The sequence below is a fragment of the Onychomys torridus genome, chromosome 3 (assembly GCF_903995425.1).
Source record: "Onychomys torridus chromosome 3, mOncTor1.1, whole genome shotgun sequence".
Classification (NCBI taxonomy): Eukaryota; Metazoa; Chordata; class Mammalia; order Rodentia; family Cricetidae; genus Onychomys; species Onychomys torridus.
Window position 1 is genome coordinate 45,898,690 of NC_050445.1, and position 144,179 is coordinate 46,042,868.

The following is a 144,179-nucleotide window of genomic DNA, read 5'->3' on the forward strand; positions in this document are numbered from 1 at the left end:
AAGGTAGCTCATTGATCCCTGCTGCTTGTGGAACAAAGTCCAGATTTCTTAAGCTGTAATTCATGACCCATCATCATTTACATGCCACTGGCTTTGCCAGTCTCTTGCCTTCCCATCATCCATAAAGATACTGTAATTCAGACACCCCAGACAACACGCAAGACTCTACCTGCTTATATTTTAATGCTATAAACCCTTCACTGGGTTACCCTTAAGTCTTTCCTCATTGCCTAATAGGTGACCACGCTTTTATGTCTTGGCTCATGCCTGACCTTTCTTCTCTATTTTTGCCTTGTCAGAGTTATGCAAATTTTCTTCTGCGTTCTCACAATATGCCTTGCAACTCTTTTTAATGTCTGTCATATTGCTGAAAGCATATGTTAATACCTCACCCACCAGGTTGCAAGTCTCTCAAAGGTAAGAAATGTATTCTCTTCCTCCTTGTACCCCCACTCCTGGTAAAGTTCTAGTTATCTGAAAAAGACATGGTAAATGAGTGGGTTACATACTCCTTTTAATCCACCTTCAAGTTTCTCAATTCACTTCCTACCTCCTTGAGCAGAAGCTTCCTTAAGTAGTCATAAAACTCCCAAGGACTCTCTGTCCTTGGTTGCAAGTCCCTTCTTCCAAATATTCCCTTGAAACACCAGCTCTGCTAAAAAGTTGTCCCCTTCACTTTGAGCAATTCTATTCTCTATTTCTATACTCTGGGACATTTGATTTTTCCATCATTCGTGTTCAAACTGTGTCCTACCCCAAAGCTCATTAGTTTCTTTTCATATTGCTGTGACAAGATACATAAAAAAAAAAATGACTTAAGGAAGAAAGGATTAGTTCCGGCACACAGTTCTAAAGAAAGTCAGTCATGGTGGGGAAGTCCTGGCGGCAGGAGTGAGCAGCTGCTGGCCACAACCGGGAATCAGAGGGCTGCCAGCTCATGCCCAGCTAGCTTTCTGCTTTTTATGTAGTCCAGGATGTCAGCCTCTGGAACAGTGCTGCCTACATTGGGGGTGGGTCTTCTTGCCCAAAGGAATTCAATCTAAATATTCCTCACAGACATGTGCAGAGGCCGAGGTAGTTCTGGCTCTTATCAGGCTATCTGTGTCAACCATCACAGAGGTGGCAATCAAATTCTAAAACAGTTTCTTGATCTTTTTTCACACATTCTATATTTTTTAAACTGTTCTATGAAGTTTTTTAGGGTAGCATGCTTTGTAATCATCATATCTCAGGCACTGTTGAAATAGCTAATAAAACTTCCAAAAGGTTTTTAGCTTAAAGCTGTTGTAATATTTAAATGATGTTGACGTCATATTTTAGTGAAAGCAATATTTTAGACTTTCTTCTTTATGTCTTCCATTTCTTTCTATCTCTTTTTCCTTTGTCCTAATTGCTATTTTACTTAAAACAAATATTTCCAAATAAAATAGCATTTAAAATTTAGTTTTTTTAAAGGAGATGAATAGATAGACAGATAAGTAGATGATAGACAAAAATGAAACACTACTTAAAAAAAATACAAGAAAGGCTATAAGTTGGTACAGCCATATTGAGAATAATGTGTTTCCTAAAAAAATTAAAAATAGAATTATCACATGATATAGCAACCCTATTACTTATGGTATACTAATCCATTTTCTGTTACTGTAATGAAATGTCTGAGGCAACCTAACTTTATATGCATTAGAGGTTTACTTAGTTCATAATTCTGGTTGGTTCTCTGATTGGATGAGCCTCAAAGGTTTTGTCTCTGACAAATATGTATGGAAACAAGAGCTTTTAGAGCAAAACAAGGAGTCAGAAAGTGGCTCAGGCTTGCTCTTATGGAACTTTTTGTGTGAGAATTTCAGAATTCTAATCTCTACTAAGGGAATGCTTCCAGCAACCAAAAGCTCTCTGACTGGACTTCACCTCTTAGAGTTTCCACTGTGTCCTGGATCACTACTAGGGACTAAGCTTTTAACATGTGAACTCTTAAGGGAGGCACTTAAAGGATTTCTAAGTCATGACATGGAATTATAAGCAAAAGAAATGAAATCAGTGTCTTGAAAATACTTTTGGTCATTTCTGCCTTGTGACAGAGCCCAGACAAAGCGGCAATGTAAACTCTGCCAATGGATAAATGGACACGGTTGTGAGTGCATAACACATTGCCATTCATCCTGGGTGAAAGGCTATCTGTCACTGTGAGAGCAGCAAGGTATTATGTTATGAGCCCAGAGGGTATTATGTTAAAATGAATAGTTGAGACACAGTAAGATAACTGCTTCATTTCTCACTTAAATGTGAAACCTTAAATAGTAAAACTCACAGAAGCAGGGATTGGAAAGGTGGCTGCCACATGCTGGAGAAGAGAAATGGAAGAACGTTGGTCGAGCAGTTTAACTTTTATTTATGTAGGATGAGTTTTGCAGACTTAATAAACAGAATTTTGACAGCAACTTACAATATTGTATTAAATCAAAATTTGATTCAGAGGATAGAAATGATGTGTCATTACCACAAAAGAATAAGGCAAAAAAGGAAAATAATAGCTGTCTTAATAGCAGTGTTATTTAGCTTGAGTCTGATGACCCTTTGGATACGAGTAATAAAATTTCAAGAAATACATAATGTCAGTTATATATTTCAGATATATATTATATAAAATATTATTGATGTATAGTATATGTAATGCTACATAATACATTATATATATATATATGTTAGAAATATATGTGCCAGTTGTAACTCACAGTTAAGTAGAATGAAAAATACACCCTCCTTGCCAATTTTGGAAAATAAAGTTTCTTGAAATATCTGCTTTATTTTAGCAGGTAATAGGGTTATTGCTGTTTTGTTTTAAATAAATATGAAACATTTATTTAAATATATTTCTTATTTAATATATTTGTTAATTTAAATATATATTATTTAAATATGTTAAATAAAAATATATTATCCATTTACTTTTATTTGTCTTATTGTTGAGATAGTTTTGATGTGTGGTAGGTAAATCATATATCTAATTTGCTGATATTTTCTCTTTGTGTGGGTCGCCCTTTTACTTCTCTGAGTGTGTCTTTGACTTACTTAGCTTAACATTTGTAGGCAGTGTAAGGAAGGGGTTCATTTTTTAACATGTAAATGTTCAGTTGTCCTCGTAGGATTTTAAAAGTCTATTATTTTTCTCAGTGAAATAAAACATCTGCCCTAATTTTCTTTGCTTCTAGTCTCTATTAGCTATACTTACTTATAGCTTAAATCCAAAGTGCACATGCTCAGAGCAAGCAGATAATGTGTGACATGAAGTCAACTCTGGGGATAGGTTAACTCAGTGCCTATGAAAATATGCAGTAGGCTACATAATTACAGCAAAGCACCAGTGCTGACATAAAAAAACAAAAAAAAACAAACAAACAAAAAAAAAACAACTCCATGTGAAACTCACCTTAGAGTTTCCCTTACCTCATGTAGACTGGGCTTCCCAAATCCCAAATCTTGGTATTTGTTGGGATTGACTTTGGGAAGTCTTCTTCTTCTCCTCCTCCTCCTCTTTCTCCTCCTCCTCCTCCTCCTCCTCCTCCTCCTCCTCCTCCTCTTCCTCCTCCTCCTCCTTCTCCTCCTTCTCCTCCTTCTTCTTCAACTTTATTGATTTTTTGTGGATTTCACATCATGCATTCCAATACCACTTATTTCCCCACCCCTTTGCTTCTGTTCTCTGTAATATCCTTTCCTAAACAAAAGCAAATTTAGAAGAAAAAACAAACAAAACAAAGAAACAAAACATGGGAGGGGGCAATCTTTTTGTGGAAGCTGTAGTGTGACCCACAAGGTCACACAGTTTACTCTTTAGTTTGTTCATCTTCACTGGCATGTGTTCATTGCCATGAGTCATTGGTTTGGCTCAAGGCCTCTGGTTTCTGCTATGCCATTGATAATGGGCTTTAGTTGGGGCTCCTCTTTGATATCTGTTGTTTTCTTCTGTCATGGAGATCCTGCTGTTTTGGATCTGTAGGTTTGTCTCCTTCACCTGTTCCAACTGCTTCAACTGCTCCACAGTACATAGATGAGGTGGATATTGAGATAAGTGAACTCATAGCCATAGTTCTGGGCCTGGGTGGTAGCTGGGTTGATTAGCTCTCCTGCTTTCCCTCATCATCACTATCTGGGCAAGTTCTCCAGCACTGCCCTGGCTAGCTCACCCAATGCAGCCTGCAGCAAGGAGTAGGGCTAGTTCTCCTGCTCTTGGGTCTTCAAATTCAGGTCACCCACACTCACAATACCAGAGCCAGCTCTACTGTTTTGCTCAGGTGAGGTGGAGGGCCCTTTCTCCAGATTGCTATAGGGGGCATCCAAAGGGAAGGGCATGATCAGCTCTCCTACTCTCATGCCCTCCAGGCTGGCTCATCTGCACACTTGACAACAGTAGCAGCTCTAGTGTGCTACCCAGGTGGGGTGCAGTGCCTGCTCTCCTGTGTGCTGCAGCTGGTAAGGGATGGGCTAGTTCTCTCATTTTTGTGACTGTGGGGCCAGCTCTCTTGCCTGTGGCAGGTAGCAAGGGATAGCGGGGGGGGGCATCTTTCCCTTACCTATGCCACTGCATGACAGACTAGGGTAGAAAGTCAGCTCTCAGCTCTGTTGCTCTCACACCCCCAGGGCTGGCTCCCTTGGGTCCTTGACCACTGGGTCAGCTATAGTGTGCTGTCCAGATGGCAGAGCCCGCTCTCTTGTGTGCTGCAGCCAATGAGGATCAAAGCCATCTTTCTCTTGTTAACCCCAGGGACTAGCTCTCTCACCTGCTGCAGGTCGCAATGGATGAAGGGGTGAGAGCATCTTTCTCTCTCCCATGCCACCACCACATGGCAAATGAGGGGGAACAGGGTCAGCTTTCCTGTTCTCCCACCCTTAGGATTGGTTCACCTGTGCCTGTGTCTCTGATCACAGAGTCAACTCTAGTGTGCTGTCTAGGTGAGGTGCAAGCCTGTAGTGAGGAGTAGGGCCATCTTTCCCAAATGCTGGGCCAGTTATCCCCTGAGGGGCGGGGCCTATTCCCCTGCTGCAGAATCCAGTGGGGATTAGGAGAGTAGTTATCTCAGGGCCAGTGAAGGGCAAGGCTGGCTCATCACAGTAAGATTCCAATAACTCCCTGTGATAACTCAGGCCATGGACATCATCACAGACTCCAGCTGCAATAGGGCCATGGACCCCAGACATGGCCCTTGGCAGTGTCTCAGGCTGGACATCTCCATGGCTCTGTGGCAGCACAGTCCTTCTGGATCAGTATGGCCCTGGTGGCAGCATAGTCTTTGGGCACCAACATGGTCTCAGGTAGCTCACCATACCTCAGTCATCTGCATGGCCATTGGTGGTACTGGGTCTAAGGACATCAACTCATACTCTGACTGCTGAAGGGCTATAGACCTAGACATGACTCACAGCAGCAGCCCTGGCTGGAAGGACATCATGGCCTTTCGGATACCCTGTGTGGTCTTTGGTGGCAACATGGGCCACAGATATCAATACAGATCACAGCTGTGATAGGACCACGGACCCAATCATGGTACTAGGCAGCAGCCTGGGCAAGATGTCACCATGGTTGTGAAGCTTTCTTAACATTTTAATACTTTATTTTTCGTTTTCAGAGGAAACAACATCAAAGTTGAGAAATTATCTCTAGAGCTTTTGATAATTACTAATTTATTTCACAGGGAGAACAATGCTGTATTTACTAAAGAGAGTTTTTTTTTTAATCAACTCTAAACATACACAGTAGATCACTAAGTGAGATATATTTCATCATATAAATATTTGATTTTTAAAGGAGACATAAAGATGTCTACAAAATAGTTGTCTATCTGGAAGATGCCAACATAAAAGAAGCCACACAATGAACAAATAAAATAAAGACATGTTAGCTTTGTATTGTTGCAACAATTTTAATTCGTCAAGTTTACCTGGCTCAGTTGTGGAAGTCCCTGCTCACGACTGGGTGGTTCATGAGCCTCAGTGGGAAGAGCCAACCCAGAGAGCAAGGGCAGGAAGTATGTGGAGGATACAAAACACTTACCTTTTCTCTAAGAAGAAAAAGAGGATGAGATCAGAGTCTAATGATCCCCTTAATGCTACATCCCAACCAATATTAGTGCCCTTCTAATAGGTCTCATCCCTAAAGGTCTACAGTATTTCAAATATCAACTATCTGGGGAACAAGCCTTAGATATGTTGGTCGTTGGTCAACACCTATCTGAATCATAGAAAGATGCTATCTCTAAGAGCCTCAAAACATTAGAAGAAATGAAGGGATTTTTCAAACTAATAGTAACTGTTAGAGAAACCAGCTTCTTAGTAAACAGTTGGAAATTTTCTCTAAACGTGAAAAAACTGATGTATTAACTGTCACAATACATACATTAGCTAAGCTAATGTAACCAAGCAGTGTGGTTACCATAGAAAGAAATACCTGAGGTCTGTCAGACCAAGTATGCTTCGTGAGAGGATTTTAAAACTAGGCAGCAGAGCATAGAGAGATAGGTCATCTGTGGAAGACACTGAATTCTAAAGAACAGAAGTAAGCTTCCAGGAAGCCTGTAACTTCTGCTTTCTTTTGCTCTGGAAAAAACAAAATTAAAAATTTTGTGTGGAAGTGTGAATGTGGAGGGAAAAGTAGACTAATGATATATGTCTGAGATGTGAAGAGACTCTTTAAGTTGAAATGAATAAATTTAAACATAAAACAACATTTCAAATACTTAACTAGAATTTGCAGAAAGACCTGTAAAGAAGACCAAGTATATTTTTTCCTTAGGGAGAACTTAAGTTTGCCAACCTGACTAACGTGTTTTGAACTGCCTGGGATGGTAAGACCCTTGGTGTTGCACGTGTTTATTCTGCTTCTGCATGTGTGAATGTAACAAAGTCCCTCTAATTTCAGCCCAGTTGCTTGATCTACCCGTGGCTTGATGCAGACGAATGCAAATTAGGATAGGCGGCACAAGACTGTGCCTAGCAGCCACACTGACACACAAAGACACAGCAAAAGAGAGCTAGAAAGTGTTTTGACATACATTGCGTTTCATCGTGGTTGTAGCCACCGTTGACAGTATTATTAGGTGATGGATATGAGTCTTTCAGTAAACCACAAGAGTCCTGGAGTTAGTAGACACACTTACCTATTTTGGAAATTTTTAAGTAGTTACTTTGAATCATAACTTTTTTCTCAGTCCTTACAAGTGTCATAGGACAAAATTGAGTGAGATTGCCAATAAAGTACTTTTATAATTAATTTTTCCCTCACTAAGGCTCTGTAATCTTTCCACCATTGACAGAAGCAAAAAAAAAAAATGTCTATTACGATATTTGTATATGTCAAAACTGGTAACAAAAGCACATATCATTCCAAGGTTAACCTTCAAGGGACTGAGACCCAGAGCAAGCATCTATATGAGAAGGTATCTTGCCAAAATTTTAAACTTTATGGCAAATATTATGGCATACTGGCTTTAGAGAAAAGGAAATGATATTAAGATGGACAGTCTCAACAGCACCCGAATGGACACTAACGTCTGTTTCCATATAGCTGGTTTTAAAGTTATTATTCTAAATAACTTATGTTTACTCTCTGTTAAAAAACAAAATAAAACAAAACTGTGAGGCAAGTCTGTGCCTATCTCTTTGGAAAGAATGGAAACTGGAGTAGAGAGAGGTTAGACCCCTTGAACTTGTTATATGGATTGACAGTGGGATTCAGACACTGCCTTCTGGATTTAGACCTTGACCTTCTTCACAGAAAATCATTAACATATCTCCAAATTACTTAGAAATGGCAATTTCATTTAAAAAAGACAAGATATGACTGTCTAGGAAAATAGCTCTGAGATTCAATGGCTTAAATTTTTTAATATAAAAAAGATTGTTACACTTGGTTTGAGAAGTCACCTCTATTACCATACTCCTGATTTTAATCTTGTAGCCCATTTAAAACACATGCTGTTTGGCTAGGGATGTAGCCAGAGGTGGAATGTTTATCTAGCGTGTGTGAAGACCTCAGATTAAATTTCCAGTATTAGACAGATAGATAGATAGATAGATAGATAGATAGATAGATAGATAGCATTCTATTAGACTAATGGGTTTGTTAGCATCTAGGGTCTTGATTGGATTGGGGTTTCTCTGATAATTAAAGAATTAAAAGGCAGAAAGACTCTTAGACACAGCAGACAGCAGTAAGTAGCAAATTTTATTGAAAGAGGAGCACAGAAAAGGAAGAAAGGACTGGTGATCTTAGCAGATGTGCTTACTTGCCATGGGTATCCCTCCCCTAGTTTTGGGTTGGTCAACTTAAACAAAGAAAGGGGAGCTGATAGGGCCACAGATTTACATGATCAGGATCAGCCTTGAGCATTTGATGCATGAAAACAATATTAGCCATCAGTACCTTGAATTTTCTTTTCTTGGATCTTCCTTAATCTGATGAAGGCCCGTTATTGTAAGAGTACCAGAGGTGAGTTCACTGCATAATAAGTTGTCTTTCAGCAGTGCCTTCTCTTCATCAGTGGTGGAGAGACCCCTGAGTGCTTTTCACAGAGTTTTCACATATTGTTACATGAGAAATTAAAAGACTGTCAGGGAGCACATGTTACTTACACATGTGACATCATGTATATTTTGTATTGATTTTAATTCCTTTTTAGCACACACAAACATTTCTAATTGTCTAATATTTTAGGCTAATCCTTTTTTGGGAGAATTCTTAATAGGGCAAATGTATATTTCATAGTATGATTGATTTCTTTATGTCCTGCAGTCAAAATGCGTGTTTCCTCAACAACAGGGTCACACCATATAATAATGGTGAGTAGCCAGAGCAACGGCAATTGAAGGTATTGTTTTAGAGACCTTGGTGATCTCCCTGACCAGTAACTTGTTGGGAAGTTATTGGAACTGCCTGGCCCTGCAGTTCTCATTTAATAGCTCATGTCTTCTGGAAGCAGCATTGTCCACGCATACAGGGCACCTTAGTTCAAATGCTTTTAAAATTCTATTTTGAAATTCACGTTCTATCTAGTGGATTTCATAAAGCTTTTCATATATCTTTAGTTTTGCTTAACCCTCTTGTAGCAGGAATCTTAAAAAGTTCTTATTAATAAATTCAAACCTGAGGCCAGTTATTAGGATGAATGCTGGATGATCAGAGAAGCAGAACAAGCCACAGCTACCTCACCTCACCAGTTCCTCTGTAGATTATGTTTCCTCTGACTGGAAGCTTCAGAGTCCTCATCCAGAATGAATCTCAGCTGAACTGTGCTGCTCAAAGCCTAAAAGCTTAACCAGCCAAATGCTTCTAGTTTCTGGTCTTCACGCCTTATATAATCTTTCTCTTTCTGTCGGGACTCCCTGGGATTAAAGGCGTGTGTCACCAAGCCTGGCTGTTTCCAATGTGGCCTTGAACTCACAGAGATCCTCCTGGCTCTGCCTCCCAAGTGCTGGGATTAAAGGTGTGTGCCACCACCGCCCAGCAATTGCTATGGCTTACTCTGACCCATTTTCTAGCCACCACTTTTGGCTCTGTATCTAGTGGCTGTCTGTTCTCTGACCCCAGGTAAATTTACGAGGGTGTACAATATTTTGGGGAACACAATACCACCACACCCTCTCCCTAACTTGTCTTCCTTCCACCATCATCCTTGATTAAACCTTTGATCTCCACCATCCTCTCACTTATTCTCATAAGACACACTTTCTACTATTCCTCCCAAATAAATGCCTAATTGGATTGTGAAATAGTAGTTTTAATATGCATTTTGTACCCCTGCCTTTAGGTTAATTCTCTACCACGTCACATAATTCTCCCTAGCCTCTCTTGTTACAGAGAAAATCTCAAGAATAATTAAGACTATAGGTGAACCTACGGGAAGAAAATTTTTGGCTCACTGCCAATGAAGAAATAAAATGAACAGAGAGGAGAGGAGATGTTTAAATCTGATAGGAGAAATGAGCCACCTGTCATTAGAGGAATTCAACAATATTCTGGGAAGGAACAAGTTTTGACATGCATATTTCTTAGGACTTAGAACAATTTTCCAAACTAAAAGTACTATGATTCTAAAAATGTCCTGTAAACCATTTTAGGATGAGATATTTGTGTAAGAATTTATAATGAATTATTGTAGAAGAATTATTATGCATGGTAACAAGCCATAATTAATTGCCTTCCAATAGTACTTGTCCTGTCTCAACCAAACCAGAGGATTTCTTGCCATGTCCAGATGGCCTTTCACGTTGGAAGGGATAGTATCCTGTGGATAAGACAAGGCACTTACTAGAAAGACTTTATTTGGATCTATTTTAATAGCCTCTAAGGTAGTCTGGGTTCTTTTGCTTTAATGAGATATCTGAGGCTGGTGACTCAAGAAGCTGCTGTAGGACATGTCTTTGGAGATGCAAAAGTTCAAGAACTGAACACTGTTTTTGCTTGGCTTCTGATGAGGTCCATGTGACGGAAGTGAAGTTGACATGTGTAGGAGACAAGTCACATGACCACAGAGAGGTAAGAGATGCTGGTGTGCTTGATATCAAATCAGCCCCACAGTCAGTAATCCAGTCGTAGGAGATTTTATTACAGCAGGTTCCCATCCTGTCCTGAGAATACTAACCTCGTCTTTTGAAAAGGACTTTAGTACATTTATGAGAGTAGTTCTCATAACTTAATCGACTCTTATTGATTTCTACCTGTTAAACATTTTGTCACCACCTCTCAATATTGTTGAACTGGGGACTAAACTTTTGAACTTCGGGGGAACACACTAATCCCAAGCCACAGATTCCTAGTTCCTTTTCAAATGTCCCAGGGCTCACTATTGTTTCCATATTCAGTTCAAAAGCATATACTCAACTGGATCCTCAGGGCTTTTCACCTAATATGGTATAACCATACAATGATATAACTCAAGAAGAAAAAGTTCTGAAATTTTATCTCTGTAAGTCTTTGATTTAGAAAAAAAAAAGAGGAATTTGCCACCAAACCAAATAATAAAAGAATCCAAGTGGTGAAGAACAGAGAATGCTGTAACTATGCCAACAGAAAATTACTGCAGAAGGGCAGTCTGGCCAGCTTCCATCTTCATGTTAATAGCATATTGTCAAATATTCTACACTTAGGTAAAAAATAATTTTTGAAAGAGATGGGTCAGCTTGACTGCAAGCTGAACTGTGTCAAGGCCATTTACTACACTTAAAATAAAATCACCATTAGGAATCTTAACATTTTGTTTTTATCATCAGGGACAGGAAATGTTTCAAAGGGACAATACTTTTGGTAGTCAAATAGGGGATTTTTTCCCTCTATCTTAAGAAAGATAAACAAACACATTTGGCTGAGAGCAATAACGATGTGTAGCAGACCTGAGTAGGAGGGTAGAGGGGGTAGAGAGTGGGGGACAGAATGATGGGGGGTGGAGGGCATGTTGCTCTCATTCATTTCCTTCAACTAGTCTGCATAGTTTCCCTCAAGAATTGGTTCCAAGTGACTCAATATATCTGCAGACAGAAATCTGATGTCCCAGGAAGTATGATAGCTTGGATAAGGTCATGTTGTGTGGTGGGTCTAAGTAACCAATTGCTGAGAGTCTTTAGTTTCCCTTGCTGAGAGAAAATGTATCAGTGTTCTAAGACTTCACAAACTCTACTTACTTCCATAGCAATGTGTAAATGTAATAAATCCTGCCTTCAGGAGTCCTGGGTTTTCTTCTGAATACCATGGCAGCTCCCATTAGAACTGAGGTACTGACCATTGAGACTGCTGGAATGTGAATGTTGCATCAGGTAAGAAAGTAAAACACTAGCAGGGATGCTGTCCTTGCACTTCTTAGGATAGGTTTATTCACTTTCCCTTTTTATTCTTTTAGTTATATTTCTAAACAGTTTGGATGATATTTTATTCATTATCTGCTCATTCCTATATCAGATAATTATAAATGTCTACTCTATGAAGAAAGACCACTGAAAAATGTTCATAAAGAACCTGTACTCTACTCTTCCTTTACTATTTGTGCTCTTCCTCACAAATAGTAAATCAAACTATGAAAAAAAAAAGTTCAGCATTAAAAAGTCAAGCTAACTACTTGGGTCTGCAAAGTCATGAATCTTTTTTTTTTTTATTTAAAAAATTTTTCATTTTCTATACCAACCACAGTTCCTATCCCTCCTCCCATTTCCCCCTCCTGCCTCCCCCAGATCCCCCCCCATCCACTCCTCCAAAAGGTTAAGACCTCCCCTGCAGAGTCAACAAAGCCTGGTACATTCAGTTGAGGCAGGACCAAGCCCCTCCCCTACTGCATCAAGGCTGAGCAAGGCTTCCTGCTCTAGGGAATGGGCACCAAAGAGCCAGCTCATGCACCAGGAATAGATCTTGATTCCAGTGCCAGGGGCCTCTCTAATGGACCAGGCTACACAACTGTCTCCCACATGCAGAGGCCCTAGTTTGGTCCAATGTAGGCTCCACAGCTGTCAGTCTAGATAGAGCTCATGAGTTCCCAGGAGCTTGGTTCTGTATATTTCCCCATCATGAAAGAGATGTCTTAATAAAGGGAGGAGCCATTAAGGGGTTAGGGAGAAATTTGGTGCTAGGGAAATTCCCAGGAATCTACAAGGATGACCCCCAACTAAGACTACTTGCAATAGTGGAGATGGTGCCTGAATAGGCCTTCACCTGTAATCAGATTGGTGACTATCTTAACTGTCATCATAGAGTCTTCTTCCAGTGTCTGATGGAAACAGATACAGAGATCACAGCCAAGCACCAGACTGAGCTCTGGGAGTCTAGTCAAAGAGGGAGAGGAGAGATTATTGGGGGGGGGGGGCGGTTAAGATCATGAATCTTAGAAGAGAACCAATTACAACCACTTTACTAGACAAGCATAATTCTTATGTACATTCTAAAATTTCTCCTTATACTCACAGTGTAGCTCTCACCCCTCATCAAAGAAAATTCTCCACAAAGCAAGGGGAGAGCATTCCAGAAAGCTACAATGGGTCACAATGCATCAATAAATGTGGAGCCAAGTTCCAATGGATACAACACAAGTCCTGTGCTGAAGGCACAGAAGACATCGTGGAAGAAGGGGGTCAAAAGATTCTAAGAGCCAGAGGACCAGGATGTGAGATTGTGCCTACTAGAAATGACAAGGAAGTGATATTACAACCATATGGCTCCCTAGACAAGACCAAACAATGACACCATCGACAGACAAGCTGATGTGAAAGGAGGGAATCTCACCAAGCCCCACTTCCTAGACAAAAAACCTACAGGTAGTGACTACTGAGAGAGGGAGAATTAGACTTTCCTAAAGATGAGCCTCCTAACTGATTATCCAGTACACAGTGGGCAGCCCTAAATTACACACACAGGCCACACTGAACAGACTCAACAGGTTGTATTTATGTATTTGTGTATGTATATGTCACATTAATAATAAAAAAGAGGGTGTCAAAAAAAAAAAGCCAGGCAGTGGTGGCACACGCCATTAATCCCAGCACTTGGGAGGCAGAGCCATGAGGATCTCTGTGAGTTTGAGGCCAGCCTGGGCTACCAAGTGAGTTCCAGGAAAGGCGCAAAGCTACACAGAGAAACCCTGTCTCGAAATAAACAAAACAAAACAAAACAAAAACAACAACAAAAAATAAAAAGAGGGGGTCAATTTGAGAAGGAATGAAGGAGAGGTCACATGATGGGTTGGAAGAAAAGGGAAAGGAGGAAGTGATGTTTCTTCATTTTAATTAATTTTTTGATAAAAGAAAAAGGTTAATTGAAGAAACAATAGGCAGGTTTAATGTAAAATGTCTGTCTGTAATAAATAGAAGTAAAAACACTAAACCATAAACAGTAATTATTTTCTCAGCTATTTTATAAAAGGACTCTCTCTCTCTCTCTCTCTCTCTCTATATATATATATATATATATATATATATATATATATATTCTTACTTTAGAAAATGTGACCTATTACAAAACATTCAGATTAGCAAGTTAATAACATCTTCTGCATTGTGTGATTTTAGTTCTATCAATGACATTATTAGCTAGTAGCACTGTGGGCTTATTATGCAAGTAATAATTAATTACATTTGTTTACAAATCATAATGCCAACAACTCTAGGGAGAAATATAACACTCTATAAAGAACACATTAATTTAATTTTATTTAGTATTCAAATCTCTGGGCTTACAAACTAACATGCACTGTCTATTACTCCTTTGGAATGAGTATTGATGTTCCAGAATGTTCCTTCTCTTTCTTCCCTTCTTCCCTAGTCCTTACCTCCATTTTATCATCTCTGAGTTTCTCAGTTTTATCTTTCAGTGGTCCCAAAATAAAAATGAGGTAGGAGTTGGTCCAGAAGAAGCATTTTCTCAAGCAGAGGGCATGGCCAATCTTGTGTTCACAGTGTTCGCTTGAGTAGTCCCTCCTCTTTGGAATTTGCTTCTCTTCTCGGTTCACAGAAGCCCAGGTCCCTGCCTCTCAGGGCACAGTTCAATCTTTATCTACTTTGTCAGTTATTTACTTCATGATTATTGAGGCTATGGTTAATGAATGATGCCAACTTAAGCACTTGGGGGACTTGTGTTTGAATCTACAGTCTACATGGTAGATAACAGACAAATATTTTATCCTTCATTTTAAGATATAGGATGTGGGCCTAGAAATTTGCCAACATATTTTTTATTTAGTTTTGAAGCAACATTTCATTCTATTGCCTGGGTTGCCTAGACTGACATGGAACTCATAATTCTCCTGTTTCAGCCTTCCCAGTAGTTGGAACAAGTAATTATTAGTCATATAATATCACTGTCTATGTTTTGGTTTCATCAAGAGATTTTGGTTCATCTTAAGGCTTTATGAACCTGAATAAAACATGGCAAGGTAAATGCCAGGACCATTAGATGGTAGTGAGGGGGAAATGTCTTGTGTTAATAGCTTGTAAAATGTTTGGAGATCAACTCACATACAACATTTCCTTTCCCCCATGTGATGGCTAGAAGCTTTGTAATTTATTAAGATGTTTGGAATATATAAGTAGAAATCTCAGCTGGTGAGACATTTTGGCAGGTAAAGGCACCTGGTACTTACTGAGCACAGTAAGTTCAGTTTTCAGCACCCACATGGCCAAAGGAGAGAACTGTGCCTGCACATTTATCCCTGATCTCTATACATGTGCCATAATGTGTATGTGTTTGCCCAGTCATAATACACAAAATAAATAAAATTTAAAAATAACTAAATTAAAAATCATCAGGAATGACACTCTGTTTTTGGGCTGGTGGAGGCTTAGGAACAAATGAACACCAGGAAAAACCCTGGCTTTCGATTCCCTGACCCAAAGTCTCTATTTGAAATTGACTAAGATTGATAGGGATTTTGTGCTCTAAAAGTTCAAAGAGTAAAAACAGCAGTGTGACTGAAGCAGCTGCTGATTCACTAAGAGTGAAAGCGTTTTGACTATCGGTGTGTTTTCCCTGCCTTGGCAAGTGCACATTAGTACACTGCTTTTTTTTTTTTTTTAACTTAGAAACCTTTGAAATGCTATGTATCTTTTGAAACCTGAACACTCTACTGGTCAACACTATACCACATAAGCAATGTGTCTATTTGGCTTCATTTGATTACAATCACAGATAAGCAGAGAAGACCCACTGAGTATGTACTTATACCCAGAACTTTGCTGGAGACATGAGAGGTAAATGAATGCGGCCCCACACCCACTCAATTGATTAACAGTCTTACTGAGGTTTAAGAATCATTTGCATTAGTAAAATTACATATAAAGCTAACTAAATGTGGATAGTCTTAAGACTTCTTTTGGTCCAGTACTATAGTCATTTTCATTTATTTCAAGCACTCCAGGATACATGGATGATTTAGCCTAAGAGGCTTCCTCAGATGGACTTGTAAAGTAATGGATTGGGGACTCAGGCACAGATTGAAGTTATCATTATAGAGAAGCAGATTGGACACGAATCACCAAGATCAAATTTCAAGATGGGTGGGATTGAAGGAGAGAAGAAAATAATATGTATGTATGTATGTATGTATGTATGTATGTATGTATGTATATATATATTTGAGACAGGATTTCTCTGTGGTGTTCTGGTGCCTGTCCTGGAACTCACTCTGTAGACCAGGCTGGCCTCAAACTCACAGAGATCTGCCTGCCTCTGCCTCCTGAATGCTGGGATTAAAGGCGTGTGCCACCAGGAAAGGCTTGAAGAAAAGCACAGATTTGACAACGAACATGTCATGAAGAAAAGACCACCAGAAAACAGGTATGAGGGAAACTTACTTCTACTCTGTTGCCACTATTGTCTACACAAATATGATGGGCAATTGAACTGCCTTAAAATAGAAGGGGGGGGATCTTCCATCTGTGCTCAAACCTTTCATATCACTTATGCTATCCATAAAGCCCAAGAGTAAATGGCAAAGATATGATCCTTAAGCTTATCAATCCACATGCAAAGTCTATATTTGCTAATGAGTTGAATAAATAGTCAATATTGTAGATATATGATATAGTTAAAAAAGATAAAGCATTGCCTTAGGAGTCAGAAAGAGTTGGATTCAAGTTATTATTATGTCACTTAATTCCTGGCACATCTTATCTGACCACTTTAATTCTGAGTTTCCACAAAATACAAGTGGTAATAGTAACTGCAAATAGCAATGCAAATGTCATGACTTGTATTTGTGTTTGTTCCCATTACTAGAGAGGGAACCTGGAGTCTCACGCTTTCTAAGTAAGGGATCTACCACTGAATTATTATACCACCCCACTCCCCTTTTTGCTTTTAAATACTGAGACAGGGTCTCACTAAATTATCTTAAGCTTACTTTGTAGCTCAGAAGGTCCCTGAACTTCCAATCTTCCTCCCTAAGTCTCGTGAGCAGCTATATTTATAAGCCTGCATCACCTGCCTGCATTATATTGCATTTTGAAAATGAAATGGAGTCGAAATTGCAAAATCCCTGGTGCATAGAAGATGGTGTACAAGGCAACAGTATTATTAATTTTTATATTTGAACAGGATGTGTTTTTAAATTAACTAATGTTCACCTGTTATTACAACTCAATTCATATACAACACAACTGTTGTATGTTAAAATAACATAAATATAGTAAGTCACAGAAGTTTCAGTGTGTTTAATGGGAATTACTTTGCCAGCTCTTTTCTGTCTGTGGCAGCAATAGAACGCAGCTGAGATTAGGCGAATGGCTGTGTGGGAGAGGTAAGGCAGAGCGTGGACACTTTGTAACTATGGACTGAAACTCTTTGTGTGGACGCCCACAGCAGACCGGTGGAGCTGTAGCTTCAGACCACAGAATGAGTCTCCTGAAAACCTTCCTCCGGGCAGAAACTGTCCCCAGAGGAAAGCAGTGGTACAGACAAGCATCAAGAGATCTCCTCAGCCTCTGTGTCTCTGAAGTACTGTCCCTCTAAACACTGCATAGGTCCTTAAATGGCACACGAATGCCTTTTCATTTTTTTGATATCATTTCACAAAGTAATATCCTCTAAGATGAGAAAGTGAAGTTCAAATGGTTGAACCAGGTGGCCTAAGAAAATCAGAACAAAAGTGGTCTTCAAAAAAATTGAAAAAAAAAAAAAGGAAAAAAAAACCCATATGATGAACTAGTCAGGGCCTTAGTGGGAAAGGTAAGTATAATTCTGAGCAACTCAGCGCCTTTAATCTGTTCGTAATGTTCTTTGTTATCGCTACTTTGTGGACAGTCACTGTTATATGACTGTCATTATTCAGATGGCAATCACCCTCTCTTTCATTGGGAAATTTTTTATATAATGCGCCATTCTTACCCACAATCTTTTTTTTTCTCTTTACTCATCTAGTTTTCCTGAATCACTGTGTAATTTGCCTGGAAATGTATTGTTTTAGAGGGGAAAAATTCTTATTTACATCAATACAGGGACTATTACTGAAAAAAATTTTTTTTTTCCTTGACAGAAAAGTAAAGCAGAGTCAACACTAATATGGAATTAGAAGTCTGGTCTAAATGACAACCATGAGTCATAAAGGAGTGAAATCTGTATCAAGAGAAATTCACTGTAAATTTACATGAGGCCTGGGAAGCACTTTCTTAATATCTAGGGCTGAGTGCACAGGCGCTTAGTTGAGCCTTAGTGTATAATAAATTTACAATTCAAAACACACTAGACAAACCCTAGTCTTTCCCTCGATTCCATGTTGTAACACGTTTCATCATTACACACACACACACACACACACACACACACACACACACACACACACATACACACACACCTTGAATGGCCCCAGTGAATGATCTCTGGACAGCTCCCTTGATAATTATGCAGCTAGTGTTAGGGCAATAATATCAACAATAATATCAATTCAAACCCATGAGGATCTTTTTTTTTTTTTTTCTCTGTAGCTTTGGAGCCTGTCCTGGACTAGCTCTGTAGACCAGGCTGGCCTCAAACTCACAGAGATCTGCCTGCCTCTGCCTCCCGAGTGCTGGGATTACAGGCATGTGCCACCACCAATCGGCCCCATGAGGATCTTAAAGGTGAGGGGTTTATATAAGGTTTATTTTTGTTTCTTAACAAAAAGAGGTATTAAGATCTCCAAGAGGCACAGAGCACTTTGCTTTCAAAGTAAAAGGAAAAATTGCTATCATTTTTTCCTAATGCTGACTCAGTACAGGACCTGAGAAGCCCCAGGACAACTCACCAGCACCAAACACCCTTTCTTTTACCCCCACCCCCACCCCGCACTGAAATCCCTGCTGTTGGTGTTGCTATTTCAACTTAGTCTGTTGAGAAATACTGAAGGTGTCACTGCAATGGTGACATCTCCTGCTAGGACAAGCTAGGCATCATCCAAAGGGGCAGCGGGGATAAAATGTGGAAAAACTCAGTTAAATTCATGATCTTACCTTCTCCTGGTTGCTCCAGGCTACAGTCCAGTCTCTGTGCACCCAGAAAGAGAGGAAAGGAACCAGTATTTTTTTTTTTTCTACAAACCACACAAGCAAATGGTCTTTGAGTACTCAAGCACTCTTGGGCTTATCTCTCTGTTTTAATTATGATAGTAAAACAATAAAAATGAGATTTAATTTTAACTAACATTGGTGTGTCTGAGGCAGTCAGTAAAGGTGATAGGGTAGAAAAATATTAATCCAGGCTGGTTATTTAACATCGGCCTGAGTGTGAGGAGGACACTGCTGAAGTCCCTGCTCAGGACAATGAAACTCCTCGGTTATGCTTTGGTCTACCGCCGCTTTCTCATCGTGGTACTCAGTGTTCTCTTTTTATTACCACTACCTCTCATCATCCGCACCAAGGTAAGTCAGCCTGGAGCACAGACTGGCACATTTCTTGAGCTATGTAGGTTGTCCTTCGCTGTTGATAATGCTCTGTTTCAAAACTGAATGACCGTAACAGTTGATGCTTCGCTATCTATTGTATTTGGTCTGTTTTCTTTGTTTTCTGTGGTCAGTCTTATTTGCTTCTCAGCATTACTAACTGGAATAATTAAACACACTAATCAATGAGAATTGTTCCCCACCTGTCAACTAGATGAAAGGGACAACAAAAGAGACAGAGCCCTTTAGATCTGATCTTTCAAGTTATCAACCTGTAAGGAGCATCATGGATAACAATCCCTTCCCTTGAAAGTAGGCAATAATAAATTTCTGTATAAAAGACTAACGGGGATGTCTAGTCTTGTGACATTGTGACATGATGCTGTTGTCAGCTACAAATGTGTTGTGCTGTATCCTTAGTTATCCTAGGATGCAGGAGGCCTGTGGGCTGCTAGTTAGACAGCCTGGGCAGAACAAACGGCCGTGTAGGGTCTAGAGTCAGCCACAAAATTTCCCAGAAATTTAATTTCCTCCTGGAATAGGGACAGCAAAAATGTGAAGTTGTTTTCCAGGTTAATCAGAAAATGTAATAAATCATCGTACCATGCTTTGATCACTTCAGACTTTATCGTACTTACTTCAGTGTGCTTATGACTATCTTTTCAGATTGCTTTTGAAAAGAATCAGTCTTTTAAGTCCAGAATATTCATCTCAATGAATCCCCTGTGTTTTGGTGATGTGATCTGAACTAGCAAACACTCAGCAAGCACCTCCTCTGTGTCAGACACAAGCGTGATTTGGTGGTAAGAGAACAGGTGCTGGAGACAGGCTCTCTGCTTGAGATGCCGGATTTAGCATCGTGCAAGCTGTGTGACCTGAAGAACTTACATAACCTTCCTGTGCTTCTGTTTTCTCATGAGAGCGGAGTCATAGTGGGCTTGTTGTGAGGATGAAATAAACAGTAGGGAGGGGATTCCAAGTCTCCCTTCCTGTGTTGTCTGCCCAGGTAGGGTGATTCTTACCTCCTGTGTTGTGCTCCACTCAATAGTAGAGAACCTACCTGATGCTCTTTTCTCATGAGTACTGTTGGATTAATAAAACAGAATACGCAATTGCAATACACTGGGCACGCCAGCTTCTCTCAGAAGTCTTAGCCACCTATCTGGAAATCTCTGAAGAAAGTTGATATGCAGTAATAGAGTATTTTATATTCAGCCAAGGCCCTCTCTACCTGGGAAGCTAGCAGAGCAACTGTCCCTCCTCCCACAACTGGGGGTGCACCTCTGCCGGGCATGACCTTTCCATTGCAGCTTCTTACACTTGATTTCCACCCACGAGACTAGGCAGCTGTGTGACCCTGGTAGACAGACCAGATAACAGAACTGACTCCTACACAGCTCTAATTCAGCTCCTCCCCATCACATTTACAAGTCTGTTGATCTATCTACTGTGCATAATAATCTCTTTTTAAGCCTCCTGATCTTATGACTTTCCAGATGTGGCAGAATCTTCTCATGGGCACATTTTGATTCACACATTGGTGCTTGCCACATTTTAACATTTTGCCTTTAACATTTCTCGACATAGGCCCTTAACTTATTGCAGAGCACACAGGAAATTAAACTAGAGTCAGTCTTGTGCCATGGCTACACATCATCTATGCTGTACTTCTGATGTACAAATGAACCTCACTCCAATTACCATCCATAATTTTAGGGGAAATAAATATAACCTCACTGTGAAAGAAAACAAATACATAAATAAAAAGCAATAATATGAGTTCATGATTCTCTAATTGGAAAGTGTGTTATTACTAAGAAATGTACTCATTGATTTTTCTTTTCCAAACATGCAATGATAAAAGTATATTACATCCATACATTAGCCCAAGTACATTGAATGCAAAGTGAAGAGCCCCGTATCACACTGCCTTTATGAATGTATCCCTCTTTTGTTTCCTTCTAATCAACTCATTTGTTAAAATTCAATTAATGTTAATGAGAAAAAAAATTTCCTAACATTTTTTGGCTATTTTGAACAGATATTTCTATCATTAACCAAATGCTAACTAAACTTAAAAGAAGATTATTTTAACTCTTGAAATGAAAGCAGGAAAAAAGGTATGAAATGCGATAGAGGCCTACATTGACAAGGATGTACATCAACTTGCTGTTAACATTTTGTTACTGAAGTAAGGAAGCCTACACTTGTAGAGACACAACAATAAGTTAACAGAAAAATGCAAGCAAAACCAAGTCCAATTAGTCTTTTAAAAACACAATGCATCTATGTGACATTGAACCAAGAAGCAATGAAACACTGGCTGATATTTTCATTCTTCTACTGGTTACTGGTGCTTTATAGGGACTGGCCTTGTCTCCTATCTCAACTCCGTCTGTAGCCAAGAAAGTGTCGTCAACAGTGGAACCCTCAGAGAATTTTGAAGCAACATTAAAAGGGAAAGAGAAAGGACAACTTTACAGAACACTCCTCTCTTCTAGGCGTTCTGCCAAATGCTTCGGTCAAAGCGTCATATTTAACCTTCTAACAAACATGCCAGCATTCTCATTTTACATTTGAAGAAATCCGTGCTCAGAGACACTGAATGCAACAAAGGCTGAGAAACTTGTTTTGAACTTGGGTTTTGTCAAAATTCAGAATTCAAGTGTTAACAGGTGTTTTGGACTCTTCTCAATTTTGTGTTTTTGAAGGCTTATTCCCTGTGGATTGTTAATCATTTATCAACAACTCAGGCAGTTCTAAATATGATAATGCTCCCAATAAGTCAAAGAGCAAAGGAGGCTATCCTAGCCATTTCCTTAATTAGCGTTATGCTATTTAGAGGCTTCAGGGTAGAAAAATGGCATTGAATCCCAGCACTGGGGAAAGGTCTTTTGAGAAATGAAGCAAAGAGCTAGGGGCGTGCCATTTCCTGATGTCACAGAGTCCTAGCTGAATCACATGGTTATGTCTGCTTGTCAAGTTATGGTGACCCTTTTCCTTCCAGTGCTCACTGAGTCATGGCACTGGACTGGTATCTTCATGCCATTTTATTGAAGAGAACTCAGGCCCATGTGTTTCAATGCTTTCATTGGGGTGGTATTTTATAAGGAAGGAGATTGTGCCTTAATCCTGAAGCTTCTGGGCCAGATTTGATTTTTACCAATTGGTTATTACTATTATTCATTCACTCAAAGTTTTCAGATTAAAAATAGAAAGAAAAACGATTGAAGAGTTTGCCAAAATCTGGTTGCTCATGTATCCAAATACTTGTCAGAGTCCATTGTCTGACCAGCAATGCTAACTACAAGTGAATTTCGGCACCTGTATTGCTTCTATGTTGGTAAGAAGTTCAATTCCAGTGCATTGCTGTAGATGAACGTTCCTTCACTAAATTGTATCTCTTATGAACCTGAAATACCAGAAATACTTCTAAATTCTCTCCTAAACACAAAGGTACTCCCAGGTCTTCCCCTGTTAGTAGTCACTGATCAGTAAACAAACTTCTAACGCAACTGCTATTTATTTGAATTAAATGGTCACAGTAACTTTTTCTCACTTTAAAGGTGGAATTCCCTAAACGTTCCTATGCAGAAGTCTGTTAACACTGACCCAGGTGGTGTGCCACATTTCATTTATATTCCCGATGTAACTTATTCTTTCACGACTATTTCCAGCAGCTTGCTAATTTCAATCTCTTCAGCATGTGCTCAGTTTTATCTCCATTCTTATCTTTCCAGTATTTTGGCTCTTCTCAGTATTACTATTTATAAAACAAACAACAAGCAAAAAGATTAAAAGGAAGATCAGCTAAGAACTTAGCTTAGTCAGTGCAGTTCTTGTTTATCATCCATAAAATCCTGAGTTCAAGGCTCAGCATTGTGTATACTAGGTGTGGTAGTCCATGCCTATAATCCCAGTACTTGCCAAGTAGAGGCAAGAGGACTAGAAGTCAAGGTTAAGGCCAGCCTTGGCTTCACTAGATACTGTCTCTATAAATAAGTAAATAAGCAAGCCCAGATTGTTTGGGGAGCAGCAGGAAAAGCCCAAGCAACCATATAGTATCCTATTAGGTGCATTTCTCCAAAGTATGCCTCACTCCATCCAGCTGATGCACTGGCTGTTATTTTCACAGTAAAGAGACAGGAAAACAATCATATGGGTACTGAGAAACGTACTAGTTGATAGATTGTAAAATGCTGGTCACATTTCAGTTTTAGATACTTCTGGTTTTAAATATTTTACAGCAAGATAGGCTCACAAGGAGAAGACAGTGGGAGAGTCCTGATACAAGAAGGAGCCCCACACCCAGCTGTGTGTCCGCTCAGATGCTTCCCCCTCCATCACTCTTTTGTTGCTGAGGATGCTGTCTTTCCATCTAGACTTTCCTGCATCCACCCATCTTCCTCCCATTCTCCAGTCTTGCTGTACTTTCCTTGAGATGACAACAATCTTCATCTCTACTTTTCATATATCATATTTTCACACCCACTTTCCCAAATATCTCACCGGAGTACTAATTTCAAAATATCTGCTTGATCCAGTTGTGATGTCCGGTCAAGCATCTTTGGTGGAAAACTTCAACTTTGACGTGTGTCCTAATAACCTCCCAGCTCCATCCTTCACAGACACTATTAGCAGTCCCTAGAGTACCAGTGAATATTCCTGCCCCTCTCCCTTTGCACATGCTCTTCCTGGAATGCCCTTCTTTGTCCTGCCCACCTTGAGAAGACAGGCTCAGACTGATGCAAACTAAGCATCATCATGGCCACTCTTGTTTTAATCATAGCTAAGTTGGCCCCATTGTAGTGTGTATTCATGTGGCAGTTATCTTTCCTCTATAGACTGTAAGTGCTCTAAGATAGCCATGCAGATGTGTCGTCTAGCCTCATATATAGGGCTTGTCACACAGATAGTAGATGGCAATGTTGAATGAGCTGATAGATTTTCTTATGTGGCAGAAAGATTTGAGATTTAAGTCACATCTAATAATAAAAATAGGATTCACATTTTTTTCTATGAGCTATAAGGTGAAAGAGGGTGATGAGAGGAGAGGGTTTCTAATACATAGAAAAGAGCAGTAAAGAGATGGAGCAAGAACATGGCTATAACAGGAAGATACCTGGCCCATAAAGCTCAGTTTGGGGTATTGTGTATTTTTAAATTAACATACAATATATTAAACACACTATGGCATTTTCTTCTATTAAAATACACTCTGTTGCCTGGTGGTGGTGGAGCATTCCTTTAATCCCAGCACTCGAGAGGCAGAGCCAGGATCTCTGTGAGTTCAAGGCCAGCCTGGTCTACAGAGCAAGCTCCAGGACAGCCTCCAAAACTACACAGAAAAAGTTTGTCTTGAAAAGCAAAATAACAAAAACCAGAAAATCACCCATGGGGAGTCAGCAAAGCCTGTTACATTCAGTTGAGGCAGGACCAAGCCACTCCTTCCCAGCATCAAGGCTGAGCAAGGTGTCCCACCATAGGTAAAGGGCTCCAGAAATCCAGCTCATGCACCAGGGATAGATCCTGGTCCCACTGCCATGGGCCCCTCAAACAGACCAAGCTACACAAACAACTGTTTCCCACATGCAAGGGCCTAGTCTGGTCCCATGCAGGCTCCACAGCTGTCAGTCCAAACTCTGTGAGCTCCTATGATCCCAAGTTAGTTGTTTTTATGGGTTCCCCTGTGATGACCTGGCCCCCCTGGCTGGTACAATCCTTCCTCCCTCTCTTCAACAGGATTCCTTGAGCTCAGCTCAGTGCTTGGCTGTGGGTCTCTGAATCTGTTTCCATCAGTTACTGGATGAAGCTCTCTGATGACAATTGGGATATTCACCAATCCAATTACAGGAGATGGCCAGTTTAGGCTACCTATCCACTACTGCTGGGAGTCTTAGCTGGGGTCATCCTTGTAGATATACATCCTTTGTGGGAGTTTCCCTTGCACCTGGTTCTACATGACCCTAACTGGATATGCTATGATTTTTGTCACTGTTGGAGGCCTGTATGTGGTGATATTTTATTTGTGCACCCCAATAAAGCTTGTCTGAGGTTCAGAGGAAAAAGCCAGCCACTATTTTAAACATCGAAGTCAGGCAATGGTAGCACACACCTTTAATCCCAGCACTTGAGATTTCATGCCTTTGCTTAGGAAGGACACACACCTTTAATCCCTGGAAGTAATATTACAGGACACAGAAAGGTATGTAAGGTGTGAGGATCAGGAACAGAAACTGAAGAGGAATGGATGGAAGTGGGGAAGGACTGGGAGGAGAGGAGGGAGACGAAACTGCAGTTGGAATGTAAAATAAATGATTAAATTTAATAAAAAAAAATAGTTAACTGCAGGACAAATCAACTTACCAAAATTAAATATATTTCATGAAAAAAACCTTGCCAAGTGTTTCCAGAAGCTACCGCTTAATGTTCAGACGATAGTTAACTGTAAGTAACTGATGGAAACTATGAAAAGAGGAAGTAAATAAAGAGAGCTCATGTGCTACAAAAACAAACAAACAAACAGAAGTACAGGTAAGAACTGAAGGCTGTTTAAAAAAAATCCTAGGTAGATATGTTAAGCATGAAGAAAGGTAGTCATTGAAATTGAAAACAACAAAAATAAAAACTCATAACTGTGTTGGGGGTTTTGAGTTGTAACCAACTTCCCTAGGGGAAACCTCTTTTTTGTTTGAATCCAGTTGTCATTAAGGATGAATCTTACATATCAACTAATGTTTAAGCAACTTACTGTGACATTGTCTCACATAGTAAGATAAATAGCATGACCACGTCAATATCATGGCTCAGGTTCAGTCAGGAGACACACTGATTAGCAAGTTATTTATTGAAAGACTCTCCCTTCCTTATGCTTGAGTAAGGTGGGATACCTTTGGCAGCTGTTTCTTTAATACAGGGAGTTGAAGATATTCTTTTGAGGGTAAGCCTTTTTCTAAATGTGTTTTGTTTGCCTTGTCTCTTGAAAATCCCTTCATCAGTTTACAGCAAGATTGGTAGCTAAATGTCAGGTAATAATAGCTCTACCAGATGTTTGAACTGGCCTCATGTCCACCATTAATTTTAGATGTTCTTAAGGTATACTACATTCTACATCCTGACCTGGAAGGGTCAATACACCAGTCTACCAGCACTTGAAAATGTAGCCCTGCTGTCTGCCAAATATTTAGGAATAGATATTGGAAAGCGAGGAAATCTTGCTCCCAGGGCTCTGAGTGAGAGTTTTAAATGTCCTGGAGGCCATGGGGTAAATCAAGAGAACAAAGCAAGGGACAGAGAAGCTTCTTGAGTTAGGTAGCTTTGGTCCAGGCTTCTTAAGTATCTGGCAAGAATCATGTTCCCATCAAGAGCAGGAGGCAAATTTCAAGAAACAAAAATCTCCAAGAATACCAAAAGATAGCTAAGAACAATAGTACTATCTAAAACTATGACCCACCAACAACCAATGAGAAGGCAAGGAAGAGCTCAAGAGCTTTGTATGTCAATTGCAGCATGTAGGGTATTTCCCTTACCATGGTTATTTTGGCCTCCAAGAATTATCTTTTTCCTGATATAAGAAACATCTACTGTCCCCTAAGATTAGAGTCTCTGTAATAATTACCACAATTGCCCCACCATACTTCTATGAAAGGGAAGTGAAAAAGTAAAAGCCTGCAACATTGGCTACACACATGTAAGGGAATTCAAGAAGAGGCAGGGTGATTCTGGCTTGACTAAATGGGAATTTCTAGAAATAGACCACCCCATGATCATTCAGGACTGTTCAGATGAGAGAATGCTCAGGAAGCCACAGTGGAGGCCCCAGTCTAAATTAGAGTATCCTGTAGGTTAGCGTGTAAGATTCCAATGCTAGCAATAGAGAATGGGTATGATCCACAGAACAATCTGGTGGTACTAAACTACATAACAGTCATGGAGAGGAAAGTAGGTCCATCCAGCTGAGCAGTTGGAGGACATGAGAGTTAAGCTCAGCTGTTGAAGCAAGGCAGGCACCTGTGGTGAAGGAAGATCTGTTAACAGGCAATAAGCAGTTGTTTGGTTTGGGATTTGGATGGAGTATGACTTTCTGGGGGTCATATACTGGAAGGCTGTCCTCAGTATGATGACATTAAGGAGTGATAACACTTTTAAGAGGTGGAGACTAGTAGTTGATAATTACAAGGGTGAAGTCATATGAAAAGACTACTAATAGTTCTGTGGGGCCCTTATTAGTTCCCATGAGAATGAGCTGTCAAAAGAGCAGGTCTGGACCCTCCCTAGTCTCTGGTTTCTTATTTGGTCACATTATCTCCCTTTCCATGTATTCCCCTATTGTGATACCAACCATCACAGGATAACCATGGTCTCCCAAAGTAGACTACCAATCTCGGGGATTTCTACTATAACAATGGAAAACAGAATAACGCACAGGGTGTAGACCAGTGAGAGAAATACAAGAAGGCCTAGCATGAAACAATGATTCTAATTTTTATTTTTCAAGTAAAGCTCAAGCCTATTAAGGCAAGTTTGAGAAAAATAAAGTGCTTTACCACATAGATCAGAACCCTTAACTGAAAAAAACATTTCAGATGGTAAGCTCTGGTTCCTCTAAGAGCCTGTCAAAAAGACAGGGAAGAGAAGTGTTTGAGAAAGACATTCTAATGTGAGCCTTTGACCCCCACACATGCCTGCCTACACAGCAAAGTGTACTCACACACAAATCTGCAGACACTACAAACAAAGAAAAGAAAAAAATAGTTATTAAAATATTAATGGTCTTCCTGAGTACTGGTGCAAGCCTTTCATTCCAGCACTTGGGGGTCAGAGGCATATGGACCTCTGTGAGTTCAAGGCCAGCCTGGTCTACAAAGCCAGGTCCAGGATAGCCAGGATTATAAACAACACAGAAACCCTGTCTTGAAAAACCAAAGAAGATGAAAAGTGACAAGTCACATGATAGAGGCACATCTAGGTGAGGAGTCCAGGGGAAGGGTACAAAGGAGTGACTGACCAGTTTTTCACAGAAACATTCTGTATCTTAAAAAATAAGTAAATGTGGCTGAATGTCCATACTTGTTCAATATGATAAACAATTATATCTGTTATGTAATTTTCTGATTGTTCTAAATATTTTAAAAAACTTGAAGGCTCTTTTAATACAGACTGTGCCAAAGCTTTAGTACCTTGATGTTTTTCATGTAAAGGATCAGTGTCTTACCATAACACTTCCATCACCCTTAGTGGGAGAGAACCTTCCTGCAGTTGGAAAAGGTAGAGGCAGCCAAGAGGGGGCAGGGAGATACACAGGCCAGCATCCTAGGTTATGGGAGAGGGTGTCACTTCCATGTGATCCCTTTGAATGTCTGATGAGCATGAGCATGTTAATAAACAGCTCCCTCCCACTGAATGAGCGTCGTTTCCTCAAACCAAATATATATATATATATATATATATATATATATATATATATTATGGAAAGTGGGGCATCTAGAGACTTTTGAATAGGTGAGCAGCATTTTCAGTCCTGAGGAAGTGCATGAGTGTTTTGTGTCTTCCTTTTCCTTCCCTTCCTTCTTTCATTCCTTCTCTGCCTCCATTTTGCTCACTTCACATGTGACATTTTGAAAAAGGCATCATGGATTTTGAAGGCATTTTGGAACGTCTGTGATAGTCATAATTCCAAATAGGTCTTTTCTTCCTGTATTTTCTGTCATAATGTATAAACAAGATAAAAAGAGCCACTATGCTGGTTTCTGTCTCTCTGTTCAAGAATTTATAATAGTAAAGGACTTTTCTAACTCTGGAAGATAATTTGCATTAAAATGTATTCTTGCTATGGTTGCAGTTTATTATAACAACATCATAAGCATTGCAGACTTCTGCCAGACTGTGGAGGGTGCCTTCAGGTAGGGAGAATAATTCTCTTACTCATCCTGGACAAGAGTGATTCTTTCCCTCCTTGTCCAGACCTTCAGTTTCATTCAGGTATGGAACAAATAGCTAACAAAGACAACAGAAATATGATACAATTATAATCCCATTAATTACTCACATGGAAAAATTGATGTTCAAATGCCATTGTGGGAAACTCCATGAATGAGATACAATTTTGAACTGCACATTGCAGGATAACAAGACTTTCCAAACAGCTTATAAATTCAGAGATTTCACCTGACAGAGAGATATTCCCTACAGGCAGGATTCTGGACCGAGAGGTAAATATGAGAAGAAAAGACTGAGTGATTATATATCTCATAGCTTTTGAAAAAAATAGCATATCTTTACTCAACAACAACAACAACAAATTACTTGGTTACGTTAAAAATGCTGACCTTGCTTCAGTATGTCCAAGAACAAGCCAGCATTCTACATTTCTTGTAAATTCCCAGATAATCTCAATATTGCTGGTCCATGGATTATATGGGGTATATGCAGAGAAAGCCAATGAGCAAATATGAAAACTCAGGGAGAAGGACACAAGTAAGGAAGTCAGAATGAGGAGGGAATGGATTGTTCCCAGACATTGACTCAAATGCTAACTAAGGCCAAGAAGGGAAGCAGAGGAGAAAGCAGTATGGAGGTGCTATGTGGACTAGAAAGCAGTATGGAGGTGCTAGGTGGACTAGAAAGCAGTATGGAGGTGCTAGGTGGACTAGAAAGCAGTACGGAGGTGCTATGTGGACTAGAAAGCAGCTGTCACTTTACAAGACCTAAGTTCTTTTGGAATCTGGAGAATTGTTGCCATGTCACAATATCATGCTAATGTTACTCTGTCTCTCACTTGCTAAAATAATAAATCCACTATATTTTAATATAAAATCTACTGATTTATAAATCTTGAGTCAAACTTTTATATATATAGAAATTTATACATATATACAGAAATACACAAGTATTGTGAGGCAAACAAATTGAATTTGCTTGTTAGACTTTCAACCACTTCAAATCATTCAATAAGGTCGAGAGTCCAGAATTCAAGTGGAAGTGTATAAAAAGAAACATGTAGGAGGTCCTGAGTCTTCCTGGGAGATAGATAACCTGGCTAAATGTTGTGAATTAGAGTTCAATGAAAAGTGAGCCACAGGGATCAGATCCATACATCAAAATGATCTAAAAAGGAGACAATTTTGAAACAGTCTTGCTTTGTAGACCTGGCTAGTTACAATCTCATGGCATCCCTCCTCCCCCCTGCCTCAGTCTCCCTAACGTTAGGACTAAGGGTGTGTGCCACCATGTCAAGAAGCATCTTTGCAAATGAAGGGTTGATGTCAAGAAGTCTGACTGTAAAGTAAAGGTGATTGAATGTAAGTTGAAAATTCTGAATTATAAAAAAAAAAAGCAACTGAAAGGTGCCAACTCAATGAAGTCACAGCTGTGTTAGTTAAAATATGAAAATCTCCCAAGAAAGGTAATTATTCAGCCATTGAGATTTTGCTTGTTGTTCTATTACGGAAGCTGCCCCATCTGAGTAGATTAGGGCTATTGAGGTAAAATTTCAAGCTCATGGCACAGGTTAGATGTGGTGACCAGAACTCGCCAGCCTCTTTTGGTTTTCCTTTTATTTTTCTGATGCAGACTGTTTTTGTTTTTGTTGTTGTTTTGTTTTGAGCTGAGGATCGAACCAAGGGCTTTGTGCTTGCTAAGCAAGCACTCTACCACTGAGCTAAATCCCCAACCCCGCAGACTGTTATATGTGGATGCTTTAGAGTGTTTTCAGAGTGGCTGGGCCTTAATCTAGCTTTATAAAAGACAGTGATCAAGTTGAGTTCTTAGAAGATGGTCTGGAGGCTTACTTCTAATGGACTCGGGCAGAGGGGCGCAGTTGAGGCTTAGTGTAAGAACAGTGAACAGCAAGAGAAGAATTGTTGGTGGGAACTAGGGAGCTTATGATAGTCAAAGTTTGTCTTTGAAACCTATCTTCTTGCAAGTACGGCAGAAAACATAAAGTTGTAAGGAAAAGTTTTGGGGCCATCTAAAACAAAATACACAGTCTTCCCTCTACACTGGCATTTTAAACTAAACTAGTGCCCACAGATACTCTCTAGAGCTGTTTAGAAGGATTCAGTCAAGGCTCTGCTTTATTTTGTTGTTTTTATTATTATTTGTCAGAACTACAGAGGCAGACCCTGTAAGAACTGTCAACATCAAACACCTTTATTCTTTTTCCTTTAAAAATGTAATACAATGAAGATATGGCAGAGTCTGGGCTTATTAAGAATCTCTTATATTCACTGAAACAGCAAAGATGCTGAGGAGCAAATGCCCAGTCCAGAGGATTCAGACTGATGCCAGTGAATCATAGAGAGGAAAGCTGGATATTGTACAGGCTTAAAGAAAAGACCTCATCAAAACCCTAGCCACAGTCTCTCTCAGTAAATGTCCAAATGCAACTCTGAGTTCTCGGACAGCAAATAGCAGGAGAACAAGAAGCAGCAATGTAGTAGATGACATTTATTGATTGTTTAGCACATTTCAGGTGATTTCATACCAAATTATACAGGTTACAGATGGTTATAAATTTAACCACTTCCTTTTAGTGCCCTAAAACAGAAACCTACAGTTTTCAACTGAGCAAAGCAACAGATTTCATTAAGATTAAGATTCCCTTTGAGCCTTCCTGTGCTGTCTGTAGTAACTCAGCTGCTTCCCTCAAAAAGCAAGGTTTTTTTTTTGTTTTTTTTTTTTCCTAAGCACACGAACCTCTGCAGCCCCAGACTCATGTGCTTAGAAACTGTATTCAGGCTCATCTGAGATACACTACAGTCTTTCTTCTAGACTGATTTTCCACTTTTGGTTAGAAAGTATGGATGCAGTTCCTACCCAAACACTCACAGTTAAGAGAGAAAAGCAATACAATTAAAAGAAAGATATATCATGAGGAAATGTCTACAGTCTGCCTTTTTCTGCACCCCAACAATACTCAGAGAATATTTGAGATGCCAAATGAGTGTGAAAACAGACATCTATGTACATTAATTGGAGCACAGAAAATTGACTCTAAGATATTCTGTTTCGAAGGAAATATAAAAGAAAATAGGAAGATGTTTCCAGGTTTGCATCCTTCATATTTATTAACTTTTGCTCCTAAACCTTTAAAAACAACTATCTGGTGGAAACTTAACAACACAGAAAATTTCACAGCTTCCTCTCTCCCAATTCCATCCAGCAAATGTGGTCATGATTTGAAGGGTAATTTCAGAGGCTCATTTTTTTCACCTTATGCCTTGTCTTGATTCTTTGCAGGAAGCAGAATGTGCCTATGTCCTCTTCGTTGTTGCCATCCTTTGGATCACAGAATCCTTACCCCTGTCAATCACAGCTCTACTGCCTGGCTTAATGTTCCCCATGTTTGGGATCATGTCTTCTGCACGTGTAAGTTCCCCTTCAAATGCTGTCAAAACTTGTTTGCTTATTTTATGTGGTGACATGGTTTGAGAAAAGTTGCCTTTAAAAGTAGCCATAATCCTGAGGTAAGGGGTCTTCATAAGTGCCCCAAATTTTCAGGTGCTCCCTCTCTGACATTCTGCATGTTTTCTACCTCCAAAGGACCGACAGGTCAGAACTTCTTGAGTCACATGTATCTATAGAATAGATGTGTGCCCATCTGCTCTTGTTGACATTTCTAGCTGGTGCCTTCCTTCTAACAAAAGGGGCTATTCATTCACATCCTGAATTATCTTGTACTATTCCTCAGAATTTGAACTGACAGCATCAAAGAAAGGAAACACTTTGTGCTTTTAATGAAGAAAAACCTTCCCTGTTTTCTTCTCCTGAAACCTGGTATTTCAGAAGATAAAGCCAAATTAACTTTCATGGGTATTTCTGTTTTGTTCTCACTGAGAGGAGTTTATTCATGCTGAGAGCTGTTTTTACCTAAGAATTCCCATCTAAAGAAAAAAGATTCATTTTTCCCTTAAATTCATGAAACACTCTGAAACCAGAGCTTGTATCTCCATATAGTCTCTAGGCAGCAAACAATTGCCTAGAGTAGCAACATTCATTGGAAGGAGTTCAAGTTCAAGTGGTCAGTTGGTGCCATCTACCTTTTCTCCCATCTTCTGCTTTGGTCCAAGGCTACTGTCTGGTCGTTCACATGTCTTTCATGTGGACAGAGATTTTTCTTTCTTACTAGTCTTGGTCAAGTTCTTCCTAGGAGAGAAGTTGTTCCCATTTCATTTCCACATAGTTCTTCCCCATTTTGTAGCCCAAATCTTTCTGTTTTTTATGACCCTGTTTGTTGCTCTTCCATATCGTGTTTCTACCTTCCTCCTGATTGTTTCTGTTCTTTCTTGTTATGAGTGGTTTGGAGGAGAGTGTGGCAAAGGCTAGCCTTCAATTCTTCTTACCTCCAGGCTGAGGTTCAGCTTTTAAGGAATCTGAGACCCAAGATCTAAGTTTCTTAAATGGTCTAACATGCTGAGGGGTGGGTAAGACCAACCAGAGACAGAAAATATGTTGTAGGAATAAATCTTATTGTACCACTGTGGCTGGCAGTACCTGTCCAGAACTCTTTATTCTCCAAGGTGACATCATCACCAGTCCTAGGGTCTGAGAGGTGGGACAACTCTCAGAGCAGGTACTGAGAGGTAGGTCTGAGTTCTTATGGACAACTCTCACAGAGCAGGTACTCCTCAATTTATTACCTACAAATTACATCACTCCATGTCATTCTGATGGTAGGTCTTCAGTAACTCACAAGAAGGACAATTTTAACTTTTAAGAAATTCAGCTTCATTTAGACCAAGTCTGATGTTCAATTACAATGATCCGTGAAACTTTTACTTCACATCTATTCGGTAAATAAATGCCATCTTTCTTTTGCACATAACGTTTCTTGGATTTTACAATTAATGTAATCCCTACCTCCATCCAGGCTTTATGAGTTCTAGACTATAACTCATCTCTTCATATTCTCTCACCACTATCATCCCATCTTCTTTTCTCATCCCAGAACTAACTCTAGTTTGTCAACAGTACAGAAAATTAAGCCAGGTAATAAATTAACTATGTTTTCTGTTGCTGTGGTAACATATCCTGACATAAGTAAGTTAAGGAAGGAATGGTATACTTTGGCTCACAGTTTGGATCCACAGTTCATCATTCTGCTGAAATATTAGCAGGAGGAATTTCAGGCAGCTGGTAACATTATATCTGCAATCAGGAGGCAGAGAGCAAAGAGTGCTAGTGTTCAGCTCATTTTCTCCTTTGTATTCATTCAGTCTGGGATAGAAGTCCATAGAATGGTGTAGCCCATACTGGGCAAGTCTTCCTGCCTCAGCTAACTCAATCTAGAAAATCCCTCTCAGGTATGTCTAGAGGCTAACCTAACCTAAATAATTCCTTATAGGCACCTCCATGGGCTTTTATAGCAGGTGAATCTAGATCTCATCAAATTGACACTATTAACTATCACAGTTGGTAAATGGAAAATCTGCTACAATAAATGCTAGTTAATGTAGCTAGTAGACTGATTGTAGGTCTTCAGTAACTCACAAGATTTCCATCCAAGTGGAAAGCTCTAAGAAAGCCTTTTTTTTTTGGCAACCATAATTGTAATTTTACTTACACACTTTAAGGCCAATATTGAATATCTACACCTGCTATGCACATGACTGTAACTGAAAACTACCAACAACTATTGAATTTTTTATACTCTTTGAATACCTAAACACCTAAATAGTTGGGTGAAATCAATTTGATCTTCTATAATAGGTACTAGTATTACTATTGTTTAAAATACTTTTTAAAATAAAATACAATCAGTGCATATAAATATTATGTTATATACTTGCTCAGTCATTCAATAAATATTTACATGGTAGGGGCTGCCAGACACTTGGAAAACATTAATAAATAAAACTTGGGGACAATTTGATGAATAAAAATAGAGAAAATTATTCCCTATTTTTAGGAGAATGGAGAGAGTAAATAATATATCTGGTAAATAGGTGAGTTGAATACTTTGCTAGAGAAGTGATTAATGTAACTAAAGAGATGGCCCAGGGTTTTACATCCTTGCTATGCAAACACCAGGATATGAGTTTAGAGCCCAGCACCCACACAGAAAGCCAGGTGTGTCAGCACCAGCCTGTCAACCCCAGGAAGGTAGGAGATAGGAGGTGCATGGTAGGAAGTCAATCTACACAAACAGCTGCTGAGCTAAAAATTCAGTTTCTGTCTCAGAAAACAACAGAGAGAGTGATAAATGTATAGATGTCCACTTCTTGACTGCATATATGCATTCTCAGCCACAGGAACCTGCACACACATATGTACACACATGGATACATCATATACTCTCTCTCTCTCTCTCTCTCTCTCTCTCTCTCTCTCTCTCTCTCTCTCTCACACACACACACACACACACACACACACACACACACACACACACAAGAAATGTAATTGATAATAAGGAAAATTTAAAAAGTTAATAAAGATGAGAAGGAGTAGCAATTTTAGATAGGATTGTCTACTCTAATAGGAGTTAGTTATCAGGGTAGAACAATCTATTTACCTGAACAAGGAGTTATTGGAGATGAGGAGGTTAGCCATTTGAGTATTGGGGAATGCCTACTTCTTAAGGGAGAAACACTAAGTACAAAGGCCTCAAGCCAGGCCAATACCTACAGTATGACTGTAGACAAAGTAATAAATGGGAAATCAACTACAGTGTCAGGGAGACAATGGGATAAGATTTGGGCTGGCCATGATCAAAAAGGTCACAGTAAGCTTTAACCAATTGAGAAAATAGAAACTTAATGGAGAATTTGGAGCAAAAAAGTAACATTAAACTGACTTTGATTTTCACAAAGTAATTTGAAAAATTAAACAGAAAGGAGACAGGTAAGCTACTGCAAGCTAGGTGGAGACTATGATAACTAAGAACATAGCTGTGACACACACACACACACACACACACACACACACACACACACACACATTGACATTGACTATCTTGATAATGAAGTTTGAAAGAAAAAAACAACTGACTTCCTTTACTTGTTAGATACAGCATGTGATTGCAAGAAGAGACTCAAGGATACCTCCCAGGTTTTTGACCTGTCAAGTGGAGAAATGGAATTGCATTTCATGAAATTGCAATCATGGAAGAAGCAGGCTAGCTGTGGAGAAGGGCTAAAGAATGGAGGTTCAGTACTGGATATGTACATTTAAAATGCCTGTTGGATATCTAAGTGAAGAGACTGAGACAGACTGGATATGGATATACCTCAAAAGAAGTTCAGAGTTAATGAGAGATGGGCTCATATGGAGTTATTAATGATCTAAGAGTGATCAGCATATTGATGTTTTTAATATCTATGACATGCGATCATTTAGGGAAGTAAGTGAAAACTGAAAATTGAAACAGAGTCATGGATGCTGCTACCTCCAGGGATTGGTAAAGCTGGGTATGGATGGTACCTTAAGCCTGCAATCCAAGCACTCTGGAGGCAATTTTGAGGCCAGCTTGAGCTACTTTGTGAATCCAAGGGCATTCTAAGATGAATAGGATGAGCCAGTCTCAAACAAAGTGAAAGAGAACAACAAATGGTTAATGAGAAGAGAAGGAACTGGGCAAAGAGACCAGAAGAAAAGGTTATTAAGATAAAAGGGAAACCAGAAAGGTATGCAGTCCTAGGATCCAAGTGAAGTACATGTTTCAAGGATGAAGCAGGGATAGGATGTCAAATTTTCTGGTAAGTCAGTTAATATGAAGACCAGAAATTTTATCATTGCATTTAGCAAAACAGCTTCAATACATACTTTAAAATGAACTATATAATCATACTAATTTTAACCATCAGGACACATTTTTAAAGAAACATCCTTATTTAGCTCACAGATAATGTGAAGAACTACTTCTTAAGAGTTTTTATTGATTTGTGCAAAGGTTGCTCTGCTGATAAATTATATGATTAAGCAGGAACCCAGGTGTTCTGATTGAAAAACTCCCTATTTTTAGATGAAATCCCATTTAGGGGCAGGAACGGAACTATCTTGATCTTGTAAATAGACTTCAAATCTCAGGAATTTCACTTGACATATCCATTTCTTCTTTCCAAATAGTTATATTTATCAGTGTCATTTCTAAATCACCCATTTACTTATTTATTTATTTTACTGACTCATGCATCCAGTGCTGGCCTCAAGCTTAATATGTAGCCAAAGATCACTTGAAACTTTTTCTTATCTCCCTGCTTCCTTCTTCTGAGTGCAAGTCTGAGACTATAGGCATGCACCAGGCTCTGGTTCATTTGGTTCTGATATTAAAACCCAGGACTTTGTGCATTCCCAGGGATCTGTATATGCTAGAAAAGCACTCTACCAGATGAGTCACATCCCTAGTCCCTAAGATCATATTCTGCTATTATCTCCTGGGACAGTTAGCCTGCACACAATGTTCTTCCTCAAGTCTATTTGAAATCCTTATGAAAACTAAAGAGTATAGAATCTACAATAGTAAGCAAAGAATATGGACCTCCTTCTTTAAGTTTAATCTCTAAATTTGTTTACAAAGTAAACCACTCTTTTCTAGTAAAGGATTGGTAACCTATAGACCTGAGGGCAAATCCATCTTGGTACTTAATTCTCAAACTGAAGTTTAATTGCAATACAACATTGCCCATTTATTTATATATTATTTTTGGCTCTAGTGTGCCATTTACAAAATTGAGTAATTGTTATAGGGACCAAATAATTCCAAAAATCTAGAACATTTACTATCTTGTAAGTATATATCATATACTATACTTTTAAAGATTTTTAAAAGTATGACAGTCTTTCAAGAAACTAAATAGGTTACAGGAATATCTTACTGGTCATGGGTGGTGCATACCATTAATCCCAGCACTCCAGAGGCAGAGCCAAGTGGATAACTGAGTTTGAGGCCAGACTGGTCTACACACAGAATGCCAGGACAATCAGTGCTACATAGAGACCCTTCTCAGTGTCACACTTACCCAAAAAAAGAGTATCTAATAGTCCTGAACTTATTCTTGTGCTTAATCACTTAGTAATGCAGTATTTCCCCCACATTTTCAGTGGATATATCCCAAGAAGCCCAGAGATTGCCCTCAAACTGTTGGCAGTACTGAACCCCTTATTTTTCCCATATGATCTTCAGTGCTGTCACATAGTTCCAGAGTTAAACTGCCCTTTTGTATTTTATGCCCTGCTGTTTTCTTTTGCTTGAGATTCACTAGTAATTAAAATAAGAATTACTTAATATAATAAGTGTAAGATTTTACTATAGATCTCTGAGCAGAGTACAATTTTAAATTTATGAATTATTCTTTCATGCTTCTAAATAATAGAACAAAATCCTCTTAAACTTGGAACTTACAAACAATTGAAATTTAATTACTTATGGTTCTGGAGGCTGAAAATTACAAGATCAAAATACCAGCAAAGCAGCTGGAGGGATGGTTCAGCAGCGAAGAGCACTTGTTGTTCCTGTAGAGAATGAGAGTACAGTTCCCAGAACTGGCATTGGATAACTCACAATTGCCCATAAATCCAATTCTAGGAAATCCAACACCCTCTTCCAGTTTCTGTAAACACACACACACACACACACACACACACACACACACACACACACACACTAAAAGTTAAAATATTAATAGAATTGGTGTTTGTTAGGAGTTAACTTTCTGCCCTGTAGATGTTACCTTGATGTTTTACTTATATTGAAAGAAGGAGCTCCTGCTATTCTCTTTTATAAGAAAGTAGACCCAATATTATGTTCATGTTACAATCCAACATACACAGTTTTGGGAACAATAGCATTATGCCACAGCAGCCATTGGGTTATTTCTATAAGCCAAACTCAAAAAGAGGTAAGAGCATCTTTCCAAATTTGAATATCAGGTCTTACAGAATGACTTCCCACATTTCCTAGGGAAAAATGGTCACTTCTTCACTTACTATTTGAAAGTTAATTATGCCTTGAAAAAGTATCTCCCATATACCCACAACACCGTCTTGCCTTCTGTGCTAACTTGCCTCTTTTCATTTCATAACTTTCAAGATTCTTGAACCTAGGGACTTGGTAATTAAATACCTATTAAACAATATGTGCTCTGTGTGTGCTAAGTTTGTAATTACTGGATCAATATAATTCATTCTATCTTCAAAATTATCTGGTCAAATGAAGAGGATATTAAGTGAAAAAGTCAACATAATAGGCACTAATTTTTGTAATAACATGAAGAAATATGATGCAGCCCAACTTAGGGGCCCAGATAAGGAATCTTTGGAGAATTACCATATATTTTAATACATGAAAGGAGATTAAGAGTTTGGAAGAAATGTAAAAAGGCTATTTCAGTTTAAATTGGAAGCAAATACAATTTTTTTTTTGTTTGGGGAAAAGTGGTTGGGTGAGAGGGTAAAAGATTGAACTGGGGAGATGAAATGAACCTAAAGTTTGATGGCTTGTGTATGAAAAATAGAGAATAAAGGATTTGGTCTCAGATACCACAGGATTAACTGAAAGGGCATAAAAAGTCAATAATATGACTAGATTCACACTTTAGAAAAGTAAGTGGTGGTGTGTTAGAAAAAGAAAGGTGGGGTTCTTGATTAAGGTAATCATGTGTGAATAGAGAAGACTCAATGCATTTAAAAATATAGAGAATATAAAAGCAACAGGGTACATATATTGAAAATGAAAAGTGAATCACAGATAACTCTGAAATTTGAGTTAGGCAACAGAATAGATGTAGTTTTATTCTTCATGAAACAGGAAATAAGAGGAAGAAAATGTAGGACATTTGAGTTGAGAAAAATGGGTATCATTTTGAATTACTGTGCTTTTAGATGTTTATGGAAAATAAAAGTGTCTGTTGGGTTCATATTCTGGAACCTGGACTTCTCTGTCAGGATACACAATCCAGTTTCTCTGTGTAATATCCATCTTTATATGGCTTATTTTTTTTATAATTACCTTTACTGTCTTTTTAAAGATTTTATTTTTTAAAACTATTTCTTAATGTAACTATCTATATTCATTTTTTTCTTTCAAGCATAGGTACATTTTTATACGCATTGTAAACAGTTTAATTTTATCTGAATCTGTTTCATTGTGGATCTATAATCTTTCTCTGACCAGGAGAGATTTTAAATTGTTCAATTGCATGGCTAGTACAAAAAGCAGCAGCCTTGGCTGCTGACTCCTCTCCACCCACCTCAGCTTCCCAATATGATAGTGGTATGTTTACAGCCAGCCCTGGATGCCATAGTCTCTGCTGACTCTGGGAAGCAGTGGGTCCATGCCTCCATCTAGCAGTGTGTAGCCCAGAAAACTCATTTTTTTTAGCAAAAGCTAAATCCACCATGCAGCATACTGTGTGGCTTGAAGATGCCTCTGTGTACCACAGCAGGAATCCACCATGCTGTGTTTCAGCCTGGACACCATGAACCCATCATACTGTACCTCAAGTCCACACATCATGGTGTCTCTATACATTGGCATCTCTATATCTTGGCCCACATGAGACATGAAGTAGAAAGCTGATTTTGGCTCTGTTACTGTGTGTTTATATACCCTTTTAAAACTCTTTTAGGCCTTATGGAAATTCAAGAGCCCCACATTGGTATACCAATTATAGCTGGATGTTTTCCTGTGTCCTGCCCAGTCCTGCAGCTGCTCAGACCCAAATAAGCACATGGAGGTTTATATTATTTTCAAAGCATATGGCCTAATGGCTCAGGCTTCTTGATAGCTAACTCTTACTTCTTTAATTAACCCATTTCTATAAATCTATACTTTGCCATATGGCTTGTGGCTTACTGGTACTTACATCTTGCTTTTCTTGGCGACAGCTAGCAGCATCTCCTCAGCTCTGTCTTTCTCCTTCCTCTCTCTCTAGTTGGAATATCTGCCTCACCATTGGCCAGCTTTATCTACCAACCAATCAGAGCAAAATATATTCACAGCATACAGAAAGACATCCCATAGAAGTTTAAAATGATAGCCTTTAGTTAAGGTTTTTTAAAATATATAATAAGTGATTTTGAAGATGAAATCATTCAAATATGAAGGAGGACTACAATGATCAGAAATCAGGTAGTGAAAAAGATGTGTATTTGGTTGGTGAAGATGAAGATTTGGAGGGGTGGGTCACACAGCCATATCTGATGGGAACCACAAAAGTAAAAAAGCCAGCACAGCTGCTTAAGTTCAGCAAAACTGAGCCATGTGATGGCCACCGTGCCACCTTTGTTTTTCATCTCTACCTGCTATATACTTGGGGAGTTTTAATATTTGTGCAATTTGAGGATATTGGATTGATGGAAATTTTCTTACAAATCATTTATGCCTTCTCCCAGGAGTACTGCTTCTAAGCTTCCCCAGGAAAGTCCTAAGCATAGCTGACCTCCTTTGGGAGATATCCTTATTTACTTGAAGGTCTTCCTTATGCCTTGGAGGTTGTGACATACATAAAGAAGCCAGAGGTCTCTTTATGAGGCTCTGAGATGTTCTTGAAACATATGCCCCTATACCTACTCAGGAACAAAATAATCAAAATAAACTAAACTTTAAAAGGTCTAAGAGATGCAGTGGGCTAGAGGAGTTGGGCACAGACCAGATTACAAACCTCTTCCTAGCATACACTATGGAGATTACATGATATATACAATAACAAAGTTAGATTAGCTACAGTTAACTCTACCTTACACAGGGACTTAGATTGATGGACAAAGAATGATACAGAAAGGTAACAAAAAGAATGAAATGTCAGGACCTCCCTTTCTTAGAAAAGTTAGCTTATGCAGGGCCACTGTGGTATCTTATGGCCAAAGAACAATATAGTACTAGAATTAAACATATAAATAAATTCTATAAAGATATGTAATACAAAACATTATATTATTCTAGAATTTGAATAATAACTGAAGCACTTTTGGCCTGGGAATTTTTCTTGGACACTCAGACCATTAAGAGTTAGTAACACACTGCTTGAGAAATGACAATTTTCCACAAGCTGACTTGGAGATTTTGTTTTGGTCTAGCATCCTTGAAGCCACAGAAGCTCAGCCTGAGAACAGGCTCTCATAACGCTTCTAGATTCCTCAATATTGGGCTTTGGGGTTGACGAGTAAAAATGACTGTAAAAGATGACTCTATTCTGTCATGGTTTATTGATGACAACTGAACTTATAACCCCAGACGTACAAGAGGAAAAAGTTACACATATGTTCAGAAATAAAAATGATATGAACTATGTTTTGGAACAACATGAATCTATTCCTGTTTACTGAATTCTGTATAAATCAAGAAGCACTCTGGCTGCTAGTCAGTCAGGCTACAAGATTCTCTCAAACAACATGCCTTACTCTTCCTTATCTTGCCTACTCCTTACCTTCTCTCTGGGACCTGGCAACAACCAGGGCTGGCCCCCAGAAGGTGGAGAGTGATGGTGGAATTTTCTGGCATTTCAATTATTTGCACTCCACTATAGGACATTTTAAAAGTAACATCAGTTTATAGGTGGGGAAATTATAGCACAAGACCACTTGCATGAAGCAACTCTTATTTAAAAATCTAGTGTTCTCTGTGTACATATTTCCCTGTATGCTTTTAAATAGCACTAGTTCTGAATAAAAATATAGTTCATATTTGAATGTGTATGCAAACACGTTTTTGACACAATACAAAATTACATAGTTTAAGGTCAAAGTTAAGAATAGTAGCCCACACTTGTCTTTGTTGTGCATCATTCTCCCAACCAAGATACATAATCATGGGCTTAACTGCGATTCCAGGTGGCCTCTTCCTATTTCAAAGACTTTCACCTGCTACTAATTGGAGTCATCTGTCTAGCAACATCAATAGAAAAATGGAATTTACACAAGAGGATTGCTCTGAGGATGGTGATGATGGTGGGTGTGAATCCAGCCTGGTAAGTACCATGTTCACTTCATCCAGATTATATCCCAAGTAGACCACTTTGTGTAGAGCAAGTAACAATTAAGTAATGCAGAAAATGACTCGGGTAGCAGGGTGACTGAAAATATGAAAGGGATGTGAAGTGTGCTTGAGGGGTAGGAGGAAAAGAAAACAGCTTTCCTTTCACTGCGGGTCAAATTCCAGGGAGATTGGAATAAATGCACATGACTCCCTCACCTTAAATGCACCATTGGAGTCAAAGATGAGAAGAGCCTTGAACCTCAACAAAGGAGATTGATATCTTCAGGGTAGATTTCAATCCCACTTTGTTTATTTGGCTGATTACACTTTCAAAACTCATTCAAGAGCATCCTTCATCAACAGGGAGGATGTTCTGAACCAAAGACAAAGACATTACTGACAGAATACAAATCTGTGCAGAAAAATTTCAAGGTGAACACATGGTTCTTTTCAAATCAAGTGTTGCAAAATGAAACAATCAATTGAAATTTTTCTTCTAGATGTGAAATTACTCATTTGACTGATTTCCCTTCACTGAAATGGTTTTTTTTTATTCCATTAAATTAATTGGCTATTTGGGTTCTACTCCACCTCTTGTTATAAACATGAACATCAGCTAAGGAACATTTCCAGTGTCATAATCATTTGCATAATTTTTTACTTTAAAGCCTTGGGTGGTTTTTCTTCTTCTTATCATTCTTTGGAAAATAAGAAAAAAAAATGACTTCTGTTGTGTAAAAGCAGAAATAAAAGGGCATAGCAGACTCTCTGTTTACCACTGTGGAGTAAATTTCTTTGCTAAAATACTAATACAATGTGTGTGTATTCACACACTTCTCTGTGTATATATGACACATATGAGCCAAATTTGACAAAATATCTTGCTTGGAAAATTTATTATAGAAATATATTTCTTAATAATATATTTATTATATAAATACAGTGGAATAATGTCTCTTCCTCTTGGGTACCATAAAAATCTTTTTCTTGACTATCTGGCCATTGCTCCAGGAGGGAGCTTAGCACACTGTACAGTAAAGCAAGACTCCTGTCTGTTACATCACTATATGGCTCTTTGGTCTGAGACATTTTGACCAGCAGAAATTTTACCTGATGCTAATATTTTTTGATATGGAATAACTACCTATTATATAGATACTATATATTAAAAGTTTTCATTTTTTAAATTAAGAGTTACTTCTTATTCAAACAGATTTCTAAGATGTTTTATGTTGTTTCACACATAGAAAGTATTCACCATATTCAAGTCTGAAACATGGTAAAGAACAGTTTATATAGATCTATTTTTAAAAAGAAGAGTCTATAATTGGCACTTCATAGAAATATCTGCTTCTGAATGATTTGGGGGGTCTCCTATCAGATCAAACTTCCCCCCAATTATTGTTTTGAAAGTTTATAGAAATGGTTGAAGTCCCAAAGTCTCAGATTTGTTATTTTAAGGACAAATTACTCTGTTTATAAGAGAAGACAAGTAATAAATCTAATTCTTGACAACAGGAAGAAATGCTAGGTTCAACAGAGCATAAATAATAGAATCTACAGAAAATTCTGAAACTTCATTTTATCAAGGGATTGTAACAATTTCTTACACCCACTATATATTGAACCAGGAGAATGGATGAATGAATGGAAGATTTATAAATATTAATCCCATTCTTGGTTCTATTTGCTGCACATACTAACAGAGAAATGGCCAAAGGATGAAATAAAAGCAGAGGACTCTCATAAGTTGGCTACACTTTCATCTTACTTGTGTCTAAAGATAAGTAGCCATTCATAAGAGAATACTCAAGTATTAAGGTAACTGAAATCTGTTGTGCTATATACCAACTTGCAGTTAGGTGTAAATTTAATCATTTATCTCATTTTGGAAAGAACGTTCTTCTAGTATCCTTAAAGGGATACATATCTTAATAACACAACTCTTACATGTTTTACTTTGATTCTACCTGTCTATATAACTACACTCAGAGTTCCCCATCTGAGCAGAAACTTTGTCTTCTGTGTTATTAAACACATAGTTCCCAATTTGCAAACAATATCCTTTACAGTTGAATACAGAGAGTATAGAGAGCTACATGAGCTAGACAGCACAGCTCTGCACTAAAGACCCTCTCATTTCAGGCTGACGTTGGGGTTCATGAGCAGTACTGCCTTCTTATCTATGTGGCTTAGCAACACCTCTACTGCTGCCATGGTGATGCCCATCGTGGAGGCTGTGGCGCAGCAGATCATCAGTGCTGAAGCAGAGGCCGAGGCCACTCAGATGACTTATTTCAATGAATCTGCCACCCATGGACTGGAAGTTGATGGTATCATGTATTGATATGGCCACAGTGGGGTCTAGTCATTTGGGCAGTAACCATAAATTCAAGAATGCTGGGTTATATTCTGAATTAAGTATGCATAAATGCATGAGATGCATTTAGCCTCACTATTTTTGAAGTCTCCAGTACCTACAAATGAATTCTACAAATACTTTACTTTAAATTAAGTGCTGGATATATTCTCTGGCATAAAAAGGAAGGATGCCTTTGTACCCTCCAGCTAGTCCAATGGAACACTCTCATGTCCTATCAGTAGACATCCAGGTTACTTTCCTTTTACCTGAATGGCTTTCCTGAATAAATGATAGATCTTTAATCCCTAAGTTCTACTTGGGTATAATACAGCATTAAATTCCAACATTGGTATTTCTTGCTCTGATGAACTGCTCTGATACAATGGAAGACGTTACAGGATATTTGCGCTTATAAAAGAAGAATGTTATATTGGAATAAGGTGAATTTGTTTACTTTTAATTTCAAATAAGCCTCCATCTTCTTTTGCATACATGAACATATGTATACACACGCACACATACATATTCATGCATACACACATGCAGACTCAATGATAACTCTTTATTTAAATGATTTTTCTTTTGTTTAATATTTTACAGAAACTGTTATTGGACAAGAAACAAATGAGAGAAAAGAGAAAACAAAACCAGTTCCAGGGTAAAAAACCTATTGATATTTTAATAAGGATTTTCCAAATTACATTTTAACAAAATTACAAACTTGGTCAATTTATGTTTCAGAAGCAGTAATGACACAGGGAAAGTTTCAAGCAAGATGGAGACAGGAAAGGTATATTACATTTGATTCCTTCTAAGTACTTATACATGAATTATATTAGAACTGCAATTGGGTACATATCTATTATATAAAATTACTGTATATGACTAAGTCCAAGTGTGATCCAATGGTTTGGTAAGCCTTTTAGGATAGACGTTCAGATAAGAATGACTTTAGGCTCTATAAGCCAACATTATTGCTTTTTTCCTTTTATTAGAATATCAGTTGGCAATTATCCAACTGAGTTTAAAGAAACACAGGTCTACTTGCAGAATACTGCCTCGGTTCTTACTAAATGTTGCTGACCTATTATGCTGGTTTTCATTAGCATCACCCATGTTTCTTCAGGTTATGGGTTTAGAAAGCCTTTTTCAATACAATTACAAGTGACTGTGTAATTTTAGTTTTTTTGTTGTCACTAAAAATTCAGTGTGAAATTCATGAGTTGCTTCTGAAAAATACAGGCAAAGGAGTTTTAGTTGAAGAAAGGAAGGAAAACTTAGTGAATGGCACCATATAATTCATTTCCTTAGAATAAATCAATATAAAAACACTATACTACATTACACCAGCAGCAGAATTTCTCAAAACTGCTGAAAATAATCCTACATAGAAATAGTCCTACAGTAACCATGGCATTTAGAGGAGGAGAGCAAGATATATATCCCCTCTTTGGGCTGTATGGTACATTGGCATGCAGCTCAATGGGAAAAAGAACATCATTGTTCATAGAAATTTCAAGGAGAGTGAGTTCTATGGAAAGAGGAAGTAAATGCAAGATAAGGTTTAAACCATTAGCTATGTCTACCTGAAGAGTTTTATGAGAAAAAATTCATATATATTTATGAAAACACTATTATCTTTGAGGATAGAACTACTCCGTATAAAACATTAAAAATTGAGAGTGAGGCCAGTGTGTTATAGAAGCATACACTGGAAAATGAAATTTGCATATGCTCATGAAAACTGGTAATTCTAAACAGAGGAATAAAGAATGTACACATAGCCAGTGACTTGCTTGGAGATACTTTTAGCAATCTACGTTTCTGGCACCATGCCTAAATTTTGAATTCAAATTAATTTGCTATCAATTGTGTCTTATCTTCCAGGGCCTTGTAGGGAGAGATGTTAAAAAACAGACTGCTCTTTATTATAAGCATCACAGAATATAGTGAATGTAAAATCACAGGACACCAAAAAAGCTACAACAAAATTTGCCCAGAGGCCAAGCCTTCCAAAAAAGGCACAATTAGTTTAATATGGGCATGTCATGGAGGAGTAAGAGGTAAAGATGGTCGAGTCTGGGGAGATGGCAGTCTGCATGAGAAGAGTGTGAATTCCTTGTGTTTAAGGATGGGTCTACTTTATTCTAAGTTTGGCCCCAGCATATCTCACAACCTGAAACACAGTAGGTATTAAATACTCCCCAATTCAGAAATAAGCGAATTCAAAGTATGAAAATAGGAAAGACACTCTAATCAGAGAGCATATTCATTAAAAGCTCAATTCAGCAAAACTCACAGTCTTCTGGACACCTCCGCAGGACAGATGCTAGAGATGAGTGAAGTGATAGAGGCAGTAATCTGAGCCTACAGTGGTGTTGCTGGGTTCTCTGTGAGAAGAAGCCATGAAGTTAATAGGCAGCATGGCAAATTCTACTTTGGGATGCATTTTCTGGCAATATTGTTAAAGGCAAGGGGGTGTGGACCCTACTGTTTTCTGATTAATCAGACCCTGGGAATGACAAATTTATTGAAAAATGTCTCCATTGTTCTAAACTAAGTGAGGGTAGACTGGAATACAGAACATTGGGATAGAGAACATAGGGAGAGGAAAACCTTTCCTATGGAGAAAAGTTGGAGGCATATTGTAAACAATGAAGATTGATACCTAAGTTTGGGAGAGAGAAACAAACTTTAAGTGCTGATTTCTAGGGTCTCCTCAGACCCTAATACTTTAAAATTCAACTATAATGGAAATAATTCCTTTCTTCTCTCTCTTTCTTTCTTTCTTTCTTTCTTTCTCCCTCCCTCCCTCCCTCCCTCCCTCCCTCCCTTCCTTCCTTCCTTCCTTCCTTCCTTCCTTCCTTCCTTCCTTCCTTCCTTTCTTTTTTTGCTGTGGAATGGGCTTTGAGAAAAAGAGAACAAATGTTACTTTGTATATATGGAATGTATTTTTATTTATGCTTTGAGATGTTCAGTCTTCTGTTTCTATTTTGTGGAACAATTTGAGGAGTATTGGTATTAACTCTTCTTTGGAAATCTGGTAGAATTCTGTGCTGAAACCATCTGGTCCTGGGCTTTTTTGGTTGGGAGATTTTAAATGACTGTTTCTGTTTCTTTAGGGGTTATAGGTCTATTTAAATTGTTTATCTGGTCTTGATTTAACTTTGGTATGGGGTACCTCTCCATAAAATTGTCCCTTTCTTTCAGATTTTCCAATTTTGTGGAGTACAGGTTTTTGAAGTATGACCTAATGATTCTCTGGATTTCCTCAGTGTATGTTGTTATGTCTCCCTTTTCATTTCTGCTTTTGTTAATTTGGATGCTGTCTCTCTGCCTTTTAGTTAGTTTGGATAAGGGCTTGTCTATCTTGTTGATTTTCTCAAAGAACCTTTGATTCATTCATTTTTTTTTATTGTTTTCTTTGTTTCCATTTTATGGATTTCAGCCTCAATTTGATTATTTCCTGGTGTCTATTCTTCCTGGGAGACTTTCCTTCTTTTTGTTCTAGAGCTTTAATGTGTGCTGTTAAGTCAGTAGTGTAAGATTTCTCCAACTTCTTTATGTGGGCATTTAGCACTATGAACTTTCTTCTTAGCACTGCTTTCATAGTGTCTCTTAAGTTTGGATATGTTGTACATTCACTTTCTTTGAATTCTAGGAAGTCTTTAATTTTTTTCTTTTTACTTCCTTGAGCCAGTGGTAATTCAGTTGTGCATTGTTCAGTTTCCATGAGTTTGTAGGCTTTCTGTAATTTGTGTTGTTGGTGAATTCTAACTTTAAGACATGGTGGTCCAATAAGATACAGGTGGTTATTCCAATTTTTTTGTATCTGTTGAGATTTGCTTTGTGACCGGGTATATAGTCAATTTTAGAGAAGGTTCCATGGAGTGGTGAGAAGAAAGTATATTCTTTTGTTTTTGGGTGAAATGTTCTATAGATATCTGTTAAGTACATTTGAGTCATAACATCTGTTAGCTCCCTTATTTCTCTGTTAAGTTTCTGTTTGGCAGACCTAGCCATTGGTGAGAGTAGGGTGCTGAAGTCTCCCACTCTTAGTTTGTGGGGTTTGATTTGTGATTTAAGCTTTAGTAGTATTTCTTTTACAAACGTGGGTGTCCTTGTATTTGAGGCATAAATGTTTGGAATTGAGGCTTCGTTTTGATGGATTTTTTTTTCCTGTAATGAATATAAAATGTCCTTCTCCATCTCTTTTTAAGTATAGTTTGAAGTCTGTTTTGTTCAATATTAGGATAGCTACACCAGCCTCTTTCTTAGATCCATTTGATTTTAAAATCTTTTCCCAATCCTTTACTCTGAGGTAGTGTCTATCTTTGAAGATGAGGTGTGTTTCTTGTATGCAGCAGGATAGATCGTGTTTTCATACCCATTCTGCTAACCTGTGTCTTTTTAAAGGCTAATTCAGTCTATTGATGTTAAGAGATATTAATGACTAGTGATCATTAATTCCTATAATTTTTTGGTTTTGGTAATGATGGTATGTGTGTGTGTGTGTGTGTGTGTGTGTGTGTGTGTGTGTGTGTGTTTCTCTTCTTTGGGGTTTACTGGTATGAGATTATCTATTGCCTGTATTTCTGTGGGTGGAGCTAACTTCCTTGGATTGGAACTTTTCTTCAAGTTTTTGGTAGGGCTGGTTTTGTGGATAGGTATTGTTTAAATCTGGTTTGTCATGAAATATCTTGTTTTCTCCATTTATGGTGATTTAAAGTCTTGCTTGGCATAGCACTCTTGGCTGACATCCGTGGTCTCTTAGTGTCTACAGAACATCTGTCCAGGACCTTCTGGCTTTTATAGTCTCCATTGAGAGGTTGGGTGTAGTTGTGATAGGTCTGCCTTTATATGTTACTTGGCCTTTTTCCTTTGCATCTCTTAATATTCTTTCTTCATTCCCTGTGTTTAGTGTTTTGATTATTATGTGGTGAGGGGACTTTCTTTTTGGTATAGTCTATTTGGTGTCCTGTAAGCTTCTTGTACCTTCATAGGCACATATTTCTTCAGGTTGGCAAAGTTTTCTTCTATAATTTTGTTGAATATATTTTCTGTGCTTTTGAGCTGGAACTCTCCTTCTTCTATACCTATTACTCTTAGGTTTGGTCTTCTCGTGGTGTCCCAAGTTTTCTGGTTGTTTTGTGTTAAGAATTGGTTGGATTTAACATTTTCTTTGACTGTTTCCTCTATTTCTATTTCCTCTAGCAGATCTTCAATGCCTGAGATTCTGTCTTTCATACATTTATGTAAAGTGTTTTGATCATATTGACTGCCACTTCCCCCTATTCCTCCCAACTCTCAGCCCAATCATGTATTTTAACCATTTTCATACCCCCACCTTTTAAAAATAAATAATTGAATCAAATTAATGCTGCCTATAAGCATGAGTGTAGGACCATCCAGTGGAGCTGGAGCTACACAGAAGAAAATTCTCCCTTTCTAGCAACTCTTTAACTGCCAAGAGTTCCTCAGATGGTGGGTGGTCTCATGAGGCCCTCACCCATCCATTCTGGAACTTTTACTGGCTTGATTTTTTTTCAGATCTTACATAAGCAGCTACAGCTATTGTGAGTCCTACAGTTCTTTGCTCTGTTTCCATCCAGAAAACAGTTGTGCAACAGTTCTCCCTAACCTCTGGCTCTTCCTTGATATTCACTGAGCCTTTGGAAAAGAGGGTGAGATAAAGATGTCACGTTTAGAGATAAGTACTTCACAGTCACTAATGCTCTTGCCCTTTGACCAGTTGTGAGTCTCTGTGTTAACCCACTAGGGGTGGAGGGGATTCTTTAATGAGGGCTGAGAAATGCACTCCTTTGTGGGTTTTTAGAAGGTAGTTTGATACTATGTCTATTTAGCAAAATAATAATAGTAGGTCCTTCCTTACAGACTATAAACTGCCCAGTCAGGCTGGTTTGGAGTACCATACATCAGTTCTGTCTTATGAAGTGAGCTTTAAATTCAACCAGAAAGTGGTTGGCTATCCCCATAATATTCAAATCACTTTTAATCCACTGAGCATACCTTGTCATATTTGGTCATTACTATAGGTCACAGGGTTCACAGCTGGGTAAGACTTTATGAGCCTGAATAGCACCTTTTACCATTATGACAACTAACCAGTAGGGAGGAAGCTTCCAGAACATTAGCAGCTTGGTTTCTTCATGTTCTGTGCCCCAACTGTGTGGTATCTTCAGAAATAGGATCTTACCTTCAAGTTCTGTTGAGTAACCAGGAGCAATGACTATAGAGTGAATTGCTTTGGGGGTCTATGACATGTTTCTGACCAGCAAATCAAAGGGAGCCACACATGGCACTGGGTTCTTTGTTTGATAACCTATTGTATCTTGGAGAGCATTATCTCCCTGTGTAGGAGAACTCTAAAACCTTTTTTAAGATTTATTTTTATTATGTTTTAACTATGTATATGTGTGTTTCATTATTCTGCATATGGATATGCACACATGAGTTCAGGGGCCTGAGGATACCAGGATATTGTGTGAGATTCCCTGGAGTTAGAGTTACAGGCAGATACATACTGCCTGGTGCTGGTGTTAGGGAAGAAATTTGGGTCATCTGCAAGAGCAATGTGTGTTCTTAATTGCTAAGCTCTCTCTCCAGTGCCCATTTACAAACACACACACACACACACACACACACACACACACACACACACACACACAGAGAGAGAGAGAGAGAGAGAGAGAGAGAGAGAGAGAGAGAGAAACTCCTTAATGTTAGTTTTCCCTTTCCTACCCCCTTGCCTGCCTTACCCTCCCATCCCCTCTCCAATTTATCCACACCCTCCCAATTATTCCACTTTCTGCCTTCATACCACATGTGCTCCACTGTTTTTCCCCTTAAAAAACATTTCTGCACCCCCCATTAGTCCTGCCTTGTTTGCTGGTCTCTACGGGCACTAAAAAAGAAAACCTACAAATGTAAATTTATTTTGATATAACAAATATATTTCTCTTTTCAAGAATAAACAAGTCATATGGTTTATGTAGCAATTATAAAGAACTGCAGCTGTTCTTCATCGGGTTTACATGAGGCAATTTAACGCTGATGGATTATATGAAAGAATTTATTCCAAACTTATCTAGTTATGAAACATAAGGCATATTTGAGTTCATAACATTTTGTTTGTCTGCGTTCTTCTTGATTAAAATGAACCTAGTATGGTTTGACGTTGCATTTTATCTACAAGCCATAAAAGATATATTTATTACTGGAGATGGTGATTACAATGAGCTGGAATTAAGGGTGATGGATATTCAGTTGTCCCTTGGGTTTCAGGAGCTGATTTAATAGTGCTCTAATCTAAAGGGCACTTTCCTATGCTGTATACATAAGAAGGGAGAATTTTCTCCTACCAGGTTCTCCTCTCACTAGAAGGCAAGGCCTAAGCTTTAACAGGTGTCCTACTGATGCCTAGAAGGAAAGTGGCCAGCCCATGAATTCCACACTGCTCTCTAAACACACCTGTCATATTTTTAGAGAAAGGAGCTGGAAAAAGAAGTGTCGATCCCAAAGAACACTGGCATATATGGGGGGCGATGTTTCTCAGGTTCCACGTCACAGCTAGAAGACCAAACATCCCTTATAGGCCTTTCAGGAGAAACGAGTTATAGGCTTCAAAAAATGAAATTGTAGTCACCAAGGGAAGAAGCCACTGGTTCTTTTGCCTCTACTGCAAGCATTAGCGATATTCAAAGAGACAGCTCAGGGTTTTATACTCTCTTCACCTCTAAACCTTCAGGCAGCTTTGGATGAACAAAACTGGAAAATCAGTATGTTTTATGAAAAATTTGAGATAATTGTTTTTTCATTCATTCAATATAACTTGTTGTTCCTTAAGAGAACAGTATCATTGAACACAGTGCATCAAGCTTTTAATTTGGTGTATTTGGTCTGGGGGTGAAAATCCTTATGGCTGAAAATTAAATTCTAGAAGGTAACACTTCTTAATACTTGGCAAGAATTCAGAGTCGGTAAGCATAGTAATAAACACAGTTCTTAACATTAGGAAAGAAGCACATTAGTTCTGCAAAGTAAGGCAAGAGCAATTTACAACACCTGGCCCTAGACTAACTATAAAATTGGTACTTTAAGTTAAATTACAGTTGCTGAGTAGTCATAAGCTTCTTCTTCATTATTCTTCCCCATCCCTTGACTGGATGAAATTCAGTAACCAGGTTAATTGCTGTCCTAGTCAAGTTCTCATTTATTCTCACTTGACTCAACTTAGATATCTCCCTTTACTTTGAAAATCTCATGGCCAAGAGACAATACTTACAGAGGAGGTGAGCATGACTCTTTATGAATTGCATCCACCATCTGTGAGCTCACTTTAGATATTTTTAAAATCTCAACCAAATTCGAAGTTCCAGATCCTTTGGAGGCTATACTTCATTGTGTTCAATAAAACATCTTCTTGTTAGATTATCGTTGATTATATATTTCCTAAAACTTTTCATTTTATGAATTGCAAAAATATTATTGAGCAGAGAACATAAGTGCAGCTATATTGAAAGCATTTGCAGGTTAATTTAACTCACAAGAAGTCCTGCAGAGGGAATCATTCACTTTAGAACCGTTCCTTGAGAACAGGAGCAAAGAGAGACTGTACATCTGCCTAAACCAGGCCTAAGGTTACTTCGATCTCAATTTGTTTTCTTTTATTAAATATATTTTGAGTAAAATGTTTCACAACTTATAGATATCTTTTTAAATTAATGGAACCTTTTAAATGTCAATAAAATAAATGACACATATTACATGCCAGATTTAGGAATAGTGATTAAGCATTTTAGAGGTTTCTGTGGATCCTTTATCTGGTTCTGTTTCTTCTTTACACAATAACCCATATGCCTTCACAAAGACAGCTGTAGTCCAAAATTGTATGCTCTCCTGGGTTTTCCCATGTGTACCAGTGGGGGTGGGACTGAACACTATGACAAATATCCAAACTACAAAGGGTCCCACGAAGATTGAAAGTGGCAGCATTGTGGTTCCACCTCTACTCTCTGCTTTCCCTGCACCATCCTCAGCACCGAAGCTTTGAGTCTATTGCAGGCCTCCTGTCTCCCTCTGTTCTGAACTGTTGCTAGCAGGGACAAGAAAGAAGAAGGCGGCAAATGGGTTCATATGATTTCATGTTTATTTATTTATAGTTTACTACAAATAAATGCAAATGTGGAGTTATTCATAATGTCATTTATTTTCTACACTATTTACAAGTGTATCTTTTGTCATTTCTAATACATTTCTCTTGTGCTTTTTAAACCTTAGTTTTTCTTTGAAGTCTATTTTATTGGTCTTACAGTGTTAGCCAAGATTAGAACTAGATTATACTTCAGAAGAGGGTTTTTGGTGTTGAATCTCTACTTTGTTTGTTTAATAGAAAGCTACTTGAAAGATATTTTAGTAATTATTCCCACACTTTAAAATTCTATTGCCTTTTGACAATTCTGTAAGAAGTCAGATAGCTATCAGTCAAATTATCATTACTTTTCAGTTACTTTAGAGGTGTGTGTGTGTGTGTGTGTGTGTGTGTGTGTGTGTGTGTATGAGAGAGAGACAGAGAGAGACACACAGAGAGAGAAAGACAGAGACAGAGAAAGAGAGAATGAATGTGTGTGTCTTTAGACCATCATTTGCTCTTTATGTGAATATATGCTTCTTGCATCTGAGCTGTCTCCCAGAAAAACAATTGACCGTCAGTGTTCCCTGGCCTCACCCTAGTCAGGCCAACCTCCAATTGAACACTCTCAATAACCTTGTTTCCTAATGTTCTCTTTTGTTTTTGTTTTTTTTTTCTTTGTCTGTGGACTTGTGGATTACTTACAAATAATTTAGGTAAATCCCACTACAGTTCATCAATTCTTCTTTAAGCTATTTCTGTTTCATTGATGGACCTATTCACTAAGTTTTAAATATATTTTATAACCTCATTTCCTGTACTAACATTTCAAAGATATTTAAAAAGTCATTAATGATTAATAATCTTACTTATAGCCTTTATTTATAAACTTTAGTTTCTGGTCCCTCTATCGGTCACTTTCTGACCATTTTTGTTTCTGGTCCTTCTCATGCTGCTACCCAATTTTCTCACATGTTTCATGCTTCCAAATGTTGAAATGCTAATTTTCCTTGAAATCTCCACAGGGAAAAACATCTGAGTTCAAGGTTGCAGCTGCCAACGGGAGTTTTCAATTATAGTGCCACATTTTCCTTAACTTACAAGTAATGACAATTTATGCTTTGAAGTACGTACAACAGGAAATTTCAGGATACTTTATAGTTTACTTTAGCTTAACTTAACATTTCCTTCTCTCTCCAGAGGTTATAGGTGTTACAAATGTTTTCCTATACTCATCCCCCCACACAGCTGGCTTTGAGCATTATCTTCCATTCTAAATTCCATTTGTAACAAGATAAATGAAATCTCTTGAGCAAAGTCAGACATGTTGCTCCCTTACACTTTATTTTATAGTTAATACAGATTTATTCTTTCATACAGTTCAGTGATATACTTTTCAAAATGATGTTTAATGTTTTTAATTTAAAACTGTTAAACAAGGAGTTTGATTTGCTATGATAGCAAATAATAATATGCTATTATCTATATATTATTTCAGACATTTTACCACTACAGAAAGAATATCATTTATCTAGTACCACATATATTTTTGTCTTAGCTACAAAATTGCAAAGAAAGCGTCCAAATAATTAGCGTTTAACTTAATACAAGTTTGTAAATACATATTGCATTATGAAAAATCATGTTTTTAAAAGCATTGCTGAAAAGCAGCATCTTTTCACACTGAAGAGCCTCCATGCCTTGAATGCTAAATTTTAAAAACTGTTCTGTGCATCTCCCTATTGCTTTGTAAACTGGTATTCCCAATCACAATGTGAAGCATAGTCCGTTAGTAGCTTCAAAGGATGGAAACCCTATTCCAAGGACTGTTTTTGATAATTTCAATTTTACTGAAACCCTGAGTTCCTCAGGTACCACTGACTAGATCTTCAATAGATCTTCATGAAGTGTCCATTTTGAAGTTGGGGAAAGAATCCCCTTACCTTTCATTCTGCTCACTTGCTTATTAACTACATGCTGTGCTTCTTTCCAGAAACCATTTCCTTACAGAAATTATTTCAAGCTTTATGCACATTATTGAAAGTCTGTAGATGTAACCGTCTTGTTAAATAAGAAACACAGAGCCAATTGCAGGGTTAAAAGCCAAGAGGTCAGAGCAATAGCTGAGAGCTGAAAACCTTACCCTTCACTGCTGCTCTGTCTTTCTTCTCCACCAGAGGCCTACTTCCTGTGTCCTGTCTTTTATATAGACTTTCTGTTCTGCCTTCTCTTTGGTTGTAAACCCAGCCACATGACCTCCTCATCACTGCCTGTCTGTACAGACCTCCAGGTCTTCTATGGTTGGTATTGAGATTAAAGGCGTGTGTCACCGTGCTGGCTGTATCCTTGAACACACAGAGATCAGCCTAGCTCTGCCTCCCAAGTGCTGGGATTAAAGGCATGCAACCACCACCGCCCAGCTTCTGCTATGGCTTGCTCTGACCCCAAGGCAACTTTATTAACATACAAATAAAATCACATTTCAGTACAAATAAAATATCGCTGTGAAAGTCAAGCTTAATTAAAACTAAATAACAGTATCTGATATTCATTGAACAAAATAAGGCCTGATGCTTTCATTCTTCTATGCCTTTGAACTTTCACTCTACTCCTGCTTCATTAGTTACATCATCTGCTGACATATGGAACAGTGAGACACCATTCATTATTAGTAAAGGGTAATTCTTTAAAACAACAGCAACTAAGGGATTGCCCCAAGGTAGTGCATAAAGCAAGCACACACTCTAGCACTGTATCCCCAGCCTCATTTTTTCTCTTATTTCCAGACAAGGTCTCACTAAATTTGCTCAGATTGTTCTTGAACTCATTATGTAATCAAAGACTTGTCTGCCTCGGCCTGCTAGGTAGATAGTTGTCCTTGAATTCACTCTGTATAATAGAGACCTTCCTGCTTCAGCTTTCTAGGTAGATAGCATTACACGCCTCCATTATATTTTTGTTGTTGTTTTAATAGAAATATATGCGTCAGAGCTTCATTGAAATGACATGTTAAACAGTCCAGATTACCTCAACTCTATATGAATCTCCATTAAAATAAGAACAAGTATATTTTTCAGCCATAATCACAATCAAGTTTGTAATTATAAAGGAAAGGGATAACAGCAAAATTATTCCAGAAGCTGGAATACCAGTGAATGCGTCAGAAAGACTTGGCTATCTGTGGGCATAGAATTGAAAATCAGTAGTCAAGAAATCCAGTACATCAATTTAAACAGTACATACTTCAAAGTATTTATGTTGAAAGGGGAGAGGGTTGACAAACTTTGCTTCTGAAGCCAGTAAGTCTCCAAATGTCTTCCTCAAATCCACAAAGATAGCTGCTCCTCCATCAAGGAGAAATGTGGTCATTGGATATGGCAGCACAGAGACTAAAGAGAATCAGAGATGGCTCCATGTCAAGGGAGAGATCACAATGAGACTAAGGCCACCAAGTGAAAGCTCATGCCAAGGCCGCGAAGTAAAAGCTCATGCCCTGGGTCCAGGGAACCTGCAGTTCCAATGCCCTCCAGAAGAGCAGGCAGTTGAGAGCTGCTTTCTACTCTGTTGGAGGCAGCGTCTTACTCTAATATCCTCCAGATGTCAACAGACAGCAGTCCAGAAAGGTCTTCCCTGGGGAATGCCATCAGCACAACAGAATAAACATCAGCATCCTGGCATTAGAATTTTCTGAGAAAAAGCCTGCCAGTGAAGCTCGCAGCCAAGAGCGAGCCCCAAAGCACACATGCCGAGCTTCTGAGCAGTGTTTCACTGCTTTACATATGAGCAGGCAACCCCAAATTCCTAGATGTCTGAAGAAAGCCTGAGGCATGAAGAAGTTCCAAACAAACAAAGAAATCAGCTATGTGCAGGAAACAGTCAGTGCAAGGAGAAGAAAATATGAGAAAGGAAAACATCATTAATATGTTTAGAGAGGCAAAGGAAAAAATTGCATTTATAAGATATAAACAGCATTCTGAAGAAGAGAAAGAAGAGACAAGAATATAAAAATATAGAAATACAGTGCAAATAAGTGTATAAATTATAAATAAAAATGAAGATTTCAGAGCATACTGTAAAGGGAAATTCAGATGATGAAATATTAGGAAACAAGAACAGGAAAGCAATGGGAGACTCAGGAGAAGGGTAGGGAAGGGTAGAGAATAAAGGAATTCAAGAGAACTTCCACACTGGAAGAACGAAACATTTATCATTAAAATCCCACTGATGGTAGCCCAGAAGCAGACCTCACAGGGCAGATCTCATTTGAAATCTGAGAGCTTGGAATACCATGGGTAAGAAGAGGACTCCACAAGCTTCTAGCTTTCAGAAAAGCAGAAGGACTGGGGACTGATTCCTTTTAAAAGACATAAAAATAAATGGATAGCTAAATACTCCTCTCTATTTACACAGACTATTCAGAGACAGTAGAAAACCAAATAGTGCCTTCAAAATCCCAAATAATACTTACTTCCCATCAGTACCAGTGCCCAACAAAAAGAACAATGAAGTAGGAGTATCTAGTTAACTTTGGTAATTCTAAGGGGGGAATAACCAGATGAAAATGTCCTGGCAGATATGATACCTAGACAATGAAAGTGGAGAGTATTTGATGTGTTTAAAGTAGTCTAGCATTTGATTGTAATGGGAGGAAATTTACAAAAGGGAATATTTAGAATTGAGTGGCTTGTCCACAAAATACTGAGCAAGTGAGTTGTATATATCACTATATAAACTCCTTTGTCTACTTCTATCTATCCATGTATCTATTCTTATTCAGCTATTTTAGTATTCACTGAAACACTGAATTCTACTCTAAGACAAATTATGTTGTTATAATGTTAGGACCATGGAAGTGTAGAAAGTCTAGGTGTGTTAGGGAAGGAAGCTATGGGAAAAATGTTAAATGTTGCTTACATGGTGTATAAAAATTGAATTGCAAGCCAAAGTAGTGGCATACTCCTTTAATCCCAGCACTTGGGAGGCAAAGCCAGGTGGATCTCTGGGAGTTTGAGGCCAGCCTGTTGTACAGCGTGAGATCCAGGACAAGCACCAAAACTACATGAAGAAACCCTGTCTCAAAAAACAAAACAAAACAAAAGTTGAATTGCAATGCCTGCATCTGAGAAACTAAGATAGGGCCTGAGTAATGCGGGCATGTCTACTTAGGAGAATGATGCAGGAGAATTTCCAGGTCAAGGGCTGTCTGGGTGGGCTACAGAGTGACTTTAAGGCCAGTCTGAGCAGCTTAGTGTGACCTTGTCTCTAAATTGAGAAGTAAAAAGGCTGCAGGCACGTGGTCAAGGCTCTAGGTTCATTCTAGCACAAAAAGAATTGGCAGTAAGTGAACACTAAGGTGAATCCACATCTACACAGAAAGATCTGCAGGGTTACAAGCTAGCTGTTGGCAAGCTGAAACTGCTTGGCAAGGACTAATAGCCTTCATAATCATCCTTTTATAATGATGACATTTAAACAGAAGCTATAGATGTGTTCACAACATATTCAGTTCATTCCAGTAAACTGACTTATGGGGCCTCTAGAGATGATTGGCTGGCTGTTGGTAATTCATACCTATAATTTCAACATCAGAGTTGGAAATGTGCATCTTGCCTCTGACATCTGCCATCATGGCCACCAGGAGGCGTCACAAAGTGACATCTAGGCCTGAGGTTTCTGTCTGACTTGTATTTGATCATGTCACAGATTTCTGCATTTGGTCATGATCAAATTGAAACTATTTCAGTTACTCAGAAGATCTGGAAAAACACTAGCAAGTTCTTAGATGTCATATTTCAGTGTATATGACACTACTGTATGTCAAGTATTGGAATTGGGTCAAATTTTTAGAAGTAGGTTTAAAACTACACAAATTAACACCCCCCCCAAAAAAAAAACATTGTAAGGGAAGGTAGTAAAAAGGAAATGACCCAGAGGGAACTATGATGAAGGAGCTGTGGCTTCAGATCTGTGGTGAATGATTGTACATTTAAGGCTTATTTTATTGTCTGAAAAAAAATTGATGTTTGTTCCACATCAAATATAAATACTTGTCTGCTCTAGTAGTCTATAACCCTTTTACATGTTAAAAAACACATGCAAATTACTTATAATTACAGAAGATACAAAATATATCAAGAAGGCAGCAGATACTATAATTACATTATCAAGATATACCATTAGTAATATTTTGTCATATCCTTTTAGAATTGTTTATAGTCAGCTCTGCACATGTGGATATACTTATGTGTTTGATGACACACATCAACCTGTCTATGTAATTTCACAGAAGTCTTTACCTTATGACATAAGCACTCTACCATTCACAACACACTCCTGGCATAAGAATCACCTGGCCACCCTGGCACAAGAGTCTTCCTGGCCACTTGTGCCTTGTATTTGTAGATGCTTCACATTTAATTTAAATCCTTCTTTTCTTTGAAATGCTCATATTTGTACTCTCCTCCCCAAATGCCTGACTCAGTATAAAGCAAACATATACTCAACACTTACCAACATCCTCCACTATGAAGCCACAGAGTAATGATTTTCTCATTCCATATTTACAAACATGTGTATCCTTCTGGGCAGGGTCTTACTGCCTATTTCAGGCGATTTAATCCAGCTTCTTCTTGCTCTGGTGTCAAACACTTAATTCTAGATTCAAACTATTGTCTCAACAGGACACCAAAGATTTATTGCTGTGAACCTTTTTTTTTCATAATTTCTGTATTAGCAATCGGCTCTCCTTGCCTCAGCATAACTACTTAACCTCAGCCTCCCACGCTGACCCAAAAAATGACAATAAATCTCAATTATGAGGATCATGGTCACAGGATGGGAAAAATATGAATCTCCCATTCTACACTAAAAATATTCTAAGAAACATTTAATTGGTGTGATCAATTAATGTATAGATCTACTTATAGTGGAATTTGAATTGACCCTAAACTTTTCTGTCTGTCTAAATCCATCATATCTACATGAATATCAGTTTATGTGCTCACACTGGAATTAATGCTGTTTTTACATTCTCCATGTAGAAAAAGACTCCGGCATCTCAGTATGAAGTTATTTTTATTTCAAACCTTCCAGTGCATTTTAATTGTTATGTCTACGTATACAAATATTTGTAGTTCATCTTTCATATAAAATCTATACTTTTTATTTGTTTTTAAATCTGTAAGCTTTAGTGTCAATGGGGAACAATACACAAACTACATTTTCAAAAACCTACATCTACAGTTTAATAATTTCCAACTTATATATCACTTCTTGGGTTGTTGGATATCTTTTTCTGTAGTAAAAATATTTAATGTGTAAGCTATGTTTCAAGTTTCACTTAGGTTCACTCATGAAATTTTTAATGAAAGTTGCCATATTTTAATACCTTTTTAGGTAACTTTTAAATAGAAAAAAAACATGGAAAATACAAATCATTTCCAAGTAGAAAATATAAGGCAAATAGAGTCTTTATAAATTTCTCGCTTTTGGGTGAGGAGTTTCTTTGGAGATACTTATGGGGGCTGGCTGACCTTTAAATTCATTAAAAAGTATAAGGTAAATTATAGTCCATAGTGTCCGACCTTGCCATGCTACATGACATTTCCACATCTATGATGACTTTTAGAGAGAGTTGTTTTTGCTTTATCATGATTTTGTAAAAAGGCCTTTCCTTGCCAATATTGCAGACAGCATGCTTATCTGCATGGAATACTAATGCACCCTGTTGTGCTTGGTGGGTGGGAGTATATGTTGTTGTAGCCATTATATAAAATACTATAAAGGTTATTTACAAAATGAACTGTAGAACTAACCTATGGTCCACCAATACTACTTCTGGGCACGTATCAAAAAGAAATGCGATCCAGGTTACAGATAATGTCTAGTCCCCAATAGTCATTATAGCACTATCATGACATGGATAAATGTATTTTTTAATATGTGTTCTTGGTTACCAAGATAACCAGTGGATATCCTTATAGCAATTCTTGACTAATTACAATGTGTCCTATACACTACAGATTTAAAAATACCCTTATGTTAAAATACATGTGAATACAACATGATAAAAGATATCAAGTGCTAATATAATTCTTAGATTTATTTGAAGAGTGGAGCATATAGAACAAGTGTGAAACCATCAAGTGTTGATCCATATTACTAGATCAATCCAGGCTAGAGATAATATTGACTTAGAACAAGATGACATTATGGCTTTGGATATGGAGGAATCTAAACACATTTGTGGCACTTTAAGTAAAAGGAGATAAATGGAATTAAGTGAGTAGAGGAATAGAATATTTTAAGGAGGACAATTCACAAATTGTTAGGGCTGCAGCTCTGGGCTTTAAAGCACAACACCAATTTCATTCTCCAGGTTTGCCACTTGTAGGCACCAACACTGGATAATTCATTTGATATCTCTGTGTCTTATGTCTTCATCAGTAATTTGGTATAATATTGCCCAGCTCACTGTGATATGAAACTTTTATGGATATAATGTGGTTCAGGGAATCCTGAACAGCGTGTACAGTGTGGAAATGTGATGTTGAGCATAAACAAGTTGGATGTGACTAGCTTCTGCCCTGTGACTTCCCTACCATGCTGGACCATAACCTAGAATTGTGAACTGAGTCAACTCTTTCTCTGCCTCCATTTTTGTCAGGATATTTTCTCACAAAATGAGAAATGAAACTAGGGCATACATTTTGGGCAAAATGAGAGACTGAGCAAGACAGAAAGCACTAAATGGCTACTTCAGAATATCATTGTCAAAAGTAGAGAAAAAAAGACTATCCAATTTACATGATCCAGAGAGAGAGAGAGAGAGAGAGAGAGAGAGAGAGAGAGAGAGAGAGAGAGAAATGCGGTATATTTTGGAAGATATAGTGAACAACAAGGATTCTGATTCCATCTCTTAATACTAAGGATCATGAAGATGAAAACATTTGTTTTCCAGAGAGATGTCTCATGAACATCAACCATCAAAGGACCAAGGAGGGGAAAGGCTCCCAAAGACATTGAGGAACTTGCTGACCATGTGCCATCAGTAACAGCAGGAAGTGATATAAATCTTTGGAAGTTATGATGAGAGAGAAGAGATGAAGGAAGGATTGGCCCAGAGTTAGGAAAGAAGTATTAAAGAATGACTGAAACTGTGTTTGTGAAATATTTCAATGTCTTACTTAAATGTTTATTTTATTGTTACATTTCTGTAGACAAGAAGGTATTATGTTATTAGTTATCCCAGGCTACTATAACAAAATTCTACAATGCTCCATTTGTCACACTTAAATCTAGGATTCAATTCTGGCAGGGTTAGGGGGTCTGGTGAGGGCTGCTTCCTGGACACAAACCTGGCCACCTCCCTGCATTTCCACTTGGTGGAGAGGAATCTTAATGTCTCCTTTTAAAGGGGCTTTGACCTCACTTCATGACTTTAACTCTAATTATCTACCAAAGATTCCATCTTCAAACACCATCATGTTTATGAAACAGGAGAGTTGGAACATGGTCATTATATAAGAAATGTTGTTATGACTGCAAATAGAGCTATTCTCATACTGTATTTTCTTATTAACAGAATTCAGTTACAGGAGCAAAATATCGGTCAAAGAAGGATCACATGATGTGTAAACTCATGTGCCTATCTATTGCTTACTCTTCAACCATTGGTGGGCTGACAACAATCACTGGTACCTCCACCAATCTGATCTTCTCTGAACATTTCAATACGTAAGTAATATGATATTGGTGATTTAACAAGTGGACAGTAAACAAACCATGGAAATTATTCTTACCTGAATCTTCAAATCCAGAGACTTAACTGTTATGCAGGATTTACATATCTTTGCTTCTTATCAGGATGTCTCTAGACCTAGAGACCTTCCTTTGGATTGGGGATGAACTATGCAGGATCTAGTAAATTGACATTTACTTGAAGATTCATTCTTCTGCTAATCTAAGATTAGATCACGGTTTTGTAAAATGACCTTATTCTGCCAATATCACTGACAGCATGCTTATATGCATAGGATGTAGCAGCATTCCTATCTGAGCCTCTTACCAGAGAGGGAAAAATTTTCATTGCAAAGTATTTTACAATGTGATAATGAGTATACATGAAAATACACTGTTGTATGAGACAATTTATGGAGAGTTTGGTACTGAGCATTTGAACTTAAATGTTGAACTGTGAACAGAGGTGGAGGTTGGCAACTCCAAAAAGATCTGAAGAATTTGGTAGCTGCCAGAGATAAAAGCACTAGAATATCCTACTGATGTATGGATAAGTAAAGTTTATAGTTGTGATACCACATTACAAAAATTGAGAAATCTGCAATTTCAACCAAAGCAGTATTTTAGTTAAAACTTCTCCAACTTTACTTACCCACTTAATAAAATTTAACTAAAGAATAATATTTCAAGATGTAATTCTTCCTACATAAAATAGTCACATTTTGAAAAAGTACTATGAGAATTAAATGTGTAAATAATGCTAACATATTTTGTATTATGTAAAACTATTGGAACAATCATTAGAAATAAATGTTTTTCTCTGCGTTCAGAAGCAAGGTCTAGTTCAAGTATTAAAGGTGTATTTTATACTTGCCAGAGTACTAGGAAGATGTATGTCATTTAAGAAGCCCAACAAAAGGAGATAGAATTTTCTCATTAAAAAGTAGAGTTCAGGGCTGGAGAGATGGCTCAGCCGTTAAAGGCTAGGCTCACAACCAAAAATATAAAAAGTAGGGTTCAGAATTAGGGAATTAATTACACTCTAAAAATCAGAACCACAGATTCTTTGGACTGTCTCAAATTATTTATAAAGCATTTTTCATGAAAAGTTTCTCCAATAAATCCGACAATAAGAATGCCATTTCCCATTCTTCAAAGAGAAGCATCTTGTGTACAAAGAACAATGATGTAGAAGTACAGTCTCAATATTGAAGATTTTCATGAGTATTTAATGTTTCTGGGAATACATACCCATCATACATATATTTTTATTTATATATTTTAATGTAAATATATATGTTATTTTTAAAACACTGATTTTGATCATGATTTCCCCTTTCTCAACTCTTTTCAGATCCTTTCCATCTCCCTATTCTTTCTCTCCCTCTTTCTCACCAAAACAAGACAAAAATGAAAATCAAAACAAATAAGCACACAAAAAGATAAATAAAAAGCCTTTAAAAATATGGAGTACATTCTCCATTGGTTAACTATACCTGGGCATGGGACCTGCTCTGAATACCCAGTGCAATCCACTGGAGAAAACTGATTTTCCCTTTCCCCCAGGTATCAATTGCATATAGCTTGTTGGTTAGGCATGTAGCTTTGTGTCCACTTCCCATTTTCAGTGATGCCCCATAGGTTTAAAAAATCACTTAGGAAGAAATGTTTGAGAGGTAATTGATTTATAAACGGAGGACTTCTGAAATTCAGTGTTGAAGGGCCATATTACATGAACAGCCAAACTCAGAAATAGAATTGCACCTGAATCATCATTTCTACAAGCTAGAATTATACCCACAGTTAAGAAAAGAGATTCTGCACCTCAACCATCTCTTCAGAATCCTCTTCCTAATGTTGAGACCCAATTCAAACAGTTTGACTATGGTTAGTGTCAGAGAACTGCTATTATGTATAGAATTGTTAGACCAGTCTAATGAAAGCACTTTATACAGTTGAATCCATGCAGCGTTTGCCCCAGCCTTCATGTGCCTATGTAGTGTATAAAAAAAAAATATTTTTATTTCATCTTTCTTTTGAATATTTGCATGTACTAATCTATTTTTAGTAGCAGGTCAAGAGCATTTTGTCAATTTAAACAAATGTTTCAATAACTTTTCATGAATCTAATGTCTCTAATCATGAAATTTGACTAAAATTTCCTTTTAAATTTAGAAACTATTTAAAATATAGCTGGAGATGCAGTGTTTTTCTTCAAAATGTTGCCTTTGCATTAATAGTATATGGAAATCAGGATTAAAATAAAATCAGTTACACCATTTGATTAAAAATACTGTTGAAAAAGAGAAAAAAACATGTCATTTAAAAAATTTAATTCATATCATTAAATAAAAAATAGACATTTATTAAGCTTTTCCTTAAATGCTTCTTTGCAAGATAAAGTAGTATCATAAAACTATGATGGGGCAATGTTCATTCAATTTAATTGGAAAAATGTCAGAAGCTTAAAGCTCTCCGATATTTATTATTTTATCACGTGCTTAGAGCTAGAGATATATTCTGCTTTATTTAGGAATTCACTTAGACAATACAGTCTTTTCCTCTTGATAAGGCTTGCCATTGTTTTGAGAAATAATGAATTTGCAAGATATTTTTCAATGAAGAAAACTACAAAGGAATTGAATATCAGCAATTTCTGTCATTGATATTTAAAGTAAAAGGCCATCTTCCAAATGAACTATTGAAGGGAAAATATTGTATAACCTATTTTGAACCTGTCTATTTAATCTTCTAATTATTATCATCTATCTACCCATAGATCAATATGTCATTTTTATAGATAGGTTGAGAGATAATGATAGAATATCATCATAATAGAAATACTTCAAAAATTGCCTTCATGAAAAGTCACCTCCCCAGAAACTGAAGGTGTGTTTTAAGGGAGGACTTTGGTTACATACTACAGAAAATTTGCTAGTGAAAATTTGACATAATTCAGAAAAACTTTAAAGGCAAACAGTATGAAAGGTGATTAAATTAGTGTGAATAACTCATAAACTAATGAGCAATGTCTGCAACATCTTTTGTGAGGACTGGAGTAGGATCCATTTTTTTTTTTTTTTACACAGCTTAGCATAGTAATGTGCTCCCAGATTGGCATTCTGGGAGTCTAGGGAAAGGAAACCAATTAGGAGTGCATTACTAATGTGCTGACAAGTGATGAAAGGCAACTTCTGAGATGTTATGATTTAAATCTAAGACACTGTTCAGCCAGAAGGTCATTACAATTATTTATGAGAGTTTCAGGTTAAAGATGGGTTAAAGCAACTCTGGAGATATTGGACTAGAGAGTGGTGCCATTAACTTCTATAAAGGAAAAGGCAGATTCATAGGAAATATTAACACACTTGATATGGACAGACTGACATGTGTAGCTGAAGTTTTCCTGAGTCCTGCCTAGTGTGCAGCTGCTCAGACCCAAGTAAACACAGAGAGGCTTATATTAATTAAAACTGCTTAGCCATTAGTCAGCCCTACTACTGAATAGCTTTTACACTCAAACTCAGCCCATTTCTTTTCATCTGTATGTTGCCACATGGCTTTACCTGTGTGTCATTACATGCTGCTCCCTGGATGGTGGGCTGGCATCTCCTGACTCAGCCTTCATCTTCCAGAATTCTCTTTGTCTGCTTATCCTACCTATACTTCCTGCCTGGCTACTGGCCAATCAGCATTTTATTTACCAATCAGAGCTACACATTTTCACAGCATACAAAATGTCCCATAGCACCTCCCCTTTTCTGTCTAAATGAAAGAAAGGCCTTAATTTCAACAGTAAAATTGCACCTAACAAAACAGTTATAAAGCAAGAATTATAGTTATAATATCTAGTCTATTTATATTTGAATGATATTAAAGATCGTTCTCTGTTAGTAATAGAAGTTAGGATAGAAAGTGAATCAAGTACATTTTGGACTTAATAAAATAAGATAGATAATGGAATATTTTCTCTGAGTTTGTCAAATTCAAATGGACTAGACAATGTTGATGTATTTATTGCTTGTATATATTATATATAGTTTTTTATATTAGTTATAACTTTTTTATTCTTTTTTATTTTTATTAGAAAAAAAGGAAATGTGGTGATATTTTATTTGTGCTAAAATGTAGTAATATTTTATTTGTATGTTAATAAATAAAGTTTGCTTGGAGATAAGGGATCATAGCCAGCCATAAACAAAAGTCAGACAGTGATAGCACATGCCCTTAATCTGATCACATGGCAAGCAGAGTCTCTGTGTGTTCAAGGATACAGCCAAGTGTATCCCTTAATCCATTTACCACACGCCTTTAATCCCAGTACCAACCATAGAGACCTGGAGGTGTGTACAGATAGGCAGTGATGAGGAAGTGATGTGGCTGGGTTAAGAGCCAATGAGAAGGCAGAACAGGAAGGCAATACAGGTGCAGGTTAGATAGGAAGAGGCTTTCTTGGGAAGTTATGGTGATGTGGTAAGCTAAGGTTAATTGGTGGCTATCACTGATTTCTATGGCTTTCACCCTTGTATTTGGCTCTGTGTTTCTTACTTAATAAGACTGTTTAGAAATTTGTTTGTAGACATGGCCTACTGAGAACCTATCCACAAGGAGGTCTGTAGCAGGATTTGTAGTGTATTCTCTGAGGTAATTATAAGTCAAATAGTATATCTCTAAAAGCAGAAATTATATTCTTGAACATGGAAATAGCCACAAACACAGAAAAAATGTTAAAAGAATACAAATAGGACTGTACTTCTGGGAAGTATTGTCAATAGGGAAAGGGAAGGAAGTTACTTCAAGCAGGAGGAGAATCAGAAGCACACAGTGTTCTGAGAGCCAAAAGTGAAGTCCACCTTCAGACAAGGAGGTGAAACAGGGCTCCAGAAGAGGCAAGAAGATGGCTGAGGAGGCCACATTTCCCCTTGATGTGCTAGAAGAGGGTGGGTTCAATTAAGCAGTCAATGGTGGACACAATTCAGACTGATAAAAAGGAGAAAGCCCACACTGGGGTTTGGGGAGGCAGAAACTTGAAATTATTCAAGTTTGAAAAAGACAAGAATAAATTTTGGCCTGACCAAAACTCAGGGGGAATTCTTTTAGAACAAAGGTAAGATGTCAGGCTGGTTTTAGAAACTCTTGGAAAAGGGAGGTTAAGGAGAGAAGTAGGAGGAGAGAGCTGAGACAGACATTCCTTGAAATCAACTGTGTCGAGACATGCATGGAGTCTGTAAAGTACTGGGAGATCTTGAGGCTTATGCTAACAATGAAATAATCTTTATATCAAGATAAACTTGTGAAAGGAAATACACTACTGAGAATAATTGTTGTTTTCCTAGTAGTAGGGAGATTTGATGTATTATTATCACAAAAAATTATGACAGCTATCAGTCAAGAAAGAGCTAAAAAAATAGAAAATGGATTGTTATCCTAAGTAAAATGACATAGCTTGATAATTATAAAAAATATATTATTCGGGTTTTAAGTTTTAGCTGTAAAATTAGGGGCATAGAAAGTAGTTTGGAAGGAAGGTGTATTTTAAGAACATTATAGTCATTCTTACTAATTGTGTATCCAGTCATTACAGCAGTTGCCTTATCTACGTGAGATAGGTTCCAAAAATCTCAATGGACATCTAAACCTATTGATAGTATCCAACCACACATGTAGCATTTGTTACTACACATATATAGTACTGAATTTTAATGTGGTCACTATAAGATATTTACAATATGAATCAAAACTTAAAAGAGCAACATACTGTAATAAAGGTTAGAAAAACATAGCTATTTTCTTTATTGAAAGAGTTGAGGAAAATGTGAGTATTTTTAGATTGTGATTGATTGCTGACATCTGCTCTACAGAAAATGAAGCTGTAGCCAAGGTGTGCAGTGCTATGCATGGGCCAATGTATAGTAAAAGAAATGCATTTGTACTTGCCTTGGCTTCAAAGCCTACCTGGCACCTTACTGTCTTTACTAATCAGAGATGAAGAAAGTAAACTTATTCCCTCCCAATACAGTACTAATTCCCTCCAACAACTACCATGACTCTTGCTTTGGAAATGAGCAGTATAAATCTCTTAGGAACAAATACCCTGACAACTATCAGAGAAGAAATGTGAGGACCAGCAAAATGCCTAACCAGGGAAAGGTGTTTGCCACCAAGCCTGGCACCCTGAATTTAATCCTTGGGACCAAAGTGATAGGTGAAAGGCAACTGCTGTAGGATGTTCTATGACCTCACTATGTGCTCTGTGACATGAATATACACACACATGCACGCACCACACACACACACGCATGCATGCATATACAAACAAACCCCTCACACACAAATACACAATTTTTTATTTAAAAAATGTAGTCATTATAGAATTTGGATCATATGTTGGTTCAGATTTTATTTAACACTGTTTTATATCAGCTTAACTTCTTTGAACACCAAGGTTCTTTTTATCTAAATAGGGGAAATACTATAATTTATTTTCATAAAGATTAAAAGTGTAGCTTTGCATAGAACCTGGGGATGGCAACACTGTCTACTACTCTGATTTGTTGCTTTCTCTCTCTCTCTCTCTCTCTCTCTCTCTCTCTCTCTCTCTCTCTCGATTTTCTTGAGAATTACATATACCTTGTTTTGATTATATTCATATTCTTTCCCCCAATTTCCCCACATCTACATGCCACTTTCTTGCCCACTCAACTTGGTGTCCTTTAAGTTTTTCCTTATCAAGGTCATTTTGTTCTACCCAAATATTCTCAGATGCGTGGTCTTCCACTGAAGCATGGTCGACTTCTTAGGGGCTACACTCCTAGAGAAAATTGACCCTTCCCTCCCAGCGGTTGACAATCGCCAATAGCTTCCCAGCTAGGGCTGGGACTTCATGCTCACCCCCTTCTTCATGCTGAAATTTAGTCTGGCTTGGACTTGCACAGGCCTTCTGTGCATGCTGTCACAACACTGTGTTTTCATATGTGCTACCTTGTTCTTGCTGTTAGAAATCATGCCTGACTTATGACAACAAATAGAAGTCAATACTAGAAGTTTCATGCGAGTTTATGTATGTTTTATGATATACACAGAACACAGAATTTAGCAGGGACCTGTAGTTGAAAACACAGTGGGTTAGTGATGAACAGTTTCGTTTTAAATTAAACTTTTCCTGGGTTTAAAATCCCACTTGACTACACAATCTACGACCTTAAATAATACACTTAGTCCCTGAGACTTTAGCTTTTCCCCTGTGAAACAGAAGTTTAATGCCCCGCTTAGGGGATTTCATTCAAATTGAAAGTTCTTGGTCTACCTGCTCAATCTTGCACATTTTCCAACAAGGCAAGCCTAAGCTTGCACTGAGATTCAGTTTCACATCTAAATCCCCATTCCACCCTTAACTGGTAATCCCTCTCCGGCTCAGAATCTCACCTATGTACTAATTGCTCCCCACTTATGTCTGCACCTCTACCCTCTCCTCTTAACTCTAGCCTCACATATATAGAGGTCTATCCAACATGATGACTCGGAAAACAAAAGGACATGGCAAGTCATTCTGAATCAGCTCCCCTCATGACCTGTTCCTCAGCCAACCTGTCCCTCAGAATTCACCATCTTAATATGTGGCACATTTTCTCTGTATCTGTAGAAAGGCTTCTTATGTTCATGGTTGGTAGAGTTAATATGGTGAAAATTGCCATCCTGCCTAAATCAATGTGTTTATTCAATATAATTCTCTTGAAAGTTCCAATGCAACAATTCACAGAATTTATTTTTTGAAAAAAATCTTAAAATTCATAAGGAGTCACAAGAGACACCAGACACACAAACCAGTCCTGAGCAACAACAACCACCAAACATTGCTGGAGTATCACCACACCTTACCTCAAGCTATACCACAGAGTCCCAGTAATAAAAAACTGCATGGAGGTGGCACAAAACCAGACACATTGGTCAGTGGAACAGTGGCATACAATTGAGGACCCAGACATAAGTCCACCCACTTGCAATCACCTGCTTCTCGACAAAGACACCAAAATTACACATTAGAGAAAAGACAGACCCTTTAATTTGTTAAAATTTAAATATATAATTTTTCCCTTCCCTTTCCTCCCTCCAAACCTTCTCATGTACCCCCTCAAATTTATGGCCCCTATTTATTTAATTATATATATGAAATATATAATAATTATAATCATAATATATAAACACATTCCTAAATATATAAATACAACCTGCTCAGTCAATATAATGTTACTTGTGTACATATTATTTCAGGGCTGACCATGTTTTGGATAACCAATTGGAGGCTCTTCCCTGGGAAAGACTTTTTAGTGGCAAGCATACCTTGGAGGTAACCAATAGCCCTCTACTTGGACTTGAGGCCTACTCAGCAAGAGGGGAATCATGCCTGGTACTGCAAACTTATCCAACCTCTCAGAGCTAGTGAAGCCATGGATCTTGGAGAAGAAGCTACAATGGCCACTTGACTAAGCACACATAATTCCTAACTATATTCTAAATATTTATCCTCATACCTACAGGTGAGACAGCACCTTTCACAAGTACTGCTGGAAAACTGGCTATTGATTCATATTCAGACGGATGAAATTTGATCCTAATCTCTTACCCTGTATACATTTATATAAGAAAATCAATTTATAAGTGGATAAAGCCTCTTGCTTTCTTTTTCTCTTTACCACCACCAACTAAAACTTTAACTTGACACATTAAAATATTCTTTACACTTATGTGATACAAAATTATGCTTCAGCACAGAGTTTCAAGGTTCAAATTAGGATAAACACCTCAAACATTTATTATTCTTTGAAGTGAAACATTCAAAAACATTTCCTTTGTTATTTTTACTTATATTATGATTATTATGGTTATCAATTATTAATAATTATGATTATATTACTTAAAGTCAACCTGTCATACAATGGACCAGAATTTGTTCCTCCTATTCCTCTTCAGTTTTACACCCATAGTCCAGTCTTTGCTTATCTTTCTAACCCTCACTGTCTCCAGCCTCTGAGAACTATTCTGCTTTCCTAGATTCTAAACGAGTGGGTTCAGGCATTGCTTGCTTATCTTTTCAGGCCAGGCACATTTTACTCACTATTATATCTTTTATGGTTATCCATAAGTAAACTTTGTGGAAAATGAACGGATTTCATCCTTTAGTGGCTGAATACTACTTCATTTGCATATCTGCCATATTTTCTTCATTCATTCACTAGCTGACAGACAGTTTGACCACACTTCATGGCTTGTGTAAAAATAAGAAGTACAATAATCATAGAATTATTATTTTTTCTACTCACTTCATTTATTTTGGATGTATGTCCAGTAGTAAGATTGCCAGATCATGCTGAAGTTGTACTTTTAACTGACTTAGAGGGCTCTATTGTGTATTCTGTCAGTTTTATTCCTACCAGTAGTGTGCAAGGGCTCCACATCCTTTCCAACACTTACCATTTGTCTTTCATCCTTGCTAATTCAGTTTTACCTTAAACATGGTTTCTCTCATTGCACTGTGTAAGTGTCTCCCTTCCCCAATCACTTTTTATTTCACTGCTCTGCTTGATGCTCTAGTCTATTGCTAGCTTAGCCACTTGTTTCCTGTGTGTCATACTTTAGTGTGAGCTTCTTAAGAGCTTGGACCCCATCATGTTAATTTATCTTTGTATCACCAAGAGCTAGAAAAACTGCTACCACTAACTCCCATGTTCATACATCCCATAGTGTGAGGTAAAAATAAAAGAATTTTATTAAGACTGATTTTTTTAGCATAATCATGATAGAAAAAGATAAATGATTACTTTGGATATAAATTTGCATTTATTAAATTATAGAATATGAAGAGCCATGGCAAAACGAATGCCATAGGAAAATAAATCTTTGATAGTATACTATTTGGCATATTCACTCTAGGTATGTGTTACAGTGATGTTTATAGGACCATATTCCCATGTAGTTATTTATACCCTTCTTTACTACTCAAGAAAAGAAATAACCACAACAAATTTAGTTTTTCAGGGTTCCCTTGTTTTTTCTTAATGAACTATTCCTCAAGACAAACTTATGAAAAGCTTCTTTTCAGCCAAATATGCTCTATAGAAGTCTGTCCAGTGGGAGTGAGAAGCAGCACAGCCTGATTCAGGGTGTTATGACAGATAGTAAAAGTGAAGTGAGGCTTTAGAGGGCATCGCTCTGATCCTAATCCATATAGTGCATCCAAGGGCCAAAGGGCTGGACAGGAAAAAAGTCATTCTGTAACCCAAGTTTAATGTGACTGATGCAATGTTCAGCTTGAGTGTGTCCTCACATGGTTTATTTTCCATCTGAAAGCAATAGAACCTTCAGGACATGGTAAAGCATTTCTTTTCATCTAGTTCTATATATCTTTAGACATTTTAAAAATTATCATGCCGAATATTAGTGGCACATACCTTTAATCCCAGCACTTGGGAGTCAGAGCCAGGCGGATCTCTGTGAGTTCAAGGCCAGCCTGGGCTACCAATTGAGTTACAGGAACAGGTGCAAAGCTACACAGAGAAACCCTGCCTAAAAAAAAAATAAAAAAATAAATTAAAAAAAAATAAAATAAAAGTATCATTGGCCACTTTCTAATTATATAAACAAAAATCCTTGAATTTCTTCAAGGTAGATAAAAATATCAGTTATCATTAAGTTGACAATGCTAGCTCCAGAGATAAAGAGATTCAAGAGTTTTTATAAGCTCAAAGCAAACTGCAGAAAAAAATCACAAGTCTAAAATTGTGAACACCTAATTGCTTCATGGTAAAAGTACAGATTTATACTGTAAAAACAGGGTGCCTCTAGGTCTTTACATTACTTAGAAGCTGTCTTCCAGAAAAAAACTGAAGTATGTAACTTTACTACATACATGTAACATAAAATATTTCATTTATTTATATGTTTTAGTTAAATTTTTTTGTACACTATATTTAGATGATATTTTCCTTCTCTCAACTCCTCCCAGATCCTCCTCTCCTCCTTACCTATCCAACTTCAAGTTTTTCTGTCTCTCAAAAGCAAGAAAAAGATCAAAACAAACAAAAGAACCCAATAAGACAAAAGAAAAACTTAGAAAAAAAAAGACCACAGAGAACAAAACCAAAACCAAAGCATGGAGTCCTTTTATGTTGGCCAACTACACCTGGGCCCAAGGCTGCCTTGTGGTGTTGTTGATATGCCTAATGACAGTACATTGGAAAAGACTGATTTTCCCTTTCCTAGCAGGAATCACTTGCAAAAAGCTTCTTGGTTAGTTATGGGACTCTGTGTGTACCTCAGACAGAATGGCCAAGATAAAAATTTATATGATTTTTTTCTATTATTAAAAATAGATTTTTTTATACAATATATTCTGATTATAGTTTCCTCTTCCCCAAGTCCTCTCAGTTCCTCATGATCCACACCCTTTCTGTCTCTTATGAGCATCTAAGGAATAAAAACAAAATGAGGTAAAACAAAAACAAACACATTGGAATAAGACAAATAAAAAAAAAAGAGCTAAATAAAAAGCTTGACAAACACATATAGACACAGACACACAAGTTCACATACACAGGAATGGCATAAAAACACAAATTAGAAGTCATGATACATATGCAAAGTACCTTTAAAGTTAAAAAAAGACAAGAAAAAGCCCCCAAACAGCACAATGACACAAAGACACTTTGAGTTTGTTTATGTTGGCTATTTACTGCTGGGGTCTATCCTAAAGAGTGGTTCATTTCTTCAGTGAGACTCCCTTGGAGAAAACTAAATTTTCATTTGCAAGTGCTTATTAATTGAAGCTGGATTCTAAGTTAGGGATAAGAGCATGTATCCACTTCCCCACTCACATCTCAAGTCTCATCTGATCCAGACCTATGTAGGTCCTGGGTAGGTTGCCTGAATCTCTTTGAGTTTATATGTATAACAGTGGTGCTGTGTTTAAAATCCTTTCCTCCTTGGTGTCCTCCATCCCTTCTGGCTCTTATACTCTTTCTGCCAAAGGGGTCCCATGGGAACCCACAACCAGCCCAGACTATTGCCAAGGTTTTTGGTTGCTCTCCACAAATTGATAGTAAAGCCCCATTGCTGAAGACAACACCTATGCAACTCACTGAACACAGAGAAGTTGAGTTGGTGGCTACATAGAGTTTTCACCGCTATGATTAGTGTTCATGCTACTGGAAGGTCCTCTGCATGCTACCAAAGGAGAAAGGTAAACACTCACACAGCTACAAACCCTGCACTCTAGAGTGATAACCTATACACAAGATAAGCTGGTACAATCGTGGCACAAAGTTTGTGGGAGCAACCAACCAAGATCTGATTTTATTTAAGGCTCATGCTGTGAGATGGGATCCATACCTGACATTGCTCAGGTGGCCAAATACCCAAGATGAGATAACCAAGAGATCTAGAGTAAAACCAAATTCTAAGGTTCTACTAAAGGACCATAGTAGTAAAATGACTCCCAAAGACACTCAGGTATATTCATAAATAAGGGCCTTGTTCAGCCATCATCAGAGAGCTTACTTCTGCAACTGATGGGAACAAATACAGAGACCCACAGCCAGGCAACCTGCAGAAAGTGAGAGGTCTTGGAACATTAGGCCCTAAGTGGGATGTCTTCATTAAAATTCATATGATTTTCAACAAGTTATGGTCTTACTATGTAACCCAGACTGGCCTGGAACTTGAAACATTCCTATTGCAGCCTCTCAAGTGCTAACTTACAAGCTGGCCTCTAGGCCTAGATGTACAATTTTCTCAAGTAAAAAAATGCAAATTGTTATTTAAATATGTTTTGTGACTTTTCCTGAGGAGATCTAAACCAATGTCTACTCACACGAAATAGTTTATCCAGAACAGGCCAAATAGACAATTCTATTTAAGTTCAACTTAGAGAAACATATTGGAGTTACTTACTTACAGGAACTTGGATTGTTCAATGACAGCTGCACCACTGAAAAGCTCTCACTAGCATAAGTGATGATTCTGAAATGCTACAACTCCAGAGACCTCGGCTGGACTTGCACGCAGCTCATCGGCTCCCAGAACCTCTCCCTGGCAACTGTTTCCTGACTATAACCTTGGAGAGGGTCTCTGTGGTTTAGTTTCAGCTTCCTGGACCTGAATTTGTTTACTTCCTAAGTCTCATGAACTTCACTCCTCCCTCCAGGAAGTTATGTTTCAATTTGAAGGAAATTGCTATGAGACAAACTATAACAAAAATTGAAAATCTTTACTTTCACAAAGATTTCTGTATTTTGTCATTTCAAAAAGCACTAAAGACAGATTGTTATTTTGTGTGTATATTTAGATTTTCAATGCTCTTTTGTTATTACATCAAGAGCAAATTAATCAAAACCAATTACTTTTCAGATTTTCAGATGTTCTTCTGTAGTTATAAAATGATTGTGATATGATAATTTATTTAGTATTTAGGTAATTAGGCCATATTTTAAAGTAATGAATGTAAGATTACCAAAAAAAATATGTTTGTTATCTTAGCATGTTTAATGGTTGATGTGTTGTTATTATGTTAATTTGAAAGTAAAATTTAGCTAGAAGATAAAGAAAAGAATCAGATGTCTTACACAAAATATTTTCTTCTGTCTCATTAGACTAAGCCCAAAGCTGGATAAAATGGCCTCTCATATAGCCAAGATGGTACCATGCTTTTTTGGTTGAAAAAAAAATAAAACCCTTAAAAACACTGGAGGAGACAGTCTGATCAGAGCATAAGTTCCTCATAGGTATGAGGATGCCAATTACTACCAATGGGGAATGGTACTTACTCAGCAGTGAGTTCTTCCCACCTCATCTGTTCCCAGCCCAGCTGATTAGTCTTTGCTTATTCCTAGTCTGATGAGTCAAACAATAACAAAACACACCGCTTCATGCATACTTATTCATTTTGTATTCAATGAATACAAGCTACAGTGATAAGCATTTTCACAAGTATTTCACTAGAGATTGATTAAAAAGAATAAAAGTTAAAACATAGCCATCCTACCTTTGTGGGGTGTAGTATAATTATGTTTATACTACATACAGAATGACGGCAAGAAATAAAAAAGAATGCTAGTTAGCATACATACTGTGAGTGCACTCCAGGGCAGCCTTATGTACAAGGAGCACAAGGATGATGCAGACTGCTGCTCCTCGCCTCACGACTCTCAGCAAAGACTTGCCATGTCTCTCCTCCCTAACCCAGCATCCTGTTTTCATACAGACGTTATCCTGATTGTCGTTGCCTCAACTTTGGATCCTGGTTTTTGTTTTCCTTCCCAATTGCCGTTATCCTTTTACTTTTGTCCTGGATCTGGCTTCAGTGGCTTTTCTTGGGATTCAAGTAAGTTGACATTTTACTTTCATGGGATAAAGGTATCCGTGTCCCCTGCTTTTAGCTCTATAGCCAGTGCTCTTTCTTCCCCATGCTGCACACAGTATGTTTCCACATTTTTCGCACTTAAAACATTCAGATACATGAACACATTTCTAGGATAGGCTGGAATAATTTAAACAATGTTGGTGTTGGCAGAGCCTACTAAATACAGATCCAATGGGGTGCACTTTGAATCTTAAACCAGTGATATTGCAACTGCTCAGAAAGGCATAAGGAACTGATTACACTGTGGTCCCAATTCAACTATCACAGTGAAAAGCCCTGGCCTCTGCTTGTTTTGGGATGAATGTCCTTAGATTATCAAGTTACTTTCAACTATTAACATGCAGAATTTCCTGATTCATGCTAGTGCCAAAGTTGGTAATACCTTCAAAATGTAAAGTAAAATAAAATTTGAGAAGATTCTCTGTGAGGAGCTAGTAATTAGAAGTGAGGTGTCTTTTGTTTTGTTTGTTTTTTGTTTTTGATTTTTTTTTTTTTGAGACAGGGTTTCTCTGTGTAACTTTGCGCCTTTCCTGGATCTTGCTCTGTAGATCAGGCTGGCCTTGAACTCACAGAGATCCACCTGCCTCTGCCTCCCGAGTGCTGGGATTAAAGGTGTGCGCCACCATCGCCCGGCAAAGTGAGGTGTCTTTATCACTCTTCTATTGCTGTGCAGAGACACTGTGACCATGGCAACTCTTATAAAAGAAAGCATTTAATTAGGTGCTTAGAGTTTCACAGGTTATCAACATGGTGGGAAGATGGCAGCATGCATGGTTCTAGAGAAGTAGCTGAGAGCTACATCCTAATCTGTACGCTGACAGAGAGAGAGAGAGAGAGAGAGAGAGAGAGAGAGAGAGAGAGAGAGAGAGAGAGACTGGTGTAGGCTTTTGAAATCTCAAAGCCCACCCCCAGTGACACATTTCCTTCAACAAGGCCACACCTCCTAATCCTTCTAATCCTTTCAAAAAGTTCTACTCCCTGGCAACCAAGTTTTCAAATATATGAGCCTATAGGGGCTGTGGTAGTTTGAATGTAATTGTCCCCATAAGCTCATAAGGAGTGGCAATATTAGGAGGTATGGCTTTATTGGAGTGGGTTTAACCTTGTTGGAGGAAGTAGGTCACCACGGGGGCAGGCTTTGAGGTTTCCTGTGCTCAAGATATCGCCCAGTATCAGAGTGCGTTTTCTGTTGCCTTCTAATCTAGACATAGCCAGCGCCATGTCTGCCTGCACTGCTCTATGCTCTCTACCACAATGATAACGAACTGAACCTCTGAACTGTAAGCTGCCACTTCAAATAAATGTTCTCCTTTATAAGAGTTGCTGTGGTCATGGTGTCTCTTCACAGCGATAAAAACCCTAAGACAGAGACCACTATTATTCAAACCACCACAAGAGGTAACTCCAGCTTCTCACAGGACATATAAGTCAGCTCTGCAAGCTCTGCCCCTGATCACTCTCAGTGTTTTTCACTGTACACATCAGGATTTACCTGTAAGTTTGGTAAGATCCCTTCCAGCACCATGTCGACATTTAAGAGCCCAAATTGAACATGAAGCAACCAAAGTAAGATGCACTGATCAACAAAGAACCACAATTGCACTAAAATGTCAAATTCTGAATTTAAGAGAATTCTGGTGTGCTGCTTTTCTAGGACTGAAGCTGGTAGTTTGGTAAACACTCAACAGTTATATGACTGAGCTGACAGCCACTGTGAAAACCACAAAGGGCTCATCAACAAAATCTAAAGTACAGCCTGCACTTTCAACTCCTTATACTCCATTAGGAATTAGGTATATCACAAATCATGAACATATTTTCCTGAATAATAAAATATTTAAAATTCATTTTTATATTTTAATTTTAATAACCTCAAGGACCTATGAATCAAGCAGCATGCTATTCTCTAAGACAGCTGAGGGGAGCTCAGCCACTGGGACTTCTTTTGAAAAATGGCACGGTATGGTAGGGTGTGGTGTTTCATCTGAGGCTATAGTTTCCAGGTCTATCCAGGTAATGACCAACATTTCCCCCTCTATTTTTCATCTTAGTTTTTCTTTGTAACTGCCCAATTGTGGTAGTGGTTGGGAGATAGGACTGATGGTTTCTTAAAATGTTCCATCCAGATTGTAGAAGCAGCATGTGGCAGGCCTCCTGCTGAAGCAAATGTGTGGAATGTCACTGACTTCAGCAGGTGGCTTTCAGTGTGACAGGCCAGCTGCATACTAAGTGCCCCTCCCTGGAAATCCAGGCTTTGGGGGGCCTGGTTCAGCTGTACAGGTAGCAAGATTGGAAGCAGGGAGAATGATCCCCACAGTGGACATGGACACACTGTCCAGTGACTAGCCACTGCTGTTTCATTCTTTGTGCTGCTTTTAGTGACTTTAAATACATAGGCAACCTCCATTATTATTTTAATACAGCATGTCACTGAGAATTTTAAAAAAATTAAGACAGTAAAGAGCAGAAATATTAGCATGTGCTCCCAAAAAAGAACCAAAAAGTCCCTATAAAATGCACTCATTAGGCAAAGTTCATAAATCATGATCAGTGTTGTATTAAACAGTCCTCTTGCTGTCCACTACTGGTTAGACAAGGCAGTTTCATTTTGCAGTTAATTTTTCAGAATCCTTTTCAGTTTGCCAGGGTGTTTATCTCTAAAGGCTCTAGACTGACAAACAGAAATTAGCTGCCACTCCCCTGGCTGACTACCATACATTCTGATTAGTGTTCTGGCTGTTAGCACAGTTAACTCACTCATTGTAAACAACTCCAACATACAAGAAGCTCATTCATCAGTCTCCTGTATTTATTTCGATGGAGATGTAGACACATCCTCATATGCTTTATTATTTTCTTTGTTTAATGTTAACTTTCATTTACAGCAAAGCAAATTCGGCTCTACCTAACTGTTTACCGTCTGCGGCTGAAGGGGCAAAGGATGTATGCAGCGTAGAGGGTGGAAATGGGTTTCTAAGGAAAAGTTTTATCTTTGACTGTTGTTTTCTCTTCTACAGATAGTTCTCAAGGTGGTCCTCAGATTTGTTTCTTGGAATAATAGTATTTGTGTTGTGATTAGGGATAACAATTTGAGACTGGCATTAGAAACTTAATTGAAATGAAAATTTTATTAGCCCTTCTCTGATAATAAATGAAACAATATCCAACCAATTACAGTCAGAGGTCATTGTGTTTGCATGAGGGTGACTGTGAATGTTTAGGATGGGTGGCTTAAGAATCATAGAAATTACGTTCACCCAGGTACTTGAGAGGCAGAGACAAGTAGATTTCTGTGAGTTCAAGGCCAGCCTAATCTATGTAACAATTTCCAGGACAGCCAGGAGTACGTACAGAGACCCTGTCTTAAGCAAACAAACAGACAAATAACAACAGCAAAAAGAATCAAAGAAATCCTGCTCTTTCAAACAGGAAGCATGGAACAATGTCTTATAACAGAGTTACATGGAAAATGAAGACCAAGCATGAACTCTATCTGTGTTGGCAATTACTTTTTCACTGTTTCGTCTTCCTTGTCTCTGTCTCCAAAACTACCGCTTTGCAGAAGATTGTTTCTGTGTTTCCTGCTCACACAAAAGGACCTAACTGAGCCTCTCATCATTATTCCAAGAGACAATCCCTAAGAATCTATTTCCCCTGTTGATTCTTCCTCCAGAGGGATTTAAAAAAATAGTACTTCTAGAGTTACGTCCCTCAAAAATCGTTTAAAGTTTTAAAGATCCTAGACTTTGAGACAAAAACACAATAATAAGACTTATGTGAGAGGCTACAACTGCAAGCAGCTAAAGGTAGAAATGGAGTGATATTTAGCCCAAAGAGAACATCTATGTTACTTTTCTGTCCCTGCCCTCCATGCCTACATAACAAGATGGAACTTCCATGTGTTCAGTACTTAGCAGCCAACATGCTCCATAGATATACATTTTAATGTAACAGAATTATCAAATATATAGTACATATTCATAGTTATCATTGTATAGAGACTGATAGAGGTGAGTGGTACATGGAAATATGTGAGTAGTGCAAGAGATCTTTGAAAGGGAAGAGATGGGTAGATGTCGTGGAAAACAAAACAAAATAGACATCTAGAAGTGAGCAAGCCAGACAATATGGAGAACAGTCAATGAAAGAGACACAGGCACAGGCACAGGGCACGGGTTCTTGGTGTCAGCAGAGAGTCACAACTACGAAACCGTCACATTCTTCCATAAAGGAGGGTGGTGATAGAATAATTTCCTTAATTCTAAAGTTTTCTTGCCTGTTTCAGCTTTAAGGAGATGTTCAAATGTGGCAAAACCAAAACACTCAAAGAAAAGGCATGTGCCGAGGTGATCAAGCAAGAATATGAAAAACTTGGGCCAATTAGGTAAGATATGCATGAGTGCACACTACTTGCATGCAAACCCACACAGATAAACACAAGCAGTTAATGTAAAGCAAATAATCACGTATTGGCCAGCAAGGATGCCATAATGCTTGACTAAGACCACCAACCTGCAAAGTTCAGTGACTATAAGCCACTAAAATGAAATACATACCAGAGCCCAAGTAAAATTTGCTAGGTAGGAAAAAAAAACAAAAACCAAATCCAGAGATTCTGAGAAGGAGAAAAGGTCTTTTCTAAGAGCACCCACACTTTCCAAGTAAGAACCTATCATGTTCCCACAATGGCCATGACCTATGAAGATTAGCTTGAAACAAACAGCTCAGAGTTTTCCCAAATGTTGAGAAAATAAGAAATGACCACAGCGGGTTTTTCTACAGGTATCAGGAAATCGTCACCTTGGTAATCTTCATCCTAATGGCCTTGCTATGGTTCAGTCGGGATCCTGGCTTTGTTACTGGTTGGTCGGTCCTATTTTCAAAGTAAGTATTATTATGAGTCTGGCAGCCCCTCCTTCTGTTCAGTGCCATGTCACAGCTACATATGTCCTACAACTTTGAAAAACTGCATGAGATACTTTGTTCATTTCTTTGGAAAAAAATAATGTCTAATCTTCTTGGGGGTGAGGTATTAAGGATAAGGTAAGAAAACAAAAAAGGATGACTATTATACCCTGTATAAAAATGAGGGTCCATTAGACATGGGGCTAGTCCCTCGGGACAAAATCAGACATTTGTGCTGCATAGCAGCCAGGATCTGCTCTGGTCAGGATGGTGGCTGTGAGAGCCATACCCACCTGACTGCGCTCAGGAAACTTCGGTTTGTTCTGGATAAGTCACTGCACACACTCTCACTTCCTTTACCTGGAAGTTGGAAATTGCAGTAGCACAGAGAATACTGCTTTTTTTTTTTTCCTAGTAAAAGTGATAAATAAATATTGTGTGACATAAATGTTACACAGTTTGTTTTCAGTCTATTTTTGACCAAAATGCTCTGGTTCTTAAATCTAGAAGAGTTTAATCTTGGCTTTTGGTCTCACAGCCCCAGCAAGAATCCACATAGTTTGGGAGCACAAATCGAAACTGTTCTAGTCAGACGTAATTTGGCCTGATGGAAGAGAAACACCACCTTATCTCAGCCTGACTTTCCTGTTTCACAGGCATTGTCAGTATTTTTTTTTAAGGTGCAAAGGATGAATTCAAATTTCTTATGATCACCTTGCCGAAAGCAATGCATGAGGTGGGATAGTTTAAAAGATCATCTTGGTCCTTTTGATTCCTTCAGGCAAAGAACTTCTGGTATTGATGCAAAAGCATCATCATTTATTTAAAACAAGCTATTGTCCAATAGAAGATTAGTACTTTGTATTTGTCTAATAGGATCAGGAGCTAAATAAATAAATAAATAAACAAACAACTCCACCTCCTTTTAAAAATCCAATGTCCAGCATTATTCTCTCTCTCTCTCTCTCTCTCTCTCTCTCTCTCTCAATAGTATTGAAAACTAGGCAGAAAAATAGCAAATAATAGCAAATAAAAACTAGGTGAAAATAACTCCACCTCCCTTTAAAATCCAATGTCCAGCATTATAAAGTCCTGCTCTCCGTCTTGTCTCCGTCTTGTCTCTCTCTGTGTGTCTCTCTCTGTCTCTCTCAACAGCATTATATTGAAAACTAGATGAAAAAATAGCAAATAATAGCAAATAAAAACTAGGAGAAAATCCCAATAGAGTATTCAGTATAATCAGCATCTAATTTTTCTTCCTTACAGAAGGATACCTTAATTCAGGAGATCTTTCTTGTTTGTGGCAGGAAAACAGGGCTGCTATGAACAGTTGCTTCTGCTGTTACTCCGCACTATGAGAGACAGCGATAGGGAAGGGGGAAAGGCTTGAAAGAGGAAAGAGTTTGAAAATATAAATAAAATAACCACAAGGCAAATAAAATCTGTATAGGATTAATATTTGATAGTACTGAGATAACCCAGTTCATAATGAATCAAAATTCGAAGTAATAAGTAAAACAATTATAATTTAAAATGTTTTATGAAAATGTCTGTTAACATTTACACCTGGATTTATCTAAAGTGTGTATTCTGTAAAATATATGTATGATGTGCAGATTTTAGGCAGTTACAATTTCTAAAGCTGGTATGATATATTAAGATTTATTGCTACCACCTAATGTTTTCATTCCATCTGTTTGAATCTGGACTGATTTCAATATGTCTTTTCATATAAAACAAAATCCAGTTACATGACACCTGGCCCAGTTTGGCAAAAGCTTAGCCAAGTATTGTGACTAAAATAGAATAATAAGGAAACAATATATTTATAAGGATTGGCCAGGTTTTTATAAATAATTAATCCACTGTAGGTTTTTAGTCAACAAGGAAAGAAAGTAAGCCTGTATTTATGATAACTTTTAAAAAATTATCAAATTGAGAAAAATAACATACTTCTTTGATTGTTTAGGTTTTTATATGTAAACTAGAAGAGCATGCACACTTGCATAGCAAATAAGTGGATTGAGTTATAAGATAGAAAAACAAGCCTTATGATGTACATATTTCTTCAGGCTACAAAAATGCACATAGCTGATACTGCTGACATCTAAAGCTGTATTCTAATTATTTGTGTCTGTTTCATTTGTATAATGTCCAGGTGCCTCTCAACTGCTGAGGCTTCCGGGAACCTGTCTTTTTTTTTGCTAGAATAGTCTGGCAATTCTTAGCTCCATCTGTTCCCGAATTACTCTTAATTTGTACAGGGCTCATTTGTGAGCATCTCATAAGCCATTCTGATAATTAATCTTCTTAAGTTTCTAGAAGGCAAAAAGCATCAAATGGGTTGATTTCCTTTGGATGTAGGTCTAGTGCCCACTGCAGAAGCAGGTGTTTCATCCCAGAAACCAGATCAATTTGCTTTCACAGTTTATAGAGGAGTTTGAGGGAACACTAGCAACAGCATGTCTCTCTAAATTCAATAGAATGACATTATAAATCAATTACATGGGTCTTTGCCAAACTCCAGCAACTGTTTAAACCTCAAATCTCTGACATTATAATAAAAAGCAATATTACAAAGAGAAAATTGGTTAACACATCTGAAGGTTTACCTGAAAATTTTGCTCTGTTGGTCTGATAAGGTGTCATCTGTTTATTTGGTATTGACGATATGAGAAATGCATTGAATTATTAGGAATGCATTCTGAAATGATTGGTCCTTGTACGTTACATCACTTCATTGGGAATCTATATGTTTTGAAACAGACTTTCCACAGTAAATAACCTATATTTATTATCCCTCCTATTTAATTATTATTAGCATGATTAACTGACATCTTATCTCATGTAACTTCCTCACACCATTTCTGATGTACACGTGTGTTCATATTTTCCAGGTACCCTGGTTATGTCACAGACTCAACTGTTGCTTTAGTTGCAGGACTGCTTTTCTTTCTAATTCCAGCTAAGGAATTGACAAAAACTACATCTACGGGAGAAAGTGGTTGAGTATCATTTCTAATACTGAATATATAGAAGACCTTTTGAAGAAATTAAAATTCCATAGGCTTCAGTTAGCACACAGCACATTAAAAATGGCCATGCTAGCACAACCTCTATCTTAGCAGACCTCAATTACATCCTGAACCCCCTATTCAGCCAGCATTTATCCCTACCTACAGGAAGATTCATTAGAGTTTGCAGAAGTGAAAAGATTTCCTTTTATACCCAGGTTCCAGTTCTTCTATGAGGGATACAACCACACACCCTGCCAAAATCAGAATACTGGCTAACAAGGAAAGAAGGATTTAGAGTCACTTTTTTTTGTGTGATATGACCTCAGTAATCATTTTGAGGACCCAGAAAAGGGTGAGTTTCATGAGAAAGATTATTTACAGTTTCCCAGAAGTCCTGGAAGAAACAGAGAACAAGTCCCATGTGGACACAACCTGGGGTCATAACTGGAAAAGTTACTCAGTGGGAGCACTGACTGTACTCACAACCCATGGACAAAGAAGTACACACATCTGCAGGAGCATGCGTTCGCCTACGTGCACTGCTCACACACGGTTCATTCATGCCTGTGCTTTATGTTAACATCAGCTTTCGGGGGCTGTATTCTTATGTTGCATACATAGGGCAAATGGGTTATAACAGTTTGGAAACACAGTTTCATGTTGGCTGCTAACATAAATAGCCTGATAACAGAACACCATATATAAAGGAAGGCTTTGGCTTACTACCCTGGGTACAGTCCATCATTGGGTAGACATGAAGGCAGGAACTTCAGTCACATCACATCCACAGTCAAGAGCAAAAAGAAACAAATACATTCATGGTTTTGAAGCTTCTTCTACTCTTATAAAATCCGGGGCTCATCACATGAAATGGTATGACCCACAGTTGGCAGGGTCCTCCCACATCAATGAACAGTCAACACAGCCCCCGACAGACATACCCAAAGGCCAAGCCAATCAAAATCATTCTTCATTGAGTCTCCCTTATCCACTGAGTCTAGATCATGTCAACTTGGTAGAGTTCAATACACCATCTTATAGTAAGAATAGAAAGATGAGTCAATGAATGAATGGCATTATTAATGATAATATCACAATAATTTATCTAAACATACCTCAAATATTATCTGAAGGATTTGTCTAAGTTACTTTCTAATAGTTTATTGAAGTATTTTTTATGTGTATGAGTGTCTCCCTGCACCTATGTATATGCACTATTTGGATCCCTTGTACCTGTAGAGGTCTGAAGAGAGTGAAGAGATCTAGAACCAGAGATACAGACAGTTGTGAGCCACCATGTAGATGCTAGGAATTTGACTCATGTCCTCTGGAAGAACAGCCAATGGGCTTAACTGCTGAGCCTTCTCCCCAGCTGCAAAGTTATAGCATTTTTAATCATTATAATACAATATTCCACCTAAGGTCAGTGGAAACTCAAAGTTGAGATCTAATTGCTGCCTTGAAAACAGTATCATCATGTTGTAAGTTTCTTGTAAAATGGCTATTCAGGATTCTGATAAAATTGTCAGATTTTCTTATTTCCAACAATATTTAACTGTAGGGTTTTTGTTTTGCAGTTGCTTTTGATTACTCTCCCCTGATTACTTGGAAAGAATTCCAGTCATTCATGCCCTGGGACATAGCCATTCTTGTTGGTGGCGGTTTTGCCCTGGCAGATGGCTGTCAGGTAATGCTCAGTGTGTAAGATATTTAACAATTAACTGGTTGGTTAAAAAGAAGAACACAGACACTCTCAAGCTTCGGGCATATTCACCTTTATCCTCTAATTTTAATAATGCAGAATTCAATAACCATGCAGTCTCCCACACAGATGAGGTGAGTTCATAGTCCAAGAACTTTTACAGGCTGTAAGCATAAACAATAATGCTATGGTGTCTCATCGTGTTAAAAAAATAGTGCAAAGAATATTTAAATTCTTATCCCATGATAGTACATTAGTAGCTTAGTAAGAGCAAAAACTTAGATTCATACACATGATTCCTATGGAACATGTTTGTTTGCTGGCTTATATTTTTACATTGTTTCATTTGGAATTTGTATGGTTCTTAAGTTTCAATTCAATAAGCCATCATTTTGTCATTGTAAACTAAAGAGAAGAAAACATAACACCATAAATAAATATATCTAGTGAATGAAATCCAGAAAATTTAATGTGACAATTTCTAATGTATTAGATCCACTGTCAGGAAGAAATGAAAACATCATGTGTTAGACAGATGGCCACTTCATTGATCTATTCACCAGCTGATACAAAGCAAGCTCCTATCCCTTCTAATTGCCCTGGTCATTGCAGATTTGCTAGAAGAAAATTATCCTCTCTAAAATGTCTTGGGCACCTTTATATACAAACAATGTCAAATGGACTCAGTAAGTTACATATATACATATATAATACATATGAATAGTAATATATAATTGAAGATGAAATCATGAATTTAGTGGGGGAGACATGGGAGAAGTTTGGGGAGCAGAGCTTGGGAGTGGTGTTGATGCAGTATCAATGTATGAAGCTCCCCAATTTTTTTTGAAAAAGCCAAGAATATCCTTCTGTCTGACTACAAACTATTCACTCATGGGTTTCATAGCTTTCTTTAAATACCCAGAACTTATTTGCATCCATTTACATACTCAGTCACAAACAAGAGAAGGGCAAGGAAGGAGCTGTGAAAAGTCCCCTGGCTTCTTAGAAGCCATATATTTATGTATTTATTTAAATTCTCAGGACAAATTCTTATCTTTTCTTCTTGATAATTTGTTAGGAGAATATTATTTGCTTCTAATTTTATTACTAGTTTTTGTATAGTATTTAGATTCTGAGCTTTTAGCAATAGGATTTAGTAATAACTGTAAGTTTTGGAAATCGTCTCAATTTAGAGAGCCTTTTGCAAAATTGCTTTAAGCTTAGATTTGCCTTGCCTCATAGCCTGTCCAGATAAAAATGATAGAAATATAAGACAATAACAATTTTCTTTTCTACTATTTCAGCAGTAATGAGATCTGAATTCTCAGAATAAATAACTGCCATCTCTGTCTGCTGAACTGTGAGGAAAGTAGAATCAGAAAGTCTGGCATTCATAAGAATTTTGCTCATCTCTCCTCAAAATATGTCTAGACTGGATTCTAGAAACTCAAAGTGGCTTTGAAAGCATCGACCAGACCCTAGAACAGCCAAATCTGAGGAAATGAAAAGGTGTGGACTTAGTCGGATGCACATGTCTCTCTCAGTGGAATAATTAGGGAAATCACGGAGTGAGAAATAATTCATTATAAAAAAAAAATCTCAGTAACTGGAATCTGCATTACATTAGAGTTTCCAGAAAAAAGTATTCCTGAGTAACCAAACTGAAGTCATTAGCTTCCCCAAAAAAGTCTGTACACAAACATGACCCTAAAGATTGTTTTTTTGTTTGTTTGTTTTAAATACTAGGAGACAACTTGAAAAACTTTTGTTCAAAGTTATAATTTGTCTGGCAAGTGTCTCAAATCAGGGAATATTTCTAATTGGAAAAAAAAAACATGAGATAGCAATTATGCACTATTTACCTCATGCTGTGACCTCTCTCTTAAATGCCCTGATCTGTTTTAAGATGTTGATGTCCCACAAAGTGATAGACACTGCCAGCACTAACCAGTGAATAATTTCTTTATTGTTGGTTTTTACATAGTCTTCAAACGCTTTTTCTAAGAAATCTTTAAAAAATTAAATACTGTTTTCTCAAATATAAGCTCCCAAGAACATAATGATAATCATGACAAAAACTCCTACCAATCTTTAAATGTTAAAAACTGTATAGCACAGTCAAGAACAGACAAAAGGTGTTCAAAACATGATAGGAGGAAAATATTGTAGGAGCAAATGGTTTTGTGCAAGTAGATGAAGTATATAGGTCAGAAATGGAAGAGTCTTTAAGATTACTATGAGGCAATTTAATAGTAAGATCCTGAAAGGGAGAAAGAATTGGAAGCCATAGGCCATATTGTAAGCATGGAAGAAACCAGATCTGGATATTAAAGATGGTTTTAAAAGCTTCCAAGGTTATGTGATTTCTTTAAATTCCACTTGACTCATGAAGTGCCACACAGCCTTTAGAAAATTGGCTTATTCTGTAGCAAAGTTGAAGCATGGTCTTCATTAACAATCCTTGCTTATCATCAAGAGCTTTAAATCACTATTGGGTTTTTTTTTTTTTTTTTGACCACCATGATAAACTTTATTAACTCACCTGTAAACCATAATAACCATTCCAATTTTAAGCTGTTTATTATTTTAATATATATTTTTATTTTATAATTAATTTCACATATCTGCCATGAATTTTCCTGTCCTCCCTCCTCCCACCCCTCTTTCCTCCCCCCAATCCATCCCCCCCATTCCCACCTCTTCCAAGGCAAGGATTCCCCCTTAAATAAAAATGAATGGGTTGTCAAAAGTCACTACATAGTTGGGGGAAGTCCCATATACAATAACCAAAGACAGCAAAATAAAATGAACATAGAAACAAAAAGAAATGGAACAAGGAAAAAGTGAAGTAAATGAATAAAGCAAAAAAACACTTTAAATTTTGTCATTGGTGCCTCAAAGAGATGTAAGAAATGTTAAAGATATGAAAAGTAAAAGAAAATATCATTTAAAAATAATTCCCAAGTAATTCTCTAAAATTTGATATCAACTTTATACTTAAAAATCAGCAACATTGTTCAAAGATAAGATCAAAATATATCAGAAATTTAAACAAGGTATAAAAGACAGTAAACACTAAACAGAGATGACTGTCCAGTGCCACGTGATCAGCCTACAACATATACATACAAGCAACACTAACAGTCTAATATATATATGCATTCATGTATGTGAGTCTGGGTATGTGTGTGTATAACAATAATAAAGAAAGGGGACATGAATTTGAAAGGGAATGGGAGGCATGGGAAAGGTTGCAGAGAAGAGAGGGGGAAATGATATAATTTCATTTTAATTAAAAGCAAAGTAAAATTGTGAAAAGAAAAAAAAAACTAGAGCACTAGTCTACAAACTCCTAAAGAATCTGTTTGGAAAGAGAAAAAGTGGAAAGGAAGGACATTTCTAACAATAACACAAGTAATTTCTCAGAAGCGAAGCCTCTGAGATGCTTGGCTAAGAGAGCTATTAAGAGGTTCATGCTGGAGGAATTCATAAAGAGTCTACATTTTAGATCTCATCTTGAGGTGGAGATAAAATCATAATGGACTCCAGAAAGGATCCCAAACAAGTGGTGCATTACTCTCACATCTCAATCAGACCTAAATAAAACACACTCTTCATTCATCTGCTAGGAATCTATGTCCCTGTACTTCAGTTTTTATACTTCTAACCACTATACTCAGTATCCATACCCATATATGTATAAATCTGTAAAGCTAATATCCAAACCCATCTATGGCTCATTGGATAAAATGCTTCCTGTAAAAGCTTGAGGAACATAATTCAAATCCCCAAGACCAATGTAAATGGCAGGTGGTTGTGGTAGCCCTTTGTAATTACAGAGCAAGCAAGCTAGCTAGCTAGATTAGCCCTATCAGTGGACTCTGGGTTCATCTGAGAGAACTTGCCTTCACATATAGCATGAAGAGCAGTCAAGACTCTTGCCATTAAACTCAGGCTTACACACACACACACACACACACACACGTGCCCACACACATATAAACACACACAGCACAAACATGCATTTGCACAAACATACAAGTGCTAAAGTACAAATAAAATAGTTAATTCTGTATATGAATCAAAACAATGAACAATACAACTGATATCTAGTGCCTATGTCTGTGATGTTTGTATTCACTTTGGAACTGAATTTACTGCTTATAATAGAAGTTTTTCTGATGCATAGCCTAGATTGTCATAAGTGTAATTTCATAAAAGGTAGATTTTTTTCCTTCTAGGGGGAAAAACAGAATAACAAACCTATTCATTGTAGTGCAGGCAATTTTTTGGACTGCATGCAATCAAAGATCAGTATTCAATCAATCTAAAGAACTCCACAGGAAAACACAGGAATAGATTAATAGCTTAACATTGCTGAACAATTTCAATGATTTCAAAATTAGAATTCTCAAAATCAGAATTAGAAAAATGGTGTGAAGAGAAATGAAAGAATTTTCAGACCTATAGAGACTCTGCAAAATGCCTTCTGTCTAATGATCTCAGCACATATGAAAGGATGTGCTCCTCAAGATGAATGGAATGAAGGAGGGGTTCCCACAAAGCAGGGTGGTGAGACAAGGGGGAAGTTAAGAAGGTTTAAAATGAATCTAGTCCAGATGGAGTGGAAGGAGGCTCTATTCCAGGACAGACAACTTGAGGGAACATGAACAAAACAAACCCAGTTACTTTATGTGTTTGTTTGCTTGTTAGATATGTCTCCAGATACTTTGAAGAGCATGATGAATTAGTGATAGGTACTTAAAAAATAAGCAAACAGAATAATGTTTTCTTTGAAAGACAAAGAAAGTAAATATAATCTTAGATGGTTAAGTGGTTCAGCAATGAACAATATTTATATAACTACACAAGTAAATATCTAATATTGATTTAACCAAAGTATTACTATGTAATGGGGAATTAAAAGGCAGAAAATACATGTATGATGAATGGCATGAAAACATAATCCTCAGGTAACATATTAAGAAATCAATAAATAATATTTCAAGTTGAAATTTTAAGAAAAAGCATAATTAGAATGTTGATCTGAAAGATAACTATATTAATACCTAAATATCAGTGTAAATAGCTAACAGCAGTTGAAGGTTCTTGCTTCTTGCTTCTGGGGAGGTACAGCTTAGGAGAAGAGAGAGGAGCCCAAGGGCTTCCCTTTTCTTAAAGCTCTAAAGTCTATTATGACTCATCAAGATTTACATGTGTTAACTACATAAAATTAAAGTCTAATAGAAAAAAAACATAGAGAGACCATTTAAACTTCTTAAAGCATGCCAATACTATTAAGAAATAATTCTGAAAACTTGTCCATATCAAAACTATCCATATTTACCAAAAAACAAGAATATGGGAAATGGTATTTCAGAAACTGTCTCAGTAAATACTTGTGTGTATGTGTGATTAACTGCACATCATTAAAATGAATATATGATGTGGAACAGTTGTGTAGCTTGGTCTATTTGTGGGACTCCTAGAAGTGAGATCGGGACCTGTCCCTAATGCTTGGGCTGGCTCTTGGGAAACTATTCCCCATACTAGGTTGCCTCTTCCAGCCTCAATACAAAGAGAGGAGCTTGTTTCTACCTTAACTTGCTTAACTTACTTTATTGACATGCATGGGAGGCCTGCCCCTTTCTGACCAGAAACAGAGAAGGAGTGGATCATGGGAGCAGAGGGGAGGGAACAGGAGGAGAAGAGGGAGAGGAAACTGTGGTCGAGATGTAAAATTAATGAAAAAATTTAATTAATAAAAAATGAATTATGTGAATAATAAATACTGCAAATTTGTTTTTTTAGGAATCAGGACTATCTGGCTGGATAGGAAGTAAATTATCTCCTTTAGGTTCTTTACCAGTTTGGCTAATAATTCTGATATCTTCTTTGATGGTCACATCTTTGACAGAGGTAGCCAGCAACCCAGCTACCATCACCATTCTTTTCCCAATATTATCTCCTTTGGTGAGTATTACATTTATATTGTTTTCCTCTGGAGTAGGTTTTGTTGTTGTTTTGACTGTAAGTTCTCATCCTGTGGTACGGAGTTTCTTTTGGCCCAAATGGACCTTGTGTAAGCAACTTATATGGTCTTTATCTGCACCAAGTGACATTTGCTCAAGGGAACTATGTTTCACATTCAAGTAGTATAATCTTTAGCAAACAATTTACCTTCTCTCTGTCTGGGTTTTTGTTTTGTTTTGTTTGCATTTGCAAATATGTGAAACGATTTTGGATCCATTGCTATAAGATGATTCATAGTTCCTGGCACTTTAAAATATCTCCCTTCAGAACAGAGTTCCTACATCTCTGAAAAGTTCTTCCTATAAGAGATGGACAGATGAATGAGAATGAGAAATAATCTTACCATGAGGCCTAAATAACTTAGGCAGTTCTCTGATGCTCAGGAAATAAATGAGACAATTTGCTGAGAGAGGTGGAAAGACCCCCTTTTCCATGCTCCATAGCAATTACGTAAGATAGCTTCATGTGAAATGCTTTTCTGATTCAGGTGGGTTATTTTGGTGAAAAGAAAGCACTTTAAATTAAGAATTGTTTTAAAGAAACAACCAGGATAGTCTCTGTGAACATGCTTTCCAGACACTCCGCAGGGTTATTTATTCAGACTTTAGTTGCTGCTTCAAATTAGAAAAGAACATAAAGATTGTTTATCAATTGCTTATTGGCAAGAAATCACAGGCAAAAAGCCATCTCAGCTTTCTGCTTTCTGTTTTTATTTAGTGAAATTAAACTCTTAGAAAATTATGCAATGTGTTTCAGATAATAACAATTCTTCTTAAGTAATGATCACTGAGGAGTTTCACATTTCTCATAGAAATGATTGAATTAGTAATACACTGAAAATCTCTAGAGCCATAGGCACCCAGGCCTTCTCCAGACACTCTTGGGTGTCAGCTGCATGCTTGATAATTTCTTTGGTGTCGCTGACCTCAGAGACATCATCTATTATTTTGAGCTATACTAGCCAGCTTATAATATTCTAAAATGTTTAAGAATATACAAAGATATTATATTATATAGTATATCATGTGCATGTATATACACTAATTATATAATAAATCATTCTGGTTTTATGTAGTTTCTGAGATAAGTGATACTTTACTTTCTAAATGATTAATAATATAAAGGTCTAAATACATAACAATAACCAGAGAAATAAGAGACACTTTAAAGTTCTCCAAAAAGTTATGAATTATGCAAAATTTTATGCTTTTAGGTTTCAACTTGATTCTGGGAAAGTATTTTACGATAAGTTTGTTCATTTTCATGTTTGGTGCCTACCCTCAGCATTTTAATTCAGCTATCTTTTGGCCTTTTCCACAGGCTGAAGCCATTCATGTGAACCCTCTTCATATTTTGCTGCCTTCCACACTCTGTACATCATTTGCGTTCCTTCTACCAGTTGCAAATCCACCCAATGCTATTGTTTTTTCATATGGCCACCTGAAAGTCATCGACATGGTCAGTCAGCAGCTAAAAGAACAGGATGTCCCCAATGCACCCCTCTACCTGATGGGCCAAATAAGTGCTAACCTTGCACTCTAATCAAACACTGAGAAAAATCAGAGTTTGAAGTCCGTTTCTAAAACTATGTGCATGACTGGTCATAGAATTATTTTTAAAAAGTAGATATGCCATTAGAGTTTATGGTCACAAATAAAGATGTGGAATGCATGAGCACAGGGCTGGGGAAAAGAAAAAAGAACAAAGAATTTCTTAACATGACTTCTTCAAATTATGGCAAGATTAGGATCCAACCTAAAGCAAGAAGAAACAGGGTCAAAAAACACCATCAATCAAAACAACACTACAGTTCTCTATTACATATGTTTATACAATATTTGCTCTGAATAAGATACTGCCCAGTGCCTGAGGAAAACTCTGTTTCCTTTAGATTCTAACACTTGCAGGGTCTCTGTGAGAAACAAAGGCAAATTTAAGTGATAGAACATACATTTTGTCTCCAAATACAAACATTGTGGTATCTGAGAACCAATTTGAGAGTGTTCTAGTTTTAACCCAAACTCTATCACCAATTTCCAACCCAACCCAAACAAGAACAGAGTCAAAGTCAATTCTGTGAGTTTGCTACATACATGGAGTTACAAGGTGTGTTCCTGTTCCTTCTTCCCACCCCGATTGCTATCCCAGCATCCAAGCAAAATAAAACTTCTGGGAATGTTTCTATGTATAAAGCACATAACATCTTGTTGGAAAATAGAATCTATTTAACATAAAATATGACATATAAGTATACATGTGCATGTGTGTATGACTAAAAAAAGACTTATGTAATAAATGAGTGGCTTGCATGGATAGAGAAAGGATCTCCATAGTAATCATGTTAAATATTTCCCTTTTGCTTTGGAAAGCCATTTTTTTAATGCAGAGAATGAGGAGTAGCTAAATATTCACTGTGAGGGGACAAACCATGACTATCTCAGGCGTTGTAGGCCATAGAGTCATTGTCACAATTACCCTCCTCCACTACTGTGTTGCAGAACCAGACAAAGATATTATGTAGACAAATGAGCAGGGTTATGGTCTAGGGGAAAAAACAAACGGTAGTAAGAAAAGCAATTTAAGAGCAGAAGTTGACAGTCTCCAATATGTTAAAAAACTGTTTTGAGATTGTTCAATGGACATGAGAAGTATTATGTAAGGGGAATACAAGTGACGGTACAACATTTCCAATAAAGAATGGCTGCGTGGGAAACCAATAATATCAGGTGATCCTGAAGAATACAGCTACCGCATGGCTTTCTGAAACCTATCCACTGAGAAAGAAGACCATCTCCAATCATAACTTGACATACAAGGGCAGATTGACTTACATATATTCCTAAGAGAAACCCCTCTAGTGCTGTCAAAATGATAGTTGGGAACAAATTCTCATTTGTCATGAAAGGAAGAATATCCTTTGTTGATGATAATCACAAGTTATATAATTCATTGAGGGTGCATGGAAATCAGGTTTATGCTTTGTGTGGTGCAAATCTGAAATCTTTGTACAATTTTTCCCCCGGGAGACTGAAGTTTATGCTTTTTCGCTTTTCTAGGTTAAAGCTGGACTTGGAGTAAATATTTTGGGTGTTGCTGTGGTGATGCTGGCCATGTTCACCTGGATCGAACCTATGTTTAACCTCTACGAGTACCCTTCCTGGGCTCCTGACTTTCTTAATCAGACCACGCCATGACAAGCACAAAATTGCCACCTACTTCATGGTGACTTTTGGACTTGCTAAGAGTTCATTGTAAGATGTAGCTGTATGTAACTGACACATATAAATCAGTGATATAGTCATTACAGTTCCAGTGTATGCCTCCCATTCGCTGTCACAGAGTTTATGTCTTTTGAAATACAACCAAAGAGCATCTGCATGCCTTCATCCAGAAAGCCAAGGTTGAAATTGTGTCAGCAGACCATCTATATGCTTTTTCTCCATAAAAATGATGCCAATGACTTTTAAAGCAGTTAGGCCATTTGCCACATCTTAAAACTTGGAGTTCAGTGGAACATTTCAAACATCAATTTATTATTTGAAAATCTTCTTATGAAACTAAAAGCAGAAAATAAAGTATAAAAGTAAATAAGATACTTGGGCAAATCATTTCTATAGTGTTTGTCAAGGGAATTTTCTAAAGAACCACACTGTGGTCATTCAGTGTAATGAAAGTAAAATGTGTATTTATTTAGTTATTTATTTATTGAAAAGTCCAACTGCATTATTACTAAAGTGTAGGCAAGATGAATTGAAATTATAATAGTTACAAATTCCAAAATCCATGAATCTTCTTGGTAGTGGAAAATTCATAATGATTAGTTTATGTGTGTCCATATAAACAGGCTACTATTTTATGCTTCTGTGCTGAGCAATGCATTTTGAATAGTTATGAATAAGTGAGTTGTGATTTGTAGTATTTATGCAGTATAGTTAGAAAGCTATGCATTAGGGCTATCCACACATTGAAGCAATGTATAACTTTTGCATCTGTCGTCACAGAACCACAGTCCTTTGGATTCTCTCCTGCTTAGTCTCATAGAGGAAAAAAACTAAATAAAGACCCTAGTTTTACAAACCCTGGGTTGACATAAAGATTAGTATAACATGAATCTTGAAAGGTCTTATTAATAAAAGCAAACCTGAAGCCAGATATTGGGGTGAATGCTGGAACATCAGAGAAACAGAACAAGTCAAAGCTTCCTCACCTGGCCAATTCCCCAGCTGATCCTGCTTCCTCAGACTGGAAGCCTCTGAGTCCTCATCCAAGTGGATCTCAGATGAACTGCTGCTCAAAAGCCTAAAAGCTTAACAAGGCTCTAGTTCTGGGTCCTCACACCTTATATACCTTTCTGCTTCCTGCCATCACTTCCTGGGATTAAAGGCATGATTCACCATGCCTGGCTGTTTCCAGTGTGGCTTTGAACTCACAGAGATTTGGATGGATCTCTGCCTTCAGAATGCTAGGATTAAAAGTATATGTGCCACCATTTTCTGGCCTCTATGTCTGTCTAGTGGCTGTTCTGTTCTCTGACCCCAGATAAGTTTATTAGGATGCACAATATTTTGGGGGACACAATTTATCACCACAATTACAAAGTTTGAAGATCATAACCAGAAGCATACTAATTTCTCTCTAGTACTATGATAACGTTGATTAACTTCCTTTGGAGGTACCTGTAGCCACTTTTGTCATAGATACTGACTCTTCACTTGGGTTAACAGATGTCTAGTTGGTGACCATAGCAGGATAAAAACATTTAAAATCTCTTCTTCAGATTGTTTCTGTTACTTTATTCTAATTAAATTTATATTTATTTTAAAAAGAAAACTATATGAAAAATGAGCCATTAGTTTAAAATATTAATGCATATAGAAGAAAGTCACATAATTCCATTGTATAAATACTAAAATGAGATAGAAGTAAAATACAGAATAAAAAATTAAAATGATATACTTGACAAAAGAGAAAAATTACTTATGATCAGAGGAAAAAGAATACCAACCTTGTAGCATATAGACAAACAAGCAATAAGATGGAAAAAAGAAGAAAGATCTTTGGCATTCCAAACCTGGACTAGCAGAAAAAATTATCAAAACCAAAATAATCTGCCCAGTTAGGAAAAGATTGAGGTGTTAGAAAATGGAATTATTCCTGATAAAAATGAAATGGCGGACAAAAATACACCTTTGCTTTTTAATTTTCATAAGCACATTTCTTGATGTTAAAGGCCTTGTTTGGAAATTTTTCTAAAAGATACTTGAAATTAAATATCAAAAGAATTCTAAAAATTGATATATCTTTTACTGACTTTTTATTATTTGCAATGATTTTTAAATTTAAATATATTTTGATCATGTTCTTCTCCTCCACGTTCTCCCAGATTCTCTTCCCTTTCCTACCCACCCAACTTTAAGTTCTTTTTCAAGAAACAAACAAAACCTCAATACAACAAAAGCCCCAGAACTAAGGGGGAAAAACATTACCCCAAAAGAAAAACAAACCGCCCATCAAACTGTAACCAAACAAAAGTACGCAAAACAAATAAACAAACAAACAAAAAACTATGGAGTTGGTTATATATTGGTCATCTACTCCTGAACATGAAGCCTGTATTGGAGCGGTTGATATAGCCAGGGTCACTGTATTAGAGAAAAAAGATTTACCCTCTTCCAGCAGGTATAAGTGACATTTCAGTTGTTAACCTTTACCCTAGTGGCTAGGTTTTCATTCATGCATTCGTTCATTCATTCATTATTTATTCATTCATTTTTTAAAATATAACAAAATATAATATAGTAAGATGAAACAAAAACTATCACATTGAAGTTGGACAAGACAAATACACAAAAGGAAAAGAACCAAGAGAAGGTTCAAAAACTAGATGCCCACTTTTTTACATGCTTAGTAATCCCATAAAAACACTAACCTGGAAGCCATTATATGTACACAGAAAACCTGGTGCAGACTTTTGCTGGCCCTGTGCTTGCTGCTTCAGTCTCTGTGAGTTCATATAAATTTTGATCATGTCGATTTAGAGGGTCCTGTTTTTCTTAGTGTCCTCCAACCCTTCTGGCTCTTGGAATAATCCTATTCCATGCTTTGAGCTCTGAGGGGAATAATTTGATGGGAGACCCCATTTAGCACTGAGAGTTCCAAGGTCTCCCTCACCCTCTGTATAATGTCTGACTGTGGGCCTCTATAATAGTCCCATTTGCTCCAGGAGGGAGCTTCTTCCATGATGGCTGAACAAGACACTGATATATGAGTATAGCTGAATATTATCATCATTTTATCACAACTTTTTTTTCTATGTTTAAACCAGTACTATTTGTTTTTAGCCTAGGTCCCTGGGCTATCTCAGGTTCTTGGTCACTCAAACAGTATCATGTATTTCTTCTAAAACAATGTAAAACTAATTGTCTATCTTCATTACTGGTGGTTATTAATCAATGAAAAAAATCATCTTTTCAAATAAAATTTTGTTCTTTTTCAATCTTAAAATGTATTACTGCTGCTTTGTGAAAATCATCTATGTTCAATTAATTTATTTATTCCCTTATTATTTTTTCTATTATATGCTACATTTTTATTTATGATCTGGAATATTGATTAAATTCTGCTCACTTCTTGTCATTTCATTTATCACTGCTGAATTATATTATATGATAGGTACATTTTTATTATGAAAAACTAAAATGAATTTTCAATTTATCATGGATAAGTTTTGGTCTCAAGAAAATAATATCAGCATTTCAGCTCCAAGAATTTTAATGTAATACTTTCAGCAACTGCCATCTGGGTACAAGAATGGTCATACTTAGCTTAAAATTGTTTAATTGAGCCATCCTATTTTCTTGCCACATCTTTATGTTTGGTTGATATATCAGAACTGACTGATTAATTTTACATTAATCTATTTTCTATGAAAGTTCTCAAGCTTTTGAAATCTGAGGATTGCATTCTGTCTTTGAAATTTTTAAAAGACATTCTTGAACAGATGATCAAACACCTCTTTGTCCTCCCACTCTGTAGCGGATAGTATTATTGCTATTATCTTGAGCATTACCTAAAGGTTAACTAGAAATTGTTGTCACTTTCAATTCTAGTATCTTTCTTGGAATCAGATCTTGTCTGGATAATAGTAGCAATTTCACTAAGTACCCCTTCACTGTTCATGCCAGAACTTTGAAGGCTCTGCTGACATGTATGTCTTTCACTTGCCCCAGTTGCTGCTGTGCATGGCAGTGTCTCGAGAATCCAAACTTCTTTTTTATCTACTGTGTGGGCTGTCTTCTCCTACATCGTTTCCATGTCTTTAATTTTTTGTTGCCTTAGAGGTGGAGACATTGACTTTCAACAAATGCTACTAATTAGCATTATTGCAGACAGTTGACAAAATAATTTATGGCATGTTGTTTGTGTCTTGATATGCTTTCTATATGTAAGATATTGTTGCATTTATTTCTGTAACTCTGCCTCAGCTAATTTGGTAAGAACTTTTGTGATAACTGGTCGAAGTGTATACAATAAGTTACTACAGAGTCCTTAGACCTATATGTGACATTTATATCACATTCCTTCATCCCAGATTCGGGGACATCACTAAAGAAGGAGTCGAAAGAGTGTAGGAACCAGAGGTTAGAGAGGACTGCTGTTGACTAGATCAAACCAGTCAACTTTCCAACATACTTAATAACACTAGCTGGCTGCTGGAAGAGGGAGAGTTAGTTTTCTTCAATGGTGTTATCCACAGTATATTGGCCATACCCTAGTGGATGATCCTATACTAGTTCACACATGAGCAACAATAATTTGGCTTTAGTGAATTAAAAAAATGAGGAAGAGGAGGAGGAGGAAGAGGAAGCGGAAGAAGGAAGAGAGAAGGAAGGAGAGATATATTTTGAGTAGTGGAGCCTAAGAGAGTAAGACATGGGTAATGAATGGGTGGTTATGATAAAAAATACACTGCATCAGTATATGAATTTTTCAAATAATAAATAAAAATACTATGCCAATAAAAAGAGCCTGTATGATGATACTTTTATTCCAAAATTGTATTGATTTCTTTGATGAGTAACTATTGTTTCTACTTGAGTATATATTTTACCAAAGTAATTTACCAAATTAAATGGATTTTTCACACTTATTTTTGGTAGGAGGTGGGTGCTAGGAAAGAAACAGTGAAACCAAGAGAAATGAGCCAAGTTTACTAGTGGAACCTAGCCTAAAAAGAAAAATCATTAAAACTGTTATCCAGAGCAGCACTAATGATCTTACACCCAAACAAACCACTTTAACTCAGCAAAAAATATACTGGATAAGTTCTGGGAATGTAAATATCAAAGTATGGTCACTGTTGTGAAGGCAACCCACTTTAGTGGGGTTGTCACTAGAAATAGCAAACAGACGAGTATAAAAGGATTTTTTTGGAAATATGAGAACTTTTGGCTGTCTAACAAGCCTGCAGATCCTTCTGTCTGTCTGCCTTCCCTAGCACTGGGTTACAGCTACATATGACCATGGTTTTCACATGGGTGCTAGAGGTTTGAACTCATGCTTCCAAAGCAAGCACTCTTAATTTCTTAGCTATCTCTCCAGCCCTACTTTGTGTGGTGTTGTGATAAAAACTGACAAATTGCGCCAATGTGGAAGTAAAGTGTATGACCCAACATGAATAGAGTAAGTGGAATCCAATGACAAAGAGGTCAGGTATTATAATTACTAAATATAGGCTATAAAATTGTGAGAACTAACATCTGAAAACATAGAAGAGAATTTTGGAAACTGTAAAGATAGTAAGCATTATCTGACAATATTCCCTTAAGATATCAGTACCTAGATATTTTGTTTGTGCTCTAACAAATAAAGCTTGCCTCAGAAACAGAAGCTCGGCCACCCTTTCTGGCTGAGGATTTGGTAGAAGTAAGAAGTCTTTCTAGTGGCTGGCTCCTTTACTTCTCTAATCTTTCAGCATTTACCCGAAATAAAGATTTCAGTACCTCGATGTTCAAGGAAACATTAATATCGTTACTGATGTGAAGGAACTTTGAAGATGGATATTATCAGTTTAAAAGAGCAGCTGATTTTAAAATAGACAGATCATGACAGATTATTCAAGTGTACCCAGGAAAAATTGCATCAGCCCTTAAAGGCAGAAGAGGAGGGCAGAGAGGAGAGGACATGAAGGCGAGTGGAAACCAGAATGAGAACGCAGCCTCTTCGATAGTTGTGGGGGAGCAGATCTCAAGCCAGGTAGTGTAGGCAGCTCATAGTGGCTGAGGTTGGTCCTCAATAAAGACTCAACTAGGGAAAATGGCAACCTCTGCCCTACAGCTATGCAGAACTGAACTCTGCCAACAGCCAGGGTGATCCATGGAACACCTGTGAGGGTTGTTGATGTGGTCCTGAGAAGACCATAAATTTGTCCTTCGAGATTTTGATTTGGCCATCAATTCATAGAATTTCAGATTATGATGGTTGTCATTTTTAGCCACTAAATTTATAGTATTGTGTATGGTAACAAGAAAAACAAATACAATAAGGAACAGGAGACTGTAAACCATGGCAGAGAGAGCAGAAGATGTATCAAATAGAAAATTTAGAAATAAGGAAGTATCACATTGTTAAAAAATGTAGAGGTTAAGTAACACATCTTACAAACCAGAAGTGTGACCTGGAAGAAAAGCTCCAAAAATGTAAAACGTATGGCATGGCAGCTGGAGCATGGTACAGCTGCTCACATTGCACGCACAGGCAGAAAGCTAAGAGAAATGCATGGCGGTACTCAGCTTGCATTCTCCTTTATATTCAGTTTAGGATTCTGGTCCATGGGATAGCACTACCCACATTCAAGGTGAGTCCTCTCTCTTCGGTTAAACTTTTTTCAAAAGCTTCACAGAAATACCAGGGGGTATGTTTCAAAACAATTATAAATGCCATCAAGTAAACACTGATGATTAGTTGCCACAGAGAGTTAGGAAAAATCAAGTTAAAATGAGAAACATACCTCCAATCAGAATAGGAGTAGATAATACAAGAGAGAGGTGAGACTTGATGGCATATAACTGTAATCTTAACACTTGGAAGGCTGAGATAGGAAGATCAGGAGTTCAAAGCCATCTTGAAGTGTATAGTGAGCTCTGTTTTAATGGGAAAGTGCTATTTAAGCATGCCAAAGATTTAGAACAAAGAGCTATCAACCCATAATTATATCTTTCAAGAATGAAAGACAAAAGGAGATTTCAAACCAACAAAACTGACATTAACAGGAAATGCTCACTGAAGGTCTTCTAAAAGACATATCATGGAAGAAAAAAATCAGAAGAAATATACACGACCTAACAAGGAAGGATGAGTAAAAAACTGTCAAATACCAATTTAAAAATAAATCTAGAAAACTAGAAAATTATAATGTATAAGTTCAAAGGACAGTGATTACTCTAATTATCTCTTTTTTCAGAAGGGTAGAAACAATACTCAATATTGGTAACTATTAATTTAGAGTCAGCACTTTTCAGGAAGCTATGATAGCCTGGGGACAAGACTCAATGACTGGCAGCTTGAATGAAAAACATCCGCATAGGTTCAAGAGTTTGAATGCTTAACCCCAGTTCTTGGTGCTGTTAGGAGAGGCTATGGCCAAGAGGTAGACTTACTTGTTCTACAGGTACATAGACCAAAGAATAGTAAAAGAAAGGCTGGAGGGTCATCTACCCTGTTTCTGGGCCCCTCCTTCACTGGCATTAGAACCTACTTCTTTGGAAATGCATTGTAGACTAAGGACCAGCAGCTCATGAAGAATTGCCTAGGATTCCAGCAGTACAATGGAAGTGCTGAGACATCCAATTTTATAGGCTAGACAATTATTAGATTCTTAGCCTGTCTGTTTGGAGACAGCCACTACTGGACTACTTAGACCATACCCTGGAAGCCACTCTAATAAATACCCTCTTTAATATTTTCATTCTATCATTTCTGTTCCTTTGGAGAACCATGACTAATGTGAGGGAATTTTGATATAGGGAGGTAGACATTATGTCTGTTCCAGGGACAGAATTTTACACACACATACATGACCAACAAGACAAAGAATGTCCAATCTAACTATATGAGACAAAATGTTTACAATAAATACCATTGAGTTTATTTTGTGTTGACCAACTACTCCTGCTCATGAGGCTTGCCCTGAAGTGTGGTTAATATACCCAATGAGACTCCATTAGAGAAGACTAATTTTTCCTTTGCAGGTGGCTACCAATGGAAGACAGCTTCTTGGTTAGGGTGGAGAGCTAGTGTTCACTTGGCTCTGTCAGCACTGGGAAGGCATTCTTTCTTAGCATTCAAACTTACACTTTCCCTATAGGAAGCGTTTTCAAATCTTGCTTTTTCTACTATAGATGTTTTGTCTTCCCTCTGTGCTAGCTAGGCTGCTTCAAAATTTTCTTTATTGCTTATTTTAAGAAATTTCTTTGAAAAAGACATTGAATGCTATTTTCATTGTTTATCTGTCAGGAGTTTATTAAGATAAATCTATTTGTTTGTTTTGTCCTCATTTTCTCTCTATCAAAATTATCCAAATATTTATTTTACATAATTTCTAATGTTGTTCTTTAGAATTAATGATTGTTTTGTTGCGTCTAATCTGCTGTTAATTCTATTTAATTCCACATATAGTCACATTAATCTCCAGAAATTTGATTTGCCCTTAGGGTATAGCTCAGATTATAGAGTGTTTGCCTAGTATGCATGAAGCTCTGGGTTCCACCCCGAACACTAGATGAAACAGATGTGATGGCACATACTTATAATACTAGCACTCAGGAGATGGAGGTAGGAGGATCAGAAGTCAGAGCTGTTCTTGGATAAATAATGAATTTGAGGCCAGTCTAAGATAAAGGAGACAATATCTAAAAGAAAGTAAAAAAAGAAAGAAAAATTGCCTTTGGCTTTCACTCCCAGATTTCCCAGGTATTCATAAAAATTCTTCTGTACTCTGTCTTTTTGGATTTGTATAAATAGGATATGTGATTGTTCTATGTCTTTGTCAAGGATCTGTTTCATTTCAACCACTATCCTTACTAATGGTTTTTTCTCTACTTTGAGTCATATATTTTTTTGTTTTCTACCTTGATAATTGTTTTGTAATTGAGCCGTAGGCATTGTTAATTCTATGTTATCTTTGGTACTGGACTTTTTTATGTCTATACTATTCTTGGATATTATTCTGGGCCTTTTAAAGTTATTTAGAAACAATCTGATCTTCTTGAGACTTGCTTCTAAGTTTTGTTGGTTTATTTAGTTCCTTTATTTTTTGAGAATTTCATACATTAGTACATGGTATTTACATGATTTTCACCCCTTCCCTCTCCCATCTCCAACTCCTCCTGCTTCCCACTGAGATTCTTGACTTCTTCTTCTTCTTCTTCTTCTTCTTCTTCTTCTTCTTCTTATTCTTATTATTATTATTATTATTATTATTATTATTATTATTATTATTATTATATAGCTAGCTAGACCAGTGTTTCTCAACTTTCCTCATGTTGTGGTGACCCACAACCACAAAATTATTTTCATTGCAACTTTCTAACTGTAATTTTGCTACTGTTATAAATCATAACATAAATATCTGTGTTTTCTGATGACCTTAGGTGACTGCTGTGAAAGGGTTGTTTGCCCCCAAAGGGGTCATGACAGGTTGAGAAATACTGATATAGACACACACACACACACACACACACACACACACACACACACACACACACCTTACTAAGTTCATTTAGTATTGCTCATATGTACATGTACTTTGGGATGACCACTTAGGAATATTGAACAACCTATCAGGGTTCTCTTCTCTGGAGAAAATATTCATTTCTTTCATCAGCCATTGATTGCCTATAGTTCCTTACCTCTGTGTGAAGCCTTGTTAGGCAACCATATTTGTTTGAGTTAATGGGCACAGAATCCCTGTATTGTCTAGAAGGGGCTATGTCATGGCAAACATCTTGCAAGGTTCTCTGGCTTTTACAATCTTCCTTGATACTCCCTGAGTTTGAGGTATAGGGCTTGTACTATAGATGTACCAAATGGGTTGAGGACCCCAGAGTCACTTATTTTCTGAAGTTTTGACTAGCTGTGGATCTATGTTGTAACCTATCTGCTACAGAAAGAAGCTTCTTTGATGGGGGTTGAGAGTGACTTGACATTTATATCCAAATTTGAATTACTACAGCCAAAATACCTGATTTAAACAGCTTAAGGGAGAAAAGATACATTTTGGCTCTGTTTCAGGGGATTCAGACCATGATTCTTGACACAATGTGCTTGACCAGCACATTACTGACATGAGTGTATTTGTTGGAATAGAGCTACTCACTTCATGACCATCCCAACCAGAAAGTATTGCGAACTTAGAGAAGCTAGGAACATCATACCCACAAGCACCAGCCCCTAGGGACCTTCTTTCTTCAACTAGGTTCCTTAAGTTTCCCCACATCTCAAACTAGCACAATCAGCAAGATACCAGGAGTTCAGATCATGAGTTTGTGGTAACAATTTGTATTCAACACATGACATGTAAGCATGGTCTAAGTTTTGATTGATTCACTCCTGAGGCAATGTATCAGCATTGCAGCTGAGTATTGTGCCTGCTGCTCCATGGGTATAGAAGTTTTCCACTCTGAATAATAAGCTATTTTCAGTCCTGCATGAGCCCTGAGAATTGCCTTATCTGGAATTTTTATGGTGACCATTGTTCAGTGGATTATATGGGATAAGGGAATGGGGTACTTCATATTTCTGATTATCTTATTTATGGCCTGTGTCTATACATTTTTGTCCTCTATGATTCTCTGATCTGCAATTTTTCATCACTTCAAGCTCTCATCTCCACAGTGAACAGTGGGATCAGGCCGAATTCCCTTGCATGAACTTCGTCCTAAAACCTATCTCCGTAGAATAATCTAGAACCATTATAACACTTATTTATTTATATATTGCTGTCCTGTGTTGCCTAGAGTTTAAACTGTGGAAATATTGTTTCATATGATTTGATAATTTGTTCTGCTTCCTAGCTGTTTCAGACAAAAGAGTAAATTTTGTTCCTAATTTTCTATCCTGGCAAATGCAGAATGAAGTTCCTAGAACAGTGCAACTTAATTATGATTTTTTTAAATTTTTCCTAGGAAGCTTGGAATCAAGACAAATTGAGTTAATGTAGTAATTATGGAATATCTTATTATAATTGGTGGTGTGTAAGAAAGCCCTAAAATAAGAGGATAAACTCACTGAAAACCTTTATGGTAGCAATGAGAAGTGGGAAAGATGACTTCATGAGTTGAAATGTGAATTTTGTTCAGTCTGAGATGTGTTTAACACTTATCAGCAAAAATTAGGCAGGATTAGCTGTAAATATTTACATGTGTAATGAGAACAGTGACCACATAAATATTTTAAATTTCAAATATAGTGTTTTATAGGGTAAAGTGAGGATGCTCTTTGCATTTTTCAACATTATTCATCATAGTTACTTAATATTTTTATTCTTGTGTATTTTATTTAGTAATTATCCGTGTATACTAAAGTACACAGTCAACAAGAAGTTATATGTGGAATGTTGTAAGTTTGGACACACACACACACTCAGTTGCATCACTACCACCATAATCCAGGTAATATCTACAGTCATGATCTCTAAATCTTCTTGTGTCCCAATTATCTGTTGTTGCTGATGTTTTTGTTGCTTGTGATTCCCTGATCTCAGAGAGGAAAGAAATTGTTTCTGGACAGCAAGGCATTAGAGTTGTGGGTCCTGACCTCAGGGAAACTTGCAAGTTTCTTGGGGGATTTTTTTCATCCTCTTCAGTCTGAAGTGACCCATGGGTCATCTTCACACTTAGAACAGGGACAGATTCTATCAGTAAATCGAGGACTTGACTGTCTTAGTTATACTTCTATTGCTGTGAAGAGACAGGGCAACTCTTAGAAAAGAAGACATAATTGGGCATTTGCTTACAGTTTTAGAAATTTGTCTATGATCATCATGGCAGGAAGCAGACAGACATGGCACTGGAGCAATAGCTGAGAGCCTTAAATTCTCATTATCAATTAGCAGGAAGAGAAAGACAGACACTTGGCCTGGCATGGGCTATAGAAACCTCAAAGCCCACCCCAGTGACATGTTTCCTCCACAAGGCCACACTTCCTAATCCTTCCCAAATAGTTCCACTAAGTGTGGACTAAGCATTCAAACAAAGGAGCCCATGGGGCCATCCTCATTCATTAACATTCTATTATATTGCAACTATACTCATAATTACATGTCAAGCTTTATGCTAGATGATTTGTGCTGTGGGTTAAAGTCATATTAAAAGTTAGTACTTGAAAAGGCTAGTGTTATTTATGTTTACTTATTTTCCTTAATTCAAGAGCTGAGACTTTTTTTAATGTATCAATTAATATTGAAAAGCTGAGAGTCAGTTCTTTTATGCAGTTTGACCAGTTGTATTTTACTGTAATGATGTCCCATCTACTGCAAAAAAGAAGCTTATTTGATAAGGAGTGAAAGATACACCTGTCTGTGGGTATAAAGATAAACATTTAGAATGCATGTAGGGATTGTACTTGTTTAGAAAAGGAGAATTAGTTAGGTTCTCCTCCAGGATCTATGACCTCACCAACCACAGTATGTATGAGGCATGATGCCATAAGCAAAGTGCCTGTTGAGCAATAAAGGGAACCTGATTTCTCATGCAGAGTACCCACATGGAAGCCCGGCAATGAGGCATGCATCTATAACTCAACAGGCAAAGCTAGATGGGTCCTTAAAGCTCACTGTCTAACCAGAATAGCCAACTTGATGTGACCCAGGTTCATTGAGACACTGTGTCGCAAAAAGAGAAGGTGGAGAATGGGTGAGAGAGCTGTGTGGGAAAGACTGGAGGAAGAAAAGGAAGCCTAAAACAATGTAATTATGTTCTAATTTTGAATTTTTTATAAACTCAAAATAAATGAGTGGGTAAAATAAAAAGATAATGTGGAAACATGAACATGCTTAAAATCTATCTCTGATTTCCACATACACTTACATATGCATACATACCTGCATACATTTACACAAACATGTACTCAACATACACACAATAGCATTAATCAAGTACTTTGTGAAACATAAGCCAATGGTCAAGGAGTATTTTTTAATTACAAAATTCATAAAAGCATTGTATGCATTTTAAGAAAACATGTATACTAAGCAAAGATAATAATACATGTAAGTAATTGTTGCTATAATGTTCTATTACACTTTCTGTAACAAGCTCTGAATCTATGTTCCAAATACATATTCAATGTACATATTGAAACGGTGACTCAGTAATAACTCTTACACACAAGTTGAAATAACCTTTAAATTTAGATTTTTGAGTGTAAACAAATAGTCATAAATTAATGGTCTGCACATTTCAGGAGTACACAGATATATATGTACAGTGATCAAGACTGTATTGTATAAAAATATAAAAAAATACATACATGTGCTATGTGTGTATACATCTATATCCATGTATATGAGTGTGCAGATAATAGAAGTTCCAGAAACAATCCCATAAAAATGTGCCTTGCTGATGTTTTTGAAAATAGATTATTCTATCACACAATACATCCAGACCAGTTTCCCCTCCCTCCATTCCTCCCATCTTCCCCCGCTTCCCCTCTCACCTCGATCCTCTCCACAGTTTCCTTTCAGAAAGGAGCAGGCCTCCAAGAGTCAACAAGCAAACATGACAAAACAAGATACAATAAGACAAGGCAAAAGCCATCATTTCAAGGCTGGATAATGAAACCCAATAGGAGGAAAAGAGTCCCAAGAGCAGGCAAAAGAGTCAAACACACCTGCTCCCCCTGTGAGGAGTACCACAAAAACACCAAGCTAACAGGTATGAGATACATGCACAGGCCTGATTTTTTTTATGAAGTTCTGAATGCACTTCAATGAAGGAATAATGGCCTTCCTCATAATATAGTGCCAGAACAAGTATGCATCTATTTGCCACACACAAAAAAAAACCCTGCATCTATCATATCTTAGGCAAAAAGTGACTCAAAAAATGTATTGTAGGGGGCATGCTCCTACTTTTTTCCTCAGCATACTCTTGAGGAGTAAGGGATAAGAGATTTAGATAGAAATATAAAGGGGAAAGAGACAGATAGAAGCACAGGATAGCCTCAGGATGGCCTGGATCCTTATTCACTGGCCCCTTCTGTCTCTTCTAAAGAGCTTTCAAAGGAAAGCCAAGGGGTGAAGCAAAAGACCACCCCCTAGCACAGCCAAGTGCAGACCCTTCCAAACACCTGATAACCATGCACGTGGTTAATCCATCCCCTTATGCAGCCCTGCTGGATCAAGTAAGATCAGATCTCACTAGGAAACCTCTGTGGGCTTCCATAATGGATCTAAGTGTAAAATAGAAGATTATACAACTATTAGAAAAACTCAGGGCAGTGGCTGGTCTCTTGCCTGATATGTACAAGGCTCTGAGTTTGATCCCAGCCCTGCAAAGCAATTTAAAGAATTTAAAATATATGAAAATTTGTGTTCAACAAAAATTTATATTTGAATATTTGTAGACACTTATTAGTAAATGCAAAAAATCAGAAATCTGGAGCTGTGATTGGTGAGGACCTCACAGGCTTCATACTAAATGTTAGTCCCCCCCCCAAAAAAAATAATTTAATTGAATTCATCAAAATAAAAAACTCGCCCTCATCAGAAGACTTCATTAAAAGAATAAAAATACAAATACAGGACTAAAGAAACTATTTCCAAACCACATTTAACAAAAATCACTATCTAAAATACATAATAAAGCCTTAAAACTTAATAAGCAATCAATACAACTTAAAATGAGCAAAAGACATTTCACAGAGGAGAAAATACAGATGTCAAGTAAATTCATGAAAAGATACTCAATCACAGGAGCCAGGGCAGTGCTGGTCTCTTGACTGATATGTACAAGGCTCTGAGTTTGATCCCAGTCCTGCAAAGCAATTTAAAAGAATTTAAAATACATATCACACTGTCAACCATAATGTAAACACAAATTAAAATTATGAGCTATTGCTACACCCTTGCTGGAATAGCTACCAGAAAGGGCAATGGAAGAATCAATGGCAGATCAGAAGAAACTCAATCACTTAGACAGCACACTGCTGAGGTTATAACAATAGCACTCTGACAGCAAAACACCATATGAACCACAACTATAGTCTTGAGAAAGGAAAATTTATGTTCAACAAAAAAAAACTTATATTTGAATATTTGTAGACACTTATTAGTAAATGTAAAAAATCAGAAATCTGGATTCTCTAAATATATCAAGTTAATCATAAATTATAGGCCACATCTCTGTGTTCTTACCAAGTTCTCTTATTATGTCAGGAGCAATGGAATTCTTAAAGTGTTTCTGGCTGCACACAATGACTGGGATTGTCTGGAGCATCTTCAGTGCTTTTGGCATTTGAATTACTGCTGTGAATGATGTTAGGGAGAAGCTGCAGATATTCTGGTGTAATCTCTAATCTTCTTATACTACAATTGCAAATGCAACCGAGAAAAGAAAAAAAGAAAAAGAAAGCCTGAAGATGGAGGCTGGGAAAGCAAATGTGATGTTGTAGGTGGGGAGTGCTGCTGGCATATAGGCTCATCGAGGTGCTTCCCAGCTATTGTTGAAACCTGGGTTAGCTGAAAAGACAGACTTGATACTCTGATCATGTAGGCATGACACTGATGCTTCTTTTTTTTTCTTCTCCGACTCTCATGCTTCTCAATCCATCTGTTTTTCATTCCTATTGTCAGAATGGCTGGCTGATGGAGCACCTCTTTAACACATTCAGCACACCAGTGTGTTAATTGATAGATGCATTGCAGCGTAATTGCACATTCTCAGAGAACAGTCACACTGTTCAATTTTAGTACAGTCTGATGAAGTACTCTCTAAGAAATAAAGTGGCAGCATATGAGATATCAAAGTAGACACTCCAGGTATATTTCCATGTCTTTTCTATGAAGAGATATCAGTATGCTTATTAGGATATTTTTTCAAAAAAATATTTGTTGACATGTTCTAATCCATGTCTTTATTCTCTCAGGGAAAGACTGATGACTTAATTATGCTGTCATCAGTTCAGTAATTGCTCTAAATTCTTGAGAGTGTATGCTCAAGACTTCTCAAGAGAACTGGAAGATTCAGAAATCTCCAGTTACTCAGGGGCTGATTCAATTCATTATACAAAGCATTATTAAAAATCAAGTCTATAATGGGCTGTAAGTTTTCTCTGATCACCCTTGTTTCATTCCTTTGTGAAAATGTACTACTGTAATAAACATTCCTCTTGCATTAAGGAAAGAGGATATGAAAAGTGAGAGAGATATTTGGAAGGAAACTTATCCTGTGGTTTTGTTAATATGAGTTCATAAATACCTTTGATTATGAAAATTTGTGCTCAGTTGATGCTAAAGAAAGTATGAGTCAGACATTGTTTTGAAGGTTTAAATGGAGTTAAGAGGACCTCAGAATGGAAGTGATGATGGAGAAAAATGTCTTAAAATTATGTAGGATGAAGACTTTGGTGCAATATTATCTAACATTATATTACATTAGGTAATTTGCTGGCATACTGTTATCTAATTTAATGGTAGGGGAAAATTTTAAAGTACTAACAGCCTGGGCTTGGCATAGAAAAAAATGCCCAGGTCTGAATATTCCCACTGCATTAACTTTGGTTCAGTTATTTAATTCTTAAAACCTTTTTCCTGCTCTGTAAAATGTCATAAGACTAGTGCACACCTCATTACGATTCCTGATTTAGTCCTAATTCATGTGTCCAATTTTTTCATTTAAAATTTAATTTTAAAGAGTGCTAATTTTGTTATCATGGTTTATAAGATATGCTTTTGCCTACACGGAACATACTTTTATGCAAGAGGAGGACTGAGACCTTGTGCAACCCTCTTGGTGATCTGCCTTTTCGGGATTTTTGTTTTGTCCTGTTTGCTTGTTAAAAATCTTTTATATTAAGATATTTATTTTTATTTTGCCTCACAGTTTCACTGTGTAATATATATTGTTTTAAATTAATAAATGCATTCATCAATATCCATGTAGGAGTTAGGTTCCCAAAACTTATTCATTTTATGGCTGAAAGTTTGTACTATCTGGTTAGAGTTTCTCCATCTCTCCCATGCTCATCCATGGCTAGCCACTGTTTTACTCATTATTCCTATGAATGCAATCATTTGAGATTCTACCTGTATGTAGACCCTACAGTTCATGTCTTTCTGTGTCTGACTGATTCATCCTAGCATAATGTCCTCTGGTTTCATCAGTGTTATTTCAAAATGGCTTAATTTCCTTTTCACCTATAAATGGTGTTCATTTATCAGAAGATATTTAGGTCATTTCTATATGTTAGCTATCATAAATTATGTTGCCAGAAATATAAGGGTGCAGATAATTGTTTTTGAGACACCAACTTCATGTTCTTTGAGACACAAATATGAAATGGCTAGTTCAGATGGGCATTCTATTTTTTTAAAAAGAACTTCAGTGATCTTTCCAAACTGACTGTAATGCACATGCTGACTAGAGGAGAAGAGTTATATTTCCCCTGTAGCCTCAGCACTTGCTACTGTTTTCTTTCTGATAGTGGCCATCCTAACAGGAGGGAGTGAGACCTCACTGAGGTTCCAATTTTCATGTCTCAGACAACCAAAATTTTGAGTATCTTTTCATTTACTTATGGGCCAATTGTACAGATTTCTTGGAAGTGTGTCAACTCATGTGTTTCTGTCATTTTTTTAAAATTACTCCACACATTTTTTTTTCTTTTTAGTGCTTATTTTCATTTAAAAATGGAACCCTATTACTTCCTTACTCTTGCCCTTCTTTCCTACCCCTCGCATGTCTACCACCCCTCCAAATTTCATGGCCTCCCCCTTCTTTAACCATTGTTATTTTACACACACACACACACACACACACACGCATTTGTATATACATACATATATACATACATATATATATACAAATAAATACACTCTGCTGAGTCCATTCAGTGTTGCTGCATGTTTCTAGAGCTGCCCACTTGGCATAGGAAAACCAATCAGGGGATTCTCTCTCAGCAGTTTCTAATTGCCTGTAGCTCATCTAGGGATGGAGCCCTACACAATTTCTCTTATATAGGTTGGAATGTCAACTGTTAGGGGACTTGCTCAGGTCCTGTCTAGGAAGCCAAGTAATTGAGATTTCATAGGTATAGCTAGAAAACACAATCTTACAGCAAACTTCCTGGCTCTCTCAATCTTTCCTCTCCCTCTTTCACAGTGTTCCCTCAGCACTGGATGCAGATGTTGTATTGTAGATGTATCAACAGGGGCTCAGAATGCCACAGTCATTTATTCTCTGCATTTTGACTAGTTGTGGTTTTCTGTACTTGTGTCCTTCAGCTTCAAAAAGAAGCTTCTTTGTTGAAGGGTGAAAGCTACATCATCTATGGGTATAAAGATAACTGTTTAGAATACAGTTAGAAATTATTCTGGTTTTGGAAAGTGGTAGTAGTTTCTCCTATAAGATACATGACCTTAATATTCATATGTTCACTAGGTGTAGTGTACCAGGCATTATTTCTCTCCTGTTAGGTGGGCCTTGAGTCAAATTAGACATCTATTGGTTACCCCTAAGATAGAAAATGTCACTCTTGCACCTTCAGGGATAGCTTGTCATGTGGTTGTGCTTCATCGATAACATGGCCTGGTAGGAATATTTCTTGCTTGCCTCCTGTTTACTGCTCTAGATGGCAGCAGGAACCTGGGAGAGCAGGGCCTAAAAACGAAGCAAACTAAAGTCTCATATAATAGCCAACTTTATTGAGAGCATCAGGCAATTTGTACTCTGAAAGTTAAGAAGATTCACATGAGTTAGGTGTTCAATCACAAGGACAAGCTACACATGGCAAGAATGTGTTTGTTTATAGAGGCACATAAACAACAGCTGAAGTAAACTATATCCTATACTCCTCAGAAAAGCACAAAAACACATTCTATAAGACCTGTCCCTAGTGCATGAGCCTGCTTTTTGGAGCCTAGAGCCTATGGTGAGACACTTTGCAAGATCTTGGTACAGGGAGGAGGGGCTTCGACCTGCCTCAACTGAATGTACCAGGCTCTGCTGACTCCCCATGGGAGACCTTGCCTTGGAGGAGATGGGAATAGGGGGTGGGTTGGGGGCAATGCTGGGGAGCGGGAGGAGGGAGGAGAGGGAAATCTGTGGTTGGTATGTAAAATCAATAGAAAGTTCCTTAATAAAAGGAAGCCGGGCGGTGGTGCATGCCTTTAATCCCAGCACTCAGGAGGCGAGCCAGGCAGATCTTTGTGAGTTCGAGGCCAGGCTGGTCTACAGAGTGAGTTCCAGGAAAGGTGCAAAGCTGTACAGAGAAACCCTGTATCAAAAAACAATAAATAGATAGATAGATAGATAGATAGATAGATAGATAGATAAGTAAATAAGTAAGTAAATAAATAGATAAAGAAAGAAAGAAAGAAAGAAAGAAAGAAAGAAAGAAAGAAAGAAAGAAAAGACAAGGGGAAAAAAGAACAATTCCGTGTTTTTGAAGAAACTGAGGTCACAAGACTCTTATTTTCTTATTTTCTTTGAGTTTTCCACAAGCAATCAGAATTCTCCTCACACTATTCCATTCTTGGGCTATGTTCCAACACTTCCCTTAGCAGCTTGCATAGCATCTTCTGACTCTATAAAGGCTAGTCCTCACCAGCTGAAGAGCAAATGTGCAACACATGAGGTTATGGGAGAGATTTCCTATTAAAACAACAATACTGTCAGCAAAAGGAATTAAGACAATGGTGGCATTTATGATTGCATCAGGAGTAAAGAGCTTAAGAACAAATCAGAGGCAAAAGGCTTTTTTGCAATTAAAACTATGAGCCACTGGAGACTGGAGAAATGACCCCACAGTTAGGAGCATGGACTTCTTCCCAGGATCTGAGTCTGGTTCACAGTACTCACATTGGGCAGCTCACAACCACCTGCAGCCCCAGCTCCAGTCGATTTGTTTTCGTCTGGCCTCCATAATTACTGCACTCCCATGCACAAATTCAGATTCAGATTCACGTACACATAATTTAAAATGCATATTTGAAGCATATGATACTGGCGAAAGAAATTGTAAAAGACAATAAAATAAAGATACCCTAATAATAACTAGAAGAGTCAATACTTTTAAAATGACCGTATGACCCAAAGCAATCTGCAGGTTCAATACAATCCCAATCAAACTTCTAATGATATTTTTCACTGAAAAATAATCTTAAAATTTTTAAGGAACAATCTTGAAAAAGAGCAAAGTTAAAAGCATCATTCTTCTTTTTTTTTTTTTTTTACTTTAAACATATTATGAAGTAACAGTAATCTAGGTAGCATGATTCGGGCATTAATAGACAGTGATAAAATAATGGAACAGAAGAGATAAGCCCCCCCCCCCCATAAACCCACACTTAACTACAGTGAACTAAGCTTTTGACCCAGTACCAAGAGTATTATGCTGGCTAGTTTTTGTCAACTTGACACACACTAGAGTCACCCAAGAAGAGGCAACCTCGACTAAAGAATTGTCACCATCAGATTGTCCTGTGAGCATGTCTGTTAGGGCACTTTCCTAATTAATAATTGATACAGGTGATACTACTCCTGACCAAGTGTTCCCGAGTTTCATAAGAAAGCAACCTGAGGATAGAAAAGTGATCTGGCTGCACCCATTGATTTCCAGGATTGATTCAGCAGATGTAACCCTCTAGGCAAATGTCTCCGTCCTCCTTCACCATCCCATGTGAATCCCTCCTGGTAGAAGATGATGACCGCTATGAAATGGAGGAGGATGGCTCTTTGGTCAAGGACATACAAGTTGCTGAACACCTGCTAGAACCTCCAAGCAAGCTCTGATCAAAGCAAGCTGGGCAAGTCAGGAAGAGCAAGCCAGTAAACAGCTCCTCATGATCCTTCTGACTTCTGCAGTTCCTGCTTTCAGATTCCTACCTTGATTTTCTGCCGTGGCTTCCTTCAATGATGGACTGTAACCTGTAAGCCAAATAAATCCTTGGCTTCCCCAAGTTGTTTTTGACCAGTATTTTATCACAGCAGTAGAAAGTAAACTAGGCAAATGTATAATAGAGGGAGAAATAATAAATAATAATAATAAATAATACTGAGAAAACTGGGTATTCATATTCAGAAGAACAGAATAAGAAGCTGTCATACCATATGAAAACTTGACTCAAAATGGTTATGATATCAAAAGCACAAGCAACAAAAGTAAAACCTAAACCTAGCCTAGTGGTACTGGCTCTAATCACAGCAACAAGGGAGGTTGAGGCAGGAAGACTAATAGTTCAAGGTCAACCTAGGAAATGGAATAAGGCCAAAATTAGGTTGAGTAACTTACCAGAAACTGTCTAAAGAGTTTTAAAGCAAGGCAGAGGTTGAACATGTAACTTGGTGCTACAACACTTGCCTAGCATGAGTGAGGCACCTAGGCCCTATCTTTCTTACCAAGCAATTCTTTTCTTTTTGAGATTCTAGTTATAACATTTCTCCTTCCCCTTTCCTCCCCCCAAACCCTCCTGTATGCACCTCTACACTCTCTTTCATATTCATAACCTCCTTTTCAATCAATTATTATTGCATGCATACATGTACTTATATATGCATATATATTCCTATAACCTGTTGAGTCTATATCATGTTACTTGAATGTATGTTTTCAGTGCTAATCATTTGACACTGAACAACCAATCATTGTGCTCTTCCCTGGGAAGGACAACAAACAACTTTTAAAAGGCAGAGCTACACCACACTCAAATTCTTCTGCATCACAAAGAAATCCATCAACAGGATCTAAAGACAGCCTAAAGGATAAGAGAAAATATTCCCCATTCCTTTCACAAAGGGAATGTAACTCCCTCATTCCCTCAACTTATATATTTATAACTTTTAATCTGGTCCTTCCCAAGGAAGATTCCATGCAGATATTCTAACAAATTAGGATTATTTGTAAACTAGAGGAAGGAAAACCGTGGGGAAACTAGTGCAGGAAAAGCAATTGACATTAGATGTAATTCAGTGCATTAAGCATGCTTCTGTATAGCCACAGGTGTCTCACTGTACATCCTTAATTACATTGTTATAATGGCCAAGTTCCTGAGTTATTCCTTTTAATTCTTATTTAAAGACACAAAATAATAAAAATTGTCAATAAAGTAAAACAGGTACTGCCATGGCCCGGGGTATTGTTATGATGGCAGCCATAGCGTGAAGACAGAGTGGGAAACGGCATGATTTAGCTCAGGAATCTAGCATCTAACTGACTGGATTTTAAATACTGTATCTAGAAAAAAATAGCCTCATGGTGTTTCAAAGCCATTCAATAAATATGAATTCCTTTGATGTTTAAAAAATAAAACTACTAAATACCTCAAAAATACAAAAAATAGCAATGTCAAGTTATCTACTATCCTATGTGCCAACCTTGCATAAAATGTGTTTCAAATCATTTTCCTCCAAAACAAATATTCTATAGAGCAACTGAAATCCCCTAATTCATTATGATCAACTCTTTTGCTAGAGGTAGTCACTATTCTGAATTTTGAATATACTATTTCCATCCATCCATATTTTACCACTTTTCCTACATTTGTAAATATGTATAAATAATTTATGATATTGCTTTTAGAGCTTTAAAAGTTTCATACAGCTTGGGGCTAGAGAGATGGCTTAGTGGTTAAGAATACTGGCTGCTCTTCCAAAGGACCTGGATTCAGTTTCCAGTACCCACATCATTGCTTATAAATTCTATCTATAGTTCCAGGGGATGGTATGCCTTTTTCTTGTCTCCATGAGCACCAGACATGCACACAATACACAGATATATACAAACAAAATACTCATACATATAAAATAATCCTTGTTTGAAAAAAGTTTTTAGATGGTGCATTTAAGTGTATTTTTACAGTTTTTTCTGTATTTTAAAGTTTTACTAATTAGATTTATGTGTATGTTTTATTTTCCTCCATGTATGCCTGTATACCGTGTACATGTATGGTGCCCACAGAGGCTAGAAGAATGGATCAGATCACTTGGAACTGAAGTTACAAAAGGTCATGATGTAGGTAGTCACTGGAAATTGAACCCAGGTCTTCTGAAAGAGCAGCCAGTGGCCTACAGACTTTTTTTTGTAATACTTTGGCAAAAAATGTGGCTGCTTTCTGCCCTTGTCCAAAATAATCTGCCTGAAACTAAATTGAAGAGTTTCAGATTAATGTTATTAGCAGAGGAGATTTCAAGACAGCTTAGTATTGACTCTATAGTATAGTTCTTAGTGGCCATTTTTATACAGATCTATAATGAAAAGGAGCAAGTTGAACAAGGGAAGATATAAAATGTACAGTTTGAGGAAAAATGAGCACTGGGAAGTGCAGTGGAACTAAGTATAGTGCTCAAAGAGATTGAAGGTTTAAAGAAAAGCCTGGTGCCAAATGAAATAATGAGAGGAGTGACCTCAGGGCAAGACCCAACATAGCTAAGCTTCCAACCTGTGGAAAGGAATTAAAGAGAAGCTTAAACAGTGAAATAAACCATCAACAACAGAAAACTAGTACAAATGTAACTGAAGGAGGGGACCAAGTTTCAGACCCAGAAAGCAGAAAAAATTGGCAGCTTTGGCCACATGGTTCTGGCTTTAGAGTCAAGGGTACCAGAATGGGGATATGGAATCTCCCTCTGGGGTTAAAGAAAGCTACTCAGGCCTGGAGTCTGTCAGGGGTGTCCCTGCACAGAGACTTAGAGAGACAATTTCATGAAGCTGTGACAGAGAAGCCTGGACACCAAGTTGTTAGAGATGTCAGAGTCATGGGAATGTCTACCTGCCAAGGAAAGCTACAGATTGGGTATGGAACCGGTCCAAGAGAGAAGTTTGTTGCAGTTGACAAAGCTGAAAGGAGTTGGAGGTTTGAAGAGAGCTTTGACATCAGACATACAGATGCAAAGATTGGAGTTTATCCAGCTAGTTTTTAGTCTTGCTTTGATCCAGTAATTCCTCATTATGTCTCCTTACCTCCTGTTTAGAATAGCAATGTAAATTCTGTGACATTGTATGTTGGAAGTATGTGATCTGCTTTTTCATCTTGATTTTTACAGGGTGTTACTGTTAAAGAAACTGCCATGAGTCTCAGAAGAGATTTTGAACTTTTGACTTCTAAACAGTTATTGAGACTGTCATAGACTATGAAAACCTTTGAAGATGGACTGAATCCAGATTTTCATTATGATATGTCTACAAGCCTATGGGGACCAGGGAGTGGGAGTGGTGGTTTGAATAAGAATGGTTCCCATAGATTCATATATTTGAGTGCTTAGGGAGTGGTGCTATTTGAAAGGATTAGGAGATTTGGCCTTGTTGGAGTAGGTGTGGAGTTGGTGGAAATGTGTCACTGGGGGTGGGCTTTGAGGTATTCAAAAGCCCATGCCATACCCAGTGTCTCTCTTTTCCTGATGTCTATGGATCTAGATGTAAAACTCTCAGCTAATTCTCCAGCACCATGTCTGCTGCATGTTGCCATTCTCTCCACCATGGTGACAATGGACTAAACCTCTGAAACTGTAAGCAAGCCCTAATTAAAAGTTTTCCTTTATAAGAGTTGCCATGATCATGGTGTCTCTTCACAGCAATAGACCAATGTCTAAGACACTATCCATTAATGGCAAAACGATATTTCAAAGTACTTCTACATGTTTAGAGATTAAAAGCATTTCTAGTAAACTTTAATATGCATGTGTTTATTTATGATTAGTAATTGGTTCATATGTTATCAATTACTTGCTACTAATATCATCTGTGCTCATAGCATTTGAGTATTTGAGTATATGCAGCATGCACTCTACTTTTATATTATTTTAATCCAACCTTCATTTTATGTCCTTTTATAATATGCTACAGTATTATTTCCATGGCTACTATGCTGGTCCCCTCAGCATATGGCTGATGTTATCCTCAAGAGAACTATGCTTTCCTACTAAACTCTTCCACTGTAGAATTCTACATAGGTTTCAATGAGATCACTATACTCAGTATGTCTCCCTTCACTTGTTTCATCATGTCTAAAAGCTGTCACCCATCTGTTCTTGCTGAGTGTCACTGATTTTTATTACTAGGATTTGTTCCTATCCAGATTTCTCATTCTGTTTCTGACTCTGAAGAGTGGTGCCTCAGAGACTGGCCACTCAGGCTGACATGTTTTTGTAATGTATGTCTGTCCTGCAGAAGACTACTTTCCTTTTTAACTAGATGAGTTTTTCTCTAGATCATTTCCCCTGCTGTTCAGAACCAGTAATAGGAAGACTTGTGCCCTGAGAACACTCTATGCCATGTGATTTCCTGAAGAGACAAGCATCTACCTTTGCCAGATAGGGCACCAACAACAGATTTTTTAAAAAATATGATTTCACTCAAGGTTAGCCCCATAAATCAATGAGTTTAACTAAAGTTGCGATCAGCAGAGTGGGTAAAGGGGATGGGCAAATCATGAGCTACTATACCACTGGGGACGGGACCTCTCTACCCCCAACTTTAAACTCTTCTTTGGTCCATATACATTGAGCCCTCTCCCTGGTAACCATTTATAACCTGTAAATCTTTGGAGAGGTGAAGGGGCTTTGTAAGACACATACACATACCCAACTCATAATGGAAAATCAATAAGCCTAGTCTTCTGCAGGTCTTCTTGGAGTAAGCAGAGATGCTAACAGTTCAAAGAGATAATGTCCATGCCATGCCCAAAAAACAGCATTCCCCAATGCTATACTATTTTCTTCATTTCCTTACTTGTAATATTTATAACAAATATAAATCTGGGAGATTTATCTGCATTTAATTACATAGATTGTATGTATATTTTACTTAAAAGTAACATTTTAACCTTCATTCTTCATATATGCTCAATGTTTGTCACAACGATGTGTTTAAGGTGAAAAAAAATTAATTTAGTTCAGATTCAGCATTAGCAAGGTTAATAATAAACAGGTTTTCAGCTTTTCCTCTTGCCCTTGATGTTAAGATTAAATTAAGATTGCCACAATACATTAAATTTGCATAATTTCAGTTACTATTTGCATAGACTATGGAAAATATGCAAAGATATCTGAATGTAATTTACAATTTGGCTTTTAACATACTTAACTTTTTCTATTGACTATATAAATTTTAAAATGATCTTGCAGTTTGTTTTGTTATTTTCCTTCTACGTTCATTTGGTGGCATTTATAAAAGTTATATCTGCTGCTTTTGCATATTTATTGGCAAGTTTTGCTAATGTTTAAATAGCTTAGAGGAAAGTACACATACAGTTTTTATACAGTCTATGGAAACAGAATTTTTATTATGTTTTACAGCCAAATGGGATTTCCAATAGGCTGTTGTTTACCCAAGCTGGTAACTATTCACTCATGCTTTGTTTTGTGGCTCTATGATGTAGCCATAGGTCACAGAACCCACTCATTCAGCTTTTAATACTCCTTTGATCCAAATTGCCTTAGCTTGTCCTTGTTCTTCTCTATGATGAGCAAATTGCCTTCCTAATCACCCTATATGTACACACACGTTTCTGCCTTATTTTCAGTCTTTTAACATACACTGGTGAATGCAGAATTATTTCTGCTAAATGTTATCCAGGCAGAGAAGGAAATAAATAAATAAATAAATAAATAAATAAATAAATAAATAGGTAGATAGATAAATAAATAAAGCCTTCTATGTGTATTGAAATCCTGTGTGCTAAGAGATTCTGGTTTCTGTTCCACATTTGTTCACTTGAGAGCACAAACTTGTTAATCACTGAAAGCTTCCTTTCCTCTGTCCCTTCAGTTCAGATAAGGGTATGTAGAACTGACCTTATTGACATGTTGGTACATTTCTCTGTAATGAGTTTGTTCTGCACATAGTAGAGTACTTAGCAACAAACCTGTCCTTTACCTTCTCAATGCCAGGAGCTTCTCCCTCTAATTATGACAGTAAAAAATATACCTGAACCTCCAGTTGCCTCCTTGAGGACCAAAATAACTTCCAGACCAGAAAACTGATATGTGCCATATTTAATTGAATATACAATGCATCTAATTATAATTATACCTTCAACTGACCAAATATACAGAAAATACATAAACAAAGACAGTTATTATATAATAAAATGTTTTTAAAGTCTATATTTTAAAAGAATAGAGTGTTTTCAAATATTGATTATATTTGTTAAAATAAATAATTCTAACATGGAATTAATGTTAATAGTACCAAGAGTATATCATTATAGCCACCTGGGCACAGCAGTTTCCTATATACCACTTGAAATGTACTGTTTATTTTCTTTTTCAGTAATTATGAAATGATTATTAGGTTCTAGAGACTGATCAAAGCAACAGACACAGAAATTAAAAAAAAACATAGAATCTTATTTTCAGGTAAAATGCACAACAAATAGTTTTCCTGAGCATACAAACATCATAAAGTTTAAGAATGTGGCCACAGCAGAAAAATTATGTATCATTATTTTGGTAAACCATTGCCTACTTTTGTACATGTCCCCAAAAAAGTAAAATTTCTGTGACTGTGAGGCCATCCTGAGCTACAAAAATCATTCCAGGCCATCCATGATAACACACAGTGAGACCTTGTCTTGACAAAACAAAATAACAAAAATAAACTTTTGTTTTAGTCAACAAAAGAAAACTGCAAAGTACCAAAAAACAAATAATAAGCCCCCCCCCCAGACCTTTTGTTACTCAAACACAATTATTTTAAATGGCCTGCTTAGGTACTATAGACAGCAGTCTTTGTGACTAGGCTGAATTATTTCTAAGGGTTTTTTGAGGGATGTTATTCTTTAGTGAATTAATATTATTATGTTTTCATTCATGTATTTTGATGATAATCTTTCTCCCCTCTAATTCATCCCAGATCCTCCCCTGCCACCCTACCAACATATGCCCCCTCTCAAAATAACAACAAAACCCAAAATAAAAAAAACCAGTAGATTAGAAAACACCACAACAAAGCAAAAATGTATGTACATGCACAAACAAAAATAGAAACAAACAAAACATAGAGTCTTTTTTGTGTTGGCCAACTACTTCTAAGCTATAGGGCCTGTACTAGTGTAATTAATATACTCATACACTCATTGGAGAAAACCAGTTTTCCCTTTCCCAAAAGACATTAATTGCAAATAGTTTCTTGACTAGGGGTGAGGGTTTGTATCCAGTTTCTCTCCTTTTTTGCTGGAATTTGGTTTGGTTTGAACCTGTGCAGTTCTTGTATGTGCTGTCATAGTCTCTGTGAGTTTCTATGTGTATCAGTCCTGTTGTGTCTAGAAGACAGAATTTCTTTGGAGTCATCTACCACCTATGGCTCTTAAAATCTTTCTGCCTCCTCTTCTGCATAGATCTGTGAGCCCACAGGAGTGGTTCTTGGTAAAGCCATCCCCATTTAGGGCTGATTGCTCTGAAGTCTCTCACTCTCTGCATGTTGCCCAATTGTGGGTTTCTGTGATAATTACAGTCTAATGCCAGAAGATTGTCTATTGAGGGTTGAGAAATGCCCCATCCGTGGGTATAGAAACTGAAGGAAGTCATTATTATCTTGATACCAAACTACATAAAGACTTAATAAAAAAGAAAAGTATAGATTAATATCTCTTATGCACATTGACACAAAATCTCTCAATACAATACTTGCAAATAAATTTAATAACACATAAAAATTATTCATTATAATCAAGTTGACTTCATCCTGGAGATGCAGAGATGACTCAGCACATGTAAATAAGTAAACATAAGCATCATATAAAGAGACTAAAAGACAAAATACACATGATCATCTCATTAGATACAGAAACTATCTTTGACAAAATCCAACATCCTTTCACGATAAAAGTACTATAGAAACTAGGGATGTGAAGAGTCCTACTTCAACATGACAAAGGTAATTGATAGCAAGCCCACAAACATCATCCCAAATGGAGACAAACTCAAAGTATTTTCACTAAAATCAGGAACATGACAAAGAGATTCCCCTCTCTCCATATCAATTCAATATAGTTCTTGAAGTCTTAGCTGGAGCAATAAGACAACTGAAGGAGATCCAAAGGATACAAATAGGAAAGGAAGAAGTCAAAGTATTCATATTTACAGATTATTTTATACATAAAAGACTCTAAAAACCCACTAGGAAACTTATACAGTGGATTAACACTTTAAGCAATGTAGCAGGATACAAAATCAATGCACACAAATATCAGTAAATTACTATATACAAATGACAGAAATACTGAGAAAGAAATCAGAGAAAAGGTACCTTTCACAATATCTGCAAAAAAATTGTGATAACTCTAACCAAACAAGTAAAAGACTTGTATAATAAAAAATCTTAAGACACCAAAGAAAGAAATCGAGGAAAACACTAGAATATGAAAATATTTTCCATGCTCAAGAATCAGTAGGATTGATGTTGTGAAAATTTTGGCCATACTACCAAAGGCAATTTACACATTCAATGTAATCACCATCAAAATTACAACATCATTCTCCACTGAAACAGAAAAACAAATCCTCCACTTTATATGGAAACACAAAAATCTAGGATAGCTAAAACAATCCTGAAAATTAAATTCTAGAGGTATTACCATTCCAGATTTCTGTTTATATCTGGAGACATTTTTATTGTCACATATGGAAGGAAAGATGCCTTATGCACGGAGGGAGACCAGAAATGCTACTAGACATCCTACAGTCCACAAGAAAGTGTAGTTAGAGTTTTTCTGCCTGACCCACAGTCAGGACAAATCTCTCTTACCCGCCAGTCCCACAGTCGCTCAGACCCAACCAAGAAAGCACACAGAGACTTATATTGCTTACAAACTGTATGGCCATGGCAGGCTGCTTGTTATCTACCTTTTCTATCTTAAATTAACCCATTTCTGTTAGTCTATACTTTGCCACGTGGCTCGTGGCTTACCAGTACCTTACATCCTCCTTGTCATGGCAGCTGGCTGGCAGTATCTCTCCCCAGCCTTCTACTTCCCAGAATTCTCTTCTCTTTTGTCCCGCCTATACTTCCTTGCCTGGCCACTGGCCAATCAGAACTTTATTTACACAGAGCGATATATACAGCACTTCCCCTTTTCTTTTTTTTTTTTAAAGGAAGGTTTTAACTTTTACATAGTACAATTACATATAACAAAACAATTATCAAGCAAGAATTATAGTTACAATATTAAAGAAGATATCCTATCTATCTTATATAAAGTTTTATATCTAACTTATCTTGTATCATAACTGAGGAAATTATAACTATCTAGTCTTCAACCACATCAAAGACCTCAGAAGGATATAATATTACCTGAGAACCGGGAGAAGGATGCAAGCATTTTTTAGGCGTCATACAGGGTAGACAGAGACAGCTGGCAGCTTGGATAGTCACCTAATGTTCCTTTGTAAAATTGGGGCATCTGTCTTCAGCCCACAAGGGTTAGAGTCTCTTGGTCACTTCTCTCAGTGTCCTGTAGAATGTCTGGCAGTTTCCTCTGCGAAGCAGGAACCTGAAGGACCATTTTGTCAAGCAAAGTTCAGTGGTCACCTTTCTATGGGTCCTGCATGTCCGTTTGATCAAGCAGTCCAGGCAAGAACAGTTTCTTGCCCAAATGGCTATTTTTGCAAAGGTGAAGATAAGAAATGAAGTATCTTTAATGCCCATCCTCCTCTCTGAAGTAAATCAGTGCTGCCAGGAGCAGACATGTCTCACTATCCAGAAAGTCTAAATTTTAAAAGTATTTTAAATGCCATATTCTGAAGGTCTTTGAAGTATTTGAAGATTACCTATCTATCTGAAATATATCTATGTATACCTAGAAGACTTAACTAACATGGCTATGAGTATGATTATCACAGATGATTAATTATTAATCTATTTTTAATTATCCATTACAATTTTAAATGAGCTATACAAACACAATACCTTAAACAGGAGTAGAAATATATACATAGTATAACAAAATTAACTTTAAATTTGTATCAATAGACTAAAATCTATACCAATGTAAAACATTTTAAACAAGTTGTTGCTCTTTAGAAGTAAGTTCCTTAATCTACCCTTTCATCCTATTATATCTGTATCATATCCCCTTTTCTTCTTTAGAAAGAGATCACATTTATAATCAACCTGCTTTAAAGAAAAATATTGTTTTTTCTCTGTCCCACACCAGAGGGCTCTTCTGATTTGGAACACAAGAATCTCTTAACCTTTTCTTTTAGCAATATGTCTGGGTTTAGAGAAGGAGTGAGCCAATTCCATCTCCAAAGCCAGCTTGATAATTTTGGGAATGTGGACGTAGTTTCTCTTACTACTTCCTGCTGGAGGGAGGCGCTGCATCTTATGGGGACACAAAGAAAATTTTAGGATTATGGAGTAGTCCATTAGGGAGAACCTCTGAGCCAGTTGCCTTGAAACCATTCTGGATGTCGGATCATCTGGGTCATTGTGTCATTGGAGACCTTTCAGGTGGTCTTGGCTGATCAAACCTGATGTTTCTTAATCTGGAACAAATCCATAGCCTCTGGCTTTCTGTGGAAACAAAAGCAGAGACTCCTTTCCAAAGCAACATATCCTTATATCCAAATTTTGAAGTCAAGGTACCTTTAAAATTTACATACTTGTTTAACTCAACAGCTTTTACGATTAAATGTTTTTCTGCAGTTAAAAATCCCAAAGACAAGACAAACCAGATTTTCTGTGCAATATCCATCTTTGTAAGACTGAAACGCTGCTGTGGCTGCTGACTCCGCCTACCTCTGCTTCCCAACGTGGCGGCAGTTACAGTACCGCCAGCTCTGAGTCTGGAGCCATGTGTACCATCAACTATCAGAAGCAGTTCTATCAAAGTAGTGCATAGCCGAGAAACTTTTTTTTTTTTTTTTAACTCACAAAGGCTAAATCCACCATGCAGCAGAGCAAAGTGTTGCTTATAGATTCCTCATTCCTGCCACACTGCAGGTCAGACGCACACTCCAGGAACCCACCATAGTAGCTGAAACCGGCAGGCTGCCGCTAACTTGAGAGAGACAATTAGGAAGCTGTTTTTAGCTCCGTCTTAGAATCTTTTATCTCAGGTTTTAGGTGGAAACTCTTGCCCCACGTTGGGCGCCATTTGTAGTTAGAGTTTCCCTGCCTGGCCCAGTCAGGACAAATCTCTCTTACCCGCCAGTCCCATAGTCGCTCAGACCCAAACAAGAAAGCACATGGAAACTTACATTGTTTACAAACTGTATGGCTGTGGCAGGCTTCTTGTTATCTACTTTTTCTATCTTAAATTAACCCATTTCTGCTTATCTATACTTTACCACATGGCTTGTGGCTTACCGGTGTCTTTACATGTTGCTTTTTATGGCGGCGGCTGGCGGTGTCTCCCACCAGTCTTCTACTTCCCAGAATTCTCTTCTCTCTTGTCCCGCCTATACTTCCTTGCCTGGCCACTGGCCAATCAGAACTTTATTTACACAGAGCGATATCCATAGCAAGAAAGCCCTTGAGAGACTGACTGGCCTCAAAGGCTGAAGGTGAGGAACCCTACTTCATAAATACAAGGAAATGCACATCACACTGATGTATGTGTACACATGAGTATCTGTATGCTCATATGGGTGCTCCTGTATGGTAATCATTTTCTAGTTAGCTACTTTCCATCTCAGTGTTCTTCCTTTCAGATTTTCATAGCAATTCACTAGCATTACAATGTTGGCCTTGGCATTGTGCCCTAGAAAGAGACAACAAAGTGATTGAATTCTCAAGTAATTCAAAACCACAAAAATTTTCCTTGGGGGCTGCACAGAGAAGGCTATTTCTCAAAGTCTTTTGCTTCAATCATTATGTAATGGTTGATTGTCTTTTGTTGCTGTGTTCTTTGCTTATAAATTGTGGATAACTTTCCCTAAGCAACAACACACTTCTTACATTTTAACATGTTATTGATTTCTATGCACCTAATTCTAAGATAGAGAAGAATTTACTTTCATATTCATTTTAACACTTCATTTAGGAGGCAGATGTCTTTCCCTGCTTGGAATAGAACCTAAGGGAAAATCTTATAAAATATTGTAATGATTTAATGTCATAGAACCACTGGACAACTCATTTTTGTGAAGAAATTTGCAATCACAACAGGATGCCATTAAGTCTTATACCCAGTGTCTAGCAATAAACTGTTCTGCGCCACTTCTGACATTTTTTTCTCCTAAAATCATTGATTTTTAAGGAATTAAAAAGCAGGATATGGCTTGTAGCCACATGCTGAAGGCACAAGGGCAAGTCCATCCTCTTTGGTCAGACCTAATGGAGTTATGCTTGAGTGTGTAAATAAATGGTTTACTGATTATGTGTCAACAATATGCAGAAAGACAGATTGACTGACATGTATTCCTTTAAGTGTGGTTATTATGCAGTTCCAAGTAGCTGGTTGGATTTTCTTTGTCATTGCCCCTACTTCCAGATTCCATTTCTGTGCTATAAATATCAGAAGTGTGCTGAGATCAATTCTACCGACCCATTTCCTGGGTAGTAAGCCAGAGTGAGGTAGGCCCATATGAATAGTCTTGGTTACAGAAATTCAAGTAGAAATGTCAGGTGTGTCTATTATGATGAATCCACATGAGTCTATTTAATAAGTAATAGGGATTTATTAAGATATAAATTGAGGAAATACACTCACAAATTACAGAATACACAAATAGACAGCTGAAGCTGTCCTCTGATCTGACCTGGAACAAATCCACCTAGCTGGCAGGAGCAGGGAGAAGGGGCATGTGACCCTTCTCCCTCTCCTTACAATGGCAGGAAGCACCACCTCCTTTAGGCTCCACAGCCAAGGTCATGGGTGGAACAAATACCACTAGATGTGTCCTCTAGACTTGAACAGGAAAAAAAGTCTATGTAATTCCCCAGTCCTTTCTCCCCCACCACTACTGCCTTGTATTGTGATATCAGTTCTTCCCTTAACCAAGAACTTTGAGTGACTCTGACATGTCCTACTATGAGCATAAAATGTTACTGAAACAAACCTATAATGCAGTGCTATAATTCGTGTTAATGTCACTACCACAGCATAACCTTGTTTATATGACTAATATGTAGTACAATGCTTCCTTGCTGGTACTGGGAGAAAAGAAATGTTGATTGTAACAATATTTTTATAAAGCAGAACCCTTCACTGTAAAATTAATAATTAGAATTAATAATTTATAATTTATACATATACTTTCTGCTATTAACACTCCTATTATTTTCTGATACTGTGGCTGGATCAAAATGTAATTTAATTCAGCTTGTGTGTACAGATATTATCTAAGTCATTTGTTTTCTTACCACTATAGCTTATAGAAATTAGGAATGATTATACCAAGTCTGCACTGGCCATCTTTTGTAGCCAAGCAAGACTTACAGGGGTGGGACTAGGTTATATTCTGTTGGCTAAGGAGGTCCTGTGGAGATCCCTTAACAACCCAGGCTGATGCTACGACAGAAAACTGACACCACTACCCTGCTGTTGAGGGCAACTTGGACTCTGCTCATTGAACACAGGGAGGTCTAGCTGAACTGGTTTTAGAGCCTTCATCCCTACATTCTAGTCTCCTTGGAGCTACTCTGCAGGCTACAGAAAGAGAAACCTAGACACCAACCCAGCTACAAAACTTTCAACCTATAATCTGTCCTGCCTACAAGATGGTGGTGCAGAACATGTGGGAGTGGCCATCTAATGCTTGGTTTAACTTGCTGCCTATGCCACATGAGGAAGCCCACACTGCTTGGATGGCCAGGAACCAGAGACTGGATAGCCCAGAGACCTAGAGAAGAATCAAACACAACTGGAAAAAAAAATCAAAGAAATGATTTCTAATGATATTCTGCTAACTCATAGATGAATACCTTGTCCATTGACCAGAAAGGCTCCCTCCAGCAGCAGATGGGGATAGGTGCAGAGACCCACAACCAGAAATTATGTGGAGAGAAAGTCGAAATTGGAGGCTTCCATCAGGTCTCTCCCTTCAGAGATCGGGAACCCTGTGAAAGATGGGGAGAAAAGATTATAGGAGTCAGAGGGGATGGAGGACACCAGGAGAACATGGCCCCCCAAATCAGCTAAGCAAGGCTCACATGGGCTCACAGAACCTGAAAGGGTAAGCAGAGGTACTGAATCGGTCTGCATCAGGTCCTCTGTATATATGCTCTGACCATTAGCTTGGTGTTCTTATGTGACTCCAAACAGCGGGAGCAGGTGTATCTCTGACTTTTTTGCCTGTTCTTGGGACTCTTCTCCTATTGAGTTTTCTTGTCTAGCCTCAATATGTGAGCTTTCGCCTTGTCTTATTGTATCTTTGTGTGTGTGTGTGTGTGTGTGTGTGTGTGTGTGTGTGTGTGTGTGTGTGTGTGTGTGTGTGTGTGTGTGTGTGTGTGTGTGTGTGTGTGTGTGTGTGATGTTTGGCTGTCATCTCTTAGAGACCTGCTCTTTTCTGAAGAGAAAATGGAAGGAGAGTGTATTTGGGGGCCAGAGGAGATGGGGGGCTCAAATAGGAGGAATGGAGGGAGGGGAAACTGTGGTTGGGATGTATTGTATGAGAGATGATTCTATTTTCAACAAAAGAGAAAAGAAAAAGCAATTAGGAATGATGACTGTTTACAACAGGGTAAGCTTCTTGTGTGATATATTTAAATATATCCCAGAATTCATCAGATCTTTGAGGGCACATACAATCAAGCAATGATGTTTACATAGCCTTGTATCTGGGAATGTAACATAAGGTAATATGAATTGACATTGTGTACCTAAGCTGGTCCTTCTACTTCATTCCTTGACGGTGATGAAATATGGAGCTATGTAGTATTTCTGTAGTTTCTGGATAGAAGTCTCACCTACATTTCAAGGGGAATTCTTTTAAATTTACATTTCATTTGCATTGAAAAAAATCTTTACATTTCAAACACTCTAACATCAACAGGGACCAGATCGCAGTCATTTGCACAGCTTGAATAATCCCTCTTCCAAATCTCAGATGAGAAGGGATTTGTCTTTCTGCTCACAGGAAGCTCCAGATCTTTAAAAGTACCAGCTTGTTATGCTGAACAAATCACTGAGTATTCTTTACCATCAATATCCTCAACAGGAAGTGTGCTTGTAGGTATTTAACTCAAGGATTCTGTGCTACTTAATTGCTCAAAATTACTTAATTAAATAGATACAAAAATAGATGGGTAGAAGTCAAGTATGAGTTTAGATAAAAATAATATTGATAAAAAGTTATCTTCTAAATGGGCAACTGATGCAAGGATACAAAACATTATCAATAAAGTATTTTTCTTTTTTAAAATTTTATTTATTTTCCCTTTTATTAAAGATAGATTCTTTTCTCATACAATTATAACCCGAATTCCGTTTCCCCTCCCTCTACTATTCCAAGTTCCCCCCTGCCTTCTTCCCCATCAGATCTACTCCCTTTCTACGTCTCATTAGAAAAGAACAAGGCTCTAGGAGAAAACAACAAAACATAACAAAATAAAATATAATACAATAAAATGAATACCATCATATTGATGTTGGATAAGACAAGCCAACAGAAGAATAAAAGAGCCCTGAGAGAAGGCACAACAATCAGAGATCCACTTGTTTACACGTTCAGGAATCCCATAAAAGCACAAAACTGAAAGCTATAGTATATATGCAGGGAGGGAACCGGTGCAGACTCATGTAGGCCCTGTGCATGCTGCTTCCATCTCTGCAAGTTCATATGGGCTTTGCTTAGTTGAACAAATACAATATTTAAAAGCTGTGTGTGTGTGTGTGTGTGTGTGTGTGTGTGTGTGTGTGTGTGTGTGTGTGTGACTATTTATACTGGTGCATATTTGTGCAGGTGAATGTGAAGGCCTGAGGTCAACCTTAGGTGCTATTCCTCAGGTACTATCCATTTTAACTTGTTGTTTTATTGGTTGTTTTTAGGCAGAGTCTCACTATGTAGGCCTGACTGGTCTAGAACTCATTATATAGACCAAGACAGCCCTAATCTCGTACAGATCCTCCTGCCTCTCTCTCTCAGTACTTAGATTAATAGTTTGTGACACTCAACCTGTTTTTGCTTTTGTTTCATATAAATTTGGTCACTGAGTGGTCTGAACTTCATTGACTGAGCTAGGAGAGCTGTACAGTGAGCCCTAGGGATCCTTTTGTCTCCACATTCTGGGGATGGAATAATTAGTGTGTGCCACTATGCATAACATTTTAGGTGGGTACTAGAGATCAAATTCATGACCTTACACTTGTATGGTTGTGGGGAGCTAGATCAGCCAAGATTTGCTTAGAGTCTCTGATTAAAGAAAACTTGTTATGACAGCCTGTGTTGACTACCCAAGGGAAGCCTTACTCTCTATAAGGAGGGGATGGGGATGGGATGGAGGTAGGTGAGGGCAGTGGGAGAAGAAGAGGGAGGAGGAACAGTGGTTTGTATGTAAAAGGAAAGGAATTTTTTAAATAAAGAATTATAATTTTTTTTTTTAAAAAAGAATACAAATAAAAGAAAGGAAAGGGGGAGGGTGCCTGAGCTGGCTTACCCTGGTAATCAGATTGGTGAATGCCCTGTCATCACAGAGCCTTCATCCAGTAACTGATGGAAGCAGAGGCAGAGATCCACAGCCAACCACCAGGATGAGCACCAGGAGTCCAGTCGAAGAGAAGGAAGAAGGATTCTAGGAGCAAGTGACATCAAGATTATGATGGGGAAACCTACAGAGACAAACAAACCAAGCCAGTGGGAACTCATGAACTTTAGGCCAACAGCTGTGGAGCCTCCATGGGACTGGACTAGGCCCTCTGCTCAAGGGAAACAGTTGTGTAGCTTGATCTGCTTAAGGGTCCTGTAGCTGGAGTTTTCTTCAGTCCCACCTGGGCCTGCAGCCGCTCAGATGCAAATAAACATACAGAGGCTTATATTAATTAAAACTGTGTGGCCTAATGGCTCAGGCTTCTTGCTAGCTAGATCTTACATCTTAAAGTAGCCCATAATTCTTATTTATGTTTACCCACATGGCTTGGTAACATTTCCTAGTTCTGTCTTCATATTTTGCTTCCTCTGTGGCTGGCTGGCACCTCCTGACTCAGCCTTCCTGTTCCCAGAATTCTCCTCTCTCTTTATCCCACCTACACTTCCTGTCTGGCTACTGGCCAATCAGCACTTTATTTATTAACCAACCAGAGCAACACATTCACAGCACACAGAGCAATATCCACAGCAGGGCCCCTTTGGTAGTAGGATCAGGATCCATCCCTGGTGCATGAGCTGGCTTTTTGGAGTCCATTTCCTATGGTGGGACACTTTGCACAGCCTTGATGCAGCAGGAGGGGCCTGGCCCTGCCTCAACTGAATGTACCAGGCTCTGCTGACTCCCCATGGAAAGCCTTACCTTTTCAGAGGAGAAGATGGGGGATGCATTGGCAGGAAAGGCTGAGGGGACAAGAGGAGGGAAGAAAGGGAGATCTGTGATTAGGATGTAAAATGAATAATAAAAAAAGACCCTTTCCTTAACAAGAGAGGATCAGGTGTTTCTGCTCCCTGCTTCATGGTATTCTGGGAAAAGCTTGCTCACAGAATGCTTAGACTTCCTAGAAAAGTGGGGTTCTGCATTAGGGAGATAACAGAGGATGCTTCTTTGTCTTTTAGGAGGAATTAGACAGCTATATTTAGACTTCACCTTCCTACACCCACCACTCATGGAGGAGGCTGCTAGCAGAATATCCATTCATCCTTGGGCTCCTGGGGCATATTTTTTTGCAACACAATGGATAGATGTTAAAGACTTTTCACCCTAAAGTAGCACAAGGGTTTATTTAACCTGTGTAGCCGAGGGTATTGTTATCACTGGAATGTCTAACACTTACAATCATTACTACAAATCAGATCTCCAAGGAGTAGTTCTCTACCCAGACCTCAACTCCAACCCCAGCCTTCCCAGTTCTCTCAGAATCCCGAAGCATTTTATCACTGTGACTGGTTTTAATATTCTTATAATTTTAGACGCAATTGGCAATTTACTGTTATTTGTGAAATTGATCTGCAGCTATTAAACTATTTTCATCTCTAAAAAGGGACATAATCCAGCCAGATAATGACTAGTGATTAAATTGCTACCACTTTTTCAATGTTTTATTCATGTTGCTTGTTGCTGTTCCAAACTGTGTATCCCTCCTCTGGACACAGACACCCACCCCCATGTTTGACATCTGCATCACTTGGTTTTAATTTTAGGTTGTCTTTGTGATGTGCTGTAAAATGAAGAGCATTTTTTAAAATTTTCAATTAAAATTGATAATTATGTATTTTAATGTCTTTTTAAGACAGTATTTTAGGTAGTCTTGTTATTAACTTGTTTGAATCTGGAATCAACCAAGAGGGGAAACCTCCAGGAAACTCTGCCACATTTCCTAGAAATTGTGCCAAGTGGAGAAGGCCTTCTGCACAGTGTGAGTGGACCTTCTGCAGCTGGCCCCAGCACAAAGAGGTTTCAAAATGAACACCTTCGCTTTTTGTCTCCTTGCTTTCACCTCTTGATGTTTGGCATGGCATATCTAACCATTGGCTGTCACTGCCACTACTGCCTATTGGTATTGGAGCCCAGCTTCTTCAGCCTTCTAGTGCCTTCCAATATGGGGTGAAGACTAGGAGCCCTCTGCAATCATAAGTGCCTGAGTGCCATACTTCGGCTACTGAAGCATACATCCTTCTGGGCTGGGAAAGTATTTTTTTGTCAGCCTTTCCTTTATGAAGACAGCTATTATTGGACTCCCCAGCCTGTACCATGTAGGCCAATCCAATGTATACTCTTTTAACATATATATTCATTCGAACAGTTCAATTCCTCTAAAGAACCCTGACTAATATTGGTACTCTTTAATAACAGTTGTAAAGTTCTAGAATTGTAATAACCCCTGGACAGTTCATAATAGGAAGTCTAAAAGTGATTGTGGTCTTTTATGCATCCAGAGATTTTTTTTTTTTTAATTAAAAGCAGGAATTTTGCCCTCAATCTCTGTCAATCTAACACTCAGGAGGATGTGGTCTCATTCTTCAGCAAGTAATGGTCCTGAAAGAAAATGGAAGATGCAAAGTGCTAGAGAGGTCCCCAGAAATCCACAAAGATGCCTCCACTGTAGACTACTGGCAGTGGTTGAGAAAAAGCCCAAACTGACCTACTCTGGTGATCGAATGGCCAAACACCCTAACTGTCGTGCTAGAAATGTCATCCAATGACTGAGGGAAGCTGATGAAAAGATCTATGGCCAGGCCCCAAGTGGAGCTCCAGGAGTCCAATTGGTGAGAAAGAGGAAGAGGGATTGTATGAGCGAGAATTGTTGAGACCAAGATTGGAAAAGCACAGGGACAAATAGCCAAACTAATGGAAACACATGAACTATGAACCAATAGCTGAGGAGCCCCCAACTGGATCAGGCTCTCTGGATAAGTGAGACAGTTGAACAGCTTGAACTGTTTGGGAGGCACCCAGGCAGTGGGACCCAGACCTGTCCTTAATGCATGAGCCGGCTGTTTGGAACCTGGGGCTTATGCAGGGACACTTCACTCAACCTTGGAGGAGGGGACTGGACCTGCCTGTACTGAATCTACCAGGTTGAGCTGGATCCCCAGGGGAGTCTTTGCCCTGGAAGAGATGGGAATGGGGGGGCCTGGGGGGAAGGCAGGGGGCGGTGGAAGGGGGGAGGACAGGGGAACCCATGGCTGATATGTAAATTTAAATAAAGTTATAAAAATAAAAAAAAATAAAATGAGCAGAAGGCATAACTAACACTAGAAAGTGCCAAAATATCTGCCAGAAAATATCACATTATAAAAAGTGGTTCATAGTTTTATTTGGTTGATTTCTTTAAGATTATGAATGTGGTGGCTAATCTTGTTTGTTTACTTGACACACCTGGTAAGAGGGAACAGCAATTGCATAGTGTCTTCCATCAGACTGTCCTGTGGGAATACCACAGTCCACTGTGGGCAGAGGCAGCCCTGGGGAAAAGGGCTTCTTTGTATGTGAAAGGTAGTTTCCCTGGTCTCTGCCTCAGTTCCTGTCTCCAGGCTTCTGTCTGGAGTCCATCCCTGGCTTCCCTTGATGGTGACCCTTAGTACACAGAAGCTGAAACAAACCCTTTCCTCCTCAAATTGCTTTTGGTCCTATTTGTCAAAGCAACAGAACTAGGACTAACTAGGACAGAAAGTGGTCATGACATCTCCATCATCCTGGGGCATCTTCAACTGAAGCTTTATCTTCACCAATGGCCTCTCCTGAACTCTTATGTTGTCAAGCCTTAGCTTCTCCCCATCAACCTCTCAGCTCTGCAGCCCTTATTCTGCCCAAACTAGTACAGTTTGGGAGATTTTCACACATTTCTAAGTTTGACTGTCAACTTGAGATGTAGCTTTGACCCCCTTTGGACCACTGCTTCAGCACATTGACTCTGAAGAAATTCCAGAAGAGTTAACCTGAGTGGTGCTGGTCTATTCTTAATCACAGCTGATTTTCTAGACCTAACTGGCCAGAAACCACAGATTCTTAATTCACAATATCACATGAATGGCCCTAAATAGAGTTTCCAAGGGACTTTCAAACTTCCCTCTGAAGCTTCACAAGCCAGGCATCCATAATCTGCATTTCTCTCAAAGTTGTCTTCCAAGTTCTCACATAAGCTCCAAGTACACAATGGGTTTGCCTTAACAGAACTCCAAAGTCCTCCACCTTCCTTACACAAAACAGTCAAATATCAAAGCAATATCCCATGTTTCTAGAGAGGTCATTGGTGAATCAGCTGAAGTAGATGCCCCAGGGTACTGGAGATATTAAGACTGCAGGATGTTTACCATTCATAATCAGTAAGCAGCACTTCTCCATGGTCTCTGCTTCAGGTCCTATGTGGAGTTCCTGACCAGCTTCCCTTGATGAGGAGCAGCAAACTAAAATCTTCAATAGGTAAAATTGCTGCATCTTAAACCAGGTTCCAAGTTAGTTAGGGAAACTGAATGAAAATCATCTTTCATCCCTACAATTGTAACACATGTCATAACAAATGAAGAGTCCTTAAAAGACATTTTTTTTTCTGTATATAAATTCCTAAGTATCTTTTTGATCCTGTACAACATCTTGTAACCAGAGAATTGATTAGAAGGATGTTCCATTTGCAGGATTATGATCTTCATTTCCTAACACTCATCTACCATGCCTCAGTTGGATGCTGTTCTGGTTGTACTGACAGCCACCAACATTACCCAAACACTGTACTAAAATGCCGCCTACTTTCTATTTTCTATGGCTTTCTCAATGGCAAACAGTGTAAGTACAGCTTTTTTCCTAAGAGGGATGGTTTCTTGAATGTCCTATATACTCTCTGGAGAAGAAATTCCCTTCTGTAACATATGAATGCCTACCCAGCTGGATTCATAAACACAGCCTTCAATTTTATAAAGGCTCCAGTTACCCATATTTCCCTGTAACACAAATCTAAATGTTTCTAAACAAATGCTAAAAATGTGAATCTAAGCAGAAGGAAATAATAACTGGGCTTAATTTCTGCAAGGCATTTGTTAGGGGCTGTTTGAATTCCACCTGCAGAATGTGGGGCATGTGTTCTTATTTGCTTCTCATTGAACATTGTCCTTTCAATTTTTTGTTTCATTCTCATGGCTGTTACCAATTGTAAATTTTATGAGGGTTTTTTAAAAATTCTTTTTATGCTATATTTTTAATCAAAATAGAATTATGCCACTTTCCCTCCTCCCCCAAGACCTGTCTAGCTAAAAATCCCTCCCATGTCTTCCAAGCTCTCAAAGTGATAGTCTCTTTTTCATTTATTATTATTGCTACATATATGTGTGGGGGTGGCATGTGAAGGCCCTATGAAAATAGAAGGTGTCTTACTCCGTCTCTCCACTCTATTCATTGAAGTAGACTCTGAGTAAAACTGGTCTGTCTAGCCAGATTGCTCTAAGAATCTTCAGTCTCTGCATCCTGAGTGCTAGAAATTGTAGGCAGGCTTCCACATCCACCTCTAAGAAACTGGGCTCTAAGAAACTGACCTCCCATCCTCATGATTATACAGCAAGCCCTTTAACCACTGAGCCATATCACCAGTTCTTTTAAGTAATGTTTCTTAATTAAAATAATTCATAAAGTACATTTAGGCTTTATCGAAATAGTAATAAAATGGTTATCAGAGGAATATCTATCTCATCAAGTTATTATGAAAGTTAAATACTGGGTCTATTTTGTTGTTTGTGTATATGGTTTAAAGGGACGACCACTCTGAATTGGAGAACTAGTAATGGGGCTCATCCTTGGTGGAAGCTAATTCTCCTCCCAGCAGTCATTAGTTGACTGTAGCTGTTTGTAGAGAGGTGGGGCCCTGTGAAATTTTCTCTATTGCCATTGTTATAGTATTGTTTGTGCAGTCATTTCTAGGAGAGGCTGTTTCACAGTGGACTTCCTGACACTACCTTTACCAAGGAAACCTCTCTGTACAGCAAATGGAGACCACCCCAAAAAACCACAGCTGAACACAACACAGGGATCAGACTGTTGGGTCCCAGCCCAAGGGAATACATCTATGTCACAGCTCCTGCATCCAAGGCCCAGGGAACATTATTGAAAGGCTTATGAAGGTTTCTTTTGTTTTTCTTTAGCAACATAGTGCAGATGTTTTTGTTTGTTTGTTTCCTTTGGTCTCTTCTACATAAGTTATCTTTCTCCCTGAGAAAATTTTGCCATGTGCAATGAGTGAAATATGGCCCTTTTGCTCTTAATTTCTTAGGATTCTTCAACAGGCTTTTCATCAGTTACTAATACAGTTTGAATATTAAATGTACCCACAAGCTCACGTGTTGAGGCTTGGTGTCCAGGTAGTGACAATATTGAGAGGTGATTGGGTTACTAGGGTCCTGGCTCAGTTGGCTATTTGATGGTGAGCTCAGGAGAAAAAAATTGGTCATCAGAGTCACACTTATGAAGAGTAAATCATGTCTCTCCCTCTCTATGCTTCCAACTGCTATGAGTTGAGTACCTGTTCTCCAACACACACACACACACACACACGCACACGCACACGCACACGCACACGCACACGCACACGCACACGCACACGCACACACCTCTGACACTCTGCCTCCCTTTAAATGTAGCCTAAAAGCAATGGAGCCAGTACCTGCAGAGCAAAACTCTGAAACCATGAGCCAAAGCAGATGTGCCCTCCTTAAAGTTGTTTCCTTGGGTAGTTTCCACAGCAAAGGAAGGCTGGCAGTTACTTTTCTACATCTTACTCTATGCTAGCATTTCAATCAATTAGTATTACTAATACTCCTAATACTCAGACTTCCTGTTTCATATAATTAAACCTGGACTTTTAGTTGGATGTTAGTGTTGAGCACTGAGTATTCAATGTTAAAGGTTGGCAATAGAGAACAACTGGTTATTTCTGAGCCAGGATGTGTGGGGCTTCCTAGAGGATGTGTGTGTGTGTGTGGGGGGGGGTCTTTGATACATCAGTTACACCTCTTGCCAATTTCTAACATAGTCACACATTTTAATACATCCTCTTATTCTCTAGGTCTTTCTGAAGGGGAGCTGGAAAACATACAAAAATACAAATTTGCTCACTTCTCTTCCAAATTATTGGTGCATGACTTGTTTTCTCAATATCTTTCCATTTTTTTTTGTTTGAGTGTAATTTGAACGACCTAAATAAAAGCACCTTTGCTTGTTTCATGGAAGCAAACTACACACACATGCACACACACACATGCATTTGCACACCTATCCTATAGAAGCTCAGATGTAGCAGTATTTAGTTATTATGAATTTTTCCTAATTCTTGTGCCTTTGTGGAACACCTTATATATTTCTTAGCATTGTATAGCAGCAAATTTTCAACATCCTTTGTAATATGTGTACTGTTAGAAATAGACATTGTTCAGGCTAGAGCACACTGTTGAGATGAAAACAGAAAGTCTATTTGAGCATAACATTCTTAGAAAAACAATTTTCATCCACAGTCATCACAGTAAAACTGTGACTCTGATGCTTTTCTCAGGGAAGCAAGACCTGCAGTGTTGATTTCTCAAATATCCCAGTGTGGTAAATGACCATGGCGCAACCCTCATTTCACACAGACATCTGTGAGACATTTCCCCACCCTGTAGCTTCACCAGCATCCTTATTCTTTTCTCTAACTTGAAGATCACAGGTGCATCTGAGGGTAGCAGAGACTCTAAGAACAGAAAGTCATACTATTCGCTTTCTCTGAGATGTGAAATGATAGGATGGAAGACAAAACTTGAACAGACTATTTAATGGAGAAAAAAAAAAACTCTGCAGGGAAAATAGCCACACAAAACTCTACAGAGGAAATGGCCACACAAAACTCTACAGAGGAAATGGCCACACAAAACTCTGCAGGGAAAATAGCCACACAAAACTCTACATAGGAAATGGCCACACAAAACTCTGCAGGGGAAATGGCCACACAAAACTCTGCAGTGGAAATGGCCACACATAAGACTGTGAGTTCCTTGAGGAAATGAATTGCATACATCACACAAAGTGCTGTCTGTATTCCAGGGTATTCTTTGGTACATATTGGGTACTCAAACATGCATGAATCACATCAAATTTTATTTTAGTGGTTCACATTCAGCCTGTACAAACTAACAGTCAAATGTGTTATTGAACAGAACTCTTAATGACTACAAGCAATGCTTTTCATTTAATTGAATGGCTATTAAATGAAAATAAACTAAAGGTCTTTAAAGGGAAGAAAATGAAACATTTAAAATTCCACTCTATTTTAAGCGATTTGTTAAAAAGTCTCCATTATATGCAGCACTTGAATTTTTAAAACATTTTAATATTCCTCATTATATATTCAAAGAAAACATAAAAATAAGCAAAATGATTCATACCACTTTTCACTGTTGTGTACTACAAGATGGAGAGTTGATGCAGCCCAAACTGTAACCTTAAAAATCTCAAGTGTTATATGTTCAGTTCAGGATCATCTATTGTTAATTATTGATGACATTTTCTGACATATACTGTTTCTGGCTTCCCTCCAGAAATATAAATCAAAACAATTGCAAATGATTCAAAGGAAAATAAAACTAAATTAGTGCTAGCAAAATAAAACAACTGAAAGTATAGTTCCAATTTATCTGATTTGAGACAACTATTTGATCAAAACTAAATTAGTGCTAGCAAAATAAAACAACTGAAAGTATAGTTCCAATTTATCTGATTTGAGACAACTATTTGATCAGCTTCACAATGCTCTCACCAACCAAATTCTGATCCAATAAAAGAATAGTACAAGCTCCTAACATAACACAAAACT

General features: G+C 37.7%; 1 protein-coding gene across 1 annotated transcript; it reads left to right on the forward strand.

The window, feature by feature from the left end:
• Positions 1-19,257: 19,257 nt before the first annotated feature.
• On the forward strand, positions 19,258-97,803 carry Slc13a1 (solute carrier family 13 member 1). The gene is made up of 15 exons (XM_036182856.1): positions 19,258-19,356; positions 32,617-32,745; positions 43,144-43,280; positions 45,434-45,621; positions 46,251-46,308; positions 46,392-46,440; positions 64,385-64,536; positions 78,794-78,913; positions 83,238-83,336; positions 83,735-83,836; positions 86,755-86,861; positions 88,452-88,561; positions 94,388-94,549; positions 95,930-96,067; positions 97,666-97,803. The coding sequence occupies exons 1-15, from the start codon at positions 19,258-19,260 to the stop codon at positions 97,801-97,803; spliced, it is 1,788 nt and encodes a 595-aa protein (XP_036038749.1).
• The last annotated feature ends 46,376 nt before the right edge of the window (positions 97,804-144,179 follow it).

Bases quoted from the DNA above. Each gene is read 5' to 3' on its own strand.
- Slc13a1 (XM_036182856.1), top strand. From the start codon at position 19,258: ATGAAACTCCTCGGTTATGCTTTGGTCTACCGCCGCTTTCTCATCGTG. The intron at 46,441-64,384 runs GTATATTACATT...TCTTATTAACAG, and splicing joins GCAAGATGGAGACAGGAAAG to AATTCAGTTACAGGAGCAAA. The intron at 96,068-97,665 runs GTCAGTCAGCAG...TCGCTTTTCTAG, and splicing joins ACCTGAAAGTCATCGACATG to GTTAAAGCTGGACTTGGAGT.